General features: G+C 35.7%; 6 protein-coding genes and 2 long non-coding RNA genes across 9 annotated transcripts; 3 read left to right on the top strand and 5 right to left on the bottom strand.

The window, feature by feature from the left end:
* The first annotated feature begins 10,849 nt into the window (after positions 1-10,849).
* Positions 10,850-12,580, top strand: LOC145958926 (uncharacterized). Its single transcript, XR_014434503.1, has 2 exons — positions 10,850-11,526; positions 11,595-12,580. It is a non-coding gene; the product is annotated as an uncharacterized LOC145958926 (long non-coding RNA).
* An 8,859-nt stretch (positions 12,581-21,439) lies between these two features.
* LOC109811753 (uncharacterized) lies at positions 21,440-24,781 on the bottom strand. Its single transcript, XM_083076640.1, has one exon. It carries the CDS (start codon positions 24,585-24,587, stop codon positions 21,669-21,671), a length of 2,919 nt encoding a protein of 972 aa, XP_082932766.1. The 5' UTR covers positions 24,588-24,781; the 3' UTR covers positions 21,440-21,668.
* A 4,374-nt stretch (positions 24,782-29,155) lies between these two features.
* LOC109811774 (uncharacterized) lies at positions 29,156-34,770 on the bottom strand. The gene is made up of 5 exons (XM_020375603.3): positions 34,466-34,770; positions 32,057-32,120; positions 31,047-31,448; positions 30,113-30,456; positions 29,156-29,608 (listed from the first exon to the last, which is right to left on the bottom strand). Exons 1-5 carry the CDS (start codon positions 34,556-34,558, stop codon positions 29,393-29,395), a joined length of 1,119 nt encoding a protein of 372 aa, XP_020231192.1. The 5' UTR covers positions 34,559-34,770; the 3' UTR covers positions 29,156-29,392.
* Positions 34,771-40,533: 5,763 nt separating this feature from the next.
* LOC145958529 (uncharacterized) lies at positions 40,534-45,178 on the bottom strand. Its single transcript, XM_083076027.1, has 5 exons — positions 44,982-45,178; positions 44,623-44,861; positions 44,283-44,518; positions 42,176-42,288; positions 40,534-42,088 (listed from the first exon to the last, which is right to left on the bottom strand). The coding sequence occupies exons 1-5, from the start codon at positions 45,176-45,178 to the stop codon at positions 40,534-40,536; spliced, it is 2,340 nt and encodes a 779-aa protein (XP_082932153.1).
* On the bottom strand, positions 43,791-45,929 carry LOC145958828 (uncharacterized). The gene is made up of 2 exons (XM_083076374.1): positions 44,743-45,929; positions 43,791-44,453 (listed from the first exon to the last, which is right to left on the bottom strand). The coding sequence occupies exon 1, from the start codon at positions 45,843-45,845 to the stop codon at positions 45,255-45,257; it is 591 nt and encodes a 196-aa protein (XP_082932500.1). The 5' UTR covers positions 45,846-45,929; the 3' UTR covers positions 43,791-44,453; positions 44,743-45,254.
* A 2,959-nt stretch (positions 45,930-48,888) lies between these two features.
* On the top strand, positions 48,889-52,913 carry LOC109811754 (uncharacterized). Its single transcript, XM_020375578.3, has 5 exons — positions 48,889-49,119; positions 49,196-49,269; positions 51,262-51,365; positions 52,220-52,274; positions 52,483-52,913. Exons 1-5 carry the CDS (start codon positions 49,045-49,047, stop codon positions 52,610-52,612), a joined length of 438 nt encoding a protein of 145 aa, XP_020231167.1. The 5' UTR covers positions 48,889-49,044; the 3' UTR covers positions 52,613-52,913.
* A 1,202-nt stretch (positions 52,914-54,115) lies between these two features.
* On the bottom strand, positions 54,116-57,453 carry EMB2759 (embryo defective 2759). 2 transcript variants are annotated; one of them, XM_020375613.3, is made up of 5 exons: positions 57,308-57,453; positions 57,060-57,129; positions 56,308-56,441; positions 55,210-55,629; positions 54,116-54,839 (listed from the first exon to the last, which is right to left on the bottom strand). In XM_020375613.3, the coding sequence occupies exons 2-5, from the start codon at positions 57,084-57,086 to the stop codon at positions 54,425-54,427; spliced, it is 996 nt and encodes a 331-aa protein (XP_020231202.1). In that variant the 5' UTR covers positions 57,087-57,129; positions 57,308-57,453; the 3' UTR covers positions 54,116-54,424. The 2 variants fall into 2 exon arrangements, with proteins under 2 accessions (XP_020231202.1, XP_082932765.1); XM_083076639.1 differs by lacking the exon at positions 57,060-57,129 and having other exon boundaries at positions 57,308-57,447.
* Positions 57,454-57,593: 140 nt separating this feature from the next.
* Positions 57,594-60,392, top strand: LOC114916711 (uncharacterized). The gene is made up of 4 exons (XR_003805307.2): positions 57,594-59,015; positions 59,114-59,173; positions 59,256-59,308; positions 59,422-60,392. It is a non-coding gene; the product is annotated as an uncharacterized LOC114916711 (long non-coding RNA).
* The last annotated feature ends 51,273 nt before the right edge of the window (positions 60,393-111,665 follow it).

Raw genomic sequence — 111,665 nt, 5'->3', positions numbered from 1 at the left:
GGCATAGATTTGTCAATTGAAAATGACCCAGAAAAAGGAATATAACGCATATTCCGTAAGCAATTTGTCGCACTTTTTATTTTCTACAAAAAGCACTACTCTAATTGTTTTATTTTAAAAAAAAAAACTCTTTATTCACTGCTTAAGCAAGGTCAGGGGTTCGAATCCTGCCTTGTGTATGTAGCCGCGTTAAACTTTGAGGTTAGTTATCCTACCCTTTGAGGTACCTTTAACGTAGCGAGGAGATTAGTCACTGCTGTCGGCGGTGGATATTTCAGGAACGAACTTAAAAACTCTATCGGGATTATTTTAATCAATTTATTATTATTACATTTTGTTTTTGAAAGTATATTATTATTCTTGCGTTTTAATGGTTTGTTTTTGTGTGGTGAATTTGCGTTTTAATAGGTTGGTAAACCTAATTTTGGGTCTTGTAAAAGTGAGGTAGGGCCCAGCACCTATAACGGATCTATAAGTAACTGCCCTCCTTCGGTAAAGATTCAAGAGTCGTTACTTGTTCTCCTCCCATAGGAAAAAAAAATTAAATTAAAAAGTTAGTTTAAATTAAGGGTGTGAAAAAAAAATATTGTTTCAAGACCAAATTATCTTAGATTAAAAAAGTGAACTATTTAAGAAAAAATCTGATTTTATTGGCTTTATAAAAACAATTTTTAGGTAAATAATGATTCAATTTTAAAATAATTATCTATAAATATAGAGTGATAATCAAATTATATCTAATATTTTAAAATTAGATCGATTATTAAAACAGCTAAAGTCATTAGTGATAGTCAAATTGATGAATTATTAATTAAATTATATCATTTTATATATATATATTTCATATATATATATATATATATATATATATATATTTTGTATTTGTCAAATCTATAAACAAGTTTTTTGATGTCGTTAATAAGCGGGCACTCTCCAACCTCAAAACAGGGGCTCGATTCTTGCATGTAATAGTTTTGCTATATTTTTCTAAATAAATTACAATCAATTTGTTTTTAATTTATCAAATATAGAGGTGTTAAATGAGTTGGGTTCACCTAATCTAACTTAACTTAATGGATCATATATTATTTTATGTTATGTTGACTTACTTATAATTTTTTAGACTACATTTTTTTTCTTTCAATTTGGTCTATGTTGAATTGTTGGACCAAATTAGTCTAATAAAAAAATATTTTAAAAAATTGAATATGTTTTTTACAATGAAAATAAAATAAAAATTATAATATAATTAATTAATATTATATATTAATTACAAATGAGTCAATCAAACAATCACAATTATATAATTTTATTGATAGATACAAATGTTAATATATTGTTAAACATGTTTTATTAGTAACTAACACATTCTTCAACTTTTTTTTGTTCAATTAAAAATACTTTATCATGATTGAAGTTTTTCTAAAATTAAGTTTAAAATTATGATTTAATAGTTTATTCATTGTCTAAATTCTTTCAAATTTAATATAACTATATAGATGATCATGTATGATAGTACACTTAGCAAGTGCATCTCTATAAGTCTTAGGATCAAATTTTCATTACTTCAATGAACTAATTTTGTTATCCACATGTCCCCAACATCTTGGTACTTTGGAGATCTAATACATTAATGATATGATGTCTTAAATAATTAGTACCTAAAAGGTTGAAGCGAAAGCGAATAAACTTTTTTTTACAATTAACCTTAACTTTAAGTTTATAACTATAATTGTGTAAGCGAACACAAAATAGTAAAAAATTATTATTATTATTATTATTATTATTATTATTATTTTATAATACATTCAAAATTTACAAATTAATAATGACAATAATTAATTTATTTCACCTATTAGTTTAGCAGGTTAGCTCGTAAACTTGTTTGTCAATCCAATTTGGACTCATTTGACTTGTCGAGCTTAATGAGCTTGATCAAAATGAGCTGACTCTATTTAAATCGTTATTTTTAAGGTCCAGTTTAACCTTATTTATAGATCGATCAGATTTGGTCCAAATTGACAATTCTACTCAAATAAAATAAATTTATTTTTATTCTTTAAATTTAAAATTAGTTTTTTTAGTCTACGTATTTTATAAAAAAATATTATTTTAATTTTTATGTATAAAATCTACCTACTAATATTAACATTAGTAAAAATATCATATTAAACTCAATTAATATTGTATAATTGTCATAATCTGTCACTGTCAAATATGTTATTAGTGGTATGAAAGCTCAAAAATAAATTTATTCTAAGATTGTGGGAATTAAAACATATTATCAAAATAGAGATTAATAAAATTTAATTAAAAAAAAAAACTTTACTCAAGCTTAGGACAGAAATAAGTGAAAAATTGAGTAAGATTTAGAGTGAAATAAAAACATATTATCTAAATAGAGATTAATAAGATTTTAATAATGTTAAAAGGGTAACTTTTAATTAAATAAATTTTATTTAAAAAAGTTTAATATTTGATTTTGTTCGATAATAGATACCTTTTCAATTTGAAATTCATTTAATTACGATACAATTCACCTTTTTAATATTAATCGATTCAATTATGACACAAGTTATCATTTTCAATAGTAATCAAATTAGTTATAATATAAATTATTAGTAAAATTATATAATAATTAATTTGACATCTATTAAAAGATATAAATTATATTGTAATTATTTTGATTAACATTAAAATATTTACTATAAAAAAACAGTTTTTTAGACAATAAAAAAAGATTAATTTGGTAAGATACATAACAAAATATATTTCGTTATGTGATCGATTGTATTCACAAAAAGAAAAATATTTTTATTCAACGTAAACATATTTTTAATCATGTATGTTACACAACAAAATCATGTTTTCATTAAATATTTTATCATGCATCTGAATTATATACTCAACAAAAACATATTTTATTTGTCTATCTAGTTCACATACGCAACACAAATAAATTTTCATTATTGTGTATTTAAAGCATATACACCACATAAATATAATCCCATAATATATATAGTATCTCTTCACCCTCTTATAAAAGGGAAACATATTTTATATATATAAATTTAGAAACATATTTTTGTTTCATATTTTACAGAGCGAAAATATACTTTTGTAAAAGAATATTTTAGGAAAAATGATAATACAAATACACACAATGAAGTGAAGTTAAAAAAATGGAAGTATCGGAGCCCAAGCCGTGAAATCGTATACTTTTAACATTTGACCCAACTCATGTATGGGTCAAGAGATTCAGCCCAATTGCATGTTCTTATTAGTACCCTTTTATTTTATTATCTGTAAATCAAGGAATGTAAATAATATATTTATTTGTATTAAATTATTTTCAAGAATATTTCCAATGATTTTTATAAGTAATTTATTAAGGTTCTTATTTTACTTTAAGTGGGATTCACTATGTCACATCATTCTTAAGCAACTCAAACTATATTTTTACAAATTTTATTTCTAGTGAGACTTTCACGCTTTTATAATTTTTTTATTTTCACTTCCCTTTTGAAAACTAAAAATTTAATGTAATTATTATATTTAAATATTAATTTAATTAAACATAATAAATAATATTTTAGCATATAAAAAAATTAATAATAAAACTTACACAATTAATTTAATGCATATAAAAAATATTAAATATTAAAAGTAAAGAAATTACATAATCATGAGACATATATAACAATGATGAGTGACTAGTTTTTGATTTGTGAGTGATGAAAGATTAATGATGCATGATTGATTTTTTGTTTGTGGGAGTGATTTATTTTCTATTATTCATGAAAAGAATCAAGATTAAAAAAGTATTATTTTTTTTAATTCATAAAAAACGTTACATATTCAAGAGTCATTATTTATTTTTAAACAATCTTTTTTATATGATCACACTTCAATAGAAGTTGCTAATGAATATCATTATTTATTAGTAAGATATATTACAAACACTCCCCATTATATATTCGTTATATCATCTTTATTATTATTATTATTATTATTATTATTATTATTATTATTATTATTTTATTTATGATAAACATGTCAAATATTTAAAAATTCAAGTCAAGGAATGACTTAAAGAATAATAAATTATTAATTAATGTCTAAAATTTTTAAATAAAATATATAGAAATATTTCCTTTAAAAAATAAATTAATTAAAAGGAGAGAATATAGTATTTTTTGTTTTATTAATAAAAAAAAGGTGATCAAAGAATCATTTTCAAGCATTTTAGTCCATGGTCTAGAGTGTTTTGTTGTTGTAACTTTTTGATCATATTTGTTTTTGTAACTTTAGTGCATCTTGTGTCAACTCACGACATACTTTTGTTTCGATTTGGTATTCCTGTCGAGTTATGTATCAGCACTTATTTTATTTTAAAAGTTAATTTGTAACTTATTTTAAAAATATGTGCATTGCAAAAAAAACAAATCAGTGAAAAAGGTTTAGGAGGGTCATTTTTCACCAACATTAATGATCTAGTGGAAGGGAGGGTTGCTTTTAGTTAGGAAAATTTTTTCCAAATATCAGTTGATAAAACAATTGTAACCCTAGACAAGGCAATTGTTAAAGAGATTTTTTTCCCTAGACAACTACATGGATGATTAATCTCATAGTAATATATATAGATTTACTTATTGAATTAAAAAAAAAAAAGAAGAAGATGAATTTGTATGTTTTAATTATGATAAAGAGTGTATCGTTAATCCTCCTCTGAAAATTATGTTCACACCACTAATGAGTGCATTCATTTGAAAGAGTAAAACAAAAAGTTGGTATAGTATGGACAATATGTTTTAAACGAACAACTTGAATGGATACGATTTTCAACAAAAACAAGGGGCACATTTTTATTTGGAGACAAAAGAAACTAAGATACTTACCTACCAAATTCTCGGGAATGCTTGCATGGGTCCTTATGTTAGAATAAACATGATTTCTGGAGAATTTGTAAGGGGTGAAAGTTTGACAGAAGCAAGAAAATAATTGAAAAACAAGCCTTGAAGGTCGTTATCGGGGTATATAATCTTGGTGAGGTTTCCAAAGTAGTCAGATAGAGACTCCAATGAGAATATTTGATATTTGTATGAAATGAATATTATAAATGTTGATCATTTGATCATTTTTGAACGGTTAAAATTAAAAGCAAGAAGCACATATAAATTTTTAAGTGGTCATGTGATTGTCAACTAGCTTATAAATTTATATCATCCATGTATATATACTTCTATGATCCAGATTTATAATTATCACTTATCATAATAATCAAGTATTCTTACAAGAGTAATTATATATAATTATATACAGGGCCTTTTTTGTGTGAGAATATATATAGGAAGCATAACAAATTTTGAAAGAAAAGTGGATATGACTTTTTTAAATAGTAATATAATTACTAAATAACTTTTAATATTGATTATCTATATATGACTATGGTTGTATGACCCAAATTCAAAATTCTTGTATTCTTAAAACAAGAATCTCACTACAGTGTGTCTTTTCTATTATAAGCCAGAGGTCACACAAACACATCATTATAGACAACATTAAAATTTGTAAGATCTTTTATTCTAATGACATAACTTTATCCGTAAGATTTTTCATTCTAATGACATAACTTAATCTGTAAGATCTTTTATTCTAATGACATATCTTTATCTGTAAGATCTCTTATCCTAATGAATGACATGACTTTGGGTTGCTTTGAGAAAAAAGGTTCAAAAGTATGTACATAGGCGTTAGAAGATTAATGTAAATGAAAACGAAGTATAACTCTAAACAGAAAATAACTATCCTATTCAATAATAAACCGAGCAGAATGTACATCAAACTCAGCATACTATGCAACAGTTTGAGCAAATAAATTAAAGCTATATAACGATACATAAAATAAAAATAAAGGTTGTGAATTATAAAGTAGATATGAAAGAGAGCAAATCTAATGTGATATATTTTGGTTATGAGCTTTGTACACACCAAAAGTCTTACAACAAGTTTTTAAATATTAAAGCTAATGAACCTTTGATCGAGTAAAACAAAAAGTAAATTATGACTAAACTAAAAAATAAACATCATTAACACGAAACTACAATTTTTGTTTTTTTTATGAAAACAATTATTTTTTACCATACTTACAAGTAATTATAAAAATTGAACACGTTAAATATAAAATATAAATTTCAACTTCTAAAAGTAGTGGATATAGAAAGATGTTCAACACATAAATATGATTATAATGGTTTCTTAGATCTTGTGAAGTATGAATGAGAAGTGAATTCAAACTTATGTGCTGATGTAAATATGCTGACATGAAATCCCTACAAATCATGGAATGACAATTTATCCAAGAGATGGCAGAGGAAGAAGCCATGGTAGCCACGGAACAGTTATAAAAATCCAGAATATTATCACAGAAAATTTCGTGTCATCAATATATATTTAACAAATGTTTAACGGTGTTAGTAGCTTTTAAGGATTTAATTACTGTCTTATTGTTTAAAAACCACAAATTTTAATGAGTCTTATTTAATGAGATGTCAAAGTGGGTTCAATCTAGTGATCAACCCAGCTAGCTACAGGTTCAAGTTTGATTTGAAAAAAATATATATTGATTTTGACTAAATTTCAATTCAATTCACTTAACTCTGAACCAAGTGAGTTTGAGTTGAAGTGAGTTAGGTTGATCTGTTTAACTTACTACAATTAAATAATAATATAAATAAATATGTGAGACTTGTAAAATTTATAATTTTTAATAAATTTTGTAATAATAAAGAAAGTGTTAATTAAGAAGAGAACGTAAAAAAGAACATTTGTAGCGTTCATCATTTTAAAAATTATAAAGACATTGTTATTAAGTTTTGAAACTGGAGGGATTTAACCAAAGGTTTGATTAAATTATGAGACCTGTAGATTGGTTTGAATAAATAAGTAAATAAAAAGGAGTGGCAACCAAAGATTGGTTCCAATAAGAGAACATATACTTTGTAACGATTTTGGGAATTGAACCAATTCATTGATGAATTGGAATTGCATGACTTTCGATTGATTGTGAGAAGGTATAGATGGTACAAGATGAATGGCCAGGAGATGAGTAGGATTCCTCTTATCTGAAGAGTGGCCTCAACAATGGCAAACATATTCCTTTCGGTCTTCCACCATGCTCTAAAGTGGCATGTTTCACATGCCACATTTTAAAAAAAAATATGATATGTATTATAGAAAGAAATATTTGTGTGATGAAGCAATATTTTTGGAATGTAATGGACCAATGGATTGTAGAGATCGAATTCCATGATGAATGGGTTTTCGAGACAAAGTTGAATCAAAACATGTTAGTTTCTGGCCTAGTGAAAGTTCTGAATAATTTTCTACTTATCAGCGTGTGGTGACAGAATGAATTTTAATCTCTTTACCTATGTAACACCATATGTTATTGATAATTGTTGATAATTTTATTAATATTGGTGTTGTGTTGAATTGTTGCCTTGTTGAGAAATTTTACAATTATAAAATTTTTTACGAGTTTTTAATTGTTTAGAAATATCTTTTAGTAGGAGCTAAGTTGTACTTATATAAAGGTTTTTTTTTAGAACTGAACTTTATAAGTTTAGTTCTTCAAAGAGCTTAAAGAGATAGTAATGAGAGGTGTTGGAATACAAACAAGTCCTACATCGATAAAATATGATAAAAAATAACAACTAATATAACATAAACATACTTCAATGATCGAGAGGTCTTTTGGGTCATGATTAAAAGCAAAACTGTGAGGGCTTAGGCCCAAAGCGGACAATATCTCATCATTGTGGAGTATGTTTGTGTAATAACCTTATAAAAACAACACTCATAAAATATCTCCTCAGACAAATACCATAAAATAACCCCATCAAGAGGAACTATGATTTTTCTAAACTTCTTCTTCTCCCTATATTCCTAAGAGCTATAGGAGCTTATTATTGAGGGTTGAAGTAGGGATTTAAAGCTTCTTAGTTGAGGAATCGAAGCGAGTGTGGTGTTATGCATAGTTCTCGAAAAACTTCATCATTTTCTTCCCCTTCTCTTTCTCGAATTGTGAGACATGGAGGTAAGAGAAGTTAGAATTGAAATTATTGTTAAGTGTTGAGTTGCTATGCATGAATGGAATGTTATTACTAAAAGCAAAACCATGAGGACTTAGGCCCAAAGCGGACAATATTTCTTCATTGTGGAGTAAGTTTGTGTAATAATCTTATAAAAACAACCCTCATAAAATATCCCCTCAGACAAATACCATAAAATAACCCCATCAAGAGGAACTATGATTTTTCTAAACTTCTTCTTCTCCCTATATTCCTAAGAGCTATAGGAGCTTATTATTGAGGGTTGAAGTATGGATTTAAAGCTTCTTAGTTGAGGAATCGGAGCGACTGTGGTGTTATGCATAGTTCTCAAAAAACTTCATCATTTTCTTCCCCTTCTCTTTCTCGAATTGTGAGACATGGAGGTAAGAGAAGTTAGAATTGAAATTATTGTTAAGTGTTGAGTTGCTATGCATGAATGGAATGTTATTATTGGTTGGATTTAGATTGAATGACTAAGTTGGTTAAGTTTTGGTATGTTGAATGTGTTGAGAAAAGTTAACGATTTGTGGTGATCTCTCATTGCATGTCAGATTTCTTGTTGAATATGAGTTATTGGAGTTATATATATGTTGTTGAATGCTCTACATGATTGAGATTGGTTGGCTTTCAAGTGGGTTGAGCCAAATTTGTGGGTCTGTAAGTGCGGATTTCACTATGACCCCGAACGAGCCTTCATGATGTCGATGTCGGATGTGATTCACATTAGAAGTTACTTGCCTCATTCACGTTAGGTACAAGATTGGTGGCATCGGGTGTGGGTTAGGGAGAAGTCTTTGACTTGATTATATCGAGCATGGTTTGAATGACATTGGGCATGAGGATAGAGAATTGTCAGGTTGAAATCACGTCAAGCACCAATGGAGTGATGTCAAACATGGATCAACTCAAGGCTTTTTGCATAGTTGGGGTCGAGCATGGGTTTTTGCCATGCTAAGTGTGAGGTCCCAAGGGTCTCCACTTAATCTACGCTAGGTGTGGGTGTTAAGTCTCATTTATACATATGTTTAGAAAGGAATTATTGAACAATTCCACTCACCCCATGCACTCTTGCAATATAATTGTTCTCTTTTTGATTCATTTTTTGTGCAGATATAGCTAACCCAAAATTTATCTAACAATACCTTGATACACCTCATTTTTTGTGTAGGTATTGAGTTAGAGAGTTGAGGTTGAAGACCCATCGAATTGGAAATTAAAGGAGCTAAGGAGCAGGAGAAGAGTACCTGCGCCGGGCGCAAGACTACCCGTGTCGGGCTTGAGCAAAACAAAGAGCCACACTCTCTGCAATTCAGAACTGCACCGGGCGCAAGAAGATGCGTCGGGCGTGCTCGAGACAGAGAGCAACTTAAACTCTCTAGAAGACATCGTGCCCTGCTTAAAAGTAATTACGTCGGGCGTGTCTTGAGACAGAGAGTAACTAAACTCTCTGGAAGGCCTTGCGCCGGGCTCAAAGCATAATGCACCGGGCGTGGTAACCCTAACCTGACTCACCTAGCTCGTATTTGATCAAGTCTTCGAGGATTTTTCCCTCATTCACACATTGGGCGACTTCTAGGAGCTGAGGAAGGGATTCTCGGTGCTTGGGATTGTTCGTGTGTGGGTCTTTCTTTAAGTTCTTCCATCTCTCTTCCATCTCTATTTTTGTTTTACCCTCATTGTTTTGAGCAGTTCTACCCATTATTTTGTGGGGTTAGATGTAACCAACGAAACTCTTTTGTAATCTTCACTTCATTAATGATATATATATATATATATATATATATATATGTGTGTGTTGTTTCATTCATTATTGTGTATGTTTATATTCTTAATGCTTTCTTTGGATTGATTCTCCTTTTCTTGATATAAAGTCCATTGGGTATTGGAAAATAGCCTTTTGAACTAGCTCTGAAACAAATACCTAGTGGAAAATGTATCTAGGAATGGAGTTTGGCCCATTAGTAGTCTTAACCCTAACCTGTAATGTAGGTGTATGTATTGGATACTCAAGGAATTGATATTCATTACTTGCACTTAGGCTCTTGCTCTAAGGGATTAGGTTTGAGTAAACTTATGGGTTGACTAAGTAATGAATGTAACAAGAGAACAAAGATTCATTAGTGTGAAGTTTGGTGATATCTGACCCCACAATCTTACAAAATCACAATACCATTTCTATCCCTTCCACACACACAACAATAGTTTTATAGGTTTTAACATTCCAATAGTCATCACCTTTATTTGAATTGCATGACAACCTATGAAAATTGGAATTATTCTTTAGTCACAAATAGTCATTAAATGCTTATTTTACCTACTAGTCCTGTGGATACGATTTAAATTTACTACTTGAACGTTTGGTATATTTGTTGTGTTTGAGTCCGTTGTCAGAGTTAAAATGATTTATGATAAGAACAAAAGTTAATGTCAATGGAAATCTCAACAAGTTTTTGGCGCCGTTGTCAGGGAGTCTCTCCATCGCGACCAGCTCTTCCTTCTGGATGCCTTCCGGAGTTTCACTCTACACTCCACGACCGCTCCCGGCTACCAGTTCCCTTCTATTGTGAATTATCATGCATATACTGGTTGGCCCGGGGACCAGGCCCCTTTCTTTGGGGGGTGGAGCTGCAGGTGCTGCAGATGCTGATGATGAGGATGAAGCAGACCTAGGAGATGATGATGACCAGGCTCTATAGACGGATGCAGATGGAGCCTACCTTAGTTTACCTTTATGTTTATTGCAATTTATTTTTATGTCTTTTATTTTCAGTGGTTTAGTTGTTCATGTTTCAGAACTCTATGGTTAGATTTAGTATTTTTTTGTGATTACTCTGGTTGGTTCACTTTTTGTGACTATTCTGCTTATAGCACGGTTTTTAATCTTGTTGATACTTGTTGTGTTTGTGGTCAATTCTGGATTGTGGTTTGCTTGATATTTGTTGTGCACGTACTTTAGACATTTTCAATTCACGTAAGAACTTTACTTCATGACTAGTTGTATATGGGTTTCAATGCCGATCATAGTACTGAGCCAAATTTGATAATCTTTGCACTACTACAAAAATACTATTTAACGTCGCTATATTTACATCGGTTCTAGTAGAACCGATGTAAATTATAAACGCGGTGGCAAACTTATAAATAAATAAAAAATACAAACATATTTACATCAATTAAGAGGAGAACCGATGTAAAAATGGAATCCAGAAGTTATTCTACATCGGTTTTACTTATGACCGATGTAGAAGTTGAGACCCTAATATACCCACCCTGCGAAGGCACGCCCTTTCACTTATCATCAACATGCCCAGCCGCCAAGAGCAATGATGGAGAAACAGAAGAGAGCCATGACGGAAGAACTGGTTCGCCACTCAGCACATGAAGTCCCTCTCCAAACGCCTTCGCAAATACGGTTATGAGCCTTTTTCTCTCTCTTTCTTCCAATTTCCCAAACCCTAATTTTCTATTCCCTTTTTCCAGGTGGAGTACCCATGGAGGTGGTGAAGCAGGGCTCGGCGGCAATAGGGCTCCAATCGAAGACTCACGTGGTTCTCGCATGCGTCAACAAGGCCAACTCCGAACTCTCCTTGCACAAATGACATCGTCGACGTCGTTGGTGGTGAAGCATTGTTTGGCGATTTGGGAGTTGCTGATGACTAGGGTTTTCTAGGTGCCCATCTTGATGGTGAAGAGTGGGCCGTGGGCGTTGGTGAGGGAGCCCAGGAGGTGGTGGGTGGAGCGGGAGCGGGTCAGGAGGGGGAGGTGGCCTAGGATGGGCCACGCGCCGAGGATGTTGGGGGCCTCTTTCGAGGCTTGGGCCTTGGAGCGGTGGAGGAGGAAGAGGGAGGAGAGGGAGGAGAGAGAGGAGTGCGATTAGGAGAGGGTCCATTTTGGTGCTATATATTTATGTTTATGCCTATGGGTTATGTAGAGTGATCGATTTGATACGCGAAAGTCGCCGAGTTTGAAGGATTTGAAGAAACCGAGTGATTGGCATAACTTGCAGGCGATGCTGCACGTTGTGGCGGGGTGGAATGGGGCGAGTGGGGAGTTTCAGATGAAGGTGAAGAGGAGCCTGGCTTTGGTGAATAAGTCATATGAGTTTTTGACGGAGGAGTATCGTATACCAGGCTCATGGTGGGTTGAGAAAAATAAGGGAATGGTGCGTAGGGACAATGGGGAGTGGGTTTTGGATGCACCTCAGGAAGAGGACTTGCCTGTGCCGGAACAAGTTTGATTGGATAATGAAAAAAAGAAAGCCATGTATTATTGTTATCCTTGTCAATATTTTATTTTCTTGTTATATATGTTTCATTACTTTTTTGTGAGTTGTTTCAACACTTATCCCATTTAACCTTGGTTGTGGTAGGGTTTTGTTGTTGTTACAAATCCTTGATATTGGGAATAATTTCGGACAAATGCAGTTGATATGGCTGCAACTGAAATTGAAACTACATTTTCCTTTACCCTTTTTTGCTATCATTTTGTGATTAACAGTGTAGTTTTCAGCACATGGTCTATAGCTCATATAATTGTTGACTGCCCTTTAACAACTTTGTTGGCCACTGTTTTGTATACCATGTTTTGCGGATCATGCTAATTTGGTGACTATGTTAATGTTATTATAGTCTTTTTACTTAGTAGGCAGTGTTGTTTAGTTATTGGCACTATGAAAATGTTCTGCTTAAGAATTCCAATTTCGAGTTTTGGGTAGTTTTTTTTTGGAATTGGAGATTCTGTAGTAGAATAATTATGCAAGTAATTGGTTTTGGGTGCCGTGTTTTGCTGAGCATGCTAATTTTGTGAATATGTTATAATGGTCTTTTTTACTTGGTTATTGGCATTGTGAAAATGTTCTTATATATTTTTGTGTTTTTGCCTTTATGACAGGCAATGCAAACACCATTCAGGGGCTACCTTCAGGAAATGCTAGCACTTGTAAATAAAGAAACTAATGATATATAAGATGAATTAATTAATAATGATGAAAAAATGGTTTTATATAATAAAAAGGGATAAAAAAACTTGCTATTACAGAGATTAAAGCCTGCTAAAAAGTAGTTTTGATAAAAAAAATAATTTACTTCAATCACGTTCAACATTTTACATCGGGTGATAAAAGACCTGATGTAGTTTTGCTTACTTTCTACAACGGTTCAAGAACCGATGTAGAATATCTTACACATTCTACATCATTTGTAACTACATCGGTTTTAAAACCGATGTAGAATAGTCAAAAGAACCGATGTAAAATGTTGTTATTGTAGTAGTGTTGGATGCATAGCCGAGTGAGGTTTTGAGCCCCTGAATGATAATGAGTGAACTACGCTTAAGTTGCATGATAGACTTTGCTTGAGTTTCCCTGGTGGTTTGCTAATGTTGTGCATTTATATGTGTCGCAACCCGAAAATTTCTGATCTTGCGACCTATGGTTTAAACATCCTTTTAAAGATCTCATCAATTAAGGAATGCCCGGACACCAGACTAATCCTTAATCAATGGTTTTGAAAATAGGTTCTATGGAGTCGCCACCAATGTTTTACTCAAAACATTGGAAAAAGAAAAGATTTTTAAAAGATCCAATAATGGCCTTGATAACCAGAATTGGGTTCGGGGTCGGTTACGTGTAAGGAAGGTATTAAGCACCCTTACAACACCCTTAATCGGTACCCTATGACGAAGTTAACATTATAAATAATAATAATATAAATATTAAATTCCCTTTTATTGATGACTATTTACATGCTTGAATTTTAGATTAAACAATTGACTCTAAAATATCTACATGATTATTTTTATTATAACAATGTAAAATAAAAGAAGAGAAAGATAAAACAAGAGATTGATGAGTAATACCTCGTAACAAGCTTTATTGGATCTTCAACTATGGAGGTTTTAGGTGCTTTGTGGCAACCTTTCACACTACAATAAGCCTCACAAAACTCAAGAAGTACAATAGGAGAGAGAGAGAAAAAAGGGAGAAATTTCGAGCTCTATGGAGCTTTGGACGAAATTTTGGACGTCTGGAAAAATGAGCCCCAGCTGTCTATTTATAGGCTTCGGGGAGGGGGTCCAGAACGGCCCGTTCCAAAACCGAAACGGCCGTTCTGGATATGGCCGTTGTGCCTAAATTTTGTACCCCAGAACGGCCCGTTCTGAAATCAGAACGGCCTGTTCCAGGGGGGACCAGAACGGCCCGTTCTGGATTCAGAACGGCCCGTTCTCGGGGAGCCAGAACGACCGTTCCAAAATCGGAACGGCCCGTTCCGGGGTAACCAGAACGGCCCGTTCTGAAATCGGAACGACCCGTTCCGGGGGAACCAGAACGGCCCGTTCTGAATTCGGAACGGCCCGTTCCGGGCCCCTAAAAATCCCTAATTTGTCTTTTGGGTCCCTGACGTCCTATATTGTTGTTTTGTACCTCCCGGGCGAAATTGGGTGTCTACAATATGATCAAGGCATTCATATTTCCTTATTTTTCTAACCGTCTAAGCTAAAAAGCCACCTCCACATTTCACTTGACCCATAACTTCCTAAGCCTAAACACCACACCTTCTACTTATCCCAAATTGTGAAAAATTAACCATAACCCTTGCTTTGATTAAGAGAGTAATTGATGACATGAAACAAGTCTGGGGGAGTTGAAGAATGAGGGTTTCTGGGAAAAGGAAAGTATATGGTCATTATTTCATTCAAAAAAAAATCAACAAAAAAAACAAAGAGAAAACAAAACAAAAATATAAGGATGCAAAAGTGTAAATATGCATCACATAAAGGCTAGTGGCTTGGGTCCGGTTAAGGGCATGTTCTAAATTGTTGTATTGGGTTATAGAGAGGGATATCATTGTAAATTCTCAATTGCTCTCTTAAGCCATAGCACTTTCAATCCTTGACAAACCATAAGATTGCTATTGTTTGACCCAAATTGCCCTAATAAAGACCTTGTGATAAGTGTCTGCATTTGCATTACCATTGGTTCCATTTGGAAATGAAGAGCAAAGTTGAATTATGTGGCGTGAGTAGTAGATTTGAGAGAAACACTCACCTTGATACACCAGTGTGCATAGAGAGAAACACTTTCCTAGTAAGGATGCATTCATAGATGATCATTAACTTTTCCCAGCTTTTTGATCTCTTTTGAAACCTTTGTTTGCACCTTGTCATGTTCCATTGCAATAATTGTGACTGAAAGTTCATCTAAGGTTCGTGCTTTCAAAAAGAAAATCCAAGTGAGCTAGAATGTAGGAATTTGACATACATGCATTGCTTGGTATCTGCCAGATCAATTACCTATTGCTTGAGGGCAAGCAAGGTTCTAAGTTTGGGGGAGTTGTTAAGTATCATTTATACATATGTTTAAATAGGAATTATTGAACAATTCCACTCACCCCATGCACTCTTGCAATATAATTGTTCTCTTTTTGATTCATTTTTTGTGCAGATATAGCTAACCCAAAATTTATCTAACAATACCTTGATACTCCTCATTTTTTGTGCAGGTATTGAGTTAGAGAGTTGAGGTTGAAGACCCATTGGATTGGAAATTAAAGGAGCTAAGGAGCAGGAGAAGAGTACCTGCGCCGGGTGCAAGACTACCCGCGCCGGGCTTGAGCAAAAAAGAGAGCCACACTCTCTGCAATTCAGAACTGCGCCGGGCGCAAGAAGATGCACCGGGCGTGCTCGAGACAGAGAGAAACTTAAACTCTCTGGAAGACATCGTGTCCGGCTTAAAAGTAATTGCGTCAAGCGTGTCTTGAGACAGAGAGTAACTAAACTCTCTAGAAGGCCCTACACCGGGCGCAAAGCATAATGCGTCGGGCATGGTAACCCTAACCTAACTCACCCAGCTCGTATTTGATCAAGTCTTCGAGGATTTTTCCTTCATTCACAGTGGGTTGAATGACGTCAGACATAAGTTATATTATTTTAACTTGTTTTATGATAAAATTGGTGAACATATATAGGATAATTGGACCAGTGACATGATATATGATGATTAAGTCATGTTTTGTATGTTGTATGGTGTTGAATCTCTATACATTGATATGGGATAGTGTATAGTTGGTTTTGTTGAGTTGAGTTGCATGTTGTTTAGTTGAATGTTTGAAAGTTGAGCTAAGTTGTATGATGTTATTGAGTAGTTGAGTTAAGCATGCTTTGGGCATCAAAGTTGTACTATGTTGATTGGTTTATGACTAGAGAAAAAGTTGTTTTAAATTTGCGTATCTCATTGTGAAAATATTGTGTTGTGATGCTCCAAGAGCCCAAATTTATCGAAAAACCTTTCTTGAAAAATTGACCCTTGATGATAATAGTTGAATCTACTATTGGACCTTAGTTAATGTAGTATGTGATTCAGGTCGAGACGTACCGACTATAAGCAACAAACTATTGATCCGTATGTAGGCAAGATCGAGACATACGAGTATAAAACAACTAAGTTAGAGTAAGGTACAAGGTTTGGGATTAAAATCCTTAATTAAGTGTCGGAAGAACGTAATATTCATAGGGTAGTCGATGAACTAATTATATAGGTGGCTTAGTTATGCTAGTTAATGTCGTGGTAGTCTCACGCCCAAACTATTCTATCATAACATGAATACTAGACTTCCTAGTTTAAGTGGCGACATCCGAGAAATCACGTTGTTAGGAATTGGTATCTCATTTGACTGTTGATCTAGCTAAATTAAAAAGATCAGATTGTTGGTTTAGTGGGATCAAGTCACTCAAACTACTCACCTGTGTTATAAGAGATTTCCTAGTTAAAATGTGTTATGACACATGTGTTATGCATATGATGTGTTGATGAGTTGTGTTCATATGCGAAGTTGAGAGGTGATGAAATGTGTTGTTGTGTGCAAGTTGAGATGTTGATGTTATGTTGTATAAGTTGATAATATGTTGTGTTGTGTTGAAAGATTGTAAGTTCATACTTTGTTGTAAAAATTTGAGTTATTTATGTTAATTCTTTATACTTTAGCTTACATTTCTGTATTTCTATGTGGTTAGACTACGATGATTAGGGGTGGGTAGATGGACCCGGATCCGCGGACCAGTTCGTAAGCCCGCGGATTTCGCGAATAACGGGCCCATTTTTTTCAAATTCGTATGATTATGTCTAATTTTTGAGCCCGGTCCATTAAGTCTGCGAACTTGGCAGATTTAATCCGCGGGCTCGCGAGCTAGTCCGCATACTTCACATTTAATATTTTTAAATATTATGATTTTAATATTAAGTTGTGTATTTAATTTTTTAAAATTATTATGATATTAAAATTATGTTTAATTGGTATATATTTGTCATTTGAATTATTTTTATGACATTTTGATGCTTTTATTATTGAAAGTTTAGTACTATTATTTAAGTATTTGTAATTATTTTTATTTTAATATTTTAATATTTAGTATTTTAAACCATTTTAACTATTGATAAATTTTAGTATGATAAAATTTAGTTTATAAATAAAAAATATTTTTTTTCTTCTAATTTTATGTATTTTTATTTTTAAAAAATTTATTTTTTTGAACCATTATTTACCGGTCCGATATCCGCGGATTTTGGCGGGCCGGATACGGACTTAAAAAATAAGTCCATTTATTTTACGGACCGGACTTATCCGGCCCGTATAAAACGCGAGTTTTACGGACCTGGCCTTAAACGGGCCGGACCGGTCTGTATACCCACCCCTAACGATGATCATACTTGATATAAGAGTAAAACAGGAATAGGTTATCGATGGAGACCTTTGGAAACCATATCTATTTGAGTTACCTTTGTGTAGCTATTTTGGTTGTATTTAGTAGGTTGAATCGGCTAATAGAATTATTATTTATTATTTGGATTGCTGTATATATTTATATACCTATATAGAATTCTATTTCCTTAGTTGTTGTGCCGAAAACTCTTACAAATATATATTATAGTATCCATGCTTAAGCAAGGTCAGGGGTTCGAATCTTGCCTTGTGTATGCAGTCGCGTCAAATCTTGGGATCAGCTATCCCACCCTTTGAGGTGCCTCCAACGTAGCGAGGAGATTAGTCACTGCTATCGGCGGTGGATACTAAGGACGAACAAAAAAAATGTTTAGAATAATAATTTTAGATTTAGTTAATATTTTCTACGTCTAATTATATGGATCGTTAAATGTAAGGATTATGGTGGGTTATTACAACCTAAATACAAAAATTTAAGAATAAAAAAAATCTTAATTAAAGCAATTGAATTTTTTTAAATTGAAAACTCGCTAGAATCTTAAAATTTTCTATCCAAATAGGGTAGGTGAAATTAATGTAAGACAATAACTCAAATTTGACCGATTCAATGAAAATGGTATACGATATCATCCAACATTTTTTTTATTTGACTTCTTAGGTAAATCGACAACTTGCAAGATTTGAACACTCAAGAACATTGCATATAAATTTCTTTGTCATCTATTCTTTAATGAGAATTCTTAATTAGATTTTTATATGTAAGAACCGTTTTTAATACAAGACTCAAACAAGTTCTTAACGATAAAAAAAAAAGTATTTAATTTTTTATCAAAATAATTTAAAGTATAAATATAGAGTATTATAAAACTCATATAAAGTAAATTAAGAAAATTAAATTCTTCATCGAATCAAAATATATATATTAAAAAAAGTATCTTAAATTTTATATAACGTAGGGGAAAAAAAAAGTGCATTAGAAATCAAAAATTGATTACTACTAGAGATGGTCATAGTTGTAAAATTGACAAGATATTATCTGGGAATTTCTATTGGTACTGATCTGAAAGAAGTGAATGTCTAGTTGTATTCCAATAGTTGAAATGGTGCATGAAATGTTACCTCACTAGAAGAAAAAATAAATAAAAATCTCTCATTCCGTGATAACATTTATTAATTCGGCTATTTTTCTTGTTTCCCAATTGATTTCCTCTCTTGTTCTTGAGAGCATCTAAAACAGTCACAGTGAGGAATTTCATGAATGAAAAATCTTGAATTGTTTAATACTGCACTGATTGGTAAGTGGAAATCGCGTTAGATATATGAATCTATGGCTTTGTGGATTGGGATTTTAAGATCGATCTATATGTACAAGGAGTCTCGATTATTGAACGGTTAATAATACCATAATATTATTTCATACATGATTATCTTTATCTCACAAGTGATTAATAGTGTTGTGAGATTATTAATTATCAAACATGATTAATTTAAGTGCTTATTTGTTTTTATGTTTGTCGCAGGTAAATCTATCTTTGTTTCAATTTAATGATAGTTAACTTTTAATTTTATAAGTGATTAACAATTTCATAAAATTATTGAAATATCTAATGATGGCTAACATCTTATATATAAATGGTAAGTATTAATTTTTTGATAATTATATGCAAACACATGTGTTTACTATTAAGTATTTGTTTGAAAAAATTAATCACATAATTATACACGTAATTAACCATGCTTCCTGTTAACACTGGGTATCTTGAACCTTTTCCATGTGCGAGGAAGAGAGGGATGAGGAAATGGAATTGGAAGGGTATTTATAAAAATGTCTGTATGGTGGAAGAATTCATACAAGGAGGCTTATCCAGGTTTAAAATGAAGCTTAGGTGACAAGAAGGATATCTTAAATTGTTATAGAATCTAAATAATTAATTCAACAAAAATATAAAATAAAAAAGTTAATTTTTTATTTATTAAAATCAATAAATATATCTGAAATTCTATTTCTTTTCAAAATTACTTCCAAAATTAATGAGACACTAAATATATGTTTCCAAAATTTTTGTATTCTAAGAACCAGAAATAGGACTATTTATATTTTATTTAGTTGTTGAACTCAACAAATGCATTTTATAAGAATATTTTTTGTAAAAAGGAAATTAATATTTGAGGCGTAATAAATTTCTTTTTGCTAAATTTTGAGGCATAATAGACTGCATCTTATAAAAAAAATTAAACTAATTTGAAAATTTAGATTTTATAATAAGAACAAAGTAATATCACAGACAAGGTTTTAAGAAACTGTCTGTGACTTTGATTTTGGCTACAATATCAAGCTTTTGGAAGTGGCCACTGGCCATGACCATATCTGACGCATTTGTCCAAAAATTTCTCGCAATATTAAGAAACGGCAAAATTACAACTATGAATGTGACTTTAGTTTAAAAGCTTAGATGTATATGTTTTCGGTATTATTTTCTAATCAAATTTGAAGTTTCACTTTTATACTAATTTTTAGTACTAATTTTTATTACATGGATTATTAAGATTGGACTAAAATTTTTAATCACAGAACAACACTAAAAGCGTGTGTAAAAAATTATATCCGAGTTATGTGCACTTTATTTCTGTAAATTTATATAAATTTTCACAAGTACTTTACTTTTAGTGTTGTTTTTTCATGAGTTATTTTATCTTTATAATTTATTTTCATCTTCAATGCAATTAGAAATGATTATTACATGAATTATATGGAATTCATCTTGACTTATTTCTGAAAATAAAATGTACAAATACGTTGTTCTAACAAGATTTATCATTTCATTTAGGCATGACGCTTGAATAGGAAACGAGTATCTTTTCAAAGGACAAGGAGGCTTAGCTTAGGTAGTTGGAAGTGGAAATTGAAATAGAGAAGGAACAATTTGGTGTGAGAAAATTTTCATCTGGGACAACTCAAACTTGATCAATTCATTGTCATTTTGAGTGACAAGTGATGAAATAAGAATGAGGTCAGCCTCCCAAATCTTGATGAATTACAGCACAACAATGAATGGACAGACGTGATGGAAGGCTCTATTGAAGGACAACATAACGACAAGACCTAACGTATGGTCGAGTGTGTTTTATGTAACTTATTGGAAGAGACATCACATATTCACATGTATTAACTTTTCTCTTGTAGCTTTTCATTTTTGTGGTTGTGGGGTAAGAGATGCTCAAGGTTTTAAATTATGTTCGATATGTACTATGTGCAAAAACTTGTTGGATTAGCCATAGTTGCAGTACTTCGACTAGATTAGTCTTTGACTCAGTGAATTAGAAGGTGATATTATGACTGGATTAATTAGTCTCTGGTTTCAGTGGGCTAGAAGGTGATTGTAAGGAAAAATTTGGTTGCTGTGAAGATTTTGTCACGATTCTTGATATTGTAAATAATTAGACAAGAGTGATTGATGCAGTCACTATACAATCATAGAGACCACAAAAACCTTGCCATTACTATTATGATCATGAACATTTTATAAAACCTTGCTATGAAGTGGTGTATCCATGGACTGCTTTATCAACCCATTATTTTGTAAAATTAAACAAGAAAAAACTACTTGATTAATTTACATCAGTTTATTATATTATTATAAGTTTATATAACCTATAAACTTGTACATATGTCACACTTTAAACAGCAATCATTGAAACTATGCATGACTGGGTGCTGTACATTGACTACATTCCAAAAACAGTATATAGTCATAAACTACATCTTTCCAATTAAAAAGAGAAAGGTATACGAGATCTACGAAAAACAAAACTAGTAAATTACAAACAGAAGTAGGTTTCATCTGACCAAGGTATTTTCCCTAGCTTCTGCATCAATTTTCTGATCACAAATGCAAGTTGTTGCTGAATTTTGTTTATCTGGTGAAGGAAACAACTCAGCGGAATTCATTTTCCAATACTCTCCATTTCTTGTCTTCTGCTCAACCATGCCACCATCTTCACTTGAAATAGCTACTTTTATCCAGTTGCACCAGATTCTCAACATTATATACAACATTACCAAGCATATCAGAGTGGAAGTAAGGACAATGGCTACTATGATTGCTGCTACTTGTGCGTTTGACAGCTGCATTCGCTCCTTCCCCGTTGCTTCCGAACACAATGCTAGTGGAAGGCCACACAGGTGATCATTGCTCAGAAATGAGCTTAATGGGAAGCCTGAAAAGGTTGAGGGAATGAGGCCATGAAGATGGTTATGTGAGAGATTTAGCACATGCAGGCTGGTAAGTTGACCAAATGAATGAGGAACTTGTCCTTGAAGTTGATTAAAAGAAAGATCAAGCCTTTCTAGCTTCATGAGGTTTCCAAGAGACGATGGAATCTCACCAGAAAAGAGGTTCCTACTCAAGTCCAATATGACTTGCAACTCAGTCACCCCTCCTAGTTCAACTGGTATAGCACCTGAGAGGAAATTCTCTGAGACCCTTAGCTCATACAGCTTAGTGCATTGCTGAATTGTTGATGGAATGAAGCCAGAGAGTCTATTCCTTTGCAAGTTGAAGACATTTAGTGATGTAAGGTTTCCAATCTCACGAGGGATTTCACCTGAGAGATTGTTGTGATGGAGAGAAAGCTTGAGCAACTTTGAGCAGCCACCAAGCTCAGCAGGAACCCTTCCATGAAAGTTGTTGAATGAGAGATCTAGCTCACCGAGTTCTTGTAAGCTTCCCAGCCACGGCGACATTTCGCCACTCAATCTGTTGTTATTCAGCAGAAGGTGTTCAATTTTCTTGCACTTTGAGAGTTGAGGAGGCACATGTCCCGTCAAGTTGTTGAATGATAAATCAAGGAAGTTTAGCTTGGTTAGTTGACCGAGTTCAGAAGGAATGGTTCCGGTGAGATAATTGTTTCCAAGTCTGAGACGGTTGAGATCTCTGGAGTTAGCAAGAATAGAAGGGATGGAGCCTGAGAAGCTGTTGTTTGTCAAGTCCAAAACAGTAAGAGAATTTGAACCAGTCAGAGGGAAGATATTGCCACTGAACTTGTTATTGGAAAAGTTTATGATTTTAAGGTTTCTGAGAAGAGAGAGTGAATCAGGTAGAGGTCCTTCAAAGGAGTTGTTGTAAAGGGTAATGGTTCTAATTTGTGAAAGGTAACTGAATGTTGGTGGTATGGAACCTGATAACTTGTTATCTGCCAATGCCAATAACTGAAGCCTTTTACAGTATCCCATGCTTGGTGGGATTGGACCTGAAAGGTCATTTTGTCTTAAATGGAGAATAGTTAAGTCTTTTAACCTACCTATAGTCTCTGGAATGGGGCCAGAAAAATGGTTTCCAAAGAAGTCAATGCCTGTTAAGCTTGTGCAGTTTGTTAACTCTCTTGGTATTGGTCCAGACATCTGGTTATCATAGAGGTAAATGGTGTTCAACCTCTTCAGCCTTCCAATCTCCACAGGGATTTTTCCAGTGAAAAAGTTACCAAACAAGAAAAGGCTTTTCAAGCTACTAATATTTCCAATTTCAGGAGGTAGAGATCCAGTGAAGCTGTTGTTGTTGAGCACAAGATCTGTGAGGTTCTGAAGTTTGTCAAGGCTGGATGGAAGTTCACCTTCAAAACTGTTACCAGAAAGGTCCACCTGTTGGATTGAGGAGCAGTTGAGTAGCTCCAAGGGAAACTTTCCAGAAAGCTTATTCCTAGTCAAGAACAGTTGCTGAAGTCTAGAACCTGTGAGGCAGAAGTTAGATGGAATACTACCTGTTAAAGCATTATCAGACAGAACCATGGTTTCAAGATTTTGTAGTTTGACATTAAGGAGTGTTAGTGATCTAGAAAGGTTGTTTCTGGATAAGTCAAGCTTCTGTAGCTGGCTCAAATTGTTAAGCTCTGAAGGAATTTCACCATTTAACTTGTTTCCAAGCAAATTCAGGTATGTCAAATTGGAGAGAAGGCTCAAAGAGGTAGGAATTGGTCCAGATAAAGTGTTATTGGCCAGGTTCAGAATTCTCAATGATTTGAGAGACCCTGTAGAAGAGGGTATTTCTCCTTCAAGCATGTTGTTTGATGCTGCAAAATTTTGGAGCTCTTCACAGCCTTGAATCTCTTCAGGTATGAAGCCACTGAGACTGTTCACTTGTAAATCAAGAGATACTAGATGCTTCAAGTTACCAACCTCAGCAGGTATGCTTCCACTTAAGTTGCAGTTGGCTACACCTAACACTGTCAACTCACTCAAGTTGCCAATACTAGGTGTGATTTCACCAGCCAACATGTTATCTCCTAGTCTAAGAACTTGCAACTTGCTCAAATTACCTATCTCTGAAGGAATGTTACCAGAGAGATAATTTGAGTACAGCATCAGTATTCTTAGATTTTGAAGCTGCCCAAGTTCAGAAGGGATGGAGCCTTTGAGGAAATTTGAAGACAAATCAAGTGCTTGAAGAGAAACGAGGTGGCTGAACTCACCTGAAATGTAACCTGAAATTCCTGAGCCAGATAAATTAAGGCCTACAACATGTGTCCGATCAACTTCACATGTGAGTCCATTCCAGTTACAAATATGAATTGTTGGAGACCAGTTCTTAAGGGCTCCTAATGGATCAATCAGCTCTGATTTTATTCTTAGAAGCCAGTAGGAATCTGTTGTGTTGTCTCCTAGAGTTGCAACAACAACAGTGCACACTATGGTCAGTTTTAAAATGAAATGGCACATACAAATGGAAGCCATAGCAGAGTGCTTGATCAATATGAGCTTCATGATGAATAACTAAACACCATATAAAATAGTCCAGGGTATGCTTTGGGTGGCTAATTCCATTATATAGGAATGGAGAAGAAAAGTTGAGAAAAGATCATGTATTGCAGGGTATAACTATGGGAATTAGGAAATGATGGAAGAGTTCAAGTGCTAAGAAGATGTAAAATCCTACTATAAATAGTTCCAATGAAGCTATTCTGTTTAAAATCACAGACGACAATCGTACAGTTATTTCAGGTACACGTGGCAAATGAAGAATTTCATATAAGAAAAAAAACAAACAACATTTACATTTTAGTTAAAGATGAAATTTAACATGATATTAGGATCTATCTTAACAAAGGTTGTTGAATTTATCAATTTACCCGCTATTAGACTGTCATCAAACTATTCACATATCCAATCTTCAATATTAAAGAAGTATTAGATATCTCATATCAACTACCCAAAGATGTTCAATCCTCATGTGAGATGATATTGTAAATTTCACATCAACTAGTAATATAATTAAATTAGAGTATATAATCAAAGAAAAATCATTACCTTAAAAATCCATTTTGTGAGATTGAGTGAAGTCTTGAAAATCAAGGGATAACATTAAAACACATGTTCTTATATATTAATATTTTTCTCAAATAAGGAACGTGTGATGATAAAAATTTCATCTTAATTGTAAAAAAATGGTGCTTCTTCACCTACTCTGGGCAACAACTAGAGTATTTTAGGATTCTTTTGTAACTTGTATAATTGGAAACTAACTAGGTAGAGATAAGGCTCATGATGGGTTATGTTTTTTTGTATCTTTTTCCCTAAGAGTTAAAGGACAAGAAGCTGATAAAGATATCCACTTGTGCCTAAGATAAAAGGTGACATAATAAGTGGGTCACTTTCTATTGCCTTTTGTTGATCCTGAATTATTTTTTTCACACTGCCACCATACAAATTCATCGTATATTCACTGGGATTACAGAAAAAAAAAAAAAAAAAAAAAAAAAAAAAAAAAAAGAAGGGAGAAAGAAACGTAGTATGATTTGACTTTGGAAGAGTTGTGGTTAATTCAACTTCAAAAATTGTCAACTAAATGGGTATAAAGCCATTATGGGATGGGAATGCTAAGATCTTCAAACTTGACATACGCGCACTGGCCTGGCTGGCCATTAATGTCTGCTAAGCGTGACAAAATGCTTCGTTATCTAAGGAAAGGACAAGAGCCTCAAGGGTTTCAAGCGTGCATCATGATATCTGAGAAAGTGAGTGAGTGTTCATCATGATACGTGCGAAAGTTCAAGACCAATGATCTTGATACTTAAGAGTTGATATACCATTTGAGTTTTAAAGACGAAATTTGTGCTTGTTATTATTAAAAGTGTACAGTTATACAAAATAATTCATAAAAGTATCATGCCGTTAATAATTTATCTTTATCAAGTTTTAAATAATTTCATGAACGGAACTACTTTGTGGGATAATATATCTATGGTCCTAAATTTTAATGTGTTGTCGTTATTATAATTTGTACCGTTAAAAATAATAATAATTTTATCAAAAGCTAAGAGCATATTTGGTCCAACGTCTTTTACATGATTTTTTATATCCAAAATGAAGTTATTTAAGATAGTTTTTACATTAATGACATGATTTTACTGTTGAGTGTACTCTAACATGCAATCAAATACGAATTAATTACTTATGTACTACTAGTGTAAAAAAAATTTATACTGACAACTAATCATATTTTTTAATAATTCAATATTACTTACTTATTTAATGAAATAAAAATAAAATAAAATAATTTATAAAATGTAATTAGTTGTCGGTGTAAAAAACTTTACACTGACAGTATATGAATGATTAACTCATCAAATATACACTAATATATACATAAACAAGCAAAAATAGAAACATTAAAATTGAACTAGTGATAAAAAAGTTAAAATAGTATCAAAAAAGTCTATGTTCAAACCTTATTATGAGCATTGAAATTAATAAAATAAATAAATACAGAAGCAAAAGTTTTTCTATTAAATTAATACATGATTTAACTATTTTGAGATTTTGACATGCAAATAACCTTTTCCTCAAAATTGAATTGGCAAAACCTTTACGTTTGTAGTTTTTTCGCTTTTCCTTTTATTAAAACAAAAGGTATAGTATATTACTGAAATAAATTTTATCTTTTTCAATAAAGATTTTTTTGTATATACACATGAAACACCATTCGAACTCTTATCAAATTATCGTTTTATTTGAGGGACACAATTATGTACAACAAAAAGTATATTAATTGTCGATCTTTCCCTCTATCCCTAATTTGTTCGGTTTTATTTCTTTTGTCCACGTGTGAAGCACATATAAACCATAAGTGCATGTCCCCAACATTATCGCATTTTTGTATTTTGCCACCAAGTTGACTAGAGGGTGCTGGTGTGTTTCTTTTCTCAACCCTACCTAATTAAATTTTCATGTTAAAAAATGATAAGAAAATGAAAGACGAAAACAACAACCCAAGCTTTGGTCTATTCCAGAATAGAGACATGATTAAATCTTTTAGTTAGAAGTTCTAAATAGAGCCAATAACCTGTGGAGTTGGTTTGCTACAATTTTATTTTATTTTTTATATATAAGAGAACTCTCAACGACTTGATTCGTTTATAATTCTATATCTTAGTTAAGAATCAACAACTAATTCTTTAATTGAAAAATGCACATACTAATAACTTTCTATTACGATCAAATATATTATATACACTTACACAAATCCAATAAAATTGAGGGAATATTGCTCAAGTTTATTACTAAGATTCCAAATATATTAAAGCCTAATCACCGAAGACAAATACCTCATGTAAATTATTTTTCATTTTTCAACGCATTACTTCGCTTTCAGTGCTATCTTTACACTCATTTTCTCAGTATTCAAGTACTAACAAACAAGTTTTGTATATGATTGAGTGTCCAGCAGGGTTTGCCCATGCGCCGTTCATAGCCACATATTTTAGTAATATTTTTTAATATTTTCGAATAATTACTTTAAATAATGTTGCAATCGATTGTTACTGTTAATTTTATATATAAAAAAAATATATAGATTAATGTCATAATTTATCTTAGTATATTATAAAAAAATTTAATTTAGTGAAATGTTAATAATGGACTCAGAATATCTAATATGCGTACTTAATCCTAATGACTTTTTTATCAATAAAAAAATATTACAACGACAAAAAATAAGAATCATACTTAAATTCTCTTATATCCAGTGTTTTAAAAATCGGATTGAATCAGCCAGTCGGACCAGTTGGACCAGGAACCAGTGGTCTAGCTGGTCTGAATCTTAAGTTAGATCAGTTATGCAGTCGACCCGTTTCAAACCAGATTGAACCGGTCAATTTTTGGATTCAACTGGTGAACCGGTAAGTCAAACCAGTTCAACCACTTTTTTTTTAAAAAAGGACTATAAATCACAAAAATAATAATGAAATTGAATCTCTTAATGAAAGAGCAAAGAGTCTTATTAAATATAACAATGACTACTTGTTCTAATGTATTTGTTTGTAATATATACAACTTAAATAATTTTTATAGTATATTATTAATTTAAAATTATATATTTAATAATATAATATCTATAGATATTACATATATTATTTTGTAATATCAATTACAAGCATGTTATATATGTACATATTATTTATATTTTTAATTTGTATTAATATACAGTTTAACATGTATTTTTTATATATTTTTTTACAAAATAAAAATAAAAATAATTTTAAAAAAATAAAAAAATTGAAATTTAAAATAAGATATGAATTTATTAAAATTTATAAGTATAAAATATATTTAACATGAATATTTTTTTAAAAATAATAATAAAAATCGAGTCATGCAATTCAACTAGTGACCCACCAGTTCAACCTTTAACTCACTCACCCACGTTTTTAAAACTATGCTTATATCTAGGCATGGCAACGGGGCGGGGCGGGGGCGGGTTTTACGTTCCCCGCCCCCGCCCCCGCAAATTTAAACCGCCCCCGCACCCGCCCCCGATACCCGCCGGGGGTAAAATCTAGGTCCCCATCCCCGTCCCCGGCGGGGTTCGGGTTTCCCCGCCCCGTCCCCGCCCCCGCTCCTATTTTTTTTCTTTTTTTTTCTTATTTTTTTCTTTTAAATAAATATGAATAATTTTAAAAAAATAAAAGAAAAGAAAAATAATATAAATTTTTACATATAAATATTTTTAATTTTGGTTTATATATATATAAAAATAATTTTTTAATTATATTATTAAGCGGGGCGGGGGCGGGGGGCGGGTATGGGTGCAGGGGCGGGGTGGGTATTAACATCCCCGTCCCCGCCCCCGCCCCCGATTTTATCAATCGGGAAAAACCCGAACCCGAACCCGATAAACACGGGTTTTCCCCGTCCAAATCGGGGCGGGTACCCACGGGGACGGGTTAGATTGCCATGCCTACTTATATCAATTCCAATCTCCACCACTAGGTCAATCCTAGTATTATTCCTAAAGACTTTTAATTACATATATCTAATATTTCAAAACACATGCCTTAGCAGAACTAGAACTATAAGTATTCCTTTTCTTCATCGATCGGTATCCAAAATCCTCAATTACAAATTCTTGTAACCATTTTTTATTCTAGACGGAGTCAGAGGATCAGCGTCCAAATTTTGAATTAGAATTAACAATTTTATACCACCAAAAAATAAACCCAGGTACATCTACATATTCTGAACGAAGATGAACGGGTGAGATGACATTGTTAACAAACTTTACAAGAAATTCTTTACTGCGTAGTTGTGGAAGCACAAGGGAAAAATCTCATGAGGAAGCTAGACAGGGACCAAATGCAAATCACACCAAGGAATTGTAGGACATTTAGAAGGGTACCCAAAGAGCTGTTTATGGCCATGTTGTGAGAGGTCATCTCAGCTCCTCTTACTGTAAATGATAAAGCTGTCACCAGTTGTGCTGCTCTATTTAGTTGGTGAAGCCTATACACCTGTTAATAACATTTTATTGTTAATAACACTTCATTTCTTTATTGTGAATAACATAATCAATCGGGAAAGATGGACATAAGAATATTAGAAACATTTTAGTTGACTCAATCCAATATGAGAGAGAGCAAATCTAAGATAGAACTAGTTTAGATAAACTTCTCAAGAAACACTCTAAGGGAAAAAAATAGGAATAAAATTAAAATAAGCTTCTCCATAAGTTAAAACTAACTTATATATGGGTTAAAAATAAGATTTTGAAAAAGCTAATAGCAGAGAACTTTTACAAATTAACTTGTGTATTAGTTTATGGAGAAGCTTAGTTCATTTTTCCTTATTTTCCTCCCCTATAAATGCTTCTGGAGAAGTTCATCCAAAAAGACCCATAGCCAAATGTAAATTTAGACTTTTAATCAGGAAAAAACAAATAAAAATTACTTTACACTTTCTACTATGAAGACAAAATACAGAAAGTTAATAAGGGATTGGATTTGGATTGTTCTTACCTGAAAGATTAATGGGATAGCAGACCATGAAGGTGACTTTCGATATCTGGCATACTGCTCAAATGCAAATTGGACAACTATACCAACAAGGTATGGAGCAAGAGTTGCAGAGGCTGCAGGGCCAGTCCACGGCCAGACAAAACCCATAGTCACCATTGGAATTACAAGACTAAGCACTAAGGTAGCAACAGAAGAGACTCTGTGTCCTAATTGTTGGGGCAGAGAATCACTATTATTTGCAGCAGTATCCAGTAGCATTGGTCGTCTTAGATAGTCTAGTAGAAAAAGGAATACCGCAACACCACAATAGAAGATTGCTTCTGTGAAGAATAATATGAGGAAATCTGGAGATAAAGAAAGAAGATACTTCAAACTTTAGAGTTCAGTGACAATTCAGAGTTATGAAAGAAAGAAAAGATAATAGAAAAAGAAGAATTAAAGCAAGCAATTCAAAATTATAGAATTTGAGGATGGATCATCTAACAGGTACCAATGTTGCAGCTCATTGAAGAATTACAATAACTACAACTCTCCTTTTCCATGCCACTCCACAAGCATTTTGAATTTCTAAACTAAACCAATTTCAACTTTTGAAAATGTTTTGTTGATTGTTGATATTACAACAACAAAGTCTTATCCCACTAGGTGAGGACGGCTACATGGATCACATAGCATCAATGCATCATTCAGCTTGGTTAAAAACCAAAGCTTCAGGAATTATTCATATTGAAGTTGCAAAATTTATATCAGCAAATGCTTATCCATATTGATCGAAGATGATGTTACCAACCTAGTACGAACAACATCCAAATGATAAAAAACTCTCCACATAAAAAAAAAGTAAGTTATGCAAATTGCTGCAGACAAAGCAATAGAGCACCAAATACACACAACATTCAAACACAACAGAGTCTTTCTTTGAAGGAAAAGTTACCAGTTAACAGCGAGTCCTCAAAAATGATGGAAAGCACTTTGCGTAAATAAAGTGAGGGAAAAATGAATGAAGCAACGAGGACTGCAGGGCCAATAAACCACAATATGCTGTTTTGACTTCTCTCTGAATTTGATAAAAGGATCTTACTATCTCTCCCGTATGGACGGTTATAAAATGATATAAGGCCTGGTTTTCCATGACTCCCTGATAAATGAAAATATGAGTTGCTGCCGGGAGAGTTGTCTTCTGCAATGGTATCGTTTTCTGGCACTAAAGCAGTTGTTTCAAGCTCACAGTATTGTGATTGATCCTCAGAGACAACAAAAAGAGCATTATGCTGTTTCTGTAACCTTCCTTTCAAGTTCAGCATTCCATGTACAAACTTAAGCTGGCATGATTTGTCTAACCACGATACAAATGCAAAAACAAAAGAATGTTAACAGAGACATATTCAAAAAAGTTAATAAAAAATATATTGGAAATTGCAGTTCACACCATTCAACTTTGGTCCACATGCAGATTATACCTTAAGGTTTAAAGTGTAAAAATGACCCCTGGGAACATCACACTTTTGTAAAAGCACCCTCCATTATGCAAACTGTTAACCATCTGATGGAACTATCATGTGACAACAACAACAACAAAAACGAAAAAGTGGGGAATTTGCAAATGTGGTCCTAATCTAAAATGCAGTATCCTTTTAGTTTTTCAATCTTCAATAAAACCATAATTAAAGGTTTTCTTTATAGAGGGTTTTTCTCAAAGTGTGAAGTTCAGCAATCATTTGCACCTTTCTGTACCACTAAGGTCTAATCCACGCAGGGAAAAGTTCAAGGGTGGGTTGCAATTTACACTAACATTCCAAATTTCTACAAAAATTTACTCAAGTATGCTTGGAATCATTCATATCAAACTCGATATATCTTTAAAGGATGAAATAAGTAATTGAGTTGGACGTGTTGATGTAGAATGTAGAAATTCAAGAACCAACCATTAAATAAGCAAGCTACCTTTAGTGTACAGTTGCAGCTGAGCACCAGTTTGGTTGACAAACAAGCCTTGTGATAAGCTCAACTAAATATTAAATGAAAAGAAATTATGTAAGCGTAAGATTAAATAAAGCTATACTCAAAGATACAGCAGTTAACAATTTTGAATAGCAGTTTCTTGAAATGGATTTAATCAGAGAGCATAACTCAAATAGCAAATCACATGAATTGCTAAGCAAAACATGTGCAAAGTTGAAAATGGAAAGAGTAATACATGTCATGCCTCATGACCCCATCATCATCAATTTTCAAGAATTATGTGTATAGTTATTAATCTATAGCATGTACTATTTATATGTGAAAAATATCAACTAATAAAAATTAAATAGTACAAACCAATTCACTAAATTTTCATAGAACTGGTTGTCAGAATAACCACATACAGTTCATGTATCACATGTGAAATGCATTCAGTGTTCATAGGAATTCATGTCTAGGAAATAGCAACAACTTATCCTTAGCCTTGTAAAATGTATCATGAAGCCTATATGTGTGTGTTTGTGTGTGTGGTGTGAGATAAGAGCAGGAGAAATTTCAACATATAATTGAAATCAATGGTTACGATTAAAACTAAATAAAACAATCTTGATTGTCTGAGTTTGATTGTATGACCAAGATTTACTCCAAGCATCCCTCACGCTCTCATTAGATATGCCTCCTGTGTGTGTGACGAGTGATAGGTTCTCTACCACAAGCCGAAATATACAAGCCCTACTTAGAATCACATTAGGTGGGAAAGGAGGGAAGAGTTTGTTACCGAGAGAGAAAAAGAAACAAGATAATGGAATATGTTATATAGGTAGGGACAGGAGAAGGAAATGTGTAGAGTTTGGTATTTTCAACTGGGAGTCTAGAGTGTATGCTCTGACTTGGGCAGAGAGGGAATTTCTTCTATGAGGAGCTTCTGCTCTGGAATTAGGGTTTATCTAGTAATGCTTCTTATATTTTCAATCAATAATATAGTTCTTTCATTTATCTTAAATTGGGTCCCCAACAATCAGTATCTTTTCACTTGAGAAATTCCATCCTATCTCTATCTCATTTTAACATTGATGAATACCAAACAGAATTTAATTTGTAATCATGGGATTCATGGCTTTGAGCAAGTGACTATAAAATGAATCCCCAATTTTTTTCACTCTGACAATCACATTAAACATATTAATTATTGACTAAATATTAAAATTAATGCACAAAAATCAATTAGAATGTTCACATCCATTTGATCATGTCTCAGGTAAATGCAAACATTCGTTTGAACATGCTTTAGCAATTTATTGTGCAACTTGTATCTAACATAAACCTAAAAGGCTAAAACAATTAAGCACCCTAAGAAACTTGAAAGAAAGAGTGCGTGAGACAGAGAGAAAGAGAAGAGACAAAAATTTAGTACTAGCACAAATCAATTACAGCTAGGAAACTCATCAAACTGATTGCTAAGTTAGCTAATAAGATTTAACTAACTATTGAACTTGCATCCCAAACCAGATCAATACTATTTAGTTCTACCTCTTATAACCCCACCTTATAACTAATGCCTCACAAATCTTTTTCTAGCAGAACACAACATTGGTAATTACCTATATTTCACCTGCTAGCTGGCTATGATAATTTTCAGCTGGTAATTCCATAATTATTGTTAGTGTAAATAACAAAAAACCAAGTAGCTTATCTTGCACATCCTTCGTATATTTGTATGAAGACCATGATATCAGTTTATCTTCTTAAAGAATCTTTTAGGAAAGATCCAATGATCAAATAATATTCAACAGTGTCCACTTAATTTCCCTTTCTTCTGTCCAAATGTCAATGACATATACAGTTGGTGTAATTGATCAAATAAAATTGACTAGGGTAAGGTTTCAACTTACAAGGCTGTTAAAAATGAAGATTTTAACATCAATCTTGCTGCGCCAGAGGGCAAACAGAATGCTAAGAATTTCCTTCTTCATTAAGCTTACTTTTCCAAATAACACAATCTATTGTCTGAATTTCCACTGATGATTATTTTCAGCAAAACCCCCCACCGATGAAGCGAAATTCAGCAACAATCCTATCCTATTCCTATCTAAGTCCAATAGTAGCAAGGACATTCTCCCCCGGCAACTCAAAAATATATAACAAAATTAACTTTTTCTTCTTAAGGTTTAACAGAGAAGGTTCTACAATTCTAGTTCAACAAAATGCGAAAACACAAAGCTAACACTACACAAGAAATAAACAGCATTAACAAATGCATAAATAAATATCGGTCAGTCTTAGTCAACCCATGTAGGCGTGTGAAATTGGCAACGAAAACTGAAAATGAAAAACAATGTGAAATTGGAAAATTGGGGAACAATTCCGTAAATTAATCAGTGTAAGTAATACCTGGGAAACTCTTGTGCGATGGAAAGGAGAAGAAGAAAGAGAAGCCGCGGAACAAGAAAAGGAAGAACCGAACTTAGCATTTGCCATAGACATAGTAATATGTGAAGGAAGGAAGCAACAAGAGAGTGGCGTTGAAGGTTGGTAGGGTCACGTTGAAATCACCGAACCATCTTAACAACTTGAACAATTAAGGGTTTAAATATTAAAATCCAAAGTGCTTCAGACTTTCGGTTCGAGTCTTACACTGCCGTCAGCCGGTAGGTATCTAGGTGTAGGATTGAACTGAACCCGTTTGGTGTATGTTGCCATGACAACTTTTTATTTTACCCACTTTTTTTAATCAACATTTTTTGTGTGTGCTTGAATTTTTTTTATTTATTTATCTTGAATAGTAATTACATTGTGTATAACATTGTCTTGGTTAGTGTGCATGTAAAAACATATTCATTGAATGAGTTTAACTTCTTAAATAAATCATAATAGTTTAAAAGTTTAATCTTTAGTTGTGAATTAAGATAATCCTTAATTTATCAAAACAAAAATTACTTTTTATCTGTTTTTGTTTTAATAAAAAATTGTTAGATTAAAAAATGATTTTAAATTTTCATACTTTATGTTTAATTATAATAAGGATAGACTTTTTTTGTAAGAAAAAAGTTTTTCGGATAAAACTTTAATATAAATAGAGGTAAGATAATTAGAAAATTAAATTTCACGGGCTAAGCACTTCATTATTAGGATATATACTTTGTATGAATGGAAAAAATTTCTTTAGTACTCACAATTCACTAAAAGAACTAAAGACATATTTTGCATTATAAACTAGCATATCCCATAAAAGCATGAAAAATCAGTGTTTAAAAATCGGATCGGACCGACCAGTTAGACTGGTTGAACTAGGAACCAGTGGTTCAACCGATTCGAGTCTTAAGTTGGATTAATTATGCACTTGACTTGTTTCAAATCGAAGTGAATCGGACAATTTCCCGATTCGACCAGTGAACTGGTGGGTCAAACCAGTTCAACAAAAAAAAAATTATTTTTTTATTTTGCGATATCAATTGCAAGTAAATTATATATGTAAATGTTATTATATTTTTAATTTGTATTAATATACAGTTTAACATGTAATTTTTTTATGTATTTCTTTATACAAAATAAAAATAAAGATAATTTTAAGTAAGATGGAAATTGAAATTTAAAATAGGATATGAATTTATTGAAATTTATAAGTATAAAATATATTTAATATTAATATTTTTAAAATAATTAATAAAAACCGGGTTATGCAGTTCAATTAGTGGCTCACCGATTTAACATTTGACCCACTAACCCAGTATCTTAATTGATTTGATGTGTAATACCCATTTTTATTATTATTAATTATCAATGGCATTTTCGTAAATTTTATAAAGGTATAGGGGTATTCTTGTAATTTTATTACTGATGGCATTTTCGCAATTTTAAAAAAAATTTAAGGGGTGTTTTGGTAACTTGGAACGGGCCGTTCCAAAAGCAAAACGGGCCGTTCCAAGCTTAAAAATTATACTAAATTTTTTTAGTGAGAACGGGTCCAGAACGGGCCGTTCCAACTGGGAGTACGGGCCATTCTAGAGGGAGAACGGGCCTTTCCGGAAGGAGAACGGGCCGTTCTGGATGAGTATCGGAACGGGCCGTTCTGATTTTAGAACGGGCCGTTCTGCTTTTTGGGAACGGGTCGTTCCGATTTTGGAACGGGCCGTTCCAGTTTAAAAATTTGCGTACATTTGAAAGATTCGGAACGGGCCGTTCCGAATTCAATACGGGCCGTTCCGGGTGACTCTGGTTGCCTATAAATAGGGGCCAGGGGGGTGAAAAAAAATATACTGAGGGAAGTGAAAATCTTAGAGAGAGAGAAAGAGAAGAGAGAGAGAGAGAAAGAGAAGGGAGAGAGAGAGAGAAAGAAAAGAAAAGAGGAGAGAGAAAGAGGAATCCAGTAGAGGAGGTTCTGCCAGGGGAGAGAAAAGAGGAGGGAGAAGAGGAGATTCTGCCCGAGTTTCGGTCCTTGCTTAAGGAGAGAGGTGGAGGTTCTGCCCGAGTTTCAGTTCAGGTTTATCCAAGTAAGGGTAGTGCTTATAAAATTAATCTAGTGCGTATGAGCATGATAGGAATAGTATAATTTTAATATGCTATTTTATGTGGAGATTTTCATTTCACATAATATAATTTGGATCAATTGATGGTTGTTTTGGATATTTAATTATTTATATTATTATTATATTGACAAATTGGCATGGTTATGGTTATGTTTAATTATGGAATATGCTATGTGTATGTGGTTTGGAAAAGTAAATAGGACTTAAAGGAGTAAGATTATGGTATGGATTAGATCTCTTGGTGAGATCAGGATATAATCTTTGGAAAAATATAGAATTTGGGAATCCCATGGTGAGGATTCCAATGTGGAACTTTTCCAAAGGTTATATAATAAACCACTTCAGATGTTAGGTGGATTCTGAAGTACTCCTCTAAGTATTCTATTTGCTACCGGTATGGGTTTAGGCCGAGTCATACCGATGGATGAGGTGGCCCCACCAGGGTTACGTGACGACGTAATCTAACTGTATATTTTCCATGAGAGGTTCACCGTATCAACACTTGGTTTGGATGGTGTTGAGGCCAACATTTGGTTTGGATGTGTTGGTTACATCATGGATTATACAGTGGTGTGACTTTGTTTTGGATATGGAATATGTATACATATGGTATGGATTGTATACATTGGTTATGGATTATTTTATTATCATAAAATATGTATACATTGGCATGGACGTGTATACATTATATTTTGGGTTGGTCTATATTTAGCTTGAAAATGACTTGTTGGTCTGAATAAATACTGTGGATAAATATTTGTTTAATGATATTTTATTATGATGTACTATGATTGGTTTTATATGTGCTAACCCTTATATTTCCATGATGTGGACTGTGATGATCTCACTATGTGGGGGAGCAGATCAGGTATGAGGCTTTGGGATAACAAGGAGTCTTTTGGATAGCTGCTTTGATAAGTGGCTAGGTTTAGAGCTTGACCAGCACCTAGGGTGTCTTATTTTGATGTTTTCATGACATTGTAATTATATTATCTTTTTGGATTACTGTATAACTTTACTAAGGATGATGACTCTGCTATAGAAGATTATATTATATATTTTGGAAACAATTTATATGTTATTGTATAATTACACTCTAGCGTAGCTGGATTTTGCTCTATTTTCTTTATTTTATATTATTTTATTTTGGTTGGTTATTGATGTGACGGCCTAGGGTGGGTCGTTACATGATGACCGGTCTGATTTTTAAAACTATGCAAAAAAGATTGTAGGAAAAGTTGTTTCTTACCAACACATGCATAATTCCTCTATTTTAGTACCTAAAAGATGATAAATAGCTTCTTTGATTAAATAAGAAGTAACAATTTGGTGAAACATATTTAATTCATCCACAAACACTTTTCTCTGCATTGAACGAAGATGAAGACAGACAAAATAAACATGTGAGAAGCTTAAGGATTTGCAACGATCATCTTTATGAAACATTTCTATAAAGAAGCTTTAAAATCCAGAAAGAAAATAAGAGAAAGACTTACAAGAACATCATTGTACATTTCTTTCTTTTGTAAAAAACCTTATATTTAATTGGTTGTATTACATTTTAATAGTAAGACAAAACAATATTGTTAGATTACCCAACTTTAATTTTGTGTTATTTCTTTGAGTTTAGAGATACTTATTTGTAAAATAATACTAGGTTGAACTTTGAGAGGTTTATTTGTAAAATAATATTTGGGTTGCCTGTAAAAAATACTTAGTTTTTTGAAGCTTATATAGGTTTTGCATTAAAAGAATATTTAAATACTTGCATGAAATAACAAGTCAAATAATATTTAGGTTGAGTCAAAAGTAGATTGTAAAATAATATTTTATATTTATAAAAGATAGTGAAACTTGATCTGGTTGAACAAGAATTAGATATATACTGTGTTGAGTTTTTGATTAACATTATTTAACCCATTTTAGTATCTTTATTTTCTCCACAAAAAATTATATATATTTTATCTCGTGTTTTAAAAAATTTCATATTTTTCTTTTATATGATAAGGATTTGTTCTATAATATTTTTAAATGTATGACCACTAACATTAACCTAGTGATTGAAAGATGAAGGGGTTTGGATAGAAGTGCATGAACCTAAATTTGATCCTTTAGTAGAATTTATACATGATTCACTCGTTTAACAATCTCACCAAAAACTATTGATATTTCACATGACTTTTTTCTCATTTATTTTTAATTTTTTCTCTCTCACCCATTCTGCTTCTACTTCTCATCCTTGTTTTTCTTCTTATCTTAGGAGTACCGAGTACATATATAATGTCATAAAAAAAGAATAGATGAAATTATTTTTTGTTAAAGGGATAACTCATGTACATCCATGTACATTGATGTATGCTCACCCATAGCCTATGATAAAAAAGGTTGGTTAATCTTATTAAAAAAATTAATTGTTTCAATTATCTCACTTGACATACTTTTAGTAGTCAACTCCTATTTTAAAAATAAAAATATTTATGATAATACTCATTCAAATTATTGGTTTAAAAACTAGTAATTTTAAAAAATGACACAATTATTCAATACAATCAATTTAGAACTAATACAATTATTTTTTATTTATATTATTAATAATATATGTATATTAAATTTTTTATTATATTATATAGATAAATAAATTGACCTATCAGACTTAACAGACTTTTTTATAAGCCTAAGCCTAATTTTTTAAAATAAATAGATTTTTTTAAAAGCCTAAATTTATCCTTATTATTAAAGAGATCATGTTAGACTAGACTTTAAAGAAATCAAACCATAAGTTAATGTTTAAGGTCTGACTTATTTTCATCCAAACCCAAGTTCTAACTAGAAGAAGCTAAAAGCTTAACCAACTTGATTACTCTTTCAAAACCAATAAGTTTGCATATTACATATTGACAATGAAATATAATTATCTTTAATATTTTTCTAATCAGTATCCAAAGTGGTTATTAAGGAATGAATATATAACTTTTTATTTATTAAAAATTATATTAAATTTAATATATTAAACTATTAGAATTAGTCTAATAAAAAATTGAAGTAATATGCACATGATATTTTAATCCATTGCAAATTAAAAATAAATTAATTAATACATTGTTACTCTTTTAATATAAACTTCCTATTTTTAACCATGAGTATTTTTCAAGGTCTCGATATATTTTATCATCCTACTCAAATGTTGTTAGTAGATCAACAAACATACATATCAATTCATACCAAATCATTCAAACATTGCCAAAATGTATTCGAAACTGTTGCTGTATATTGATCATGATATGCTAATATATACATGAAACATGAAGAAATCCTAGGCTAGAATTATGCCAACTAATATGGCTAGTATCCTAATTTTGTCCACTGATAGATATCAAATTGATATACATTGTTGTCATGTTAAGATAAATATGGAAATTACAATCATGGCATGATACGTAGTTGCATTCGTATATTTTATTTTATTCTTATCACCTCTCCTCAAGATGGAGCATGGAGGTTATGAATGCCTAGCTTTCCCAAAAATGAACCAAATTGAGTGGCGCCAAGAGATTTGGTGAAGAGGTCAGCAAGTTGATGGTGAGTGGACACATAAACAGGTTGAATACGATTGTGTTGTATTTCATCACGAACAAGATGGCAGTCCACTTCAATATGCTTCGTTCGTTCATGAAAAACAGGATTTTTGGCAATGTGAAGGGCTGCTTGGTTGTCACAATAGAGATTCATGGGCTCGGAGTAGGGAATGCCCAGAATCGAAAGAAGACCTTGAAGCCATTTCAACTCACAGGTTGTGTTGGCCATAGATCGATATTCTGCTTCAGCGGAGGATCGAGAAACTGTGTGTTGCTTCTTGGTTTTCCATGAAATGGGGGATTGGCCAAGGAAAATAAACCAACCTGTGAGAGATCGTCGCATGAGAGGACAACTAGCTCAGTCTGAGTCACACCAACCATAAAGACGAAGATCACTTTCCCTTTTTAAAAGCACACTCTGACCCGGTTGACCCTTTAAACAACGTACCACACGTAGTGTAGCGCGCCAGTGCTCCTCTCGCGGTTGGTGCATGAACTGAGATAGGACATGAACACTGTAGGATAATTCAGGCCGTGTAAAACACAAATAAATAAGGCACCCAACGAGGCGTCGATATTGGCTCGGGTCAGAGAGTAGTTCACCATCAGCCAGTGCTAGACGATGATTTTCTTCAATGGGAGTGGACACAGGTTTCCCCCCAAGCAAACCTGCTTCAGCTATGATGTCCAATGCATACTTACGTTGGCACAAGAAAAGTCCTGTAGGAGACCGGGCAACCTCCACCCCAAGAAAGTATTTTAATTTACCTAAGTCCTTCATATGGAAACATTGATGCAGATAGTCTTTGAATTTCGCAATGGTCTCACGGTGATTACCAGCAATGACAAGGTCATCCACATAAACCAACACGACCAGTTGTACATCTCCTTTCCAAAAGATGAACAAGGATTGATCTGACTGAGAGCGTTGAAACCCGTATTGAACAAGAACATTTGAGAGTTTAGAAAACCAACACCGAGGAGCTTGGCGAAGGCCATAAAGGGACTTGCGGAGACGACACACCATACCCTTTTGAGACACTAAGAACCCCGGCAGTAGTTTCATGTACACGACTTCCTCAAGATCTCCGTGCAGAAAAACATTATGGACATCCATTTGATGGAGTTCCCAGTCTTTGGCGATAGCCACTGCCAACACTGTACGAATGGTAACCATCTTTGCCACTGGGGCAAAGGTCTCGTCGTAGTCAATCCCTTCGACTTGGTGATTGCCCAAGACAACTAATCGTGCTTTGAAGCGTTCAACACTCCCATCATAGTGATATTTGATTTTATAAATCCACTTGCATCCCAGAGGCTTTTTGTCTGCCGGTAAAGGGGTAATGTCCCAGGTTCCCTTACTTTGGAGAGCATGGATTTCACTAGTCATGGCATCTCTCCATCGAGCATCCCTAACAGCTTCAGAGAAATGCATAGGTTCTCGCTCTTCGTGAAGAGCTGCAAGAAAGATTCGGTGGTGCAAGGAAAATTTATCACAGTTTAGGTAATTTGTCAATGGATAAGACATACCTGAGGAAGCGGAATGTGGAGTGCGGAGTGAGGGCCCGATTTGTATGGTGGTGTTAGTGACATAATCACGAAGTTTCACAGATGGCTGTCGGACACAATGACCTCTTTCGAGCGGTGCAGGAACAGTATGCATCTCGTTAACCTCTTGTTCTATCGTCATACTGTTAGTTGGTTCTGATGGGAGAATAGCCTGGGAGGAGGGCTCTTGTTCATGATACTCATCTTGGCCCCCCCTGAATTCAGTTGTGGGCACATCCTTTGTTGTGGAGTTATTTTCACCAATCTCCACAACGTGTTTGTCATTATTTGTTGTACCAAGTCCAGGCAATGCTTCTTCGACGATGCCAACATCAACAGAGGGCAATTCCACCTCCAAATGTCCACTATGGGCGAGAGAGGCAAACGGGAATTCATGTTCTACAAACTTGACATCTCTCGAAATTCAAAAGACTTCTCTTTCCAAATCAAACAATTTCCATCCCTTCTGTCCAACCGAATATCCAACAAACACACTCTTGCGACTTCTACTTGCAAATTTGTCACCCTTCCTATCTTGGTTATTGTTGAGAATTCCGTTGAAACACTTTTGTTAATATTTGTAAATTTGTTTAATTCTATCAACGGTCTCAAACACGGCAAGTATACCGGCCGTTCAAGTAGTAAAAATATCGTATCCACAGGGATTAGAAGGTAATATAAGCATTTATTGACTATTCGTGACTAAAGAATAATTCCAATTTCATAGTTTGTGCAGTGAATGCAAAGTTGTGACTATTGGAATGAAAGCTGTAAATAAATATTGTTTTGTGAGTGGAAAAGGTAAGGAATGGTATTGTGGTATTGTGAGGTTGTGGGGGTCAGATTTCACCAAACGTAACACTAATGTATCCTTAATCTCTTGTTGAATTTATTGCTTAGTCAACCCATAAGTTTACTCAAACCTAATCCCTTAGAGCAAGAGCCTAGATGTGGATATTGAATATCAATCCCTTGAGTACCCAATATCTACATCCGCATTACGGGCTAGGGTTTAAGACTACTAATGGGCTAAGCTCCATTCCTAGATACATTTCCCACTAGGCATTTGTTTCAGAGCTAGTTTCAAGGGTTATTTTCCAATACCCAATGGAACCTATATCATGCAATGAGATTAAATCCAAAGCAAGCATTAAGAATAGAAACAAACACAACAACGAATAAAACAACATGTATATATATCATTAAACCCGTAAAGATTACAATAGAGTACGTTGGTTACATCTAACCCCACAAAATGGGTGAAACCACTCAACAAAGAGGGCAAATACAAAATAGAGATGGAAGAGGAAGTGAAGAACCGAAGGAAAGATCCGCACACGGACGATCCCAAGCCCTGGGAATCCCTTCCGCAGCTCCTGGAGGCGCCCAATGTGTGAATGGAGAGAAAGATCCCCGAAAATTGCTTCAAATACGAGCCTGGGAGATCAGATTAGGGTTCCGCGCCCGGCGCACAATTATTCGCGCCCGGCGCAAGTTCTTCCAGAGAAGTCAAGCACTCTCTGTCTCAACACAAGCCCGGCGCAATTCCTTTTGCGCCCGGCTTACTTCCTTTTGCGCCCGGCTTAATTCCTTTTGCGCCCGGCTTAATATAACTGGCAGAGATGAAATACTCTGTTTTTGTCACGCCCAGCGCAGGTTATATTGAGCCCGGCGCAGAACCTCTTCTCTGCTCCTTAGCTTCTTAGGTTTCCAATCCTAAGAGTCTTCAACTTTCCACTCTTCCTCAATACCTGCACAAAAAATGAGGTGGATTAAGGTATTGTTAGATGAATTTGGGTTAGTTATATCTGCACACAAAATGAACCAAAAAGAGAACAATTATATTGCAATGGTTCAAAGGATGAGTGGAATTTGTTCAATAAGCCTCATCCAAAAAGAGGTAAAATTGAGACTTAACAGTTATGTGCATAACACAGGCATCCAAACACCCGCAGATGTTCATAAGTGGGTGGCTTCCCATTCAATATTTCATATGGAGTTTTTCCTTGGAGAAGTGTTGAGGGTGTACGATTGATCAAGTAACCCGCGGTCAAAATGCATTCTCCCCAGAATCTAAGCGGAAGTTGTCCTTGAAATCGTAGAGCACGTGCTACATTTAGGATGTGTCGATGTTTTCGTTCGACTCTCCCATTTTGCTGAGGTGTTCCAGTGCATGAGGTTTGATGGAGTATCCCATGTTGCTGAAAATATCGTTGGAGACACATAAACTCAGTTCCATTATCACTTCGTATCGCTTTGACTTGTTTCTCGTATTGTCGTTCTATCAAAGCGATGAAATTCATTAAGGTTTGTGACACGTCTTTCTTATTATTCAACAGGTATATCCAAACAGCTCGAGAACAATCATCAACCAAAGTTAAAAAATAAGACGCACCACAAGAAGAAGGAGTTTTATATGGACCCCATAAATCACAATGTATTAAATCGAAAATGTTGGATGCTTGAAAATTACTTAGGGAATTTTTTCCTACTTTGCTTTGATCTCTCACACACTTCACACGTTTGATTTGTGTTCTTATTTCTATGCCCGCTGCTCACATTCGAAATTTTCTCAACAATCTGATAGGCGGGATGTCCCATTCGCTGGTGCCAAATCTCGAGTTGATCTTCTGCGTTGATTTGATAAACCTTTATGCCACTCACACCACGATACCAATAGAGGCCATCTTTTCGTTCACACGCTCCAATCAGCGTCCTCGAAGTGTGGTCCTGCATTGCACAAAATCTATTAGTAAAATGCACTGTACATTTTGCTTCATCTGTTAATTGTGACACTGAAATCAAATTGCAATTCAACTTCGGGACATATAGGACATTTTCGATTTCAGTCCTCCATCAAGGAAAATTGATCCTTCTTTGTTTGCTAGCACTAATTCACCATTTGGCAATCCCACAGGGCATCCGTCTAAGGCTCGGCTCTCCCACAAGTTTTCTAGCGTTCCTGTCATATGGTTAGAGGCGCCACTGTCAACAATCCACAAGTCACATGTTTTCTTACCAGTCATCTTTTCAGTTTCATTTGCCTTGTGAGAATTCAACATGGCTGCCAAGATCTGCCATTGCTCATTACTTAGTCCTGCTACTTCCGGTTTTCTGGTTTCTGACCTTGAGTCATTGCTACTTGCACCAGTATGTGCCACATTGACACAAGTTGCTCCTCCTTTCCCTCAGAAGGACCCTGTCCTTGATTGATTTCTCCCAATACTTTTGTTTTCATTCTGTGGCCTCTCTCCCCACCAATCTGGATAACCTATGACCTCGAAGCAACTGCCCTTGTCATGTCCTGTCCTTCCACAATGCGCGCACATAACTGATTTTTCTTTTGCTTCATTACGCAGCTTGTTCTTAGTCTCCGCTTGCACAGCCAGTCCCACGATCGTTCCTCGCTCTTCTTTAGACCTGGTGATCGTTCTCACCCTTTCTTCTTGCTCCATGGTGGCATATACCTGATTCAATGAGGGCAATGGATCTGTTGCCAAAACATTTGATCGTGCTGTTCCATAGGTCTCGTCATCCAGCCCCCATCAAGAACTGATGAATTTTTTCTTCTTCTCTCCGTTTCTCAAGTTTGGTTGCAATATTACACTTGCATCCCCCACATTTACATTGTGGGATTTGCTCGTAATTTGCTAGTTCGTCCCACATTGTTTTCATCTTCCCATAATAGGCAACCATAGTCATTCCTTGTTTGCATTCTGCCAATTCTGACTTTAGCTGCTGGATTCTTGGTCCGTTCACGATCGAGAATCGTTCCTTGATGTCATCCCACAAGTCTTTTGCGTTTTCCATGTAGGCAACAATGGAATGTAAACTGGGTTCTATGGTGTTTAGTATCCAAGACACAAGAATCGATTGAATTATCCACCAATCTTCCATCTCGGATGTGTCTTTTTCAAGTTCCTCGTGAGTTCCATCTATGAAACCCCATTTTCTTCGAGCCCGCAAAGAGATCTTCACCGCCGTGGCCCATTCCTCATAGTTTTCTCCTTTTAATTGTACTTGTGTAATCACGTTTCCGGGATTATCACTAGCACTCAGATCGTAGGGCGATGGCATTTTCTTCACCGCCTCGGTTTTAATCTTCTCTCTGTTCTCTGCCATTTTAGCAGTCCAATTGCGTTCTCGAGCTGTTGGATATCAGAGCTAGGTTAAGCTCTGATACCATGCCAAAATGTATTCGAAACTGTTGCTGTATATTGATCATGATATGCTAATATATACATGAAACATGAATAAATCCTAGGCTAGAATTACGCCAACTAATATGGCTAGTATCCTAATTTTGTCCACTGACAGATATCAAATTGATATACATTGCTGTCATGTTAAGATAAATATGGAAATTACAATCATGGCATGATACGGTAGTTGCAGTCGTATATTTTATTTTATTCTTATCAAGCATAATCAATGATCTTGAAAGTCTAGCTCAAAGATGGAAAAGATAAATGGACATATATAATTAGGAATACATAATAGAATCCTACCAAAACTATCAAATTAATTATCTTCATGCATAAGAATATTATATTATTCTATATAGAAGATTGAATAAATGAAAATCATCTCAAATCTCTATTTTTCTTTTCTATTTCAATTTTTGAATAGTTTCTCTATTACAATTTTATTTATTATTATATAATGATTTTTTAACTTTCCACACATACGTACATATAAATGACATCTCTTATCTCAATGATACCAAAGTTAAGGATATAAATGAATGCAATTGTGTTAAATATTTAAAGAGAGAATTCTTCTATTCATAGTGGTTCTAATCTACTTGAGCATGCATGTTTCTAATGAAAAATACATATTAATGTTATTAAAAAACATATTGTTAGTGAATTTTGCAAAACAAAATTCAATGATTATTGAATATGTCACACAAAACTCTTTTACTAGTATTTTCATTAGTAAAAATATTAAATTAAATTTATTTGATGCTACATTGCTACTATTGTAGAATTTTTTACTCAAATAATACATTTTTAAAATTTTTTTACCTAAATAACAACTTTGCAAATTTATTTCCCCAACTAGTACCATTTACTGTTCACTTATTTTTTAATTTTTTTCGCATTTTGGAACGGCCCGTTCTACAACCAGAACGAGTTGTTCTGCTTGAACATGCGTTAATTTTGCATCTGAAATGACCCGTTCTAAAGTCAGAACGGACCGTTCTGACACCTAGAATGGGGCGTTCTAAAACTAGAATTGGGCGTTCTAAAACTAGAATGGGTCGTTCTAAACTAGGGTTTTAGGCCTCTTTAGAAATTTAGAACGGGCCGTTCTGGTTTTGGAATGGCCCGTTCTAGGTGTCAGAACCTTCCATTATAAATACCTTCACTTTCACCACAGGTTTCACCTTCACTTTCACCATACCAAATTTATCAAAGTTATCAAAATACTAACCCACCATTCTTATGATATTCCCTCTAACCACGACGTTGAGTCATACACACAGCTTTTAACTGGTCCAGTCGTGGACCTTAATCAAATACTTTCTTAGCCATTTGACCAAGCTACAGCTTTTGCCTCTCAACCCAATATTCAAACTAACATTGAAGATCATCTTCTTGTTGGTCTCCCAACAGAAAATGTCTTTGATCCTTTTAACGAGAACGAAGACGAAATCCTCTTTGAACATCAAGATGATGGTGAAGAAGAAATCCTTCCAATTCCAAATAATCTACCACTAGAACCAGTAGCCATATACAACCCACCTCCACACTTTTTAAACTTTCCCAATGAAATCCAACAACAAGACACTGAGTATAGTCATCTGTTGGAACGTGAAATGGTTGTGTATCCACCTGGAACACTCTTTGTTGGCCAACGCTTCCAAACAAAAGAACAAATGCAAGATGCCATTAACAGATTTCACATTGTCAACCATTGCACTTACAAGGTTAAGCACTCAAAAATTGTTCCTATTGTCACACCTCTGGTCACACTAGGAAGACATGTCCAAATATTGGTCATGGATTTAGTTCCTGTCACCATTGATTTTATTGTTATAATGAGTTTTAATAAATTTATTTAGTTATATTTATAAAGTTAATATTCAATAAATTTAATTACTTGATGTTATTCTTTGAGACTACGTTGTGTTTGAGTTGAAAGAGTAAATTGTGTTCGCTGCAATGCTAAGTTTGAAGCTAGATTTAAAGGAAACACCTTTGAAGTATGAAACTATAGTGTCTTAAACTTAAAAACACGAGATGATAATAATGGGACATTGTCTTAATAGATTCGAAACTTGTACGAGTCAAACTGTGGCTAATAATGAAAAATCTAGATAACTTGCACATCACACTACGAAAACATGTCCAAATAATGTATAATTATAATAGTTTATAAGCTAAACATTAAAATTCATATTACATTGATAATAAAAAGGCATAGTGCATAGAATTGGTCAGAACGGTCTGTTCCAAAAGCAGAACAGCCCGTTCCAAACTACTAAAAAGGGCTAAAATCCCTAGTTTAGAACGGGTCGTTCCAACATTGAAGTTATGTGAAGAAAAAAAACAACTCTAGAACGGCTCATGCAAAAAAAAAACACGACGAGAATGCATGCAGAACGGGTCGTTGTAGTTGCAGAACGAACCGTTCTAAATGCAAAATTCCCAGAGATCTAAAACGAAAAAAAAAAAATATGTAAACAGTAAATGATGCTAGTTGAGGAAATAAATTTGCATAGTTGCTATTTAGATAAATTTTTTTTAAAAATATATTATTTGAGTAAAAAACTCTCTATGTAATGTTAATGTGATTTTGAATTTTTTTTTTTTATATTCATATAATTCATTTATACAAAGTATTCACTAACTTCAATGAATAATTTTTGTCAAGAAATTTAGTCACTATCTTCAATGATTTTTTTTCAACCATATTCTTTTTTATTTTGAAAATTATTTTAATTAAAATTACATGACAAAAATAATAATTTTAAATTTAAGAAATAATTTTTTTAACTTAAACTCAAAACATATTTAATCTAAATTATATATATATAACTTGGGCATGTACAGATAGTATTAAACTTATTTTAAAAATAAAAAATAAAAACTAAAATTTGGAAATATTTAAGAAATTATATACACAATTAATTAACTAAAAACAAGCCATCAGTTGTGTGAAGAGTGAAGACCAGATGGTGTTAGCACACAACCATGTGGGCCAGGAGTAGAGTGCAGTAAGGTGGCGACTTTGTTAGAAATATTCACTTTGTCGCATCCAATTCCAATCCCAATTTGCAAATGCAAAAAACCTGAATTTGCAAGACAAATTCAAAATGGCTACCGTGCCTTCACCTTCTCCTCCTCCACGCGCCGCCTCCGATTCCGGCAACTCCTCCCCCAACAACCAGGTGAGTCACTCACTTCACTCGCTTCAACATGCGCACGCGCTCTACGCTAATTATTTCCAGGGTTTTCTTTCGCTAGGTGGAACCTGCAACAAATAACGGCGTTTGCCACGTCGACGATGACAAAAAACCTAAATTCACCGATGGTCTCGAGTATGTTTTTATTATTATTATTTATTCACTGTTGATTCGATTCGGTGTGTGGATAACTATTTTTTATTTTTTTGATTTGAATTTTCTGTAGAAATCTTGAACTGAAAAGCTTTTTTATTTTTATTGTGGTCGGAATTTCGAGTGGCTTTTTTCGTTGTTATTGTTTTCTTGTGGTGACAGCATTGTGGATGATTGTGAGTGGATCTTTATCTTTTAGGTTTTGCCACTTGCGTGGTGTTTTTGAACTTGAAGTTGGGTAGAAGTTTGGTTGTAGTGTAGTTAAAATGTTCAACTAGTAAAGTGTTAGAAAATACAACTACTGGTGTACATGGGTAAACTTATCCAGATGTACTTTTAGGAGAGCAAAATAGGAAAGATAAATGAAAAAGTTTTCTCCATAAGCTAAAATAAGCTTATGCATAAGTTATTTTGTAGAAGTTTTCTTTTATTAGCTTCTCCAAAATCTTATTTTTAACTCATTTATAAGCTAGTTTTAAAGTAGAATTTTTAACAGTTCATGTAGAATGGGTCCATACAAACTATATGTTTGGCTTGACTGATTTCTTTAGGGAGGATTTGATACCACCACCGCAGATATTGAAATTAAACAAGATGGATCCACCAGAATAGGTGCTAATATTTGTAATAAAAAAATAGAGAGGGAAGGGGAAAAGATAAAACAAGGGAGGGCGAGAACATGTAGATGTGGATAATCAAAGAAATTGCAATAGGAATTTAGGAGAATCATCATGCTCCAACTTTGATTCTGCAATATTCTGTTGGCGAAGTATTAATTTTAGCAGCCTTGACTTTTTCACCCTCTCTTCCTGGGCTTTTTTCTTCTTTCTCATATAAGATTGTGAACGTTTCCCAGTGTTTGTATGGTCTCCCATGAGGTGTTTCCACACCCTTTAGATGTGTGCCTAATCCCCAATTTCTAATGGTATGGCTATGGCCATAGACACCTCTTGTTGGAAGACTTAAGCACTTGCATTGTGATTAAAGATCGCTCACATGGAGCTTCAGTTGCCAACTGAGCCAAATAGATGAAGTGCCAAGGTTCTGGCTTTAGTGGCAGCAAGATGCTTGAAATTATCTAACATTTTGCAATAGATGTGATCAACAGTATAAGTATTTCAAGCCATTTTTGAGACACTAATGAAGTTCTTTGTATTGAAACTTGAAACTGGAATTGGTACCTGTGTATTAAAACAGCTTTTTTATATATTTAATTTCCCTCTCTCTTTTTCAGAACAGAAACTTCCTTCGAACTTATTATCTTTATCTTAGCAATCTGTAATATTAGTTGGAAGCAAAAAAACTTTATTTGTTTGGATGACCATACTGCCATGTCACTTTCTATTGTTGTAACTTAGTCTTAACCTTTGGTGTATGTGGGCTTAACACCTTATAGAATGTATGGTTACGTTTTCCAGTTGATTTTGTACCATATAATTGCTAATTCAGTTCTTTTTCATTGTATATGATTTGGAAACTTAAAAGAAGCAAAAGTTTACTTCTCCATTGATAAGTGCTTGTTTTGCACACATATATATATATGTAGTCCATTTTGAATTCCTCCTTACCATAGTGGTTTAGGAAGACTAGTGCCGTTTCAGTATCTCATGGAGAAGAGTGAAATTTCCCATGGATATTTTCAATATTTTCAATAAAATTCAATTGCTCATCTGACCTCTTTAGTCATATAACTTCATTGTCAATTACATAGTCATTAGTATGCCCAAACTGCATATCGCAGTCACTCCCCTGGAGGGTATTCCAAAAGAGTGACATTTTCCTGCTATCATATCTAATTCTTCTTTTCCTTTATTCTATTTTACCTTTTGGCAAAAAAGTATCTATTTTGAAATGATGTAAAATATGTGCCTTATATTTTAAAGGACATAAAGCTAAAATCTTTGGATTGAAAAGTGTTATTAGCTGCAATTTCTTTGTCCAGATCAAAATAATTTATTATTCTTAAATCTACAGTCACTTGGACAGTCCACAATGCATTGAGAGATTCAGAAAATATAATGATGATTACACTCATCGGTTGCTGTCTAAATATTTCTCTACGAACGGGTTTTATGGAGGTATGCAACATTAGCCCTTTAAAAAGGATATGTATTATGTATATTACTAAATATGCAATATAAGATGCTTGCTTTCCCGCCACTAGTATTACAGATTCCTTTCATTTATGCATGAAGAGCCCATTGTTCATACCTTTGTGAATATTTTGCTGCAGTTCAAGCATGTACTCCTCTAATTTTATTTTATTTTTTCATATAAGGCCCATTTGATTAATTTTACTTCTCAGAAAAATTAATTTTTTGTGTTTGTAAATTTTCAAAATATACTAGAACAGTGATAATGGAAGGAAATGTCAATTTTAAATGAACAAAGTATAAAGAAAAAAATTGTGATCTGTGTCAAAGTTCATTAGGAAGAATGGATGCATATCATTTAAATGGAAAGAAATCGATCAAGAGTTTGAAGCTATCATTAAGCACGATAAAAGCAGCTTGTAGCAGTGCTGTGATGCCCAAGCAGGGTAGAGCAGCTCTGTGCCGCAACAGAGACTGTTTGTGGTGCAACGCAAATCCTGATAGCCTCTCCACTTGCGGAAGTATGTGTACAACTAGTTTGTACGCTATCTGCTAGGATTTTCCAAACAGTGGCTATTGTTAATTAATGTTTATAGGTTGAGGGTGAGCTTTGGTGCCCACTGTAAAATTGTTGCCTTGTGGCTTGGACTTGCAGGTTCAAATCCTGGAAATAGCCTCTCCATTCCTCGGGGTAAAGGATGTGTACAACTGTACATATACCCTCCCCAAGATTTCATTCCTTTGTTTCTTGCCAATCTTTATTTTATACATTAAAATATTAGTTTTTACTTCAAAAAAAAAGTCAAGTGTCAAATGATAATAAGTATAATTTTTTGCAGGCAACATATTTGATGTGCAAATAACAATAGACGGTGAAGTCATAAAATCAAGCAGGTAAGCACGCGTTAGGAAGAAAAAAAAAATCTAAGCGAAGAATACATTTAAGAATGATTGACTCGGGGTTGTTAGCCTCTATATACTGAAAAATAAAGTTGAATACAAGAAAGATATACCAAGCATTAAAAAAATAACCTAATAAGAAAGTACATAAGTTTTTTCTAACATTCCAGTTACTAATCCATGCTCCCACATTTCTGTCTAGCTTGTCTTGTTTAAAGACATATACAGATCCTGTAGTAGGTTTTGAAGAACAATGCAGCAATGGATCAACTCCACCAGCAGATTCCCAAGCTAATTTTCCCAATGGAAAACACGTGGTGAAGAAGAACTGAAATCAATGCATGTTATCATAGAAAGGTTAACGCAAACCAAGGCGTTATTATTACCAGGAGCAGGAATTTTGGAACTTACGACTGAAAAGACAGTCATGGCCTCAACCATCAATTTCCTAGCCTAAAAACAGATTTCCCAATCATATTTTTGTGGGGTTATAATTGCGTTAAGGGCTGTTATTTTTTTGTTTTTTTTTTTGAGAATTAAGGGCTGTTATTTATATGATTCGGTATGAAATTGATGTATGTGTTGAGGGCCTTAAACCCTCTATTTTATTCTGCATTTCACATCTATTTCCTAGTTGTTTGCCTGTCTATGCTAGTGCGTAGTATAGTTGGATGTGCTACGGGCTGCTATTATGGTTTAGTATACCCATCACAAAGTGAATAATTGCCGCCAGCTATTGTATTACTATTCTGCATTCGATGTCCATTTTATAGTTGTTTGTCTTAGCCAGTGCATAGTGTAGTTTTATGGAAGTCAATACCGAACGGTTCGGCTCCCTAAGTTGTGTTTTTCTTTTCGTTGGTTACGTACAGAAAGAAAAAATAAGGGGAAGAAAACTAGCTGCACTCTAAACTACGTTCCATGCAGCATTTAATCAAAGCTAATTCGTTCCCGTAGCGATCGTGTCCAGACACTGCTGCAATTGTATCGTATTCTAATTCCGAATAGCACGCCACTCTTTTAGCCTTTTTTCTGGCAAAGCTCTCTTGTAGTCTTTAATCAAAGCTATTGTGTGCTTATTTTTATACAAGCGATCATCAGTTTGCATTAAAAAGGTAGTTACAAATTCAATTTGTTTGGCTAAAATTTCCTCCTTTCAAAATTCAATCTCTTCGTAGAGTGGATATTAAGGAAAGTATTAATTTTTACAGGAGTAAAGAAAAGCTGGTTCTAGGCTGAGATTCATCGAATTTTCAAATAATTGTACAAAAAGTCATTTTACTTTATTCAGCTAATAAAGCTAATTTTAATGTATCCAGAATTCAGTTCATACATGGTAGCAGGGAGCAGGCAGCAGATCCAACCATCATATTATTCATACAGTATGTTTGGGCTTGCGTTGAGGGGGAAATGATCCACGTCTGTCTCCCAAGTCCCAAAGCTACTCTCAGTAACTTCTGCGTCTATGTGCCATTCGCCATGATTCTATTGTAAAACAAGTGAATTTTCAACCAAACACGCATATGACTCTCAAGTGATTCCACGTGGCAAAGAAAGCTTAAATTCCCTCTCTACCGTTAAACGAGAGGTGCACATCTCTGTTTTCTTCCCTCATTATGTTGTATACAAACCAAAAAGCAATATATCCTCCGGTTCCTGGCTGACAGGTGGGACAAAGAAGCTCCACATCGGCTACTCTGGTGGTTGAAAATGTAAAGAAACTCGCTAGGCCTAGCCTTATTATTCGCCAATTCAACCGGAACGAGGTTTACGCACCAATAGTTTCCTAATTTAAACAACATAATGTTAAATAATACAAAAGGATAGAGAGAGACTTTGGGGCAAACTCTGCCAGATGATCAATTGCAGAATAGAATCAATTTCACAAGCAGCGATTCAACAGCAAAAAAAAAACGATTACAACCTAATACTAATCTAAGAATAAGGTAACATTTTCAATAAAACATGAATTGGGAACTTAACTTCCTCATGACCATTAACATGCTCAAAACACCAAAACCCCAGCAGAAAATGGGATTGGCCATATCTCATTTAAAAATTTCAACGCTACGGAGTATACTCTCCTTCATCCCTCTTTAGCCTTTCTGGAGACTTACCCCTAAGAATATTTTTCATTTTCAAACCTAAATAAGATTAGCCCTCTTCAAAAATCTGATTGTTCGACAATAATAGGGCCATATTGATTCCACGTAATCAAGATACAACTCCACTATCCATTCCTGCAATTGCTTCAACTTTCTTCTCGTTAGCTGTTTATAGTCTCTATTTTTTACGCTCAATATAGGCTGCAAAACATACGTTGAGATATCCTCTTTGAGCTTGCCACGAAAAACGTAACTGTAGGCCAAAATGCAGTAAGAGGGAGAATTTTTAAGTAATTTGACAGTCTGTTTGAAGCTGAAGACATAGAGTGCACACAGCCAACGGATTATCATGACTTGGATAGCCACAATGAGTGGCCCCAAAACCCATAAAGGAGTTAACTCCTTGGAAACTTCAGCACCATATTTTACATTAACAGCCAGGTAGAAAGGAACACTGCAGATAAAAGATTAAGTTAGAAGACATATAAAAGAATTGTTGTGCCATCAAATGCTGTTAACATTGTTTAAAAGGGAAGAAAATTGAAGAATGATGCAGAACCTAGTTGCATACTATATTGACCATGCAGTAAGCATGTCATACACTCAGGTTAATTCACTTTCACCAAAAATTCCAACCTAAAGTTTGCTTCAATCAAGACATCCAAGTTGACGCATGATGAAATTAAATACATGACAAGCATACCACAAATTTGCTTGAAGACAACAATAACAAAACATGCATATGATACAATACAAAATACGAACACACCCTCCTTTTGCAAAGATTGCATAACATGCAGAGAGGAAAAAACTATTGTACTTACAATATCAACAAAGGAACCTTTATTGTTGCATCCAGGGCCAGAAAATGGGACCATGCCACCTTCAAAAGCTCACCTCTTTCCTTAATTTGAGTCCCTTGTAGGGTTTTTGGTAAAATCCCCGATGCAGGTTCTTCAAAAACTTGATCCACATCTTGGCTTGATGGTTGTGTGCGCAACATTGTCAGCCATTTATTGAAAAGTTTATGAAAAGTAGATGATGTTGCAAGGCTATCATTTGATTCAGATGCATAAGAGAGTGGAACGTTGTGAGCTTCCCCACTCTCTCCTAGTCTAACAGAAGTCTTGGGTGCCTTCAACCGATTAGCCCTGATTCTTGAATCATCATTTTGGGGGCTGCCTTTGAAGCCTGAAATCCTCAAAGGTTTGACCTTGGATACACAAAAGCAAGGAGGCCCCACACTGGAAACAATAAAACCTTTAAGAGAAGCAAAACTACAAGGTCATCCATATTTAGTTTGTGCACGTTGCTACATGTGCAACAATCACAAGGGTATGCAACTTAAAAAATAACTGAAATATTGAAATCCTAAAAATGAATTTATATAGAAGAAAAATGGTACTTGTACAACCAAGAGAGAGGAGAGAAAATAGAGAGACGTTAAAAATGTAATAAATAATGTGACAAAGAGATAGACACAAAAAATGATGTACGTTTATCATTACTCTACATTGAAATCAACAAGTACAAATTTTAATATTGGTATAGAAACAGAAAGAGAAGACACATGAGCAATGCATCAAACATTTGGTGTAACATTGACAAGCACAAATTGTTTTTTCTCCTTCCATAAATCATTTTCATTGCATAATATAAACCTCTGATTCTACAAGCAAGCAGAAGAAAACTATTTGAAGATGACAAAATTACTTAAGAGTAATGTAAATATAATTGGTTCACCAAGACTTGTAATTTTTTTTTAAATCTTATTTAAAAGAAGCTCCCTTAGAGTAGCATTGGAATTTGATTATGCTAATTCTTTATCATAGGGCCACCTCTTACTGAAAGACACCCTCCAAAAGTAACCCAGACAATGAAAACCATATTTACTTTCCATCACCAGAATACACATACTCCACCTTAAACAAATATTCCGCTTTACTGCACACTGCCAGTCAGTTCTTCCAATCATGTGATGCTTTGTTAAACACTGCTTCAACTTCAGCTTTTTGCTCCATGGAAAATGCCTTGAGGAAGATGTCACATACAAACCCTGCAGAAAAGAAAGCAAGTCATCTACAAAGTTAATAAATCGTATACCCAACCATTCAAAATCTAAACATGGAAATTTGTCACAAGTCACAACAAAAACAATATCCCATGACAAATACAAAACGCTTAGTAAAATAGCCAATAATAATTATACTTCAGATGAGGCAAGACTTTGCAAATAAGAGAGAGATGTATTATGTATATAGTCTCAACTCTCAACTTTCAGTAAAATATTGATCTTGCCACCCCCAGGATATTTCAAAACTAAAGGGTGAAACTTTGATGCTCCAATTATTAAACTTTGTACAAATACAACAGTTGAATCATTACCACCATAAAACATCACCGCATGGTACTAATAGTCTAATACAATACCAGTACAAAAATTGAATTCTGCAAAAGCCAAAACTAAAATTTGAGAGCATCTTTCTGCAACAAAAAAGCACATATTCGACAAGGACACTAAACGTTGACGATAAAAAATCACACCATTTGACATTTTGCCATAACTAAAGCCACTAATTCGACAAACAACAAGCATAAAACTTGATATTCCAAAATTGGAAGTAAATTGTAAACACAACTTGTGAGCAAACAAACAAATTCATAATCCAAGTACCTGCGGTTGATGTGCTACGAAGGCCATTTAATGATTTTATTCTTTATCCAAACCGCTCAATAAACAGAACCTATTGAATAATGGAGTTAAAGATAGATAAATATAACATTAAACTAATAAATAGAAGCCAAATTACAGAAAATTATAAAAGTTTTGGCTTTTGAAAATTGGGAATTGAATTTACGCCATTGACTTAGAAAGAAGGAAAAGATGAGAACTTGTGGATAAAGCGAGAGAAAGGAAGGTACCGTATGGAAGAACGCAGAGTGGGTGAGAAAAGGGATTGAGAATTGAAAGTGTAGAAGAGAACCCTAACCCAATGAACAAAGAAAGAATATATGATATGGTATGATATCACAGTGCCACCTCCTCTATCCCTTCTTCCCCCAATTCTTCAGCTTTTCTTTTTTCTTTATACAACAATAAATAAATACCAATCTATTTATGGAAAAATAATTTCTTTCTTTTATTAAGACACAAATAAAGAGTCGGTTAGATTTAACCTTCTTATGAAAATTATTTTTATTTCATAATCTAAAAGTTTTAGTGTTTGATTTTTTTTTTTAAAATCTTTATTTAGTCCTTTATAATATTTTTTTATTTTAATTTAATTCTATTTTAATTTTTAGTTTTAATTTGATCCTCAATAATTTAAATTATTGTAATTTAGTATTTCTGTTCAAATAATTTAAACGGAGTTAACTGTTGATCACGTGAATGTCAGGTATGGATGCCAAATTTCTCGAATACACCTGGAACCAGAACGGCCCATTCTGAAACCAGAACGGCCCATTCTGAAACCAGAACGTCCCGTTCTGGTTACATTATTGGTGTATAAATTTGGCATATGGAACGGGCCGTTCTGAATTCAGAATGGTCCGTTCTAACACCAGAACGGCCCGTTCTAATTGTAAAATTAACACATAACTTGTGCATGCAAAACAGACTGTTTTGGTTTCAGAACGGGTCATTCTGGTTCCAGGTGTATTCATGAAATTTGGCGTCCACCTATGCATCTACGTGCATCCACCTGACATCCACGTGGCTAACAATTAATTCCGTTTAAATCATTTAGACGAAAGTCCCAAATTACAATAATTTAAATTATTTTATTGAAGATCAAATTAAAACCAAAAATTAAAATAAGATTAAATTAAATAAGGATTTTAACCTTTTTTATCTATTCTATATTATAAGAAGGATTACGTTGACAACAGTGTGACAATTTATCAACGGTAAATATAATCCAGATTAAAACAATTTATATACCAATCCGTTTTATTATACAAATAATTATACATCTTATTGAAAGTGTTTGGCCTGTCACGAAAAAAAATTATTATTTTTAGTACAAATCTAAATTTTGTTTTTGGGCCAAAGGCCCAAGAAACACCTCTACTAGAAAAAATATTCACTAACAAATTCATGGAGCACAGGATAAAGAAAAGGCTGGTGATAAATACACCTCCATTTTTATATAAATACACCTCTTTTTTTTTTTAAATATATGAAATCTCTAAATTACCCTTATTTGCACTTCTTTTTCTTTATTTTTCCTCCGTGCACCTCTCTTCTTCTTTCTCCTCCGCACACCTCTATTCTTCTTTTACACCTCTCTTCTTCTTCCTCCTCCGCACGCACACCTCTCTTCACGGGCATCTCTCTTCCGGAGAGACTGATCCCATGGATTCCCCATCGTCCAGCATAAACCATTGGTGTCTTTATCATCTGCCTAAATGTTATTACGATTTACGGGTTTGGAGGTGTGGACATTGAGTGACTGACCCATAACCCATAACCCATATTATTATTACACACTGTTTTCGGGTTTGGAATTGGAACGCAGTAGTTTGTTTTGCACTACGAATTGCAATCGCTTCGACTCCATCACCATTCATTTCGCCGCTCGTAGTCATCATGGGTTTCTCAAAGGAACAACCTCTGGCGCGCTTGAAGGTTTTACAAAACGAGCTTCCAACATTTCTGTTTTGTGCACCTTCGCTTCCCTCATTGCCCCTCACTAACTGTTGCGTTTTTTTCTCTTTTCTTCACAGGAGCTTCAGATTCCATTTTCCCAGTATGAGCATCCAGTTGTTCTGACCGTTGACTCTCAGGTAAAATCCTTTAATACTATCTGCCATGTCTTGTTCATTTTATTTTCATATTTCTGATTCAGTATCCGTTTTCACTTTTCAGGCTCAATATGTTGTACACTTGGGGGTGGGCTGAGCAAGAACTTGTTTCTCAAGGTATGCTATAATTTAACTGAAATTTGAAATCTATATATTCTTTATCCTTTTTTGGTTTTAAATTGTTATGCGTTTTGTGCTCTGATTGCTACACTTTTTTTTAATTTAAATAGGACAAGAAAAACAGGTTGTATGTTGTTTCTGCTTTAGCTGGTACCAAAGTAGATCTCAAAGGTATGCATAATTTTGTAAACCTCACGCATATAACAACGTCAATGATACAACTTATAAAGAGAGGTGTGCGTGCGGAGGAGGAAGAAGAAGAGAGGTGTGCGGAGGAGAAAGAAAAGAAAAAGAGAGGTGTGCGTGCGGAGGAAGAAGAAGAAGAGAGGTGCATGGAAAAAAAAAAAAAAAAGGTGCAAATAAGGGTAATTTAGAAATTTTATATATTTAAAAAAAAAAAGAGGTGTATTTATATAAAAATGGAGGTGTGTTTATCACCGGCCTAAAGAAAAATGGTCCAAAATTGTTGGCAAATCAACCTTGTCCATATCATAGTTCAGCTACATAAATGTGCGTGACAATTTTCATCTTATTCTCTAGTCATTTGTAAGCATTGCAACTTGTAGTGAGTAACCTCACCTTAACCTACCAAGCAAAAAAGGTCTTAATATGTTGTGGGCTTGGCCAAGCCCAAATTTTACGGAAAATGGGCTCGGTGTGTCTGTAGGGACTACCTTGTGCTAACAGTGAAGAGTTCAGAATTAGTTTTCAAATAGAAGACTACGGATAAGTTATTACGTAATCCTTACCGTGTCTATGGTCTTAACAAATCTTTGTGTAATATAAATTTAAGTTTTATTAATTTATGAGAAAATATTAATTACACTTATTATATATCTTCACATTAGTTAGAAATCACGTGGTTGAGACCATCTAATAATTTCTTCCATTGTTTTGAAAATCAGATCAAACTAACAAGTCCAATAATTAACAAAAATCGGAGCATCTCAAAAATGGTGAAAATCACTCCAGAGCATGTGGAACTAGTCCAAAATTGGGGAAAATCAATCAATCCTAATTTTTTAAAAGATATTTTTTTAAACTTTTAAATTTAAATTTAAAACTTTTAATAAAACAAAATACACATTTAATAAAAAATTATAAATTTGAATTATTTTTTTTCAATTATAGGTGAAAGAACCGTCAACTATAGAGAGAATAAGCGTGAATATGGTACTTAACTATTGTCTGTTCAAGAAACAAACAAAATTAGTAATTTGATATAACAAAAAACTAACTTACACAGTGAAATTAAAATTTAGGGACTAGATATCACAAAAATAAATTTAAGGGACCTATCGGTTATCTTTATATATATATATATATATATATATATATAGATAAATAGATAAATATAGATATATAGATGGGCTAGAAACAACATTTACATGAAGCAAAAAAGTCAAATGAAACATTTAGTATTTTTGTACTGGTTCGCCTTAGTCACGAAAACTACGTCTAGTTCTCAATCCAACTAAATTTGTGAGAACCATGAATCCTCTCCTACTCATTTTCCTTCCTTTCTATTCTTTCTTCCTCCTTCACTCTTTCTTTTGAAAATCTCCTCCATTGATTTTCTTGAAGGTTGCTGAAGATTGAAGAGCAAGGAAGCTCAAAGCCACAACCTTGTCTCTATTCTTCCTCTTCTTCTTCTTCCCTGTAAACTCAAAGCTCAGATTCTCTTTTCGATTTGAGGTAAGGGAAGCTAGAACTCGAATTTGTCATACATTTTGGCTTGCATGTAGTTGGATCTTCATATAGGATGTGATTTGGGAGCTTATTAATTGAGCTAGGTTGGTTGCATGTGGTAAAACTGAAACCTTGTGGTTGTTCTTGATGATCTCTTGAATCTTGGTGCATGCATGTTGTGATTCTTGATGTTTTTGGGTTCCATGTGGTTGGAAGTGGTGCATTTGAGTTGTAGCATGGTTTGAGTCTCCTTGGATTGCAAGTTCATGGAGGATTTAAGTGAAAACGAAGGTGAAATCCATGGAGTTTTGGAAGTTCCGAAACCCACAGCTATAGCCGTGGATTCACAGCTATAGCCGTGGATTCACAGCTATAGCCGTGGAGGAAAAATGCACTTGCAGAAACCCACAGCTATAGCTGTGGATTCACAACCATAGCCGTGAGAGGGGAAAAATGTGAGGGCAGAGACTTGCAGCCATGGTTGTGTTTTGCATCCATGGCTGTGGTTTTGCAGCCATAGCTGTGAAAAAAAAATTAGAATTGCAGAAACTTGCAGCCATGGCCGTGAAAAGGAAATGGATTGGCAGAGAGTTAGAGCTAAAGCGCTGGATTGAGCGCTGCAGCGCTGGGGCTATATGACCGAATTTGGTCTTGAGGTCTTCATGGAAGTTGTAGCCTTGGATGTTAGCTTTCTAATGGCTCTAGAATCACACAAAAAGGAGTTCTAGAACTCAAGATATGGCTATTTTAGTGAAAAGAGGTCAAGCTGCCAGCATTGGTTATAGCTGTTGCGGTTTTTAGAATTTTTAACAAGGTAGATGAAGGAAGTAGGACTTGGTGTTTTCATGAGAGTTGTAGGAAATCTTCTTATATTTAATATGAGATAAGAATGAGCATGATAGGAGTAGTATAACTCCTGATACGCTATTTTATGTGAAGGTTGCCATTTCACAAGGAGTGAATTGGTTAAGTTGAAAGTTATTTTAGGTGCTTAGGTTGATTGGTGTTGTTTGGGTGGGTAATTTGGCATGATAGATGGGTTGTAAACATGTAGAATAAGTTATGTTATGTGATGAAAATGTTGTGTGTTGATAATATTGATTAATGATGCTGTTTGGTGATGCTTTTGTGATGAAGATAGGATGTAAATGAGATACATGTTGTAGTTGAGTTGTGGAGCTGTGTAGTTGTGTATAGGTGCTAAATGAGTTGTTGTGTTAAATAGAAATGTGTTGAATATATGTTATGTTTGGACCATTTATACGTTGTGATATATGATGAGATGATCTAGTTGAAAGTTGTGAAGTGCATGATGATAATATTGTGTTGTGAGAAGCATGATGTGAAGTGTGTAGATGTGTTGAGATTTATATAGATGTTATTAGTAGATTGTGTTGCTAAGTTGTTAGAGAAAAGTTGTATGTTGTACTATGTATTGAAAGATATTATATTATGATGATTGAGTTGTAGATTATGAGTTGAGCCGTTAAGCTTTTGAGTTGATCATGTTGTTTAAGTTGTTAAGCTGAGTTGTGCTATTGAGTTGATCATGCTGTTTAAGTTGTTGAGCTGAGCTATGCTGTTGAGTTGTAAGCTAATTAAGCTGTGATGATGAGTTGTTGATCACTAGGACTAGGGGAGATGTTTTCAAAGTTGCTCATCTCATTGTGTGGATTGAGAATGCTGTGGTACTAAGAGAACCTAATTTGTTAAAAACCCTCCTTGGGAAGTTGCCCCTTGGAGTGGACGTTGTGTTGTTCTCCTATAGGACTTAGTTCATACGTGTACAAAACGACCACAGTATAGGGGTCAGGTCGAGTTATACCGATTACAAGCGGTCAATTTGAGTAAAGTACGAAGTCAGGAACTTAATTCCTAACCGAGTATCGGAGGGTTGTAGTATTTGGATGATAGTCGGTAGGCTAATCCCATAGATGGCTTAGTTGAGCTGGCAAATGTCGTGGTAGGCCTAAACCCAGCTGTTCTATCCTGACATAGTACTATACTTCCTTGTTTAAGTAGCAAAGTCTGAGAAATCGTTATCATGCTGTGGATTGGCATCTAAATTTGTTGTTTACCCAACAAGCCCAAAAAGGTTCTTTGTTGTCGGTTCGGTAAGACCTAGCCACTTAAATTGCTCACCCATGTTGTAGGAAATCTCCGAGTTGAAATGTGTGACGACACATAAGCTGTTGATGTGTTTAATTGATGTTGATATGAGTTGTATATGTTCTGTTGTGTTGTTAAGTTGTGATTGTGTTGTATGTTGACCCTGTTGAGGATGATGATAGTGTTGTTATGTTGTAAGTTGCTTATTTGTATACAAGTTGATGATGATGCTAGCGTTGCTAGATTACCTGTGTTGTAAGTTGTTTTTAAACATGTGTTGTTGAGAGGTGTGCAATACATGTGTTGGTTGTTATTATGATGAATATGGTAACTATTCCAATGGTTTGTACAGTAGTTGCGTTAAAGTATTGATACAGTGGTGATATGTTGAATCAAGTTGAAATGATATTAAGATGTATAGTATACATGTTGTTGTCTTCTATGTTGGACGTCAAGATGATTATATAGTTGTTTTGTTGCATAATTAATTATTATGAGTTGCTTATTGTCTCTAGCTTACCCTTGCATGTTTCCATGTGGTTTGGACTGCGATGATCATACGTTGTATGGGAGCAGGGCAAGGATAAGCTGGGAGATAGCTGCTAGAGGCCACAGGAGGTGCCTAGAGTTGGATTGGATTTTTTTTTGTTGGCTACCTTATAGTAGAATATTATGTTGTATATAGTTGGTTGCTATTGGTTGCTTAATTAGCAACTTGTGTTGTAAATATTTTATATACTATTTTAGTATATATATATTCCTGTAGTGTGTAGTGTTGTTCCGTAGTGTGACGGCCATGGCGGGTCGTTACAAAATTGAGTTTCACTATCTTTAAACAAAGATACAAGTATTCTTTTATCAAACTACTCCTGACTAAACCCTAGGTATTCTTTGACTTGTCTCTCTAAATAATTTACCTAAGTATTCTTTTAACAAGTATTTTCATAGTTAATGTACTATCCGTACCGTTATGCCGAGCTCGAGCTCGGCATCACAGCGCGGAGTGACCTCAGACACGCGCTAGGCGACATCGGCTCGCTATCCAATTAGGTCATAAACTGATCTCGGGCCCAAGGCCCAACAAAACCCTAATCCACAAAAAGGTACGTGCATTACTTATACGAGACACATACTCTCACAAACACTAACTTTAGCATCGGAGTCTCTTTTGCAGGTACCACCCCCATCTTGGAACATCAAGCGTACCAGCGAAGGAGGCTCACCGATCTTACCCAGCGGATCATCCCTACCTCGGATTCCCGGTAAGAACATTTGGCGCCCACCGTGGGGCCGATCAAGACAGCTCTTATCGGCCACGCTTATGGTTTTCACCAGAAGCCATAGCAGACATGCAACAGACGACCTAGATCACACCACTAACATGGATAACGAAGCAGTATTGAGACGACTGATCGAGCAGGTCGAGAAGATGCGGCAGCAACACGTTGCAGATCTACAAAGTATGCGTGCCAAGCACAAAACTGACCTAGCCGCGATGCATACCGCTAATGAGGCTGACCTAGCGGCGCTACGCGCCGAGAAGGAGCGTATTCGTGCCCAACTCCCTCGGCGTCCCTCTGATCAACCCCCTCAACAAAGCAACCTGCATGAGGAGGAAGGGCACTCGATTTCTCAACCGCCAACAGCGGCTAGGGCACTAACCCCCAGGCCTGCCACACATCGGTCTCACATACCGACCAACAGGTCGGCACATGACGTAAGCAACGCTCCTGCCCACGTCACGGGAAATCAGGCGACCTTCCGCCGTCATCCTTTTGTGGACGGCATCATGGAAACACCTCTCCCTTTCGGGTGGAAGCCTCTCCACATTGACCGTTACGATGGCACCACGGATCCGGACGAACACATCGATCTGTATACCACACAGGTAAATCTTTACACTAATGAAGATGCTATCCTGTGTAGGGTTTTTCTGACCTCGCTCAAAGGGGTCGCGCTCAACTGGTACACCCAGCTACCTGCCGAGTCAATTGACAGCTTCGACACCCTGGTCAGACGGTTCACAACACAATATGCGACGAGCCGACCTCATCACATAACATCAGCTGCCCTGGCCAGTCTCAGACAGAGTGACGACGAGCCACTCCGGATGTTCATGGAACGATTCGCCGCCATCTCGGTAAAGATCCGAAATCTGAATCTCGAGGTCGCACTGCACTCCATGCTCATGGTGTTGAAGCCAGGACCTTTCATCGATAGCCTTTGCCGACAACCTCCTCCCGACATGGACGAGCTCCGAGCTCGCGCTGCTGGGTACATCCAGATGGAGGAGCATGCCGAGTTCTGCAAGGCAATTCGCGACAAACCACAAGGAAAGCAAGACCAAAGTCAGGCCACGAACATTTAAAGTTGGCGACCTTGTTTGGCGATTACGGGGAGAAGCAAGAACAGACCCCTTCAAAGGAAAATTTGGAACTTGGAATTCCACCCACCTCAAATTTTATTTCTCTTAACTTGTAAATTCATGTGATGTACTCTTTTTTCCTCCTCAGCCTTTTTTTCCACTAAAGAAAAGGGTTTTTGGCCAAGGAAGGTTTTAACGAGGCACACCTCAGAAATAAATCAACAAAGCAACTCCATTCCCATACATTTTCGGTATTGGCACATTAACCATGACGACTTGCCAAGGTCGAGTTCGAACCTTGATGTTAAAGTCGGGTTCGAACCTTCAAATACAAATTACGTTGCCAAGGTCGAATCCGAACCTTGATGCCAAGGTCGAGTTCGAACCTTGAGATCACATTTTCTTAACCAAGGTCGAGTTCGAACCTTGATATGCCAAGGTCGAGTCCGAACCTTGAGATCACATTTTCTTAACCAAGGTCGAGTTTGAACCTTGATATGCCGAGGTCGAGTCCGAACCTTGAGATCACATTTTCTTAACCAAGGTCGAGTTCGAATCTTGATATGCCAAGGTCGAGTCCGAACCTTGAGATCACATTTTCTTAACCAAGGTCGAGTTCAAACCTTAATATGCCAAGGTCGAGTCCGAACCTTGAGATCACATTTTCTTAACCAAAGTCGAGTTCGAACCTTGATATACCAAGGTCGAGTCCGAACCTTGAGATCACATCTACTTAACAAGGTCGAATTTGAACCTTCAAACAACAAATTTGGAAACTCCTCAGAAGCCCCTTTGCTCTTACATCACTCGGTGCTTGGGGGGCAAGTGTACTGGCCAGCCGAGTTGCCGACTTGTCCCTCACCAATCTGCTGACTCGGTCAAAGGTTTACCAGCCTAACCAAGCAGTAAGCTCATTATTGCCAAGCTCCTCAGCCCGACCATGAAACATGGACATCAGAACACCACATCGGCCCAAAGAGGCCACATCATCAAACAAATAAAAATACAATCTTGTCACCGCACCGCCCACGCGTTATGGGAACGAGGTGACGGTTATGACACATGGCATCTTGACAAATAGGCGTACGCGAAAAGTCACGACCCCTTGTCGAGCTCGGTCTTAACTCCTCGACCTACGGTCTTCAGAGCTCGGGGGGCTAGTGTATTATCCGTACCACTATGCCGAGCTCGAGCTCGGCATCACAGTGCGGAGTGACCTCGGACATGCGCTAGGCGACATCAGCTCGTTATCCAATTAGGTCATAAACTGATCTCGGGCCCAAGGCCCAACAAAATCCTAATCCACACAAAGGTACGTGCATTACTTATATGAGACTCATACTCCCACAAACACTAACTTTAGCATCAGAGTCTCTTTTGCAGGTACCACCCCCATCTTGGAACATCAAGCGTACTAGCGAAGGAGGCTCACCGATCTTACCCAGCGGATCATCCCTACCTCGGATTCCCAGTAAGAACAGTTAACAATCAAGTATTCTTTTACAAACAAGTCTCTCCAAGCTCAACCTTATAATAATGATTATGAAGGTAATAAAAATGTTATGTTCGTCTCACTTAGACGTTAAAAAACCAATTTCCAAAGCAACGAGTGTTTACAAGAAAGAATGGATTATTAGAGAATAAGCTTATGTACAAGTATATATCGCATCTCTATTCTTTTTTATGCTTTGAAAAACTTCTTATATAGTATATATCGAATAAGTTTTTACAACACTTTGAGTTCAGCTCACAAGTTTGTTTCGTTTGTCTTCATCGTCTTCTTTGTGGTGACAGGTAACCATTTGACACATTTAATGCAAACATTAAATGCATTTCATCATATCTCTTATTTGATCGAGGAGACTATTTATAAACTTTTCATACTAAATGAAGCTTATAAAAGTAATGTCATTATAAAACAATTATAGCAATGACTTTATTTATTTTTCTCCATAATTTTAGAAATTTAGTTCTGACGGGAAGCATGATTTTTCTCTTTAACAGATTTGTAAATTTCAAAATACTCTTTTGATTCAACTTTCCTTTAATGAATGAATAAAAAGTACATACTATTTATATTTATTTTATTCTTCTTTTAAGAATTAATTTTTGCTGTAAAAAAATAATTTAATTTTTTGGTTAGTTATCATAAAATTCAACAAACAAAATAACAATGTAAAAATTATTATGATCTAATGGTGTAAAAAGTATTTATACTTTGAATGCATATACCTTTTTGTGTAATATTTTATCAATAAAAATCACTCTCTAAGAATACAAATTAATTTTTAATTATTTATTTTGAAACATTGCATGAATCAAGTCTCTATATATAAAAAAATATTTTATTATTTTGAATTTTATTTTTAATAAAGGGTCTCATTGGAAGTACAAAACGCGTTTCTTGTCGCTTTACAAATTTGGTTGGGGTTGATGATTCATTCAATGTGAGGCATCAATATTGCATTAAATGTAGATGAATATGTTTGAGAAAAACAAGAACCGAAAGGTGGAACAATCAAAGTAAAGTCACCACTTGAAGAGTTCAATGGAGTGCTCAGTGCCATCAATATCAACCCCACAAGAGATCCCAATTATGCTCTCTTTCTTCATTGTCTAATTAAAAGTTCATATTCAAAACCATGCACAGCCATGCCAGCCTTTTATCAAAACCAAGCAAACTGTTTAACCCTGAAAAAACAAAAGAAAACTGATTACATATTTGTATACTAATAAATGCCTACAAACAAGTCTAAGTTGATGTTAGTGAAATCATTTGTTTTTAAATAAAGTTCAAATTTAAATTTATTAAATAAAACATATAGTAAAAAAAAAAACACTTCATTAAAAGTAACAAAACATATTATTCAATAGAGATATGTAACTAAAAAAACTAATAAATATGTCATACTAATAATATGATTATAAGAAAAATATTAATAATATAATTTCATAAAAATATTAATTAATATTTGTCAATTTGTCTTTAAAAAGTATATGTATATATATATATATAGACATGGCAATCTAACCCGCCCTCGTGGGAATCCGCCCGAACCCGTCCCGATTTGGACGGGAAAAACCCGTGTTTATCGGGTTCAGGTTCGGGTTTTTCTCGATTGATAAAATCAGGGGCGGGGGCGGGGACGAGGATGTTAATACCCACCCCGCCCCTGCCCCCATACCCGCCCCCGCCCCGCTTAATAATATAATTAAAAAATTATTTTTATATATATATAAACCAAAATTAGAAATATTTATATGTAAAAATTTATATTATTTTTCTTTTTTTTTTTAAAAAAAAAATTGTTCATATTTATTTAAAAGAAAAAAAAGGAAGAAAAAAAAATAGAAGTGGGGACGGGGGCGGGGCGGGGAAACCCGAACCCCACCGGGGCGGGAATGGGGACCTAGATTTTACCCCAGCGGGTATCGGGGGCGGGGACGGGGGCGGTTTAAATTTGCGGGTTAGATAAGATTCATTTGTTTCAAGAGTAAGTTTATTTAAACTTATTATGTTAAATAACTCATATTTTACATCAAATTTTAACGATCCAAATGTTAAATTTAAAATTTTTAATGCATAAATTAAGTTTGCAAATTTTTAAAATTTTTTGAAAATTATTTAATACTTCGTTTTATTAATTCAAATTGAAGAATAATCATAAAAATATTTTATATACTGATTTGAATTAATAAAATGAAGTATCAAATAATTTTCAAATTTTTTAAAAATTTTGCAGACTTTATCTAAGCAATAAGGACATTGAAATTAATGATTGAATCGTTAAAATTTGATGTAAAACATAAATTATTGTACGTAATAATTATATCAATACTCACTCCTAAAGTAAGTGAATCCCTCCTCGTGTATATATATATATATATATATATATATATAAGTAGCGAATATCTTATACTAAAAGTAAGTTTACTTGGACTTATTTTACTAAATAACTCATATTCTACATAAATTTTTAACGATCTAACCGTTAAATTAAAAATTCTTAATCTATAGACCATGTTTGTAAATTTTTTCAAAATTTGAAAACTATTTGATACTCCATTTCATTAATTCAAATTAACGAATGATCATAAAAAATATTTTATATGTTGCTTTGAATTTATATAACAAAGTATCAAATAGTTTTCAAAAATTTTAAAAATTTGCAAATTTGATTTATGTGTTCAAAACTTTTAACTTAATGGTTAATGTTGATCAAGCTCAAGATGGAGACATTGTCTTAGTTGGTTTTGATGATTGAAAATAAGCCTCTTAAAAGATAAGAGTGCAACTTGTATTTTGAGCCTCTTGAAAGAAAAAAGTGCAAGTTGTATCTTGTTTGTGTGTTTAAAGTTTTGTTGCTTGTGTTCTTTGTACTTGGTAAGTAACTTAGCCTTAGATCTCTATCTAGATGATGATTGATGAAGAAAATAGGTTTTAAAATTAATTTGTAAAGAGAAATGATATAAAAAAAAATCAAGATATTAAGCTTTCACTTAAAATAATCGATTATTTTAAGTAATAATTGATTATTTGCTCTATTTTTTAGTAACCCGAGGAACAATTGTTATAATAATCGATTATTCAACAAAATAATCATTTATTTCAGAAGTTGGTATTGCTCAAAATAATCGATTAAACTATTCTTGGTTGATTTTTAGATTTGTTAATAACATAATAATCGATTATTCATGTCAATAATTGATTATTTCAGTCAAAAACTTATATATATATATATATATATATATATATATATATATATATATATCATTTTTTACAGTTGGAGTAGAGAAACTTGAATCTTTGTAATATCTTTTTTGAAAAACTCTCTGAGAAATGTTTTTCTTTGCAAGAAGAGATTCTTCAACCTTTGTGGTAACCTCAAAAAAGATTTCAAGAATTAAATTGATCATCATATTCATGGAGTGAAAGGATAGGCTACTTTGGTTGATTCACCTACTATGATATGTTTTGTACATCAAGTGAATTTATTCCTTAACTTTTTTATTGTGTTTTTCTTAAGTAGGTTTCTTAAGAAAGGAAAATCTTGTAATGGGGTGCTACAAGTAAGTGATTTTTGGGGTGCAAAAAGTGACTTCTTTAATAGTGTAGAAGTGTATTGCGTGTAGTATTGTGATTGTAAAACTTCTTATACTAAAGATTAATGAAAAATCTTAATCGGGTTGATTGGAGACTACATGTAAGTCACAAATGAATGTGGTTGAACTAGTATAAATTGGTTGTGCATTTTTCTCTCAACCTACACTTGACTTTAAATTCTTATAATTATGTTTCTATGCTTGTTGTTATGTGTCGTGAGGCATAAAACATTGCATATAGAAATGAGTAAATTTAAACTTGCATTGAATCTAAACTAAGTATCATGTATACAACTATAAATAATATACTTATTTGGAAAGATTTAGAAAAATTTTTCAAAACTAAGAAACCTGCGCAAGAAATTTGTAAGTAACCAATTCACCCCTTCTTGGTTAGGCCATCTTTTATTGTAACGGCTAGTCGTATTAGCTATTAATCCCAATATTATACATAATAACAAACTAAAAATATTTATAGATTAAAAACACATGTATATTATTAATAATATTATACATAATAACAAATTAAAAATATTTATCACTACATGCGTAGCTGCTCACTTAATTATAACTTCTTATATCTCACATACGATTTTAATATTTACATTACATATTATTCTAAAAATATTTATAATACGTACATATTTACATACCATAGTTTCTATTCTACTATAAAATTTACATAGGTGGTTGAAATAAATTTACAATAGGATTGACATGGTTTCTATCGCAGTTGGAATTTCTTGATTTGGAGAAAAGGTGAATGAAGACACTGCTACTCCATTAAAGGTAACTGAGTTGGCTAAAGCGTCAACACTCCACGTTGTGCCAGAGAAAACTGCGGAGATTACTGAAGGAAATGGAGTTGAAATTGTTGGAACGTCCATCTATATTTATTTATTTATTTTTATAAATTAATTACATATATTACACAAGAAACATAAGGAGTGAAAATAATTATCCAAAAAATATTAACAATGACATAATATGCATAGAAATATTTAATACTAATAATTATATATTAATTTTTCTTGATATAAAAAAATTTGAATTATACTTGTAGTAACTAGTCAGGATAAATGAGCATTATAATAACAACTAACTAAAGGTTATTTCACCTTAAGTTTTACCCATTTGAATCCCCAAGGTAAATCTCCAACTACAAATTAATTCAAACTTTCATCCTTATGGCCATAAGATAATTTTTTTTATCTTTATAAATGCATGAAGAAATAACAACAAGATAAGTCAAAGATATTTTAACAAAACTATATTATAGTTAATCATAAAAATAATTATGCTAAATAAATTTGAATTTTTATCATTAAAATAATGTTTACGTAAATGAAATATATTAAGAGTACTAATCAAATAAATGACAATAATAATCATTATAAAATAATTAAACAATATAAATTATGAACACCTTATTAATTAATGAGTAAAAATTATCATAGATTAAGCAAATAAATGAGGTTAGGGATACCTCACTAAATAAATACACACAAAATATAAAATAATTAAATAAATATAGTAACATATAAAATTTTAAAAAGGATAAAGTTCTACTTCCCCTTACATTAAGAGAAGTAAAATTGTTACATTATCACTTTCACTCTTTCTTTTTTTTACGTTTTGTTTTGCTCTCGTCCAATAATTACTATTTATAGATGGCACCATGTAATATCTATACCACATAATATCCATGCCCACGTAATATCATGCGTAATTGGTGCTCTCGTCCAATAATTACTATTTATAGATGACACCATGTAATATCTATACCACGTAATATCCATGCCCACATAATATCATGCGTAATCGGTTGTATAATAATTACTGCACCACGTAATATCCACCACATAATCTGCTCCAGCACTTACACTTATTTATCTACAATATTCACTTATTTATCTACTGCACACACTTATCCATTTACTGCACCACGTAATATCTACCACTTATTTATCTACCAACATTTATACTTATTTATCTATAATATTCACTTATTTATCTACTACACACACCTATCCATTTATTGCACCATGTAATCTATCCATTTATACACTTATTTATCTACAATATTCACTTATTTATCTACTGCACACACCAATACTGCACCACGTAATCTCCACCACTTATTTATCACTTATTTATCTACAATATTCACTTATTTATCTACCAGCACTTACACTTATTTATCTACAATATTCATTTATTTATCTACCGCACACCCCTATCCATTTACTGCACCACGTAATCTATCCATTTATACACTTATTTATCTACAATATTCACTTATTTATCTACTTCACACACCTATACTGCACCACGTAATCTAACCATTTATACACTTATTTATCTACTGCACACACCTATACGGCACCACGTAATCTACCACTTATTTATCACTTATTTATCTACAATATTCACTTATTTATCTACTGCACACACCTATTCATTTACACACTTATTTATCTACAATATTCACTTATTTATCTACCGCACACCCCATCCATTTACTGCACCACGTAATCTATCCATTTATACACTTATTTATCTACAATATTCACTTATTTATCTACTTCACACACCTATATTGCACCACGTAATCTAACTGCATCACTTATTTATCTACAATATTCACTTATTTATCTATTGCACACACCTATACTGCACCACGTAATCTTTATTTATCTACTGCACACACCTATACTGCACCACGTAATCTATCACTTATTGATGGAAGAGCATGGACCAAGGGTCCAACCACTAAAGCTATGGTCAGGAGACTACTTGAAGACTTGTCAGCTTCAGAGCTTAGTGGGCCCAATGGACTTGGTGGGCCTAGGGTGCTTCTCACTTGGACTTGATTAAACACCATGTTTTATTTTACATTCATAGAATAGGAAGTTACTTTGTTTGTGGTCTTGTATTTTGACCATAGATTAGGGTTTGTGAATTTTGGGCTTGTAATTGGGCTTCATGGGCTTTGGGCTTTTGATACCCAATATTGGGCTCATTCTCTTTCTTATAATTTTTCCTATTCATTGTATTTCTTGGACCATTGTATTTAGGTCATTAGTTTAGGAATTAGGAGGAAAAAATGTTTAATAGAATTAGGTTAAACTAGGTTTAATTTAGCTTGCATTTAAGTTGCATTTGGAGTCACATGGATGGGCGCCACCTTGGCTGAACATGTGTGACCCAAATGCAACCCTAAATTCAAGTTAAATCAAACCTAAACTCACTTAGCTACTATGTGAACCGGTGACACACATGTGAGTTGAGATTTGAATTCAAATTTCAAATTTTGAATTCAAATCTTGGCGCCACATGTGAACCCTTCACATTGGCGCCAAGTGACTTCCCTAACCGGTTCTATAAATGTTTCCCTCTGTAGACCCCTAAAATTGTCCGGATCGGAAATAAGACTCGAAGACTCTCAAAGATCAAAGGAAAGTCAGCCAGAAGGACTCCCAGAAGACCATAGGATGACTATCTGTAGGTTTAGAGATCTTAGAGTAGCCAAAAATAAGAAAGTGGGAGGTTTGGAGCTCAATACGGCCTCCTTGGAGTTCAGTACGGCCGTACTGCACATTTTGTACTACAATACGGCCGTACTGAAATCAATACGGCCGTATTGAAGTTTCTGTATTTCAATACGGCCGTACTGAATTCAATACGGCCGTATTGAAGTACAAAAACTCAATACGGGCCGTATTGAACCCAGGGGCCGTACTGCGCCTCATCCCTATAAATAGGACGTCATTTGGACGTCATTCCACACTTTTACACACAGTTTTGACTCCCTCCTTGAGTATTCTGGGGTTTTTGAGCAGTGTTCTGCCCTAGAAATCTCTCTGGGAGTCGATCCGACGAAGTTCTGGAATTCCGAGCATTTAGCTTGGAGATTCGAACTAGTCGATAGTAAAAAATTATTTTGGAGGAAGGAACGAGCGGGCTTGTAGAGAGAGGGAGCGCCAAAAAGCCTCCTAGATTTCATTGATATATATAAAAGCACGCTTCAAAGGTTTCCTTTCCAAATCCTTTCTTTTATCGCTTTCCTTTATTGCTTTCTGATTGCTGCATTACATGTTTAAAGTTTTCATAATGTAGATATCTCGTTTATAATCGTTTATAATAAATAGGGGTAATTTAGTAATTTTACACTGTTATTTATGAAATAATCCGTCATAGGGAACCCGAAAGGGGCGTTGTGGGGTGCTAACACCTTCCTCACACGTAACCGACTCCCTTACCCAACTCTGGTTGTAATGGCCGAAGTTGATTTATAAAAATCAATTGCCTTATCCCTTTTTCCAATGTTTTGAGTAAAACATTGGTGGCGACTCCAAGAACCCTACTTTGCGAAAACCACTAATCCATGGAGGGTCCCGCTTGGGATTAACATGGATTGGTGAATCATTTAATAAAATTGTTAGCTCGACAAGGTCTCAGTTTGAGAATAAGTCGTTCTAGCAATCCACCACTTTTCAAACTTTAAAAAGAGTCCGACCATCGTCGCGAATGCCAAGCTCCGTTTCGGCGGGTGGCGACAGATGGCGACTCCACTGGGGAAGCCTCGAGAGTCAGTCCCATTTAGTGATGGATTATTTCTAAAATAATAGTTTAAAATTACTTCATTACCCCTCACTTGTATGATAATATGTTTTATCTATGTGGCTTTTAATAACTGTTGTATGTTTAAATTTTCGCAATTGTTTGAAATAAAAATTGCACACGAACCTTTGCACACAACAGTTCCCTCTATACCCGGGGGCATGAGTGGAAAGCCATAGGGAGTGGATGTTAGTACGGCCGGTTGTCGAATGGGTCTATAGGTGCCCGTAGACCGTTGTCGGAAAGCATCACTCAAGGTGATAACCATGAACTCAAGTCCGACAGTGCGTTGGAACTTTCCATCGACTTACGACGAGAGGAATTGGGTCCCTATAATGGGGGCACCTTGGGGGCCTCAGACCAGTGAGAACAGTTAGAACCTCCTTGAATATGTACTTTTCTGCAGGATACCCCTACCTCGTGATTCGCTCGTGACTGATCGTGGATGAGTGAATTGTTTGTGCATTGTTTATGTGACATTGTTTGAGCATACATTGCATTCTTTAAACATACAACATTCCTTTTTAAATAAGAATAAATGGGAATAAGAATCTTCCGTTACATGGTGTTAACATCTACCATCATCACATTCATGTAGGTAGTTTCCCTTTTCACCCAAAAAAATACAAAAAAAAAAAATACCCAAAAAAAGAAAAAAAGGGTTATTTATCCAAACCAAGCAATATCATGCATCATCTTAGGGACATCCTAAAAACATGATAATGCTTAGTTGAATAAACACAATGCATGCATATTCAACGCCATCATCACATATCATGCATTCTTATCAAAGTTCATGGGGGGATCTAGGTTTACATTTCATACATCCCTCCTAGTAATTCATTTTAAATAAAAAGAAAGGATTAAGCGATGCGTATGTTCAGAATGGATCGCACGCCATTTGTTATTAAATGCAAGCCAACAACCGCGCCAAGCGAACACACGTCAACTCCGTTGTTGGTAATCAAGACAAACAAAGGGGAAGGTCCAACACCGTTAAGGATCACTGCTCCAAGACCTTTCCCCTACAAATCAAATAAGGTTGTGCCGTGGATATACGACATCCATTCTTCTGCCGACAGCGATATCTCTAACATCGCTGGACTTGGGGGCATGACTAGGAGTGGCAGGATCTACACTCCCGAAGATCTTCACGATAAAGCTCCCAAGAATAAAGGAAAAGAAAAGGAGAAAACCGAGGAAAATAAAGAATCCGAGGAGGAGACTGATGAGCTGTTAAAGTTTATCCGACAGAGCGAGTACTCCATCGTGGATCAACTTCATAAGACGCCAGCAAAGATTACGCTGTTGTCTTTGATCCTAAGCTCCGAACCGCATCGGCAAGCTCTGTTGAAAGTCTTGAACGAGGCATACGTGTCGCACACTATCTCCCAAGACAAGTTTGAGGGGATTGTTAGTCACATCACGGCTAGTGATCACCTCTCTTTCACCGATGAAGAGATCCCCGCTGAGGGACCGAATCACAACAAGCCCTTGCACATCTCTGTAAAGTGCAAGGAATATCACATCGCTAAAGTCTTGGTGGATAATGGATCTTCCTTGAACGTAATGCCAAAAAGAACGCTCGATCAAGTGGCAATCAAGGGAATCCAAATGCGCCCGAGCAACATGATCGTCCGAGCTTTCGACGGTTCTAAAAGAGAAGTGGTGGGAGAAGTCAATCTCCCAATCCAAATTGGACCCACCATCTTCAACGTCGAATTTCAAGTGATGGACATTACTCCCGCATACAGCTGTCTCCTCGGCCGACCTTGGATTCATGATGCAAAAGCTGTTCCTTCTACGCTCCATCAGAAAATCAAGTTCATAGTGGGTGACAAGCTGGTGACCGTACAAGCTGAAGATGACATACTCATCAGCAAGCCATCTGCCATACCTTATGTGGATACAGCGGAGGAAGCTTTAGAAACCGCCTTCCAAGCATTGGAAATTGCCAATGTCGAAACGTTTCCCCGAGAAATGAAGAAGGTAGCCTCCATGCTCACCAAGAACGGATACTTGCCTGGACAAGGACTTGGCAAGGATTCCCAAGGAATTCCCGAGCTACCTATTATCAAGGATAATCCGGGGAAACAAGGGTTAGGATACAACCCTAATAAAGATCAAAGGACGAAGAGGAACCAAGATCCTTCTCGACGTTCTTTAAGCCAGATCTTTAGGAAGGCCGGTTCACAAGCGTCAAGGCCGGTCGTCGTCATCAAATGCTCTTCTCCTTCCAATAGGGATGTATAGACCTGATGACTATTAGAGATTACTCCTCGGGGACAGCCCGACCCCCGAGCCTCGATAGGGCACATGTTTCCACTATGATTATAATAAAATCATTCTTTATTATTTCTTATTGCTTCTTTTCTTGCTTGCAATAAATCTCTAGACCACATTATTTTAACCCTGTTTGAATAAGCATGAATGAGGTTAAAATTGTCTTAATAACAATAATCCCGCATCATTTTTATGTGGAAGTGTGTGTGACAACTTGGAGCACCTTCCCTTGGCCTCGACAAGTGCCATCATGGATAAAAAGAAATCCTTTAAAATAAAAGAAGCTCGGCAGGAAACCCAAAAAGGGGGCTGCGCAAAAATAAGAGCAAAAGACCCGCTAGGAATCCCACGAAAGGGTGACCTAGGCAAAAGTTAGGGTTGCAAAAATGAACAAAAACAAAAGTCCGCTAAAACGCCACAAAAGGGTGTTTTAGGCAAAAATAAGGACAATCAAAAAACAAAAGAAATCCATGATGGTACCATGAGCCGAATTCAAAAAAGAAAGGTTCAAGGGGAGCTATCTAAGTTGTCAAAATCACAACGTCAATAAACAAGATTTTATTAACTTCATAAGTGTTTAATCAAACAAGCCTAAACACATAAGCCTACCTTGGCCAGCCATTCTTACAAAAACCGTTTTTCAAAATAAAAATAAAACCCCTCTAAAACACAAACTTTCGAAAAATATCCTTCCCTTCTTTTCTCTCTTGTCCCAAACGATTTTAGGATAATCTAGTGGAAACATGGAGATATAGTGGTCAATAGGAGGGTTGACATGTCTTCTAAAGGAAGGGAAGAATCACTGGGTTGATGACGCCCATCTTGATATAACACGCATCATTCCTCGGTTATGTAAATCGGCAGCGCACAGCCCGTCTGGAGGAATGGCAAAACTCAAACAGAGAAACGCATCGGTTAATTCTTTTGAAAAATGAATCAAATAGAATTAGGTGCATCATACCGCATACATGCATACAGATGATAGGTGTACTGGAAGATCACTTATTCTCTGTTTATTGAAAAAAAAAAAAAAAAAAAACAAACAAAAAAACAAACAAAAAAAAAAATAAAACAAAAAAATAAAACAAAAAAACAAAAAAATATAAACTTCAGAAAAAACAATGCGCCCGTATCATGTTCAGTACACCCGTACTAAAATCAGGGTTATGAACAAATTTTCAACTCAATACGGGCGTACCGAAATGAATACGGCAGCATTAGCCATAACGTCCACGCCAATACGGGCGTATTGAATTCAATACGGCCCGTATTGGTCCATTCTCATTCATCACAACATCTTCATTCCTCTGCATACTTCATCTGCGAGTGTGTTTGAGATCCCTCCAACAGAAAAAGCCGAAAAATCGACAAAAAAGGCAAAAATACAGAAAAAGCCAAAAATCAACAAAAAAGGCAAAATACAGAAAACCCAACAAATTGTACAGAATAACTGAGCCTGGAGAGGCTTGCCGAAATAATACTCTCTCAGAATAATTGAGCCTGGAGAGGCTTGCCGAAATAATACTCTCTCAGAATAATTGAGCCTGGAGAGGCTTGCCGAAATAATACTCTCTCAGAATAACTGAGCCTGGAGAGGCTTGCCGAAATAATACTCTCTCAGAATAATTGAGCCTGGAGAGGCTTGCCGAAATAATACTCCCCAATCGTACAGAATAACTGAGCCTGGAGAGGCTTGCCGAAATAATACTCCCTAAGAGACATCTCAACTTGCACTCTTGGGCTGAACAGAAAATACAGCATTGTACAGAATAACTGAGCCTGGAGAGGCTTGCCGAAATAATACTCCCTCATCAGAATAACTGAGCCTGGAGAGGCTTGCCGAAATAATACTCTCATCAGAATAATTGAGCCTGGAGAGGCTTGCCGAAATAATACTCCCCAGAGAAACCTCAGCTTAAGCTCATGGAACAAATCCCCAGCGAGAGCTATCAAAGCAAGATCGTCAAAATCCCCAATGGAAGCGCGATCATCCAAGCAAAATATTCAGTCAAAGGACTTGAAACTTCCTCAGTGGAAGATAGCTCTCTGACTCAAGCGCTGAGTGAGGCTAAGCCTGCAGAGGCTTCCTAAATAATACTCTGGGATACATAAGATCCCCAAATCCCCAGTCGCCTACTCAAGAGGCACCCCTACAAAAGGAGAAAAATAAAAAATATATTAATAAATATTCCCCAAGCGGAATTCGGCATCCAGCCAAACACCGAACATCAAGATGATTTGCCTAACAGAAGAGGCCAGTCAAGAATTGAATGACAGAATCCCCCAGTGGATAACAGCCTACACAGAGGCTACAAAAATCAGAAAATCAAAAGAGACACCCGAATAAGGACAACCGGGATACTCCACTTACGCCAAAAGGACGTCAGCCAAACATAAGGCATCGCTCAACTCAGAGAGAGAGCATCTGTGTCTACACCCCAAGGAGTCAGAAATTCCCCATGGGTACCAACTAAGCAATGCAAGTTGGGGCACAAAAACCTATGAATGACTGCACATCCCCTAGACGGATCCCTGCGTTATCCAGCCCTCAGCGGCACAAAATCAGAAAAACAAACCGTCGAAGCAGCATTGTGGACTGTGGAGACAAACTTATCTCAAAACCCTGGAGAGGGCAAACTCAGCTGCCCATGTTGAGAGGCAAAACCCTGGAGAGGGCAAACTCAGCTGCCCATGTTGAGAGGCAAAACCCTGGAGAGGGCAAACTCAACTGCCGCATGTTGAGAGGCAGGGCCTGGAGAGGCGATACTCAACTGCCTCATGTTGAGAGGCAGGGCCTGGAGAGGCGATACTCAACTGCCTCATGTTGAGAGGCAGGGCCTGGAGAGGCGATACTCAACTGCCTCATGTTGAGAGGCAGGGCCTGGAGAGGCGATACTCAACTGACTCATGTTGAGAGGCAGGGCCTGGAGAGGCGATACTCAACTGCCGAATGTTGAGAGGCAGGGCCTAGAGAGGCGGTACTCAGCTACCGAGGTTGTCAGAAACACTGAGGTATGCATGAGCCTGGAGAGGCGACGACTAATACTCAACCTGGAGAGGCTACTCAACAATTTTCCACCGGAAGACGCTACAAGTCAGAAGGATGGCACATCACCCGGACAATTGGGTCAACTCCTTTACTTGTCAGCCGGTACACCAAAAGGCCGTCCGACTAAGTAAAGGGGGGGCAGCTGTAGACCCCTAAAATTGTCCGGGTCGGAAATAAGACTCGAAGACTCTCAAAGATCAAAGGAAAGTCAGCCAGAAGGACTCCCAGAAGACCATAGGATGACTATCTGTAGGTTTAGAGGTCTTAGAGTAGCCAAAAATAAGAAAGTGGGAGGTTTGGAGCTCAATACGGCCTCCTTGGAGTTCAGTACGGCCGTACTGCACATTTTGTACTACAATACGGCCGTACTGAAACCAATACGGCCGTATTGAAGTTTCTGTATTTCAATACGGCCGTACTGAATTCAATACGGCCGTATTGAAGTACAAAAACTCAATACGGGTCGTATTGAACCCAGGGGCCGTACTGCGCCTCATCCCTATAAATAGGACGTCATTTGGACGTCATTCCACACTTTTACACACAGTTTTGACTCCCTCCTTGAGTATTCTGGGGTTTTTGAGCAGTGTTCTGCCCTAGAAATCTCTCTGGGAGTCGATCCGACGAAGTTCTGGAATTCCGAGCATTTAGCTTGGAGATTCGAACTAGTCGATAGTAAAAAATTATTTTGGAGGAAGGAACGAGCGGGCTTGTAGAGAGAGGGAGCGCCAAAAAGCCTCCTAGATTTCATTGATATATATAAAAGCACGCTTCAAAGGTTTCCTTTCCAAATCCTTTCTTTTATCGCTTTCCTTTATTGCTTTCTGATTGCTGCATTACATGTTTAAAGTTTTCATAATGTAGATATCTCGTTTATAATCGTTTATAATAAATAGGGGTAATTTAGTAATTTTACACTGTTATTTATGAAATAATCCGTCATAGGGAACCCGAAAGGGGCGTTGTGGGGTGCTAACACCTTCCTCACACGTAACCGACTCCCTTACCCAACTCTGGTTGTAATGGCCGAAGTTGATTTATAAAAATCAATTGCCTTATCCCTTTTTCCAATGTTTTGAGTAAAACATTGGTGGCGACTCCAAGAACCCTACTTTGCGAAAACCACTAATCCATGGAGGGTCCCGCTTGGGATTAACATGGATTGGTGAATCATTTAATAAAATTGTTAGCTCGACAAGGTCTCAGTTTGAGAATAAGTCGTTCTAGCAATCCACCACTTTTCAAACTTTAAAAAGAGTCCGACCATCGTCGCGAATGCCAAGGTCCGTTTCGGCGGGTGGCGACACTCTCCACACTTCATGTAGTCACTTTTGAGATATATGAAATTTGAGAGCTTATTCAGCCAAATTTCTCTTGAGAGTCACCGAAAAGAAACCTCACCTTCTAGGAACCCTAGCTAGGTTTTCCTACCTTTTGAAGTGAGTTTTCTTTTGCTCCTTAAGCTTGGATGCTTCCATCCTTGGCTTAGTCTTTCATTCATCCGAGAATCCTCCATTCAAGACTCCATTTCATTTGGTTCAAGTCTCCTTGAAGAAGATCCGTGACTAGGTGAAGCTAAGGAGAGAAACTTCATTCACTTCTCCTTCCTTTGCCATCACTTATTTATCTAGTGCACACACCTATACTGCACCATGTAATCTATCCATTTACTGCACCAACACTTACACTTATTACCAGCACTTACACTTATTTATCTACAATATTCACTTATTCTAGTGCACACACTTATCCATTTACTGCACCACGTAATAACCACCACTTATTTAACTACAATATTCACTTATTTATACTTAGTGCACACACTTATCCATTTACTGCACCACGTAATATCCACCACTTATTTATCTACAATATTCACTTATTTATACTTATTTAGCAAATAATCTCTATCCACTTATTTATTTACAATATTCACTTATTTATAGTGCACACACTTATCCATTTACTGCACCACGTAATATCCACCACTTATTTATCTACAATATTCACTTATTTATACTTATTTAGCAAATTATCTATATCCACTTATTTATCTACAATATTCACTTATTTAGCAAATTATCTCTATTCACTTATTTATCTACAATATCCTATCATTTACTGCACCACCTAATATCTATCCACCACTTATTTAGCAAATTATCTGTGTTGCACACACTCATATGTAAGTGTAGATTCTTAATTATTAGAGATTTTGAATAAAAATTTATTTAATTATTATTAAAATATATATAGAGACACGACATGACTTGAACATGTGACTTGTATCTTATGGTCTCTATGCATTATAGAACAAACCACTGAACCATTATATTTTATATGTATATGTTATTATATACATTATAATAAGTTGTTATGTAATTATAATAATAAAATATTATAATATAATTGGATATCATACATACATATATATATATATATATATATATTTAGTTTGGAAATATAAAATTTTATAAAAATAAAACACTAGTATTTATCTATTTATTTTTAAATATAATAAATAAAGTCTAAGAATCTTAAAAAGTAAGATAATAATAATAAAATTGTGAATAAATATTATATGATTCTATTTTATTAATCAAATCATAATAATTATAAAATTAGGAATAAATATTATATAATTCTATTTTATTTTACTGAAAATTTTGTAATAAAAATTTAATGTATTGTAATTATATAAAATATTGTACTTATTCTCTATTATATATATATATATATATATATATATATATATATATATATATATATATGTTCTTACCGGAAATCTGCTGTAGAGCTGATCCGCCAGGTAAGATCGATGAGCCTACTTTACGGGTACGCTGGTGCTCCAAGATGGGGGTGGTACCTGCAAAAGAGACTCCGATGCTAAAGTTAGTGTTTGTGGGAGTATGAATCTCGTATAAGTAATGCACGTACCTTAGTGTGAATTAGGGTTTCTTTGGGCCTTGAGCCTGAGATAAGATGTAATATGATTAGATAACGGACCTCGTCTGGGGCGAGATCCTCGGGAATCGATTATGATTCACTTAAATGCCGAGTTGATGCCATGCGGTGCGCGTTCGAGGTCGGCTTGCGTTGTGGTGTCGAGCTCGGAGCTCGGTTACGCGGTACGGATAGTACACTAGCCCCCCAAGCTCTGAAGACCGTAGGTCGAGGAGTTAAGACTGGGCTCGTTGGGGGGAGGTGACCTTTCGCGTATGTTTGCTCGTTATGGTGCCAAGTGTCGCGACTGTTCATTTCCCGGAAACGTGCAAGTGGCGCGTTATGGGAATGACGGTTATGTAATGATGGTCTTGCAATTAATTGTGTTGTCAGGCATGTCCCTTGGCTGACACGTGGCATGACCGTTTTGAATTTTGGAAGGGCCTTTTTCTCTCCCTCGCGCCTCTTCCCCTTTTCACTTTACTCATTTTTCACTCTTCCAGTTTTCTTGCGCACGTTGTCTCCTCCACCTGCCTGTTCATCTTCCACTCTTGATTTCTTCCATTTTCGCCATCGTTTTCGATAACCCCATCATTGTTAGGGTTATTATCTGACGAGGAGTACCAGGTACTTCCTTTCTACTATTTTGTTTTCTCTTGTACCCAAATCTTCTTTGAGCCTTCTCATTTCTTTGATGGCTGGTGGAAACGGTGCCGGTTCTTCTGCGCCTGCCAGGGGCAAGGCGCGCGGCAAGGCGGAGGCTATTGGGAAGGCTGCTGCCGAGAAGAAGGATGTGTCTCCACCTAAGGACCTGGAGCCGGGTATCCCTGGCTACGACTGGGTCAAGCGTGAGATGGCGGGGGTTCAAAGCATCTTTCGGACCTTTCTTGAGGTGAATGGGATCTCAAGGTCGTGTAGGGTTTGCGACCCTTCTATCTCCCGAATGATCCGGCTTGAGCCCTGTCAGGCCGGTGAGGACGTGTACATGGGGAGGTCTTCCGACCCTCCTCATTTCTATATGTACCATTATTTTTTTAGGGATTTGGGTGTCTGTCTTCCCTTCACTCAATTCGAGTGTGATTTCTTGAACTATGTCAACTTGGCTCCTTGCTAGTTGCACCCCAATAGTTGGGGTTTTTTTAGGGTTTTTCAAGTCTTGTGTACAGTTTTGGGGATAGAGGTGTCTCTTCCCGTTTTCCTTCATTTTTATCAATTGAAATTAGGTGTTCCGCCTTATGGTATATCATCTTTGAGTGGGAGTAGGGATGGGGGTTTGTTTACTCTCTACTCCCAGTCGTACAAAAATTTCAAACAAGAGTTTTTCCGGGTTGCTCTTGTGAACGTCGACCCCTCGGAAGATGGGGCGTTTTATTTCGGGGGGCTGCCAAGATTTCCCTTCTATTGGTGCCCCCGACCTTCTAGGTTTCACGGGGTGGGCCAATTGAAGCCGACTGCTTCGGAGGCGGCTGCCATTGAGAATCTCGCCGCGCTTCCTCGTCCGCTGGATTGCAAGCTCGTTCTGTCGCTTGCAAACTCGGCGTTCAGGGAGAGGGGTTTGGAGAGTGAGTATTTGGTTTTTTGGTGGTTTGGGGTTTGTGTAAATTCCACTTGCTGATGTGTTTTATCTCGTGAATGCAGGCATCATGGTGAAAAACCTGTGGCGTGAGCTGAAGCATCGCTACAACGTCACCGAGCTCGAGGTCCCCGAGCCTCAAGAGGAGGATGTTCCCTCTCTGAAGGTCAGCCGGAAGAGGAAGAGGGGAGCGAAGGAGGTTGGGGGGACCTCTGCCCCTCCGGACGCCGAGGAAGTGACCTCCAAGGCTGCTGATGCTGGTGCAGTGGACCTTACCGAGAGTCCACCGCCCAAGGGGACCCCTCAGGTGGCTTTTGAAGAGGTGGTTCAGGCTGCCGAGGTGGCGGTTCCGGTAGCCGAGCAGGTTGTTCCTGCTGCTGAGGTAAGCAGTGTTCCCTGACTTTCGTGGTTTTATGTATGTCACCTTAATTATTTTTTGACATAGGGCTGGTTTTCGCAGGCGAGGTCGAAGGTTCCTATTGCGGACCTTCCAGATGCCGAGCAGGGGACGCCGGCTTCCACCTATGTTGAGGCTCGTGAAGGGGGTCCGAGTCGTGAGGTTCCCCCGTCCACCGCTGTAGCTTCGACGCCACCGTCTGGCTCATCACAGGGGGCTTCCTGGAGCCGATACCTAGCCCATCGCTTCGGGAAGGGCCTTTCAAAGGTGCGGCTGGACCACGTGAGCGCCTCGGCCGACATGGACTCGCTGTGGAGCGCGGGGGTGACCGCCGAGAAGTTCTTTCCTCAGGGCTCGTTGAGCTCCGAGGACCAGGGGTTGATAGACGAGGCCGGCCCCGAGGATAGTTTCGACGCTGCCCAGGTCCTTCTGCAGAGGGCTATGGGCATCCTGGGTCACTGGAAGCCTAGGTGGGCTAAGCAGCAAGAGGACCTGACCAAGCAGCAAGAGGACCTGGCCAAGCTGAGGGGCCGGCTTCAACCCTGGAAGGATGCAAATAAGATCTTAAGGGAGGAGAACAAAGCTCTTAGTGCTGCCCTTGGTGAGGCGAAGCGGCAGGAGGCCGAGCTTTGATCTGCGCGGGGCGACCTTGCACGGGTCCAGAAGTCTCTTGAGATCGCCTTGCGATCCAACGAGGCTTATGCTTCCCAGGTGGGGGAGCTGCAGCAGCTCGTCGCCTTCTCTCGGGGTCGCGCCTGCTCTTTGGAGGATGAGGTGACGTCTTCTCGTGGCCAAGTGCGGGCTCTGGAGGATGTTGTGACCTCTCTTAAAGGAGAGTTGGCGGCGGCGGCTGAGGAGCGCCTTCGTAGCGAGGTCATTCTTGGTGGCCGAGAGGACGAGATTTCCACCTTGAGGGCGGAGCTTGCGGAGCTGGCGGCAGGAAAGGCGGCCGTGGAAGGGAGGCTTGCGGAGGTCGAATGCTCCGTTGTGGTGGAGCACAAGAGGGGCTTCCACAAGGCTGTCCGTCAGGCACGGCTCCTTGCTCCCGGGTTCGACTTTTCCTCCATGCATGTGGAGAAGGTTGTCCGCTTTGGGAAGCTGGTCAAGGAGCACGACGTCGAGGATAGCTCCAGCGAAAATGCCTCTGTGTAGGCCAATTTTGTAATAGCCTAGTTTAATTTTCTGTTTTGGATTCAAGTGTTGAACTCTCGGAACTTTGCTGGTATATATATATATATATATATATTTTTTTTTTTTTGCTTTTAGGTGTTTGTGCTTGGTTTTTGCTTTGTGCGCGTTTTGAGGTATACGTTCGGTGCCTGTTTTGTGTTTTTATAGATCCGAGCTGGTCACGCTGGGGTTAAACCTCGACCTCGATTTTTCGTAAAGGAATCTTTCGAGAGGTTCGAATTTGGCCTGAGGTTCAGATTCGGTCTCGAATTGAAGTGAAGTGAGCTATACGAAGGTTCGGATTTGACCTTGTACTTTCGTGGAGGTTCAGACTTGACCTGAATAAATCGAGGTTCGTACTCGACCTTAGATTTTCGTGAAGGTTCAAACTTGACCTTAATGAACCAAGGTTAGGACTCGACCTTCATTTGAGGTTAGACGTAAAATGATGCGAAAAAGATGTAAGTTGAGTGGAATGAGTCATTTTGTTGATTATGTAAGTGTGCCTCGTTAAAAACCCTCTCAGTCAAAACCCATCTTTTTGTTTTTTTGTGGGACAAAAGACTACGACGAGAAAAGAGTGCACCGCCCCAAGTGGGTGTGAGTTTCCCATCTGTCGTGTCCTTTCTTGCTTCGCCTAGTAATCGCCATACCAAGTCACCGGCTCGGAATGAGCGAGGTTTTACTCGGGTGTTGTATCTTCGGGAAGCTCGGAGCTTGCAGGCTTCTTCGTGGATTTGGGCTTCGTTTCTAAGCTCGTCTACTAGGTCGAGGTCAGCCGCCAGTTCTTGGGCATTCTGCTCGCCGTTGAAGACTTGGCGTCTGTGGGATTTTTCGCCTACTTCTACTGGGATCATTACGTCAGCTCCGTAGGTCAGCCTATAAGGCGTCCCTTGTGTGCTTGACCGGGGGGTGCAATGATACACCCAGAGGATGCTGGGGAGTTCATCGGGCCACTGCCCTTTGGCATTTCTTAGTCGCTTTTTGAGTTCTCGGAGGATGGCCTCGTTGGCGGCTTCGGCCTGGTCATTGGTCTGGGGGTGTTCCATCGAGGTCGAAAGGTGTTAAATTCCGAGATCGCGGAGGAAGTCCTCGAATTCATGTGCGATGAACTGTCGACCGTTGTCAGTAACGAGGGCGTGAGAGATTCCGAACCTGCAGATGATATTCTTCCATGTGAACTTCCGCACGTTCTCTGTAACGACCCACCCTAGGCCGTCACATCAATAACCAACCAAAATAAAATAATATAAAATAAAGAAAATAGAGCAAAAGCCAGCTACGCTAGAGTGTAAATATACAATAACATATAAATTGTTTCCAAAATATATAACATAATCTTTTATAACAGAGTCATCATCTTCAGTAAAGTTATACAGTAATCCAAAAAGATAATGTAATTACAACGTCATGAAAACATCAAAATAAGACACCCTAGGTGCTGGTCAAGCTCTAAACCTAGCCACTTCTCAAAGCAGCTATCCAAAAGACTCCTTGCTATCCCAAAGCCTCATACCTGATCTGCTCCCCCACATAGTGAGATCATCACAATTCACATCATGGAAATATAAGGGTTAGCACATATAAAACCAACCATAATACATCATAATAAAATATCATTAAACAGATATTTATCCACAGTATTTATCTAGAACAACAAGTCATTTTCAAGCTAAATATAGACCAACCCAAAATATAATGTATACACGTCCATGCCAATGTATACATATTTTATGATAATAAAATAATCCATAACCAATGTATACAATCCATACCATATGTATACATATTCCACATCCAAAACAAAGTCACACCACTGTATAATCCATGATGTAACCAACACATCCAAACCAAATGTTGGCCTCAACACCATCCAAACCAAGTGTTGATACGGTGAAACATGTCATCAACTCATGTTCCACACCTAACCTCTCATGGAAAATATACAGTTGGATTACGTCGTCACGTAATCCTGGTGAGGCCACCTCAACCATCGGTATGACTCGGCCTAGACCCATACCGGTAGCAAATAGAATACTTAAGGGAGTACTTCAGAATCCACCTAACATCTGAAGTGGTTTATCACATAATCTTTGGAAAAGTTCCATATTGGAATCCTCACCATGGGATTCCCAAATTCCATATTTTTCCAAAGATTATATCCTGATCTCACCAAGAGATCTCCCAATCCATACCATAACCTTACTCCTTTAAGTCCTATTTACTTTTCCAAACCACATACACATAGCATATTCCATAATTAAACATAACCATAACCATGCCAATTTGTCAATATAATAATAATATAAATAATTAAATATTTAAAACAACCATCAATTGATCCAAATTATACTATCTGAAATGAAAATCTCCACATAAAGTAGCATATTAAAATTATACTATTCCTATCATGTTCATATGTACTAGATTAATTTTATAAGCACTACCCTTACTTGGATAAACCTGAACTGAAATTCGGGCAGAACCTCCTCCTCTCTTTTCCTTAGATAAGAACCGAAACTCGGGCAGAATCTCCTCCTCTCCCTTCTCTTTTCTCTCCCCTAGCAGAACCTCCTCTACTGGATTCCTCTTTCTCTCTCCTCTTTTCTTTTCTCCTCCTCTCTCTTTCTTTCTCTCTCTCTCTCTCCTCTTATAATTTTTCACCCCCCTACCTCCTATTTATAGGCAACTTGAGTTACCCGGAACGGCCTACTGAATTCGGAACGACCCGTTCCGAATCCTTCATATGTACGCAAATTTTTGAACTGGAACGGCCCGTTCTAAATTTGGAACGGCCCGTTCCCAAAAAGCAGAACGGCCTGTTCTAAAATCAGAACGACCCGTTCTAGGACTCATCCAGAACGACCCATTCTCCTTTCGGAACGGCCCGTGCTCCTTCCAGAACGGCCCGTTCCAAAATCAGAACAACCCGTTCTCCTTTTGGAACGACCCGTTCTAGGCCCGTTCTCAATCTTTAAACTTAGTTTCTTTTTGGTGCTTGGAACGGCCCGTTCCGCTTTCGGAACAGCCCGTTCCGAGTTACCCAAACACCCTCTATCTTTAAAAAATTTACGAAAATGCCCCTGATAAAAAAATTGGGTGTTGCAATTCTCCCCAACAACAAAAATTTTCGTCCTCGAAAATTCACTTACTTAAAAAGAGATATGGGTATTGATCCTTCATCCTATCTTCCAACTCCCAAGTGGCTTCATTAGTAACCTCATCCCAAATAATCTTTACCAAATTGATAGATTTACCCCGTAATTGTTTAACTTTCTTATCTACCACTGAAACTAGCTGTTTCTCAAAAGTTAAATTCTCCTTAACTTGTACTGCCTCTGATTCCAAGACATAACTTGGATCGTGAATATACTTCCTCAGTTGTGAAACATGGAACACATCATGCAGATTAGAAAGGAATGGAGGTAATGCAATCTGATATGCCACTGGTCCAATCCTCTTGAGAATTTGATACGGCCCAATAAACTTAGGATTAAACTTCTTAGCTTTGATAGCTCTTCCCACACCTGTGGTAGGAGTTACCTTCAAAAACACATGTTCTCCCTCTGAAAACTCCAAAGGTTTCCTCCTCTTGTCTGCATAAGACTTTTGCCGACTCTGAGCAGCTCTCATTCTTTCTTGAATTTGTTTCATTTTTTCAGTAGTCTGTAAGATGATCTCTGGCCCCACCATCACTGATTCTCCCTCTTTAAACCAACACAAAGGTGTTCGACATTTCCTCCCATACAGAGCCTCAAATGGTGCCATTCCTATACTTGCATGAAAACTGTTGTTATAAGTGAACTCGACCAAAGGCAACATCTCTTCCCAATCCCCTAGATGATCCAAAATACAAGCCTTCAACAAGTCCTCCAAAGATTGGATAGTCCTCTCAGACTGCCCATCAGTCTGTGGGTGATAAGCAGAACTTAGTCTTAACTTAGTCCCTAACGCCTGATGCAAACTTTGCCAAAATCGAGAAGTAAAACGAGGATCCCTATCAGAGATGATATTGGAGGGCACGCCATGTAATCTAACAATCTCCTTAATATACAATTGAGTTAACTTTTCTAAGGACCACTTTATATTCACTGGAAGGAAATGAGCACACTTAGTTAATTTATCCACGATCACCCAAATAGAATCACAATTCTTAGCAGATCTTGGTAATCCAACAACAAAATCCATGGTTATACTATCTCATTTCCATTCTGGCACTTCCATCATTTGTAACAAACCTCCTGGTTTTTGATGTTCTACTTTAGCTTTCTGACACGCAATGCAAGATGCAACATACTCGGCTATCTCCCTCTTCATACCATTCCACCAAAACATTTTCTTCAAATCTTGATACATTTTTGTCATACCCGGATGTACACTTAACTTGCTTTTATGACCTTCCTCAAGTATCAACTTTTTCAACTCTTTATCTTGTGGAATACAAATTCTACCCTTGTACCTCAAGATTCCATCCATATCTTGTTCAAATCCTTCAGCTTTCTCAGAACCCAACAACTCTTTAACCTTATTCAATCCTGTATCCTGAACTTGTCTTTGTTTCACCATCTCCAAGAAATCACTAGTAATGGTAGTCATACCACAACTAATAAAATCTGAGGCAATCACAACATTAAGATTCATATCCCTGAATTTCTCTACCAATTCCATTTCTCTAACCATCATGTAAGACATATGAAGAGATTTTCTACTCAAAGCATCTGCCACCACATTCGCTTTACCTGGATGGTACATTAACTGAAAGTCATAATCTTTCAAAAACTCAATCCACCTCCTTTGCCTCATATTTAACTCTTTCTGATCAAACAAATATTTCAGACTTTTGTGATCACTGAACACATCAAACTTTGCTCCATAGAGATAATGCCTCCAAATTTTCAAAGCAAAAACCACCGCAGCCAACTCTAAATCATGCGTAGGATAATTCCGTTCATGAGTCTTTAACTGCCTAGATGCATAGGCCACAACCTGTCTATCTTGCATAAGAACACATCCTAGACCTTGATGAGATGCATCACAATAAACCTCAAAAGATTTATTAGGATCTGGCAGAATCAACACTGGAGACGACATCAACTTTTCCTTTAACTCTTGAAAACTCTTTTCACACTCCTCCGTCCATATAAAAGGATGATCCTTCCTAGTCAGCTGTGTCAAAGGCATAACTATTTTAGAAAATCCTTCTATGAATCTTCTATAATAGCCAGCCAATCCCACAAAACCTCTAACTTCAGTAACTGATTTTGGACGCTCCCACCTCAGAATCGCTTCCACCTTAGTAGGATCAACTGCAATTCCTTGTGCAGAAATCACATGACCCAAGAACTTAACTTCAGATAGCCAAAACTCACATTTTGACAACTTTGCAAATAACTGTTTCTCCTTCAATACCTGCAAAACTATCCTCAGGTGTTCTCTATGTTCTTTCATAGATCTAGAATAAACCAAAATATCATCATTGAACACCACAACAAACTTATCCAGAAAGGGTCTGAAAATCCTGTTCATATAATCCATGAAAATAGCTGGAGCATTCGTCACTCCAAAAGGCATGACAACATACTCATAATGGCCATACCGAGTCCTGAAAGCAGTCTTTGGTATGTCCTCCTCCTTTACCCGAATCTGGTGATACCCAGACCTCAAATCAATCTTGGAGAAAACAGTAGCTCCCCTTAACTGATCCATCAAATCATCTATTCTTGGCAATGGATATTTATTCTTGATTGTCAATTTATTTAACTGTCTGTAATCCACACATAACCTCACACCACCATCCTTCTTCTTTACCAATAACACTGGTGCTCCCCACGGAGATACACTAGGTCTGATCATTTGCTTCTCCAAAAGCTCTTCAACCTGCTTCTTCAATTCAGATAACTCCGCTGGTGCCATTCTATAAGGAGAAATAGACACTGGTCCCGCCCCTGGTATAAGATCAATACTAAACTCTAACTCTCGCTTTGGTGGTAATCCCAAAACATCATCCGGAAAAACCTCTGGGAATTCCCTAACAACATCAATACTATTCAACAACTTTTCATTCTCTATACTAATAAAAGATACGATCATAAACCCAAGAGCTCCACCCTTCAACAACCCATCCACCTGTCCACTAGAAATAAATCTCTCCTGTTCAACAGTAGGAAAGATTAATCTCTTTTCTGAACAATCTATCAAAATCCTATTGGCAGAAAGCCAATCCATCCCTAAAATCACATCCAACTCAGATAGAGGTAAACAAAACAAATTCACTTTATAACAACGCCCTTCCACCTCCACTGGACATCTCAAACAAACCTCAGAAGTCAAAATAGACCCTGAAGCTGGGGTAGAAACAACTAGATCCACACACAAAGAACTCACAACTAAATTTAATCTTGCCACACATTCATAAGAAATAAAGGAATGTGAAGCACCAGAATCAAATAGAATAGAAATATCATTACCATCAACTTTGCCTTTTCCCTTTACCAGCTCAGATGACGTTTCAGCTTCAGCACCTGTTAAAGTAAAAACACGACCTGCTGTAGTAGGTCGATCCACTTTCTGGTTCTCTCTAACTAGAATATTTCTGACATTGCAATCTTTAGCCATGTGACCCACCTTACCACATTTAAAACACATATAGTTCTTTGTAGGATAGTCCCTCATCATATGTGGGCCTCCACATGTGTAACATTTAATACTATGAACAACTCCTGTAGTAGTAGTCCCCATCGATTTCTTATTAGCATTTCCAATTTGAAACTGAGATGGTCTCTTTTGAGGATGTTTCCCCCTCCCAAATTCAGTTGATCCCTCTGTACCCTTTGCCACTCTATTTCCTCCTTCAAATCTCTCAACTATTTTTGCCTTTTCAACTAGAACTGGGAACTCCACAATCCCCATAGGAACAATAGTCTTTTTCAGCTCATATCTTAAACCTTCACTAAACTTCCTGCATCTCCAGGCTTCAGTGATAGCTTGAGAATAGTACCTAGCCAAGTGTTCAAACTTGACCACATACTCTTGTACAGACATATTCCCTTGTTGCAGTCTTAAAAATTCAGCTTCCTTAGCATATCTGGCGCTATCTGGAAAATATTTTTCTAGGAATACCTTTTTGAAATTTTCCCAATTTATCGCCTCCCCTCTAGCTTCCATCATAGCTTGAGCACCTTTCCACCAGAAACTAGCCTCACCCACCAACATATAAACAACATAAACTAGTTTCCTCTCCTCGGGGCATTGCATCACCATGAAGATTTTCTCCATCTCCTCAATCCATTGATCAGCAACTTCGGGTCCATCAACACCTGTAAATTGAGGAGGATTCCCTTTTCTGAACTCTGACAAGCCCCTATACTCATCAGGTACCTCAGCTCTAGCAGCTTCAGCTGCAGCCCTGTTAGTCTTCATCTAAGCCAATAAAGTATTCTGTTGTCCAATAGCAGCAGCAATTAGCTCCATAGCCTGAGCAATCTGCCGCTCATCTACACCTGAAGAAGGATTAGAATGGTTTCCCCTACCAACCATCCTAATAAAGATAAAAGATCAAGGAACCCATAAGTTTACACCAAAACACATAAGAAATTCCTTTTCAAAAATCCATTTCCACATAACAGAAACATAACAAGACCATTTCCCACAAACCCTAAAGAGACTCGACCAGCTCTGATACCAAAATTGTAACGACCCACCCTAGGTCGTCACATCAATAACCAACCAAAATAAAATAATATAAAATAAAGAAAATAGAGCAAAACCAGCTACGCTAGAGTGTAAATATATAATAACATATAAATTGTTTCCAAAATATATAACATAATCTTTTATAACAGAGTCATCATCTTCAGTAAAGTTATACAGTAATCCAAAAAGATAATGTAATTACGTCATGAAAACATCAAAATAAGACACCCTAGGTGCTGGTCAAGCTCTAAACCTAGCCACTTCTCAAAGCAGCTATCCAAAAGACCCCTTGCTATCCCAAAGCCTCATACCTGATCTGCTCCCCCACATAGTGAGATCATCACAGTCCACATCATGGAAATATAAGGGTTAGCACATATAAAACCAACCATAGTACATCATAATAAAATATCATTAAACAAATATTTATCCACAGTATTTATCCAGAACAACAAGTCATTTTCAAGCTAAATATAGACCAACCCAAAATATAATGTATACACGTCCATGCCAATGTATACATATTTTATGATAATAAAATAATCCATAACCAATGTATACAATCCGTACCATATGTATACATACTCCACATCCAAAACAAAGTCACACCACTGTATAATCCATGATGTAACCAACACATCCAAACCAAATGTTGGCCTCAACACCATCCAAACCAAGTGTTGATACGGTGAAACATGTCATCAACCCATGTTCCACACCTAACCTCTCATGGAAAATATACAGTTGGATTATGTCGTCACGTAATCCTGGTGAGGCCACCTCAACCATCGGTATGACTCGGCCTAGACCCATACCGGTAGCAAATAGAATACTTAAAGGAGTACTTCAGAATCCACCTAACATCTGAAGTGGTTTATCACATAATCTTTGGAAAAGTTCCATATTGGAATCCTCACCATGGGATTCCCAAATTCCATATTTTTCCAAAGATTATATCCTGATCTCACCAAGAGATCTCCCAATCCATACCATAACCTTACTCCTTTAAGTCCTATTTACTTTTCCAAACCACATACACATAGCATATTCCATAATTAAACATAACCATAACCATGCCAATTTGTTAATATAATAATAATATAAATAATTAAATATTTAAAACAACCATCAATTGATCCAAATTATACTATGTGAAATGAAAATCTCCACATAAAGTAGCATATTAAAATTATACTATTCCTATCATATTCATATGTACTAGATTAATTTTATAAGCACTACCCTTACTTGGATAAACCTGAACTGAAATTCGGGCAGAACCTCCTCCTCTCTTTTCCTTAGATAAGAACCGAAACTCGGGCAGAATCTCCACCTCTCTCCTTAAACAAGGACCGAAACTCGGGCAGAATCTCCTCTTCTCCCTCCTCTTTTCTCTCTCCTGGCAGAACCTCCTCTATTGGATTCCTCTTTCTCTCTCCTCTTTTCTTTTCTCCTCCTCTCTCTTTCTTTCTCTCTCTCTCTCCTCTTATAATTTTTCACCCCCTACCTCCTATTTATAGGCAACTTGAGTTACCGGGAACGACTGTACTGAATTCGGAACGACCCGTTCCGAATCCTTCATATGTACGCAAATTTTTGAACTGGAACGGCCCGTTCCCAAAAAGCAGAACGGCCCGTTCTAAAATCAGAACGACCCGTTCTGAGACTCATCCAGAACGGCCCGTGCTCCTTCCAGAACGGCCCGTTCCAAAATCAGAACAACCCGTTCTCCTTTTGGAAGAGCCAGTTATGGGCCCGTTCTCAATCTTTAAACTTAGTTTCTTTTTGGTGCTTGGAACGACCCGTTCCGCTTTCGAAACAGCCCGTTCCGAGTTACCCAAACACCCTCTATCTTTAAGAAAATTTACGAAAATGCCCCTGATAAAAAAATTGGGTGTTACATTCTCAGTGGTGATTTTGGCGAGTGGACATGCCTCGATCCACTTGGTGAAGTAGTCGATTGCTACCAGGAGGATCTTTAGTTGGTCTTTCGCAGGGGGAATGGTCCGAGGATATCCATTCCCTATTGGGAGAAAGGCCACACCGGCATCATGTGGTGGAGAGTTTCGGGCGGTTGTCGGTGTGCGTTGACAAGCTGCTGGCATTCTTTGTATTTTTGGATGTGGTTTTGGTAATCCGGCTTCAGAGTGGACTTTGTAGGTATATTGCTCGTCAAGATTTGATTGTTTTTCTGCCTTATCGGGCTCAATCTTGTTTTTAGAGTAGGGTAGACTGTATTAAGGGTTCGAATTCGACCTCAAACAGTGGTCCTAAGGTTCGGACTTGGCCTCGGGTTTGCGTAGAATGAATTGTATTGGGGTTCGTACTCGACCTCAATTTTTGTGTAATAATGAGTTTCATCGAGGTTCAGGTTCGACTTCGAATGAGCGCGTCGGGGTTCGTGTTCGTCCTTGATCTAGAGTAAAACGAGGTGTGTCGAGGTTTGGCGTAAACGAATATTGCCGGGGTTCGTACTCGACCTCGTTTTGGAGTAGAACGGATTTTGCCGAGGTTCGTACTCGACCTCGTTTTGGAGTAGAACGAATTTTGCCGAGGTTCGTACTCGACCTCGTTTTGGAGTAGAACGAATTTTGCCGAGGTTCGTACTCGACCACGTTTTGGAGTATAACGAATTTTGCCGAGGTTCGTACTCGACCTCGTTTTGGAGTAAAACGAATTTTGTCAAGGTTCGTACTCGACCTCGTTTTGGAGTAGAACGAATTTTGCCGAGATTCGTACTCGACCTCATTTTGGAGTAGAACGAATTTTGCCGAGGTTCGTACTCGACCACGTTTTGGAGTAGAACGAATTTTGTTGAGGTTCGTACTCGACCTCGTTTTGGAGTAAAACGAATTTTGCCGAGGTTCGTACTCGACCTCATTTTGGAGTAGAACGAATTTTGCCGAGGTTCGTACTCGACCTCGTTTTGGAGTAGAACGAATTTTGCCGAGGTTCGTACTCGACCTCGTTTTGGAGTAGAACGAATTTTGCCGAGGTTTGTACTCGACCTCGGATAAGAGTGTTAAGGTTCGTACTCGACCTTATAATTTTACCGAGGTCCGGACTCGACCTCGGATAAGAGTGTTAAGGTTCGTACTCGACCTTGTAATTTTACCGAGGTCCGGACTCGACCTCGGATAAGAGTGTTGAAGTTCGTACTCGACCTTATTTTTGAGTGTTGAGGTTCGTATTCGACCTCATAATTTTAACGGGGTTCGGACTCGACCTCGGTTCGGAGTATTAAGGTTCGTACTCGACCTTGGTAAGGGCGAAAGAGATTGGTTCGATTTTGTTTTTTTTTTGTAAAAACAATAAATAAGAGAATAGATTCAACAAAATGAGTAATTTTATTGATCGTTTTTGTGTGCCTCGTTAAAAACCCTCGTAGTCAAGGACTGAGGCGGGAAAAGAGTGCACAATTTTGTTTATACAGAAAGGAGAAATAGAACCTAATGAGCTATGGTGGGGGGACCCCCTTGCTCTGGATGAGGAGATCTTCAGGCTCTCGGCGTAACACTGTCAAGCTGTCTTCTGATTTGTCTTGACGGAGATGATCTTGCCGTCATTCCTTGGGAACTTCATGGTGAGGTGTGGGGTGGACACCACCGCTCCGAGCTGATTCAAGGTTGGCCTCCCGATGATGTTATAGGAGGTGTTGGCCTCCACGAGGAGGTATCGAACCATGATTCTCCTTGTATCCGGGGGTACCCCGAAGGTTGTCAGTAGGTCTATGTACCTGCGAGTGTGAACTCGCTCTCCTACGAAGCCGACTAAGGGCTCCGTGTGCGGCTGGATGAGAGAATGGGGGACGTCTAGCCTAAGGAACGTTGGCCAGTACAGGACGTCGGCCGAACTTCCTTGGTCAATGAGTGTCTTCTGTACCTCCCAGTTGGCGACCTCCACCATGATAACCATGGGATCATCTTGGTTAGGGCTGACACCCACGTAGTCCTCGTCAGAGAAAGAGATCGGCGGTGAGCTTTGGTGCGAGGCCGGGGTGGTAGAGTGGATGTAGTTGACATTCCGCAGGTGCCTTTTTCGGGCCGAGCTGCTGGCGCCTCCCCCAGCGAAACCGCCTGCAATTGTGTTAATCACTCCCCGTAAGGGGGCTGACCCTGTCTCCTGGCTTACCTCGGCCTGCACTGCGCCGCCGGCATTTTGTTGGGAGCCAGAGGGTTGATCCGTGCGGGCTCCCGAACCTCGGCCTCTGCCACGTCCTCGGCCGCCATGCCCTCCTCGGTGACCCTGTTGCCGCTGGATGTATTGGCCGAGATGGCCTGCCTGTATGAGCTCTTCGATACGGTCCCGGAGCGTGCGACATTCCTCCGTGGTGTGACCGTGGTTCCTGTGGTATCGACAGTGTTTGGACTTGTCGGCGCTGTTTGGAGTGTGACCTGGTGGTGGAAGGGCGAGTAAGTTGTTATTGCTAGCTTCTTCCAGGATGTGGACTCTGGGTGCGTTCAGGGGGGTGTAGAAGTCGTATCTCCCCCCTCTGTTTGCCCTAGCCGACTTCTTGAACTGGCTGTCATTGTTGACTTTAACCTTATCGTTGTGCCCCTGCTCTGGCTTTGCTAGTCCTTTTCTGTGAACCTGGTCGCGGAAGGCGGAGTGCTCCTCCATCTGGATGTAACCTGCAGCGCGGGCGCGGAGCTCGTCCATATCGCGAGGAGACTCATGACATAGGCTGTCGACGAATGGCCCGGGCTTGAGTGCCATGAGCATGGCATGTAGGGCGACCTCGGGATTCAGGTTCCTGATTTTGATCGAGGTGGCGGCGAATCGTTCCATAAATGCCCGGAGCGGTTCGTCGTCACTTTGCCTGAGACTGGCCAGGGCGGCTAAGGTGACATGGTGAGGTCGGCTCGTCGCATATTGCACGGTGAACCTCCTGACTAGGGTGTTGAAGCTGTCGATGGATTGAGCAGGTAGTTGTGTGTACCAGTTGAGCGCGGCCCCCTTAAGTGAGGTCAGAAAAACCCTACACAAGATAGCATCATTGTTGGTGTAGAGATTTACCTGTGTTGTGTACAGGTCGATGTGCTCATCCGGGTCTGTCATGTCGTCGTAGCGGTCGAGGTGGAGAGGCTTCCACCCGTGAGGGAGTGGTGTCTCCATAATGCCATCCACAAAAGGGTGGCGGCGGAAGGTTACCGGTTCTCCCGCGACATGAGTAGGGGCCTTGCTGATTTCATGGGCTGACCTGTGTGTCGGTGCGTGAGACCGATGCGTGGCTGGCCGCTGAGTTGGTGTCTTGGTTGCGGTCTGAGACTGAGAGACTGAATGTTCTTCTTCCTCGTGGTGGCTGCTCACATGAGGAGGATGATCAGAGGGACGTCGAGGGAGTTGGGCGCGGATGCGCTCGTTCTCGGCGCGCAGCGCTGCCAGGTTGGCTTCATTAGCGGTGCGCATTGCCGCTAGATCAGTGTCGTGCTGGGCACGCATGTTTTGTAGGTCGGCGGCGTGTTGCTGCCGCATCTGCTCGACCTGATCGATCAGCCTCCTTAATGCCGCTTCACTGTCCATGGTAGTCGTATGATCTGCGTCTTCTGTTGCGCGTCTGCTATGGCTTCTGGTGCAAACCATAAGTGTGGCCGATGAGAGCTGTCTTGATCGGCCCCACGGTGGGCGCCAAATGTTCTTTACGGGTACGCTGGTACTCCAAGATGGGAGTGGTACCTGCAAAAGAGACTCCGATGCTAAAGTTAGTGTTTGTGGGAGTATGAATCTCGTATAAGTAATGCACGTACCTTAGTGTGAATTAGGGTTGCTTTGGGCCTTGGGCCTGAGATAAGATGTAATATGATTAGATAACGGACCTCGTCTGGGGCGAGATCCTCGGGAATCGGTTATGATTCACTTAAATGCCGAGCTGATGCCATGCGGTGCGCGTCCGAGGTCGGCTTGCGTTGTGGTGCCAAGCTCGGAGCTCGGTTACGCGGTACGGATAGTACAATATATATATATATATATATATATATATATATATATATATATATATATTATAATAACTAAAAATTTAGACTACTATTTTAAGAAGAGTATAATAATAATAAAATTGAGAATATTGTATCTGAAATTTGGGACATTACAATTCTCCCCTACTTACAGAAATTTTGTCCTCGAAATTTTTATTGCTTAAAATAAATAAGGATAATTTTTCCTAATTTCTCTTCCAGTTCCCAAGTAGCGTCTCTAGTGTCTTCATTCTAAATGACCTTTACCAATGAAATCTTTTTGCCTCTCAACTGCTTGATTCTCTTGTCTGCGATCTGTACAAGCGTTGTTTCATATGTAAGGTTATCCTTTAATTGTACCGTATCAGACATTATTACATGAGAAGGATCAGAAATATATTTTCTTAATTGAGACACGTGAAAGACATTATGAAGATTAGAAAGAAAAGGAGGTAATGAAATTTGGTAAGCAACAAGACCTATTTTTTTGAGGATTTGGTAAGGACCAATAAATCGAGATGTGAGTTTCTTTGATTTCATTACCCTACCAATACTAGTTGTCGATGTAACTTTCAAAAATACATGATCACCTTCCTGAAATTCAAGAGGTTGTCTTCTTTTATCAACATAACTTTTTTGTTTGCTTTGAGTCATTCTCAATTTTTTCTGAATCATTTTGATTTTCTCCGTGATTTGTTGCACCAATTCATGACAGATTAGATTTCCCCAGTCTCAAACCAACACAAAGAAGTTCTGCACTTTCTTCCATATAGAGCTTCATAGGGTGCCATACCTATGCTAGAATAGGAACTGTTGTTATAAGTGAATTCAATCAGAGGCAAATATTGATCCCAACTACCAGAATCCTCTAGCACACAAGCTCTTAATAAGTCTTTTAGGGATTGAATGGTCCTTTCTGATTGCTCATCTGTTTGAGGATGATATGTAGAGCTAAGGTGGAGCTTAGTTCCTAATGCTTTATGTAAACTTCCCCAAAATTTAGAAGTGAACCTAGGATCTCTATTAGATATTATGCTAGATGGTACACCATGCAACCGTACAATTTCTCTTATGTACAGTTCAGTCAATTTTTCTAGTGAATACCTAATGTTGATGGGTAAGAAATGAGCAGATTTTGTTAGTCTATCCACGATCACCCATATGGAATCAAACTTATGTGTTGTTCGTGGTAAACCAACTACAAAATCCATTGCTATGTTGTCCCATTTCCATTCAGGTATATCTAAGGGTTGCAACATTCGTGCTGGCTTTTGGTGTTCTATTTTGGCCTTCTGACAAATCAAACATGTAGCTACATATTGTGCTACCTCCTTTTTCATTTTAAACCACCAAAACATCCTCTTGAGATCCTGATACATTTTTGTTGCACCAGGGTGTATGCTTAACTTGCTCTTATGTGCCTCACCTAAAATTATTTTCTTAATTTCAGAGTCATTAGGCACACATATCCTATCATTAAATCTCCAAACTCCTTTTTGGTCTATATTAAACTTTTCACCACCTTTTTTCCTAACAACCTCTTTTTCTTCTGAATGAATTCATCAACTACCTGAGCCTCACAAATTTGTCCATGTAAGTCATTAGTAATTTACACTGCATGTAACTGTATTTTATCCTGACTTACTAGAGTTGACAAACTCATATCTCTAAATTGTTCCATCAAATTCATCTCATGAATCATCAATGAAGAAATATGTAAAGATTTTCTACTCAGTGCATCAACCACCACATTCGCTTTTCTTGGATGGTAATGGAATTCAAAATCATAATCTTTCAAAAATTTCATCCACCTTCTTTGTCTCATATTCAATTCTCTTTGTTCAAACAAATATTTTAAACTCCTATGATCACTAAAAACATCAAACTTACCACCATACACATAATGTCTCCATATCTTGAGTGCAAAAATAATAGCAGCTAGTTCTAAGTCATGGGTTGGGAAATTCTTTTCATGAGCTCTTAATTATCTAGAAGCATATGCTACTACCCTTCTGTCTTGCATAAGAACACACCCTAATCCCATTTTTGAGGCATCACAAAATATGACAAATTGTCCATTACGATTGGGTAAAGCTAAGATTGGTGCAGTGGTTAATCTTTTCTTAAGCTCTTGAAAACTATTCTCACATTTTTCTGTCCACTCAAAGGGTTGCCCTTTCTTAGTGAGTTAAGTTAAAGGCATGACTATTTTAGAAAATCCTTCGATGAATCTTCTATAATATCCTGCCAAACACAAAAAACTACGGATTTTTGTCACCGTCTTTGGAGGTTCTCATAGCAGAACTGCTTCTACTTTAGATGAATCCACAAACACTCCGTCTTTGGAAATCACATGTCCTAAAAACTTAACCTCTTCTAACCAAAATTCACACTTAGAAAGTTTAGCATACAATTGTTTATCTTTCAGGATTTGAAGAACAATTTGAAGGTGTTCTTCATGCTCCTCATGAGTTCAAGAATATATGAGGATATCATCTATAAAGACCACCAAGAAATGGTCTAAATACGGACGAAAAATCCTATTCATATAATCCATGAACACTACAGGTACATTAGTTACTCCAAAGGCATCACTTGATACTCATAATGTCCATACCTTGTTCTAAATGCAATTTTCTGTATGTCTTCTGCTTTCACTTTGATTTGATGGTATCCTGATCTTAAATCTATCTTAGAAAACGCAGTGGCTCCTCTCAATTGATCCATCAAATCATGTATCCTAGGAAGAGGGTATTTATTCTTTATGGTAAACTTATTTAATTGATGATAGTCTACTCACAACCTAAAACTTTCATCTTTCTTTTTAACTAACAAAACAGGAGCCGCCCAAGGTGATACACTAGGGCGTATGAATTATTTTTCAAGCAACTCTTCTAATTATTTCTTCAACTCAGCTAATTCAGAAGGTGAGATCCTATAAGGTGCCATTGAAATTGGTCCAATTCCAAACTTTAAATCAATTGAAAATTCAATCTCTTTGTCAGGTGGCAAGCCAGGAATATCATTAGGAAAAACTTCAGGAAAATTTTAAACAACAGTTATGTTTTTCAAGTCGACTTCCGCTTTAGCTTCTAGAGAAGATAAGATTAAATATTCTTGAACTTTACCCAATGAAAACTTGCTTATTGGTTTGGATAATGAAATCGATAGGTACTTAGAATCATAAAACATTACAAACTTTTCTGCACAATTGAGAAGGACATGATTGGAAGATAACCAGTCCATACCTAAAATCACATCTAATTGTGATAAAGGTAAGCAGATCAAATTTACAAGAAATTTTCTATCACCAATAAAAATAGGACAATCTAAACAAACTTTATTGGCAATTACAGATTTGTTTGTAGGGGTTGAAACAATTAGATTATTCTCTAAAGAAGAAACTGATAATTGAAGAGGTTGAACGCAATCATTGGAGATAAAATAATGAGTTACACCTGAGTCATACAGTACATTCAAAGTTTTACCTTTAATGAAAGATTTACCTTGTATTAGATCATTGTTTTGACCAGCTTCAGTTCCGGTCATGGTACAAACTCTCGCAGTTGTAGGAGGTCTCGGTTTAGGTCCAAAAGTATTTTCATGTGCCTTTGGTTGTCCACACTTAGAAAATACATGACCAAGCTTTCCATATTTGAAAAAAACAAGTCCTTTGAGATGATAGTCCTTAGTATAATGATCCTGTCCACACTTAAGACACTTGATTATACATGGGTCTACTGGAATTTCCTGCAAATTGAGAAGATTGGGGTTTCCATTGAGGTCTATCATAAGGTTTGCCTTCATTATTCCTTTTCTTGTTAAATTGAGGACCAAAAGATTTTGGTCTATTATCCTTATTATGATCAAAACCTTCCAGAAATACAACACCAAAAAAAAAACTTCCAGAAATTGACACTTGTGTATTAATATGGGAAAATCAGTGATTTCTAATATTCCTACTGCCTTTCTTATTCTGGTCTAAGACCATCTTCAAATTTTATACACTTCATTCTCTCATCAGGATGATAAAAGAAAGTAGAATATTTTCCCAGTTCCTCAAACTTAGAAGCATACTCTCCCACTGTCATGTTCCCTTATTTTAATTGCATAAATTCTATTTCTTTAGCCCTCCTAACATCATTAGGAAAATATTTTTCAAAAAATTTAGCTCTAAACACTTCCCATGTAATAATTATTCCTCCTCCTTCTAATAACCTTCTAGTACTATTCCATCAATATTTCGCTTCTCCTACTAACATAAACACTGCATAGTTCACTTTTTGGTTATCAGGACAGTTCATGGCTCATAATATTTTTTCTATTTCTTTAATCCATAATTCATCTTTTTCAGGATTATAAGCTTCGTCAAAATGGGAAGGTTTATTTCTCCTAAATTCAACCAATCCTTGTGACTCCCTCATTCCTTCCGGTCGTTGATTTATTAACAAGGTTGCAACCATGTCTTTAATAGCTTTCACAGCCTTTGTCAGTTATGTGTTTCTTCTTCCTGCCATCTGAAATTTTTATATATATTAGCTTATCATACTAGAAACATGGTTAGCACATTTCCCCGAGTTACACATGGAACATTGCTCTGATACCATTAAATTGTAACGCCTAGTTGTATTACCTATTAATCCCAATATTATACACACACACACACACACACACATATATATATATATAATATTTATAGATTGAACACATATGTATATTATTAATAATATTATACATAATAACAAACTAAAAATATTTACCACTACATGCGTAGCTACTTTTTTTTTATATATTACAATATTTTCATATTAGACTGACACTTAATTATAACTTCTTATATCTCACATACGATTTTAATATTTACATTACATATTATTCTAAAAATATTTACAATACGTACATATTTACATGCCATAGTTTATTTTCTACTATAAAATTTACATAGGTGGTTGAAATAAATTTACAATAGGATTAACATGATTTGCAGGAGGTAAATAAAAAGTAGCAATTATAGGCCCATCTATCACAGTTAGAATTTCTTGGTTTGGAGAAAAGGTGAATGAAGATACTGCTACTCCATTGAAGGTAACTGAGTTGACTAAAGCATCAACACTCCACGTTGTGCCAGAGAAAATTGCAGAGATTACTGAAGAAAAAGGAGCTAGAATTGCTGGAACGTCCATCTATATTTATTTATTTATTTTTATAAATTAATTACATATATTACACAATAAACATAAGGAATGAGAACAATTATCCAATAAATATTAGCAATGACATAATATGCATAAAAATATTTAATACTAATAATTATATATTAATTTTTCTTGATATAAAAAAAATTTAAATTATACTTGTAGTGACTAGTCAGGATAAATGAGCATTATAATAACAACTAATTAAAGGTTATTTCACTTTAAGTTTTACTCATTTAAATCTCCAATGTAAACCTTCAACTACAAATTAATTCAAACTTTCATCCTTATGGTCATAAGATAAATTGTTTTATCTTTATAAATGCATGAAGAAATAACAACAAGATAAGTCAAAGATATTTTAGCAAAACTATATTATAGTTAATCATAAAAATAATTATGCTAAATAAGTTTGAATTTTTATCATTAAAATAATGTTACGTAAATGAAATATATTAAGAGTACTAATCAAATAAATGACAATAATAATCATTTATAAAATAATTAAACAATATAAATTATGAACACCTTATTAATTAATATGAGTAAAAATTATCATAGATTAAGCAAATAAATGAGGTTAGAGACACCTCACTTAATAAATACACACAAAATATAACATAATTAAATTAACATAGTAGCATATAAAATTTTAAAAAGGATAAAGTTCTCTCCCCTTTACCTTAAGAGAAGTAAAATTGCTACGTTATCACTTTCACTCTTTCTCTTTTTTACGTTTTGTTTTGCTCTGGTCCAATTATTTTTTTCGTTCGTATACGTAATCTGCACCAGCACTTACACTAATTTATCTACTGCACAACGTAATCTATTTATCTCTACTGCACACACGACACGACACGACATGACTTGAACCTATGACCTGTATCTTATGATCTCTATGTATTATAGAACAAGCCACTACACAATTCTATTTTATATGTATATATTATTATATACATTATAATAATAAAATATTATAATATAATTGTATGTCATACATATATATATATATTTATACATAGTTTGAAAATATAAAATTTTATAAAAATAAAACACTAGTATTTATCTATTTATTTTTTAAATATAATAACTAAAATATAAGAATCTTAAAAAATAAGAGAATAATAATAAAATTGTGAATAAATATTATATGATTCTATTTTATTAATCAGATCATAATAATTATAAAATTAAGAATAAATATTATATAATTATATTTTATTTTACTAAAAATTTTGTAATAAAAATTTAATGTATTGTAATTATATAAAATATTGTACTTATTCTCTATTATATATATATATATTATATAATAACTAAAAATTTAGACTACTATTTTAAGAAAAGTATAATAATAATAAAATTGAGAATATTGTATTTGAAATTTAAGACATTACATTTATAACAGTTGGATCGTTAAAATTTGATGTAAAATACGAGTTATTGAGTAAAATAAGATTAGACATATTTACTCTTGGAGTAAGTGGATCCTTGAACTGTAACGTCCAATTTATATAATATTAAGCATAATATTAAATGTATATATATCTTATACATTATTAACATAGTTATATTATTAATGATATTTTACATAAAAACAAAAAAGATTTTGTGGACTTGTTTAAATATCGTTAACTTATATTTACATCACATATTATTTTAAATTATCTACAATAACATACTTATTTACAAACTATTTTTTTTTCTCACACTCTTACTACAATATTTACATGTTAGTTTGATACATGTTTACTATTGGATTAACGTGATTGTTTGGGAGTAGATAGAAAGTAACTACTATTTGGCCATCTATAATAATAGGATTTTGCTGGATTGGTGAAAACACAAATGATGATACTCCTATACCTTGAAAGGTAACGACATTTGCAGTGGCGTTCATACTCGAATTGGTACCCAAAAAAATGACAGTGATAACAGAAGTGAAAGGGCTTGGTATGGTTGGTAGGTCCATCTATTTTCCATTATAATTAATTCAATTTTTTTAAAACAAAGAAAATAAGGGTTGAAAACAATTATCCAATAAATATAAATAATTCAATAGAATGTACAAAATTATTTATAACCAATATTAAATATATAAATATAGATATTCATATATGTATATTTTAGATTTTCATGTTATAATAAAATTTGAATTATTTTAAAAGTTACTAGCACTAGTACAAAAGAGGTGTACTACGTCAGACATTTTCAGCTTTTTACATCAGAAAACATACCGGCGTAGAAGTGGGAGACGTAAATTTTACGTTGGATTCGCAAAACTGACGTAAATTTACGTCGGACATTACGACATCCGACGTAAAAAAGTAAGAAAAAAATATATAAAAAAAACATAAAAATGCCAGCAGAACGGGTCGTTCTGCTTGCAGAACAGGCCGTTCTGCAAGCAGAACAAGCCATTCAGCTTCGTATAACAACTTAAAAGAAAACGCCCACTACCTATACAAATAGAACAACCAAAAAATCAAATAAAACAGATAGCCAGAGTAGCAATGCGAAGTAGAAAAGTGTTAAGGAAACCTTGATTCATACCTGAGGAGCAGCAACAATGTGCAAATGAGTAACAAAGGGTTCATCCCTCTGCAAAAGACAAAAAAAACGATTCAGTAACAAAGTGAGGAAGAGTGAATGCGCGCGGTGTGCCTCGCGCTCTCTTATTCAAATTTGCGTCCTTTTTTACGTCGGACCTGGTAGGGTCCGACGTAAAAAGTCCAATCTACGTCGGACACAACACACCTCCGACGTAGATTGGACTTTTTACGTCGGACCTGGGTCCGACGTAAAAAAGTTCGCAAAAATTACAAAAATGCCACCGTATTTTTTTTACGTCGAATTTAAGTATTTCTGACGTAAAAGAGGTGACGTAATATGCTAATTTTCCACTAGTGTAGTCAGGATAAATGAGCATTATCATAACCTAAAACTGCGTACAAGAATTTTTTTTCACTTTCCTTCTTACTCTTTCTTTCTCTTCCTTCTCAATTCTTTCTTCACATTTTCTCTCTCTCTCTTTTTCTCCCCTGCTGGTCCCCCTCCACCCTTTGCCTGTTTAAAAGAAAGTTAATTTGTAATGATTTTTTTTTCTCGTTTCATTTCTAGTTGAAATCGAAATGCAATTGCAATTCTTCTTTTTACTAAGGGATAAGGTTCCTTAATTAAAGGATAAGCTTCCTTACATGCAATAGATAAAATCTGCTTCAATTTTTTTTTCTAACCATAAATATATATAAAAATTTAAAATAATTTCATTAAACACTTAAAATGTAACAATTTAAATATATATGTATATATATATATACTTTATAATAATAATATAATTGAAGTATTATTTTGAAAAATATTATAAATAGGGTTTTCTTAAAAAAATAATTATAATGTAATTGAATATTATATATTTCCATTTTAGTTTACTAAAAATATAAAAATTTTAAAGCATTAAAAATAAAAACATTATACTTAATATCTATTTATTTTAGAAATATGATAACTAAAAATTTTGACTATTACTTTAATAATAAGATAATGATAATAAAATTGAGAATATTATAATATTGTATCAAAGTTTCAGAATATTACATGAACCCTAAATCCTAAAGGGACTTACTATAAGAGTAAATTTGCCTAAACCTCATTCAATAACTCATGTTCTACATCAAATTTTAACAATTTAACCATTGAATTAAAAGTTTTTAATGCACAGCTCATGTTTGCAAAATTTTAAAAAATTTGAAAACAATTCAATACTTCGTTTTATTAATTCAAATTGATTGATAATCATTAAAAAAAATATTTAAATATTGATTTGCTTCTATGTAATAAAGTATCATATGATTTTAAATTTTCTAAGAAATTGCATACTTTTTTTTTGTTCATCCCTAGAGTATCCAAGACCGATAGCAGTGACTAATCTCCTCGCTACGAGGGAGGCACCTCAAAGGGTGAGATAGCTGACCCCAAGATTTCAACGCGGCTGCATACACAAGGCAGGATTTGAACCTCTGACCTTGTTTAAGCGTGGATCAACCCCTCGCTGAACCACACGCTTGGGATTTAAGAAATTGCATACTTAATTTATACATTAATAACTTTTAATTTAATAGTTGGATTGTTGAAATTTGATGTAAAATATGAGTTATTGAATGAGACAAGTCTATTAAGACTTATAGTAAGTGAATTCCTCTTTCTTTCTCTCTCTATATATATATATATATATAGAAAGAGAAAGAGAAAGAGAGAGAGATTGTTAACATACTCACTATTTTTTTTAGTTGGAGTATGTTAGTAGCCTTCACAAAAAAAATTATGACCAAAAACTCACCCACACTTTTTATTCTTTTCATGTTGTTGTATTTTGTTTTATTTAAAAAAAAATGTTTTCTCACTCCTAGGGCCTCTCACTCTTCTCCCTCCCAGTTTCCTACTCACTAATGATCACCATTGACAATTCTTTTAGTTGTAACAAATCTAGACACAGAAGTAGATCCTATATAAAGAGATTTAGGAAAACATAGAATTGTTGAATGCATGGGACCAAAAACAACAATTAAAGTAGGAGAAAAAAGAATAACAACTATCGGTAATGATCATTAATGAGCGGAAAATTGGGAGAGAAGAGCGGGAGGCACTAGGAGAGAAACTATTTTTTAATATTTTTTAAATAAAATATAAAATATAATGATATCCCTAAATGATCTAAATAGAATAAAAGGTGTGGACGAGTTTTTTTGTTGTTATATTTTTCAATGTAGAATGCTAACATATTGTGTGAATATGTTAACAATCTCATATATATATATGTATATAAAATTTCCTTTATCATAGAAAAAGTTCTGGGCATGCAGGTATTAAAATCCATTTCAATTAATAATAACTCCTTGTTGGATTGTATTTACCGAGGCCTACTTTTCGAAAGTAGTTTGAGTATGTTTATAGAAAAAATAATAAATCCCTTTAAATATAGTAGGTTTTATGTTGAAACTTGAAAGTGACACAGTGTACGTGTATGAATAATAGTTGTGGTGATGGCAACAGTTTTTCTAATATTTTTCTGCATAGCGAGTGGGTGTTTGTAAACTGAAAGATAAAAATATGATCAACAAAGAGAGGAGCTGCTAAAAGTTATTTCCTTAATAAATTCAATACTTATACTACTTAATTAAAAAAATGAGAGTTTAATGTTTGTTTTAGACATGAAATCATAATTAAAGATATCATTTTATCTTTATAAAAATTAATTCAATAAAAAGTTATACCTTTTTATCAAAAAAAAAAGTTACCCGTAAATGAGAAACATATATAGTTGTTCATTTGAAATTAAAGCTTTCAATAACATTAGGTTATTCAGAAGAAAGTTAAGTTTGAATTTCGTGTAATAGTTCAATTGAAATTGAAGTTTTCAATAACATTATGTTGTTTAGCGAAAAATTAAGTTTGAATTTCGTAATTGTGGTATGGTTTTAACATTATAAATTAAAAGAAAATTGTTTTTTCTCACTAAAAATGGTTGATTAATTTTTTTTATAGAAATTATTCATCGATTAAGGTGATAAATACTTCACACTTATAAATTGATAGAGAATTTTTTAAAATTTATTAAGAGAATAGGATAAAAAATACTTATGATATTACATTTAAATTTTATCTTTTTTATATTATGTTGCATTTGGCTAAAATATTTTTGAAAATTATTTGTAGAATTAGTAACTCATCACTTTAGTTGTAGAGATTATTTTTTTTTTTTGTAATGAGATTAAAATCACTTTAACTTAATGATAAAAAACGATTTTTTTTTTTTATGAATGAGAATTTAAAACCCTATAAATGTAAAGGGACCCCATACATCACATTAGAAAATTCTACTCTAGTTACTGTACCTTTTTACCTCTGATTAATTTGATTACGAGAGTGAATACACGCAACCTTCCCACTCATTGGACTAGAATCTTCCTTTACAAAACTAGTTGGCCAAAGACTAAATCAAAGGTAAACTTAGAGGTCTTGTATATTTTGAGATATTTGAAAAAAAATTATTTATTTATAAAATCATTTTAAATTTGAATTTAATTTAAAATTATTATTTTATTAATTTTGAGTTTTAAAATTTAATTAATATTAATTTTAATAAGATGTAATAATTTGGCCTTGTAATTTTAATTATTAAATATTTTAAAATTAATTATTTTTAATTC

The sequence above is a fragment of the Cajanus cajan genome, chromosome 6, assembly GCF_000230855.2.
Source record: "Cajanus cajan strain Asha chromosome 6, NIPB_CcT2T_4, whole genome shotgun sequence".
In the NCBI taxonomy this organism is placed as follows: Eukaryota; Viridiplantae; Streptophyta; class Magnoliopsida; order Fabales; family Fabaceae; genus Cajanus; species Cajanus cajan.
Note: the sequence above shows the minus strand (reverse complement) of the source record. Positions and strands in the feature narration are given on the sequence as shown.

Excerpts from the sequence above, each read along its gene's own strand:
- LOC109811753 (XM_083076640.1), bottom strand. The coding sequence starts at position 24,587 with ATGAAGCTCATATTGATCAAGCACTCTGCTATGGCTTCCATTTGTATG.
- LOC109811774 (XM_020375603.3), bottom strand. The coding sequence starts at position 34,558 with ATGTCTATGGCAAATGCTAAGTTCGGTTCTTCCTTTTCTTGTTCCGCG. Across the intron at positions 30,457-31,046 it reads TGAGGACTCGCTGTTAACTG|ATTTCCTCATATTATTCTTC; the intron begins GTAACTTTTCCT and ends CTTTATCTCCAG. Across the intron at positions 29,609-30,112 it reads CTATCCCATTAATCTTTCAG|GTGTATAGGCTTCACCAACT; the intron begins GTAAGAACAATC and ends TGTTATTAACAG.
- LOC145958529 (XM_083076027.1), bottom strand. The coding sequence starts at position 45,178 with ATGGAGCAAGAAGAAAGGGTGAGAACGATCACCAGGTCTAAAGAAGAG. Across the intron at positions 44,862-44,981 it reads GTCATAGGTTATCCAGATTG|CAATGACTCAAGGTCAGAAA; the intron begins GTGGGGAGAGAG and ends TGGTGCAAGTAG. Across the intron at positions 44,519-44,622 it reads CCCTGTGGGATTGCCAAATG|TGTCACAATTAACAGATGAA; the intron begins GTGAATTAGTGC and ends ATTTGATTTCAG.
- LOC145958828 (XM_083076374.1), bottom strand. The coding sequence starts at position 45,845 with ATGGCAGAGAACAGAGAGAAGATTAAAACCGAGGCGGTGAAGAAAATG.
- LOC109811754 (XM_020375578.3), top strand. The coding sequence starts at position 49,045 with ATGGCTACCGTGCCTTCACCTTCTCCTCCTCCACGCGCCGCCTCCGAT. Across the intron at positions 49,120-49,195 it reads ACTCCTCCCCCAACAACCAG|GTGGAACCTGCAACAAATAA; the intron begins GTGAGTCACTCA and ends TTCTTTCGCTAG. Across the intron at positions 51,366-52,219 it reads TACGAACGGGTTTTATGGAG|GCAACATATTTGATGTGCAA; the intron begins GTATGCAACATT and ends AATTTTTTGCAG.
- EMB2759 (XM_020375613.3), bottom strand. The coding sequence starts at position 57,086 with ATGGCCTTCGTAGCACATCAACCGCAG. Across the intron at positions 56,442-57,059 it reads TCGTAGCACATCAACCGCAG|GGTTTGTATGTGACATCTTC; the intron begins GTACTTGGATTA and ends TCTTTTCTGCAG. Across the intron at positions 54,840-55,209 it reads AAGGTTCCTTTGTTGATATT|TGTTCCTTTCTACCTGGCTG; the intron begins GTAAGTACAATA and ends TTTTATCTGCAG.